General features: G+C 42.3%; 9 protein-coding genes and 1 non-coding gene across 15 annotated transcripts in view; 5 read left to right on the top strand and 5 right to left on the bottom strand.

Moving 5' to 3' along the window:
* Positions 1-1002: 1002 nt before the first annotated feature.
* Positions 1003-9516, top strand: NDUFS2 (NADH:ubiquinone oxidoreductase core subunit S2). Its single transcript, XM_006173969.3, has 14 exons — positions 1003-1161; positions 1972-2078; positions 4204-4394; positions 5948-6068; positions 6241-6353; positions 6625-6699; positions 6881-6958; positions 7101-7186; positions 7375-7494; positions 8151-8280; positions 8559-8654; positions 8826-8909; positions 9053-9110; positions 9299-9516. Exons 1-14 carry the CDS (start codon positions 1067-1069, stop codon positions 9334-9336), a joined length of 1392 nt encoding a protein of 463 aa, XP_006174031.1. The 5' UTR covers positions 1003-1066; the 3' UTR covers positions 9337-9516.
* Positions 9517-10011: 495 nt separating this feature from the next.
* Positions 10012-13290, top strand: FCER1G (Fc fragment of IgE receptor Ig). The gene is made up of 5 exons (XM_006173970.3): positions 10012-10179; positions 12056-12147; positions 12312-12347; positions 12786-12806; positions 12967-13290. The coding sequence occupies exons 1-5, from the start codon at positions 10131-10133 to the stop codon at positions 13027-13029; spliced, it is 261 nt and encodes an 86-aa protein (XP_006174032.1). The 5' UTR covers positions 10012-10130; the 3' UTR covers positions 13030-13290.
* Positions 13291-15401: 2111 nt separating this feature from the next.
* Positions 15402-16749, bottom strand: APOA2 (apolipoprotein A2). The gene is made up of 4 exons (XM_006173971.3): positions 16668-16749; positions 16427-16502; positions 16001-16133; positions 15402-15636 (listed from the first exon to the last, which is right to left on the bottom strand). The coding sequence occupies exons 2-4, from the start codon at positions 16476-16478 to the stop codon at positions 15519-15521; spliced, it is 303 nt and encodes a 100-aa protein (XP_006174033.1). The 5' UTR covers positions 16479-16502; positions 16668-16749; the 3' UTR covers positions 15402-15518.
* A 1897-nt stretch (positions 16750-18646) lies between these two features.
* Positions 18647-23254, top strand: TOMM40L (translocase of outer mitochondrial membrane 40 like). The gene is made up of 10 exons (XM_006173973.3): positions 18647-18816; positions 19137-19287; positions 19580-19647; positions 19914-20006; positions 20267-20368; positions 20517-20622; positions 20812-20934; positions 21049-21125; positions 21322-21424; positions 21561-23254. The coding sequence occupies exons 2-10, from the start codon at positions 19173-19175 to the stop codon at positions 21698-21700; spliced, it is 927 nt and encodes a 308-aa protein (XP_006174035.1). The 5' UTR covers positions 18647-18816; positions 19137-19172; the 3' UTR covers positions 21701-23254.
* On the bottom strand, positions 22292-27417 carry NR1I3 (nuclear receptor subfamily 1 group I member 3). Of its 4 annotated transcripts, none has more exons than XM_006173977.3 (9): positions 26882-27395; positions 26589-26728; positions 25997-26127; positions 24672-24841; positions 24297-24436; positions 23919-24064; positions 23711-23827; positions 23418-23523; positions 22292-22559 (listed from the first exon to the last, which is right to left on the bottom strand). In XM_006173977.3, exons 2-9 carry the CDS (start codon positions 26693-26695, stop codon positions 22430-22432), a joined length of 1047 nt encoding a protein of 348 aa, XP_006174039.1. In that variant the 5' UTR covers positions 26696-26728; positions 26882-27395; the 3' UTR covers positions 22292-22429. The 4 variants fall into 4 exon arrangements, with proteins under 4 accessions (XP_006174039.1, XP_006174040.1, XP_032319761.1 ...); XM_006173978.3 differs by having other exon boundaries at positions 22298-22559; positions 27021-27396; XM_032463870.1 differs by having other exon boundaries at positions 22307-22559; positions 23711-23824; positions 26882-27398.
* Positions 27418-35148: 7731 nt separating this feature from the next.
* On the top strand, positions 35149-54074 carry PCP4L1 (Purkinje cell protein 4 like 1). 2 transcript variants are annotated; one of them, XM_032463868.1, is made up of 4 exons: positions 35149-35395; positions 49339-49442; positions 51827-51881; positions 52473-52555. In XM_032463868.1, exons 1-4 carry the CDS (start codon positions 35387-35389, stop codon positions 52527-52529), a joined length of 225 nt encoding a protein of 74 aa, XP_032319759.1. In that variant the 5' UTR covers positions 35149-35386; the 3' UTR covers positions 52530-52555. The 2 variants fall into 2 exon arrangements, with proteins under 2 accessions (XP_032319759.1, XP_006174057.1); XM_006173995.3 differs by lacking the exon at positions 49339-49442 and having other exon boundaries at positions 52473-54074.
* Positions 54075-60744: 6670 nt separating this feature from the next.
* Positions 60745-65770, bottom strand: MPZ (myelin protein zero). The gene is made up of 6 exons (XM_006173983.3): positions 65612-65770; positions 63165-63331; positions 62698-62911; positions 62314-62449; positions 62083-62143; positions 60745-61980 (listed from the first exon to the last, which is right to left on the bottom strand). Exons 1-6 carry the CDS (start codon positions 65676-65678, stop codon positions 61879-61881), a joined length of 747 nt encoding a protein of 248 aa, XP_006174045.3. The 5' UTR covers positions 65679-65770; the 3' UTR covers positions 60745-61878.
* A 3363-nt stretch (positions 65771-69133) lies between these two features.
* SDHC (succinate dehydrogenase complex subunit C) lies at positions 69134-97078 on the top strand. Of its 2 annotated transcripts, XM_032463867.1 has the most exons (7): positions 69215-69231; positions 69675-69737; positions 74685-74741; positions 76985-77086; positions 84514-84575; positions 93446-93609; positions 96216-97078. In XM_032463867.1, exons 4-7 carry the CDS (start codon positions 77019-77021, stop codon positions 96318-96320), a joined length of 399 nt encoding a protein of 132 aa, XP_032319758.1. In that variant the 5' UTR covers positions 69215-69231; positions 69675-69737; positions 74685-74741; positions 76985-77018; the 3' UTR covers positions 96321-97078. The 2 variants fall into 2 exon arrangements, with proteins under 2 accessions (XP_006174046.1, XP_032319758.1); XM_006173984.3 differs by lacking the exon at positions 69675-69737 and having other exon boundaries at positions 69134-69231.
* A 1552-nt stretch (positions 97079-98630) lies between these two features.
* CFAP126 (cilia and flagella associated protein 126) overlaps positions 98631-121896 on the bottom strand; it is a 35862-nt gene continuing 12596 nt past the window's right edge. Inside the window, exons 2-6 of the mRNA XM_032464759.1 lie at positions 109639-109766; positions 100763-100830; positions 100189-100269; positions 99407-99583; positions 98631-99026 (exon numbers count right to left, since the gene is read on the bottom strand). Of these exons, the coding sequence (XP_032320650.1) occupies positions 98754-99026; positions 99407-99583; positions 100189-100269; positions 100763-100830; positions 109639-109766 (727 nt within the window). The 3' untranslated portion in view covers positions 98631-98753. The remainder of the gene's footprint in view (positions 99027-99406; positions 99584-100188; positions 100270-100762; positions 100831-109638; positions 109767-121896) is intronic.
* On the bottom strand, positions 116740-116812 carry TRNAV-CAC. The gene has a single exon. It is a non-coding gene; the product is annotated as a tRNA-Val (tRNA).

The raw sequence follows: 121896 nt of genomic DNA, 5'->3' as shown, positions 1-121896 counted from the left end.
TCTGCCACTCTCCTGGTCTGTCTGCTCCACCCTGCCACAGGAACCCTGTCTAGGGGAGATCTGGGGAAGGCCTCTTTCCAGGCCCCAAGTGGGAGGGATGTGCAAACTAAACGGGTGGCCCAGCTGGAGCTGGGCTTGGGGACAGAGGGAGAGAACAGGAACTAGCTCCAAGGCTGGAGAAGTCTTCTTTGTCTCTTTCATACAGAATTGGGATCAGACTCCTAGTGGTTCTATGCCGTTGGCGGGGACTGAGGCCAGGTCAGAAAGATATGAGGTAAAAGAGACTGACCCAGGATGGAAGTGGAGTGCAAGCCACTGCCTGGGTTTGTAATTCTATGGAAGCCTGGCAGATATCAGGGTTACCCACAAGGGATCTTCTCTCCTCAACTGGGGTGAGGTGGCTCCTACACACCCTGGCAGCCGGCCCCAATGCTAGTGGCCTTGGCGTCCTACCTTTTTTTTTTTTTTTTTTTTTTTAGTTTTGGCTGGAGCTCTTAGACCCGCCCAGCCCCATTTGGGACCCCTTTCCTAATCCATTTAGGCCATCTGGAAATTAGCTGGCTTTCCCCGCTCCAAATCTTTTGGATTGAGGGACAGGGAGGTCATTGGCAAAGTCTGGCGCTAACCGAGGAGAGCAGCGCTCAGACACAGCTGGAGAGCAGGGCTACAGCAGCGGGGCAGCACAGATCGGGCATGGGGAAGACCCCTGCGTGAGTGTTCGCCAGGCACTGGGCGGCTGAGCACTTTCTAAGGTGCGCAGGCGTCTCGGGCGAGACGGCGCTGAGGGCGTCGTTGCCCGCGGGAGGAGCAGCAGGTTTCTCCGGCTCAAGGGCTCAAGGTTGTAAGAGTCAGTCAGGAGCGGTGGGAAACACCAGCCTCCGTCACCGGTATTTAAGCGAAAGTGAAGCCGAAGGGCAGAACCCGGATGTTGTCAGGTTTGCGGTCGGCGACCCCGCCAGCTTCCAAGAGGGCAGCTGCGTTGTGCCAATAGACGAGAAGCCCACTAGGAGGCGCGCCAGAGGCACTTCCGCCCGGTTCTCCTTCCCACAGTCTGCGGCGGGGCAAGATGGCGGCGCTCAGGGCTCTGTGCCGCCTCCGGGGCGTCGCGGCCCAGGTGCTGCGGCCTGGGGCTGGAGGCCGACTGCCGATTCAGCCCAGCAGGTGAGACTAATGGCAGCCCTCCATGCGCTATGCCCGGGGCTTGGGTTTCTCGAGTCTGGGGACTCCACGGGCCCTATGACCCCCACCCCGCCCCAGGAAAGAATGACCCAGGCCCATGACCCCCAGGACTGCAGTGTCGGGCTCCAGGATGCAGTGGCCCTTGCTCTGGCCGCGGGAGGAAAGACGGTCTTGAGCTCTGTCTGCCAGGGGTGAAATCAGTTGGAGGGGAGACTCTGCCCTTAAGCGTAGTTATACTGTCACCCTCCCCTTATACCCTGCTACTTCTCCCAAACTTCACCACGGGTGGGGTGTGCGACTAGTGAAAGTCTCCTTAGACACTGTGGAGGAAAAGGAAAGCACCTCGATGGACTTAAAGGTCGAAAGTAAACCAAGAACCTCCCAGGTTGGCCCCAGTTTATCGCCCTGGTTATATTTTAGCTGAGCCAAGGAGCCAGCATGACCCACCCCCCTCCCTTTCTTTTCTTATTCTTCGGTTGACCTTGAATAAACACCTTTCTTGAACTCATATTCACCAGAATAGGAATATGCATATGACCAAAATTTAAAAGAGCTGAGATCCCCAACCATGCATGCAGAGGGATGATGGGTGAAGTGACTCTGGAAATAAGTTGTTAGTGAGAATGGAACTTGTAGTGTTCCAGTTTGTTTTGCGAAAGCTACACAACTCTATGTCAATGACTTGGCATTGAAGAATCCAAGACACTCGTTCCTGGGCCCACTTGAAAGTGTGTGGGAACAGAGGAACCAAGCACTGTTCAGGCCCTTTGGGATCTGTCATTAACTCTCCAGAGGTGCTCGGCAGTGGCAGCCAGATGTGGAATGGGCAGAACAGTTTGGAGGAGCTGTCATGTACCCCACCAAGGACACAGCCCACTGGAAGCCTCCACCTTGGAATGGTGAGTGTCCAGACCCACTGTCCCAACCCACACCCTTCCCAACCCACACCCTTCCCTACACCAAGCTGACTTCTAAGTGCTCCTGAGCACTCTGTCTCAGGCAAATTTTAGCCTCCAACCCTTCTTGCTTCTTTAACGTTGCAACTCAAAGAACTTAATAATAGTGATAATGGGAGATATTTGTCAAGCAGAACATTCCAAGAGAAAAGAAAGAGTAGGTCCCAGCCAACCTTCCAAGGTCCCTACCAAATTTATATCTTTAGCTTTCAGGTTTTTCCAGAGGTTCCATCTCCCTCTCTAGACAAGGTGGTTTTCCCATTGGCACCCAGATGAAACCTTACTGAATACAAAACATTTCCCCCCATCAAAACTAGCTCTTCCTTTTGATTTTTAATTTTAATCAGTGCCTCCCTCATTCTCTGAATCCCTCAGGATTGATACTTCTTAGATGTCTTTGGCTCTTTTTTCTCTCTTGCTCTCTATGTCTATGTCCAATTAGTCATCGAACCATGCATATTCTTTAATAATGTTTCATATGTGGTCGTCTCTCCCTTTCTTGTTCAGATTTATTTTGTATTAGACCTTAATTATTTCAGGAGTCTCTTTGCTGGGTTCCTGCCACTGATCTTGTCCCATTCTAGCTATCTTATACAATGTCATCACTCTTATCTTCCCCAAACATCATTTTACCATGTCATTCATTTTTTTGCTCCAAAACCTTCAAAAGCATGTCCAGTTACCTTTCAAAAACTTAATAGTAACAACAGCTTACCATGTGCTAAGTGTTTTTGTATGAATTATTATTTCACTTAGCGTTACAACAACCATATGAAAGTGATATTAATGTTATCCCAATTTTGAGGAAATTATGGTCTAAGGAGGTTAAAATATGATCAAGGGCACAGGTGGATTTGTACTCAGGTCTATCACCCCAAATCCAATGGTGAAAAATTTTCGTTGCAAAGGTAGACTCCGGTTTCAGATCTCAACTCCATTTACCAGTGAATAAAGTACCTACTTCATAGCATTATTGTAAGTATTAAATGAGATACTAATAACATAAACCACTTAGTGTAGTGACTGGCTCATGACAAGTGTTGTTAATAATACTGGTAATAGAACCACTACCCTTTGCTGTCTGCCAACACTAATCTGCCTCTTGGTGGAAACAAGCTCCACAGATACTTACTTCCTTGTTTCTAAGATTTGACCTGTGTTCATTCCATACGTCTCCTCTCTACCTGTCTGAATCATTCCTGTATTTAGGAAACAACTCAGATCTTGCCTCCACGAAGTCTTCACAATGTTCTTTCCTTCCTTTAAGTACTTAACGGCTAAACTACTTGGTAACTTGTACATTTGACCTGTGTTACTAGTTTCACACATGTATTTATTCCCCAAATTAAATTGTAAGCCTCTTGAGGGTAAAAACTGTCACTTAATAGTAGTAAGAATATACATTTCCTGATTAGTTGGCCATTCATCAGATACATATAAAGGGTAGTGTATCTTAGTGGTTAAGAGTGTTGAGTCTGGAACTGAACAGGCTGAGTTAAATCCTGGCTCTGCCACTTACTAGCTCTGTGAGAATTCATTTATCCTTCTTGGCTTCAGTTCCTCCAATAAAACGGGGATAATAATAGTATCTACTACTCATGTGGTTGTTGAGAGAATTTAATTAAAATAAGTAAAGTGCTTAAGAGTGGTGGCTATACATAGTGAGGATTTTATAAGTGTTATCTATTGTGTATTTTTAAAAAAGATATTCTGGGAGATATGGAAAGAGGTTCATGGTCCCTCTCATCAGAAAGTTTAAGGGGAGGGTATAGCTCAGTGGTAGAGTGCAGGCTTAGCATACATGAGGTCCTGGGTTCAATCCCCAGTAGCTTCATTAAAATAAACAAACAAACCTAATTGCCTCCCCCTCAAAACAAAAACAAAACAAAACCCCAGAAAGTTTAGATCTCCCTTCCTTTCTCCCATTTATTGGTCTTTCTGGTTTTGTTAAAGATTAGGAAAATTATCAGGGTATAGAATGTCTATAGGGAGATGCTGACTTCTTGCTGTCTCTTGGGGGTTCTCAAGAGAATTACTATTTGGCTCAACTATTTTCCACACTTCTCAGATGTGGACCCTCCAAAGGACACATTGGTGTCGAACCTGACCCTGAACTTTGGGCCCCAGCACCCAGCAGCCCATGGAGTCCTGCGACTAGTGATGGAATTGAGTGGGGAGATGGTGCGGAAGTGTGACCCTCACATCGGGCTGCTGCACCGAGGCACTGAGAAGCTCATTGAATACAAGACCTATCTGCAGGTGGGGGGTGAACAGGGGCCTGTTGATAGGATCTGGGGATACTGTAGCCTGGGACTTTGCCAATCTGCTGCCCCAAAACCCCAGGAGAAAAGAGTGTTGAGGGGAGTGGCCTGTTGAGGTTATTAGGACGGTTTTGGTTGGGAGGATGGAGGAATGTGGCAGGGGATGCTTGACCTGAATCATCTGGATTTGATTTATCCAACAGAAATGTTTTGGAGCTGGAGCTACACTCCCAGCTTTTCTCTGGCTGATTTTTGGCTGGCCCCTTTACCCTCACTCTAGTGCCTCAGTTTCCCTGTTCTTATTTATACTAGTACGTCAAAGCTGGTGTCCTTGGGGTCAGGGAAAGAGGAGAGAAACGTCAGCTCCCTAGGACTAACAGCTGATTCTTGTATTTTCCAGCTGACTTAAGTTTGTTTTTGAAATCCTCGGTGAGTCAGAGTGACGGGGAGGGAGTTTGTGACAGAGTTTGCCGTTTTTAGGAGAACTGTGTGACCCAAGTGGTGATGGTCAGATTTTGGAGAAACTGGATCTGGGCTAGGAATCTGAAATTTTTTTTCTTACTGTCATGAAGTAAGGTCTTGATAACAGAGGATGATGGGGTTAGGACCCACTGACCAGAATGTGATTCCTCCAGAGAGTCCGGGCAATGATGGTTTCTGGTCCCAGAGTCCGTGGAGTTAACCCCTGTAGCATCATCCACGTCACAGTGACATCAGGATAAGAACTAGCTGTCCCAAAGAGAACATCTTAGCTCCGCCTCCTTCCTGGAAGCTGAAGCTAGTTCAGCGAACAGCTGGGACTTTGGTTTCTTGGTATTTTAGGGAAGAACTGTTTCTAACTGACTGTTCCTGTGGAAACAAATCCCATCCTTCTTGGTGCTTTTCCTTAATTTCCTCCTAAGGCTAATTACCTTTCTCCTTCAATATCTCAGAGAGGTGTTCTTTGACAGAGCTGTCACTTGGCCCAGAAGACTTGATTGGCAGTGGTATGCTGGAGCCAGCTCATACTGGCTCACAAGAACAGATTGTTACATGTTTAAGAATTTTATGAGCCAGTTGTGAAACACAGCCATTATTAAAAATTAAAGTGTATTAGCTTGCTACTTAATACATTATATTAAAAACCAAGGTAAGAAGTATCAAAATCCACAGCTTCATTATTTTACTACACTGTATTAGGCTGTGTTCTTGAGGTATTTACTTCCGTTGTATCTGGATAGTGGAAATACTGTACAATGGTGTGCTACTCTTCTCAGTGCCGTGTTCAGTTATATAATGTTGGTAGTTTGAATTGGACCTGGTAGGAGTATTTTCACCGTGGAAATTGGCAAACAGCAAATCAGGGTGTTCCCCTCCACCATCACTTCAGAAAGCTGGTTTTTAACCATTTACCAGCATGCTACTTGATATTGGGGTGTTTCATCCTGCTTTGCTAAGGCTCCTGAGATTGGGAAGGTTTATGCAGCACCAACCTCTGATGCCCACTGAGAGCAGCCAGACTAAAGGTTCCTGGACCTGTTATATGTGAGCCAGATTCCTGCCTCTTCCCAGGCCCTTCCATACTTTGACCGACTAGACTATGTGTCCATGATGTGTAACGAACAGGCCTACTCACTGGCTGTGGAGAAGTTGCTCAACATCCAGCCTCCTCCTCGAGCACAGTGGATCCGAGGTACGCCCCCTCCCTTTCCTGGGCTGCTGTGAGGACAGCACAGTGCCCCTGCCCCCATCTTAGGAGCCCTGAACCTGAACTTGGTATGCAGACCCCAGACTCTGCCCGGATCTGCTCTGTCAGCCTGGATCCTTGGCTTCTGTATCCCTCTCTTGTTGTCACCTCTCCACAGTGCTGTTTGGAGAAATCACACGGCTTTTGAACCACATCATGGCTGTGACCACACATGCCCTGGACATTGGGGCCATGACCCCTTTCTTCTGGATGTTTGAAGAAAGGGAGAAGGTATGAGAAGGAGAAAAGAAAATGAAAAGGGAAGTAGGTGCAGGAAGTAGGGAAGGTACGAAGGAGACGAGAGTAAAAGGAGAGAGAACATAGGGAGAACATTTGAGGGGAGAAGGTATATTTAACCTGGGTTATTTTCTTAAGGAACTCTGTCATGAGGGGTTAGTTGGGCACAAGAAGGCTGGGGGCAGGGGAGTGGACCACCTTGTTGTTGGACTTAGGGTCCCAGGACTTTGTCATATGTTACTAATTCCCAATGTGTCCTATCAAGATGTTTGAGTTCTACGAGCGAGTGTCGGGAGCTCGGATGCATGCTGCTTATGTCCGGCCGGGAGGTGTGCACCAGGTGAGCATGCTTCCCTGCCTCCCTGACCTTCCAGGCCATGCCTATATCCTCTGTGGCCACTGGAGGGCAGCCCTGGCCAGTGGAAAGGCTGACCCTGTAGCCCTGAGGCGGGAGGGCTGAGCTGGCTCTCCTTAGTGGAGGCTCTGCTGCTTTCACTATTGATCCTCCATTTGGCTTCTAGGACCTACCCCTTGGGCTTATGGATGACATTTATCAGTTTTCTAAGAACTTCTCTCTTCGGATTGATGAGTTGGAGGAGGTAAGATAGGAGTCAATGGGGAAAACCCTTCTTTTCCCCCAAGAAGGGTTTGTGGGGTTTTAGTCCCCAGATACAAAGAAATAGAGAGGTGTTTGAAGAGTGTCATGAAGAGTGTTCACACACCCATTTTCTTTATCAACAGATGCTGACCAACAATAGGATCTGGCGAAATCGAACAGTTGACATCGGGGTTATAACGGCGGAGGACGCACTTAACTATGGTTTTAGGTGGGAGGAGTAAGACTTCTCTCCTTAGGGGTGGATGGGTTCCAGCATAATATCTTGGCTTCAGGTGTGGCACCTTCCTTGCTGAGTTTATATCCCATGCCCACGATGTGTGGGAGGGAGAGGGGAGACTAAGGAAGAGAGCAGGCCTCCAAGGACAGTGACCCGTATTCCCATTATCCTCCGTACAGTGGGGTGATGCTCCGGGGCTCAGGCATCCAGTGGGACCTGCGGAAGACCCAGCCTTATGATGTTTATGACCAGGTGGAGTTTGATGTTCCTGTTGGTTCTCGAGGGGACTGCTATGATAGGTAAGGCCCCAATCCTTTCTTAGCTCATTGTCCAGCTAGTTTCCCTGTCTAACTTTTCTCTTGGCTACTTTCTTCTTTCTTATACTTTGGAGCTCTTGTGTGTGTTAAACTAGGTTGCTTTTTAAAGCACTTTCACATATGTGACATCTTATTTCACCTTTACATTCTCTTTATGTCTTAGATGGAACTAGTTTTGGCTGCATCTTATAGCTGAGAAAGCTGAGTCATAAAAGTTAGGGATTAGCCTGGGACTCTCTGTTAGTAGCACTTGAGATTAGACTCCTCCTAATCCAGCGCTCTTTCCATTAGATTCTAAATTTCAAATTCCACTTCTCTTTACTGACTTGAGTAAGAATTGCTACTGTTTTCTTTTTTGAGGCAGTTTGACTCTCACCTATTCTACATTCCAGAAAGTGTTTGAGGGTAATTAAAGAGGGAAACACTACTGAACATGGGCTGAGAAAACTAGGAGAGGATTTGGGGAAGGGCCCAATACTAGAATCAGAAGACTAGGTTTTATATGGGTGGCCAGGCTGTACTAGGAGAAAAGAATGAGGAAAGTTACCTAGCACTGTTCACATCGGCTATGGGCATCCTCCCAGCCTCACATCTGATCCTCTGACTACTCTTCTCTTGCTCTGTCTTATTTGCTTCAGGTACCTGTGTCGGGTGGAGGAGATGCGCCAGTCCCTTCGAATCATCTCACAGTGTCTGAACAAGATGCCTCCCGGGGAGATCAAGGTTGATGATGCCAAAGTGTCTCCACCTAAACGAGCAGAGATGAAGGTTGGCTACAGGGGAAGGGAAAAGAGGTCTTGGAAAGGGGGCAGTGACTGGGGAGGGGTATCTTTGGATTAAATCCTGCTTTTCAGTTTTCCTTTTTCAGAGACTTCATTCACTGTATAAAATTCTTAACCTCCTATAGTCTCCTCTCTTACTCTGTATCTTCTTGCTCACTGACTTACATGTGGGATTTTAGTCTCCCTGTGGGTAGAGATTATTTTCTGTAGGAGGGAAGACAGTTTGGGTTTGGCTTACCGATGCTCCCTTTTTCCTCTTCCCAGACGTCTATGGAGTCACTGATTCATCACTTTAAATTGTATACTGAGGGCTACCAAGTTCCTCCAGGGGCCACATACACTGCCATTGAGGCTCCTAAGGTGAGGAGAGAAGGGGAGGGAAAAGACAGTATGTGGAGTGGGTGATTGGAGATAGATGTTCAAATAAATGCTTGTTAATCAGTCAGAGAGGGTACATGAGGGTGAGTGGAGAGGTTTTGTTGGCAGAGAAAGATGTTCTTCTGATAATGGAGGAACTTCTTCCCTGGACAGGGAGAGTTTGGGGTGTACCTGGTATCTGATGGCAGCAGCCGCCCTTATCGATGCAAGATCAAGGCTCCTGGTTTTGCCCACCTGGTAAGAACCAACCCCAGTGATTCTGACTCCAATACATGAATCCAATAATTAATGACCTTGGTTAAAATTTTTATGAACTTTTATTCCTTCTCCTCCCACCCTGCTAATCTTGCCTAATACTGTTGCTGTCTCATTCTCTCCAGGCTGGTTTGGACAAGATGTCTAAGGGACACATGTTGGCGGATGTCGTTGCCATCATAGGTACAAGGCCTGTTGTGTAGTAGAGACATTCTAGGCAAGGGAGTTTGGGACTCTGGGAACAGAAATTGAACACTTCCTGTTCAGCATGGAATAGGGGCACAGATTCAAATCCTCAGTCTCCTGGGTACAGTAGTGAGTTCTAGATCCTCAGTAACATCAGTTTTTTTCCTCCTCCCCTGACCTCCTAGGTACCCAAGATATTGTGTTTGGAGAAGTAGATCGGTGAGCAGAGGGACAGCATTGGATCTCCCTGCCTGCCTGCATCGTTTGCGGAGTCTGTCCATTGTTGGAAATGGGCCTCTGTGTGTGTGTGTACACGTACATGAATGCTTAGTTGTCAGGCTTTCTATGCATGTACTGAAAAAAGAGAAATTATAATAAATTAACCACCTTCTGGCCCCATGCACAGACGTCTGGTATGTCTTTCTCAGTATCTTATTGTCTTTCACTTTGATGGGAAACTTAATGAGTATTTGTTAACTGTCCACTTCTCTGTTAGACTCAGTCCTTAGAAATTTTTCCTGTTTATCTCCGCCCCCTTTTCTGACTCTTTGCCTTTCCACTTCTCTATTCCTCGTTTCCTGTTTTCCCCTGCCTTCCCTGCCTTCCCAACCCTTCCCGCCCACATTAATTGGTAAACTCAAATCAAGATTGGGTACAAAGTTCCAGATGGGAGAGAAGGGGGCTATTGTGGGGTCTTAGAATCTCAAGGGGCAGTTTATCATGGATCTGTCTATGAACAGGGCTTCCCAAACATGGGAGCCCCCTCTTTCCCTGGTAGCAGGGGATTGGTCACTGAAGGACGGAGGCATAAGAACCCAGGTCTCTTAGCTCCCTTAGTTGGTCCTTCCGGGAGCCGCCCGGTCTCTAGTGCAGGAAGGGGAAGGGGCCAGAGCTGGGGGAAGGCGTGGCAGGAAGGGGGGAACTGTGGTCAGGGAGCTGCTCGCTGGCAGAGCACAGCTGCGCAGTGCTGTCAGAGCGTCCGATTCCCAGCTCACGGCCACTCAGCCCCTTCCCAAGATGATTCCAGCAGTGGTCTTCCTCTTACTCCTTTTGGTTGAACAAGCAGGTGAGAGGGTTTGATGAGGGACAGTGAGCTGGGCTACAGGGTGGGAGTCAAGGGCCTGTGTCTGATGGCCGAGGCAGGGACAGATGGAGGAAGTCTGGCCCCGGCTAGATGGGCACGGAGACCCTGAGGCTGTCCTATCCAGTCCTCAGGTTACAGGAATCATAGTTTCTGCCTTTCTTGTCCCCTTCTTGCTTTCTCAGGCCTGATGTACGTGTAAGGCTTCAGTTTGGCAGAGGAGGGGAGTGGTGGTATGATACGAAAAGCTGGTCTGGGGAAAACTCCATTTCCCATGGTCAGTATTTTCTGTGGGGTGCCTTTGGTCATGCCCATTGGGAGCTGATCTCTAGTTGGTTAAATAATATTTATTAAGTCCCTTTTAGGAAAGCAGGGGCCTGCCCTTGTCTTCAGGAGTGAGGCAAGGATAGTCAAACACTTCATTGCTGCTTCTGTGGGTCATCACTAAGGTACCCCATCACGTCAACGGCTGATACGAGGGTGGGCAGCGTACAACGCCCAATTCTAGAGACCCGAGCATCCGCTGAGAAATTGAGGCAGAAATGGAAAGGTCTCTGCAGCTCTGAGGCTTCACCCTCTGAAATCTCACTTGCTGCTCTCTTTGGGTTGTCTGTATATGTTTTGAAGAGGGATAGTTACAGCTGAGGTTTGGAGAGGAAGGGGTTAGTGAAACTTAAGGGAAAGTGGGGAAATCAAAAGAGATGGACTGAGATGGAATTCCACCAGCCCAGCTGTGACGGTGGAGAAAAGGATTAAGTAAGCAGCCAGTCTGCTGCCCTGAGATGAGCAACCTGGGGCACTGAGGCAGAAAAGAGAGGGCACAAACTTTGAAAGCAGAAAACCTGGATTTGAGTTCCAGCTCTGTCACTTAACTCTGGCCCTAAATCTAGTTAGTTAGCTCTTCTGAGCCCTGGTCTTATCACCTACAAAATGGCGATGACGTTTCTTTCCCTCACAGGGAAGTTTTGAGATTTATGCAATATTGTGTGTGAAACAGCGCCACAGGGTAAAACATACTATACGGGTACCAGTCACACACCCATGAGCTCTTCTGATAAGAGTTGGAGCTGTTAGAAGCTGGAGCTCAGACCTTATTTGATTTTTTTTAATTGCAAACTAAAAACTTCCTCTCTCAGTGGCCCAGAGTGAGTGAGTAACAGGGCAGAGTACTCAGCCGGAATCCATACATCTTGTGGTCATTCTCCTGAACCTGGGCTAAGACATATTCAGCCTGTGTGCAGAGCCATCGGTAGCTATAAAGCCAAGGAAAGTGACATCTTGTTTTTACATATTTAAGTGTCTTGCAGGAGGACGGAAAGCAATGTGGCTGAGGCTAGATGACCAATAATAGAGTGATTGCCTTCCCTCCCTTCCCCAGCTCACATCCTTCCTGTCCAGCCCTCAGCCACAGGTCACAGGACTTAGCAGAGACACTCCTGTGGTTTCGTCTCTGAAATTTGTCACTGCCCGCCCCCCACTACCCCTCGAAGGCTGAGGTTTTAGTCTTAGTTCAGTGAACTCAAATGGGCCCCTTGAGGACTATGGAGTGCTCAATGGTGCCTGAGGAACCCACAGGGCTAAAAAGAGGGTTCGGGGCTGAGGAGGAAGTCCTCAGCTCTCAGTACCCATCAGTTCCTTCATGACAGAACCCTTCACACTTTCTGTCCTACCCTCACCCTGGGGTGAGGGAAAAGAGGGAAAGGTGAGAGAAATAGGAATCCAGAGAGGAAGATGAAGTTTCTTCCCTTGGAGGGTGCCCCTCCAGGCCCTGTCCTATCTCCCAGAGCCCTTTCCTTCTCTCCTCTGAGTCCCAGATCTTCCCTGCTGCCCCTGACCCCACGGGTACCCTCTATCCCCTCAGCGGCCCTGGGAGAACCCCAGCTTTGCTATATCCTGGATGCAATCCTGTTTTTGTATGGTATTGTCCTCACCCTGCTCTACTGCCGACTCAAGGTAAGGTTGGGGCAGGGTGGGGTGAGGGCTTGGAAGGAGAAGTGGGAGGGTGGTGGCAGCAGGGCTTCAAGGAGATGGAGTAAAATGGTTCCCCTACAAAGTTTGGAGGGAAGGGGGATGGGCCAGTAACTTCGCCTGTACTAATGATCTTTCCCCTACCCCAGCTCCAGGTGCGAAAAGCAGCTATAGCCAGCTATGAGGTATGGAACCTCCCTCCACTGGGTTTCAACAATTTTTCAAACTCTCAGCCCTTCTGGGGCTTTAGCCTTGAGGTCTGTGGCTTCTGGGGGTAGGGGCATGACACTAAGGTGCTGATCTGTATAAGCTTCTGAGGTCCTCCTCCCACCTCCTCCTAACTACACTGCTACCTAGCCAAGTCACAAGTGAAATGTTCAGCAGGTGATGAGGAAGAGTCAAGTGCAGTGTGACAATGAGTACATGAGAGAGTTGTATGTTGAATGTATATGTGTTTGTAGCCATGTGGGCAAATGTGCATTCATGCCCCAGAGTACCCATGTCAGTACCCTCTGGTCCAAAGGGGCCACCCCTGGCCAGAGACTTCCCTGGGTGGTGAGAAGATGCTGAGGGGCCCTGTGAGAGGTGTGAGCTCTAATGCCTTGTCCCTTTTGCCTCTGCAGAAATCAGATGGTGTTTACACGGTGAGTGAACCTGCCTCCCCAACCCCCTACCCCAGTCCCAGGAAGTCAGCAAAAAAGAGTGGGCTTTTGAGTGACCTTTGGAAGGGGTAGGGCCTGTAGGGGTGGGATGGGCCCTGTGATGGACTCAAGCTCCTGACTATCCTCTGACCTCTACCTCCAGGGCCTGAGCACCCGGCACCAGGAGACTTATGAGACCCTGAAGCATGAGAAACCACCACAATAACCTTAGAACAGATGCCCTTGGACACATCCTTCTTCCACTCTCCTCCCAGCCCTCATGGTTGGCAGCTGACCCTATCCCTGTAATGACCCTATACCCCCACCCCTCATTAATAGACACCTCTCTGTCAAAGACCTCAGATGCTCTTCATCAATGTTTATATTCTAGTCTCACCCACTTACACCACCCTTCCCCTCTTCTCCATTTCAACTCCCACTAAACAATGGAAAGGAACTGTCATCAATAAAGCCACCACAGACTGGACTCTAGTCATTCATTCATTTAACATATACTTATTAAGCCTCTACTAGTCTAGACTGGTTACTGAAGACATTTTGAGTAAGGCAAACTCAGTTCCTGACCTTCCAGAGTTCACAGGTTAGTAGACTTCAGGGCTGTTTTGCTTGATTAAGGGATGAATGTTGACTGTGACTTGGGGAAGGACCCCTTCATTCTCTAGCATGGAACTGGAACAGGAAGTAATGTATTGAGAGTCTAGGCACATTCAGAGACATTTGAACCCAAGAAATGACTTCTGTACCCATCCTGGCCTCCTGTGTCTGACAACTGAAACAAGGCTGGGTTGTGGGAAAGCCTGGCTGTCCAACCCCAAATAGTCACCAATCCAGATGAGAGTGGGCTTCAGGGAGCAGTGTGAACACAGCTCTTAATATACACACATACAGGCATTAGCATAGCTGAAAAGCCAAACACACAAATGGGATGGTGTGTTGAAAGCTTGTGTGACACTCCTAATGGAAGGCTTTATGAGAACAGTGAGTTTTCAGTGGATTCTGGGACAAGAGGGACCTGAGGGGCCAGATAGGGGTTGGAGGTGGGTAAGGCAAAGGAGAACAAGTCTGGTCCAGATAGGAGGTCAGCTTCTCCGAACACATGGGTGAGCAGTGAAGGAAACCCCCTTGTCAATGCCTGTCCTGTTTCTAGGCAGGGTTCCCTGGAAGTATCTGAAACTCATCAGAGACTGCCAGTCCTACTTGTGACCCAGCAGCCCTGACCAAATGGGTCTAGAGTCCCCAGGCTTACCCCAGCAAGTCTCCATACTTTGCAATACTTTGCACTGCATGGTGACTTACACTTTCCAATATGTTTTCCAGCTTATTGTACCATTTGATCTACTCACTAACCCTGTGAGTAAATTCAGGCTCTTTGAAGTTAATTAACCTGTCCAAGGTCATCTGGCAAGTGACAGACATATCTCTGTCCCTGCACATTTTGCCATGTGAGGGAAAAAAAAAAAGACACCAAGAAAGAAAGGGGAAGAAAGTAATCGTAAGTGGTGAGGGTCTTGAAGGCCAGACTGAAGAGGCTGATTAATATAAAGAAGAAATTGGAGCCATCTCTGGTGTCTGGGAAAAGGTGATTTCAGATGAGATATGAGAAATGAGTCAGGATAGGGAAGAAACGATTTTAAAGATAAAGTAGAAATAAAGTTTTATTGGAAAAATGCTCATTTTCCCATTTTGGGATTGTGAGTTTCCTGCATCAGTCCAGCCTGATTTCCATTCCATTTTGATTTAATCCAGGTATCACAGCTACCAAAGTTTCTCAAGGCCCACATGTCTACCAAGTTGAAGACCTGTCAGGCCTTTAAGTGGCTGTCGCATCTACTGGTTCCAGGCTCTAAGATGGCTACCAGAACTTAGGCCAGAATAGCACCCACATAATAGTGGGGGAGAAGCTTGGAATGGGTGTTCCCCAGACAGGGGGGTCTAGGTGAGAGGTTTTAAATGGAAGGATTATTAGGGGGATGGGTAAAACTCAGTGGCAGAGCACATGCTTAGCATGCACAAGGTCCGGGGTTCAATCCCCAGTACCAGTGCCTCCATTAAAAAATAATAATAATAAAATAAATGGAAGGATTAGAGCCCTTTTGGGGAGAGGAGTGAACCCAGATCTTACTGCAGGATAAGAGGAAGCACAGCGTTCTTCTGGCTCAGAAGGGAAGAGGGGGCCTTGGGTGACACCTTTGGGCTCATTTTTGGGAAGCTTTCTCCTCTTCATAGTATGACAGAGGAAATTCTGACGGGTGTTGTCATTTCCTGTGACCTCCAGGAGTCTAGGGATTCGGTTCATGAATCCTTCATGCTTTTCATGGTTCCATGTCCAAGGCAAAGGCTCTTTATTCTCCCCAACAGGGGTGTTTCCAGGACTGTAGGAAGATTCCTTGGATTTGGAGAAGACTTACGGGCACCCCCACGTTGTCACTTCCATCATTTATTTTTTTCAACCCTTTCCCCACCCCTTCACACCAAAACCCATCTCCTGTTAGAAGCAGATTTCTCTTTGTTCTCCCCACGATTCCTCCCTCACTATCCCTATTTCTCTCAGTCCCCAAAACATACCAGGCTCACAACTTGACTCCTTCAGTATTTATTGTAGAAAACAAGGACTGGGTGGGGAAAGGAGCTCTAGGTCTGGCCCGTCGGTATTCAAGAGGCCCGCTGGGGATGGAAGATAATGGTCTAGACATCTCACTGGGCAGGAGGCTGTGTTTTGAGGTCCATGAAATTGCTCAGGAAGTTAATCAGATCAGTTCCAGCCTTCTTGACCAGGGGTGTCAGCTGCTTCTGTGTCTTCTCAAAGTAAGCCCTGGATATGTAAGGGATTAGAAGTCACCGTGAAGAATTGGCAGGGACCTTGGTGGTGGTGGGAGGTGAGACCCAAGTCCCCAAACTCTAGTGCTTGGTCTGTCTTGGCATGGCAAAGCTCCTAGGAGGAGAGGTAAGCCCTCCACCGAGCATAGTAATAGACCCGAGAGATAGAAATTCAAAGCCCAGTTCCTGCTGCCCAAGAAGTCCATGGGATCTATGGGGTGATCAAGGAATTTTCTCTCCAATTTAAATCCCATCCTCCCTAAACCCGACTCATGAGCTCAGACTTTGTGGGACCTCCTGGCTTCCCTTCTTTCTCTCCACAGCCCCCTGGTCCCTGAACCCCTTTTGCTGAGACTTACTTGGCCTGGGTTTGAAGCTCTGAGCCCTTGGCCTTCTCTACCAGGTCCTTGCCATAGTCGGTCACGGTCTGGAAGTACTGAGAGACCAGGCTCTGCAGACTTGGCTCCTCTGCCTGTCTCCGAACCAAAGCCCCTGCACACACACAGAAACACACACACACACACACACACACACACATGTTTCTTAGCTGGGTCCCCAACAATGGGTCCCACTTCTCTGCCAGTATCCAGCCCCAGCTCTCAGCCCTCTCCCCAAACAGGTATCCAGCTCCAGGTCTTTGGATGGGCTTTCTGGGCTTTAGAGAGGGGATGATTTTCCTTTTAAGCTCCCTGGTTGCCAGACCTGGGCATAGGAGCACAGTCTGATAAACAGCTAGGACCCAAGCACCTTCTCCTCCTTGGGACCCGTCCCCGTATCACACACACCTTCAAGGCTACAGATGGTGAGGAGCAGCACAGTCACTGCAAGCAGCTTCATGGTGTTAACAGTGGGGAAAGTGGCCTGCAAACAGTTGGGGGTAGGGGAGGACACTGAAGCTGAATGGGCTTCAGCCCCTCCCCAGGGACCCCTACCTACATATCCACACCAACCTTGTTCCCTCCCCTTCCACAATTAAAACCTGGTCCCCTTTGGATGCTGCCCACACCTCTTGCTCCCTTACTGTACCTAGTCGACGTCACTGTCCTTGCCGTCTGTGCCTGGCCTGACTGGGAGGCAGGGACCATATATCTGTCTGCTTCCCCACCCCCATGTCAGGTGACAAGGACTTTGGAAGGGCCCAGTGGGGCAGGGGCCATGTTGGAGTAAACAAGCTGGAGAAATGGGGAAGGAGAGGACAAGCACGTGGGGGGACTCATGGGGACTGGACGGGAGGCAGGGGGTGCAGGCCTTAGTGCATGCCAAGGGGGCATACTTTAGGCCTATTCAAGATTCATTCCTTTTGAGGCTGAGGCTAGTAGTCCTTGGATTTGAATGCTGCAGGAAACAGGATTTCTAGGGTTTCTTTCTTTCTTTCTTTCTTTCTTTCTTTCTTTCTTTCTTTCTTTCTTTCTTTCTTTCTTTCTTTCTTTCTTTCTTTCTTTCTTTCTTTCTTTCTTTCTTTCTTTCTTTCTTTCTTTCTTTCTTTCTTTCTTTCTTTCTTTCTTTTTCTGACATATCAAGCCCTCAGCCCTTAGCATCTTTGTTCCGTTACGGGTAGATTTCAGCTCCCAACCCTAATCCCCTTTTGCTGCAACTTGGCAGAGAGGTATTGGGGAACAGAAGAAAGAAGAAAGGAGATGAAATCAGGGGCAGGGGTGAGGGGAATGCTGGCTTGGGTCAGAGGGCAAGTGTGATTGATTCTGCCCCTTTTTAAGTTAATGTGTAATGAGACCAGGGAGAAACCACTAGAGCCAAGAATGACCTTCCTGAGTGCTGATAAATGAGCACAGCCCACCCCCAATAAAACAAATTCAGAAAGCAGCCTCTGTCCTCCCCCTCCCAATTAGAGTGCTCTGGCAGGAAAAAAGGTGAGTTGAGAGGCTTCCACCAAGGATAAAGTTGGGAGGTCTTTGGTCATTTGGATCACCTTACCAATTCTAGGTGGTGGTCAGCCAATGTGTGTCAGCAGGGACCATAGCATCCCTTTGACCAAGGCCCCAGTCCTTATCCCAACCCTGACTGTGAGGGAGGGCAGAAGTACACTTCTAGGCCCAAGGCATTTGGGTGAAATCAGCCAGATATCAGAAGAATTCGTATCCTTCATCGTTTTGCCCTCAAAGTGTATGTAGAACATTCCTAAGAGATGGGAGTGGACATGTGAGTGCTAGTGAGGAAGGTGACCAGAGTCCAAGAAATCATACTCCATCTTCAATTATTTCTCTGTGGAGCACTTAGTACTTGAAGGGCATGCCATTAATTTGTTCGTGGCTTTGTAGTGGAGTGCATTTGAAGTCAGGAGTCCGTATTCCTAGATATTATTTGCCAGCTCTGCCTGGGGGATCAGGGAAGGAAGGATTAACTATAGGGGTCAGCTGTTTCAGGGACTTGTTCTGCTAGAACTAAGGCTGCAGCCCCTGCTCCTCTACCCCAAACTCTCACACTTATTCCCATTCCATCGAGGGGACAAGGGGCCGAACTTTGAGAGGTGTAGACCTCCAGGAGGGAAGTGTGGCTCCATTTTCCTCGAGAGAGCTGTACCTGAGACTAGGACTCATTTGGAGGTGTACCGTATACTGTGAAGAACTGTGATGAGGAGTCCCCAGGGGTTCCTGTGGGGTGGGGGTGGGGTGCGCCCAGGAGTGGTATGAAGCAGTGTTCTGTTCGAAAGAAGCTTTTACAGTCGTTTCCTGGGCCACCCTTCAAAAACACGTATCCAGGCTATGTGGTGGAATGGACTTCAGTGGCTCAAGCTCCAAGATGCTCCCTCTAGTGTCTTGTACGCTTAAAGGTTTTTCCCGACCTTGGAGAGGCAGGGCTATCTAAGGCCACCTACCAGAGTCAGTCTAAGGACCTATCAAATCCCGTCTGTCTCTGCAGTACCGGGGTTAGACCTCTCTGGATGCGAGGTCTGCCATTCCTTTGCTTCCTTCTCTCCCATTGGCCCCTGGGAGATCGAGGCAGCTTTTTTCTTTTTCTTTAATCGATTGGGCGGCGCACAATCAAGGGAGGGTTGGGTCTTTGAAATCTTTTTTTACGCCCGGTTCCAAGATGGCGCTCATGGCCGCGCTGGGAATGCAGGGTGAAGCCGCAGTTCTGCCATCACTCAAGATGGCTGCCCCCATCAAGATGACCGGGGTGTGCCGGGGGGAAAGGGGCAGCATGATGGTCTGAGAAGGTAAGGGCTATTGCTCCATTGCAAGCCTCGCCTTGGGGCCTAGGAATGAGGAGTAGAAAGACTAGGAAGTTGGGTGAGGTCTGTGGCGGGGACTAGGATTAGAGAGTGGGGGAGGAGACAGGGGTGACAGGTAGGGGTGAGGGATTAAAGATGGGATGGGAGTGTGCCTGGGGTTCAAACTCCCTACCGGTGCCCTCTCTCCCCACACCTCCTGTTCCTGGTCTAGCGTTGGACCATGTGGAAGTTTCTGGGACTGGGGAGTCGGATAATGGGGGGTGGGGCCCGTGGTGGGTAGAGGAAGCTATAGAGTCCTTTCCCAGGCCAACCCAGGCTCCTCCCATGTCCTCTGGAATGAAATGGGGAACACACTGGGCCTAGCACCAATGGGTGCTTTGCCCCGCCGGAGCCCCCGTCGAGAGGAACCTCTTCCCAACCCTGGGAGCTTCGATGAGCTGCACCGGCTATGCAAAGGTGAGAACTTGTCATTTGTGTGTCTCAAGTTGAAGGGGCAGAGAAGGGGAGGGTCTTGAGTGCTGGGTGTCCAGTGATCGGAGCAGAAAAGGGGAGATCACAGCTGGGGCATCCAGCCCCAGTGAGGTTCAAGTTCCCCAATGGAGTGGAGCATTTCCCGTTGCAGGACTTGAAAGGAGGTCAATTTCTCCAAAGCACTTTCTGTGGGATTGAAAGGGGAGACTACTTCTTGGGGTAGGGATTCCTTGTCTGTGCTTATTCCTTCCCTTCCCCTCCCCTCCACCCCCTTCAGATGTATTCCCAGCACAGATGGAGGGAGTGAAGCTCGTTGTCAACAAGGTTCTGAGCAGCCATTTCCAGGTGCTCCCACTTCTCTGGCCCCTCCTTACTATTCCTCTCTGCCTGTCCCTGGATCTCCTTTTCCTTTCCTTTGTACTCCAGCCTTAGCCAGGCTATAGGGAACAAAGAGGGAGGATGTGGGGGCTCTCTTTACTTCCTTTGCCTGTGGGACTTGTTGCTTTTAATCTGTATATGTTGGAATGTCTGGGTGGGGAGAAGATGAAGAGTGGGACGGGGATTGAAATGGAGCAGGAATGCTTCTCCTCTATTGATTTCTCTTTCTCTAGGTGGCTCACACTGTGCACATGAGTGCTCTGGGCTTGCCCGGCTACCACCTCCATGCAGCCTATGCAGGGGATTGGCAACTTAGCCCCACTGAGGTGAGGGCTCCCCACACTTGGGTTATCTCCCTAAAAGCCCAGCTGGGACCCAGGTGTAGAGGAGGAGGAAATGTGTGTGTTATGGGGAAGAATGGTTTCTTCTGAATGGGAGAGGGTGGGGAAACATTTCTGTGAGGAGCTGAGAGTTCGTCTTTGTGGCTCCACCAGGGGGCGCTGGGTACTGTGAAAGAAATCCTGAAGTTGGATTTAGGCTGAATCCTGCCACCCAGCTCAGTCTTACTGTCTACACTCTTCAACAGGTGTTCCCCACTGTGGTAGGGGATATGGACAGCAGTGGTAGCCTCAATGCCCAGGTCCTGCTCCTCCTGGCAGAGCGGCTCCGAGCCAAGGCTGTCTTCCAGGTGACCCATGGTTCCTGCCTTCAGACACTGAAGCATTTCCTCTTTCTCCTCCATGAGTGTCCTGCCCTGGGGGCTCTAGGAGGAGGAGCAGAGGCTATAGTGATCCTAAATAGGGAGAGAGATTTTACTTCTTGCTGTTCCTACCCAGACACAGCAGGCCAAATTCCTGACATGGCAGTTTGATGGCGAGTATCGGGGAGATGACTACACAGCCACTCTGACCCTGGGAAATCCTGACCTGATCGGGGAATCGGGTGAGGAATTGGCACAGGGTTCTATTCATCTTGGCTGCCCACTTGCTCATGTTGGCTCTGCCTCTTCACTGTCTGTACAGTTCAGGGATTAGAAAAGAAACTTCTTGGGCAGGCTGGGGTGGGGACTGCTGAGGTGAGGGAGCAGGCCTGTCTCTATGACTGACTCTGTGTCTCCCCAATCCCCCACAGTGATCATGGTTGCTCACTTCCTGCAGAGCCTCACTCATCGACTGGTGCTAGGAGGAGAGCTAGTTTATCACCGGCGGCCAGGCGAAGAGGGGGCCATCTTGACACTGGCTGGGAAGTACTCGGGTATGGGGTGAGGCAGAATAGTGATGGGGAGGGAAATCCTGAGCTTGGCTGGGGTTCCTGGCCTGTGTCCTAATACAGTAACATTTCTTTTCTCTTGTACTTTGTTTTTCACAGCTGTACACTGGGTAGCTACATTGAATGTGGGATCAGGTGGGGCCCATGCAAGTTATTACCACAGGGCAAATGAACAGGTGAGTCTCCTGATCCTGTCCCCCACACCTGCAAGTTGCTCTGGATCTCCCTCCACAGGCCCTACTGACCAACTGTTCTTCCTCCCCACACTACACATACATTTCACACATGCCTTCATTCTGCTGATGCCCTGTAAAGACTCCTCTAGTCTTCATTGAGACAGATCCCTCTCCCATCCTTCCCCTTGGTTCTCAGGTTCAGGTTGGAGTGGAGTTTGAGGCAAACACAAGGCTACAAGACACAACCTTCTCCTTTGGTTACCACCTGACTCTGCCCCAGGCCAACATGGTGTTTAGAGGTGAGGCTTATTCAGATGACATTCAGAGGTGCTGAGGGACTGGGGAGACAGTGGGAAGGAAGCTCCGCCTTACTTCTGCCGACCCCTTTCTCCAAGCCCTGTTAAATAACCTAGTCTATATCCTCTTCCCCAACAGGCTTGGTGGATAGTAACTGGTGTGTGGGTGCTGTGCTGGAGAAGAAGATGCCCCCCCTGCCTGTCACCCTAGCCCTTGGAGCCTTCCTTAATCACTGGCGCAACAGATTCCATTGTGGCTTCAGCATCACTGTGGGCTGAGGTTGTCCCAGAGCCAGCCCCCACAGCAGCTGGAACCTCTGAGTCAGGTGCCCTAGGGCCGGAAGCCCTAGGCCCTTCCCCAGAGCCCACCTTGCTGGGTGATCTCTAGGGCCCAGGAGCCAGAGTGGGGACAGGACCATGCCCTCCTCAGAACTGGAGCTGCCACAGGGGCAGCTGCTGAGGCAGTGGTTTGAGGCTCCCTACTCTGCCATCAGCCCCAGAATCATCTTCCCATGCTCTTGTGGCTCTGGACTAAGGGAGAAGGATTAAGGGGTATGTCTGGCTGATTTTCCTCCCCTCACTCCCATTTCCTTCATTTCCCTGTGGATTAAAGCTCCTAGCCTCTTCCTCTTCAGAGCAGAAAAATCTGCATGGGATTAGCTCCCCATCCTCTTTTCCATCCCAGAGTCTCCCAAGGCTGGGAAGGAATGGCTGAAGGGCTAAGTCTTTGACCTCAGAAAGTGGGGCCCACCTATTCCCAGAAGGAGCTTCTTTACCTCTTAGCCCTGGGGCTTCGTCTTTCCCCATCTTCTGTGCTTCCAGAGAACAACTTTGTCCCCATGGCGACCCCTCACTCTCCCCATTACTGCATGAAGAGGCAGTTATTGCTTTAATCTTTCATTGCAACCAGGGGGCTCCCTTTCTACTGGCCCCAACCTATGGTTCCAGCGTTTTCCCCTTTCCAGTCCAATGTGTCCAGGTGGGCTGGGAAAGGAGGTGAACTGGGCCTTAGCTGCAGATCTCCTGGAGCAGTGGCATCATGGTGGACAGTCCCTGGATGTGCTGGATTTGGTACCCATATGCGTTGTTAATGCTCCGGAGCTCAGCCAACAGGCCCAGCAGCTTCGCATATAGAAACCTGGGAAGAAGTAGTGGGGTCACCAGGGAAAGAGAAGGGAAATAAAGCAGCTGAGAGTCTTGTCCTGAGGCCCTGATTCCCTGAACTGCCCCTCAGTGAAGCTAGGTCTGAACACTAGAAAATATGCTCTGGTGTGACAAATGTACCAAAAGTTCCAAAGGTCCCCAAGGGGGCCTCTGACACTGACTCCTTTCACTATGCCATTTTTCTTGAACCCAGAGCTCTGAGCCCCAAGTGTGAAGAAAACCCCAGACTTGGCCAGATTTTCAACTGTGTGGCATCTGAGGATCTGGCCTTCCAGAGCAGGTTCCAGAAGGTGGATGTGTTCTGTGGTATAAAGCATCCCTTTTCTGGCCAAATGGGCTCATTGAGGAATAAGCAAGAACAGAAGTGGAGCATACCTTAGAGCCTGGATAGATCATGGACTGTGTGATACAGGGACTGGCTTTGGCCATGAAAGTGAATGACCATAACTTCAAGGGGAATGAAAAATTAAAGGAATTGGACCAATGGAGAGGAGGGGAAGGGCCAAGGAAAGAGAGTGAACAAAACTGTTGAAAGGCTGCTCTAGTCTGGAGAAGTTGCTTGGTGAGGTGATGGATGTCATCAATCTCAGGAATGCTATTATACAGAGCCTGTGAGCTACTACCTTGCATCTCTACTGAATAAAAAAATATGGAAAAAGTGAGATGAAATAGCAGTAGGAGCAATTTGGATGCTGGAGCTCTGTGAGATGGGAGGGAAGGACTAGACCTTCAAGGGCCCTGGTTTCCCAAAAGAAAGGACAGCAAAAGCTTCCTGAGTTCTATGTCTCCCTAACCCGTTCCTGCTCTGGTATAGCCTCCAGTCCCACCATACCGGTCCCGGGGACTTGGCTGCTGGCCTTTGATGTATCTCTGCAGAGTCAGTGCCATCTCCTCTTGCAACTGATCAATCTCTTCCCTCTGGGTTACCCCAGGCCGGTCTGTAAGATAGGGAGTAGGGCAGGACAAGGTTGGGGGTTGTGGGTAGCCTGCACAGGGGGGACCCAAGGCTGAGATAGACCCATTCCAGTGGTTTGAAGACTAAGGCTTGGATGGGTGGATGCAGGGAGCTGGGAGTTTGGGCAGAGGTGGTGGAACAAAAGCTTTTGGGCTTTGGGGGATACTCACCAGGAGAGAAGAGGGCCATGGCAGCCATGAGCACATACTCGGGCTCCTGGAGCTGCAGTCGCCGCAATGTCCTATGGAAGCCAAAGAGCAACTCCAAAAACTCTTCCTGAAACCCTGCTGTGGGAGACACAAGGCTTAGGAGCCTTTGGTTCACCTTGCCACATACCATACCAAAGGGATGCCTTCTGCTGTTCTAGCACCATCTCACCATGCACTGCATCTTCTATTGTGTAGCGAAGAGGTCCACAGAGGAAATTTTGCGTTTGGAGACAGAAAGTGGTATTGAGTGCTATATGACAGATTTCTACAGCTGCTCCTTTGAGAAGAGAGATTTGGTCCTCCATGGGCAGGGACCTGTGGGGAGTAGGTAACCGGCACTTCAGACTCTAGCCTGAACTTCAGAGAGGGAGCGGAACACCCAGTTCTGATTGGATACTTAAAAACAAAGCTGGGAATTCAAGACCTGGCTTTTGGAAAGGCTGAAGGATGGGTTAGTTTGGTCAGTGACTTTATTTATTTTTGGTCAGGGGCAGATTATAGTTTACTGGAGTGTTTTCTTCCTGAAAGGTAAGGAGAGGTCACATACCGAAAGACAGGGAGATCCTTGGTGAACTTGATGATTTGCTGTACCATGAAAGTATTGATGTCTGCAAAGTGTGTGAGCAGCGCTAGTGCAGGGACAAGGGTGGGCAAGCGCTGGTGATGGATGAACAGATGAGCTGGAGGCTGCAGAGATCAGAACCTAAGTAAGAGGCACCCCCTCCACCACCCCTTAGGAATCTCCCTTTAGGCCTCTCCAGCTTTATCTTGGATGGGTTCTAGGCTGAGGAATCTGCCCCACTGAGGTTCCGGAGAAGTCCCGTCCTCTGTATTGGTGCATGGCACACAGCCCCCTCCCTCAGGCCAGCCTCCTTGGGCACCCTTTTTGTCACACTCCAGCTTGAATCCTGTAAGTGCTCACCCTGAACTGCACAAACTGGTGAAACATGGGGCCCACGTGGCGGGTGTGGGCCCCCAGGAGTGTCTGGACTAGCTCTTTCTGCTCCTTACTCAGCTGCATCGACGCTTGCTGTGCCCGTCGTTGGGCCTGTCTTGCTCGCCGCAATGCCAGGGCTCCTGCTGACAGGATCACTGTGCCCAGGGAAGGGATGTGACAAAGCTATTGAGACCAGCAGAGAGCGACTTTCTCTGCCAGCCCCTGGTCCGTGACCCTCAGACACTGCACGATGAAGGACACAGGGACAGAGGAGAGTTCCTGAGGCCTCCTTGGGCTTGGGTAAAGTCCCAGAGGCTCCAGGTGGCAGGAGGTTCCTGTACACTCTCCTCGACCTGCGAGGCACTGCAGCAGAAAACAATGCACTGTGGGAGGGAAAGAGAGGATGGAGAGTAAAGTGGGAACAGTGGAAGGATATGTTTGGCTTCTGGGGGAGTGTTGAAGCGGGAGGACTCTTGGTACCTAAAACATCACCTATGTTTGCATGGCATTGTAATTTCAAAGGTTCTGAGGTTAAATCTCCATGGGTAAAGAGGGCAGGTGTTATCTATATTTTTCAGAAACACAAACAGGCTGACATTCCAGTGACAGGTCCAAGATTACTTATGTGATGTAGTTTGGATTCAAACCAAGATTTTTTTTTGACTTCTACAGTTTCCACTGCTCCATATGGAACAGTTGTGTGATGTCATAGAAAAAGCAAGTGTCTGACGAATACTGACCCTAAAACTTTTCAGCTGAGTAGACTTGGGCAAGTTGACTTCTGTTACGTTAAGTTGACTACAAGTTACATTATTTGTTGGGAGCATAGCCTAATTATCTGGCACAGAGGAAAAGCATTAAATAATTAATTTAACAATGATCAAGTACCTACGATGTGACAGGCAATGTGCTTGAAAAATAGAAGAGAAAGAGCAAGCCATAGAGGAAGAGTGTTCCGGGTAGAGGCAATGGCAAGTGTAAGTAGAAGTTACAACATTCCCGAGGATACCGCGCTTGGTGTGTTTGAGAATGGCATTGATGTCAGTGTGGTTGGGATGGACTGAGCAAGGGGAAGAGTAGGAAGTAAAACCTGAGAGGTGGTATTGGGGAGCTCAACCATGAGGTCATGGACCGTGTAAGAGAGATGAGGAGCCCTTGGAGGTTTTGAGCAGAAAAGTGACACTGTCTGACTTGTTTAAAAAGCTTACTCTGCCTGCTGTGTGGAGAATACGCTGCGGGAACAAGGGCAAAGCATAGTCAGTGGAGAGACATAGTCAGTGGATTCTAGGGACGGTAGGGGGCCAACTCACTGTCTTTCTTCATGCCAGCATCTAGGCACTTCTGCAACCTGCAGGCTGGGCAGTGGCGCCTCTGGGCCTTGCTGACCTTACAGCTTCCCGCAAAGGGACAGGTGAGAGCGGTGCTTTTGTTGACTGTTCGCCTGTGAGGACGGAGACGTGAAGGGTCAGGGATGGTAGCGAGCAGGTGGGTATGTGAGGGGCCCAAATGACATGGTCTAAAAGAATTTATGGTGACATGGGCTAATCTGAGCTGTGCCTAGAGACCCCTAGGGATGGAGAGGATACAATGCATCTCAAGCATTTCCACCGGGGCACAGAATCAGGAAAGCCTGGTTGATGCTGTACTAGCTTGCTGCTTTGCCTTGAATGAAGACACTTGACTAAGGAATTGTGGCCATAGGACAGATGTTCTGCCTTCCCTCTGTAATTTTGCCACCTGTTTATACAGTATTGAGGTTGGCAATTTGCAGCATAGCCAGCCACAGGGTAGTTAGGCTCCAGGATGCAGGAATGACGTAGCAGGACAAGCTCGGGCATGTACCAGGGCTTAAAGGCTGCCTGCAAGCAGTTTGAGAGTTTCAGTTTGGGAGGAGGTTCTCACCTGAAGAAACCCTTGCAGCCCTCACAAGTCAGGGCATGGAAGTGGTAGCCCGTGGCTCTGTCCCCGCACACCACACAGTTCCTTGGCTCATCTTCCCCGCTGGTCATGGCTTCAGGTGTTGGGGTGGCTGTCACAGGCCCCTGAATGTGGAGGGGTTAGCATTCAGCTCTGGACCCCCTTGACCCTCTTCTCCCCCTTCTGCAGAGCCTCTTCACAAACCTGCCCTGGGCCTGACCCTCTGTGTTATCTGCACTTTATTGCTTTCAGTTTCTGGCCCCCAAAAGGTATCCTACCTGCTCCTTTTAGGCAGCATGTCACCTGTAGGCCACAGAATCTGGTGTCGGATTCTTCTCAGACTACCACTCTGACCCCGCTTTCCCCTTGATCTCAGGAGCTACCGGAGTTAAGAGTTAGGGATTATGGCCTCAGTACCTGGAAAACAAGGAACACCTGGTATGTGTGGCTTCCAGTTGTTCTCAGCGACTACCAGGATAGGGCACAGACTCTGGACCCAGGGCAAAGGCTTGGGTGGGAGGTGTTCCCAGCATGCCCATGGTGCTGGTTGCTGCCACATGGGGAGGGACCCTGGTAGGTGGGAAGCTCATGACTCATTAGAAGCTGTGCCTTATCAGATCCATTTCCCTACTGCCGAGCTTCAGGCTAGATCTTCTGCCTCCCCTGTACATGGATCCTGGACAAGCTGTGGGGAGAGACAGAGAGAGACAGAGCAAGTGGTCTCACACACAGTATGTCAACAGTAAAAGAACAGGAAAAACAATTGCCAGGCTCTCAAAAGGAGAGTTCTTCAAAAGAGACTGGGGTCTAATCAAGAGCTGATGCAAAGAACTAGAAGAGGTCCTATTTCCCAACTAAGAAGGGCTGAGAATTAAATCAAAGTGGGCTCAAATAAACTAGAGGTAGTTGGGATTGATTTGAGGGCTCTTACATTAAAGCTGGCTTCATCGGAGTGTGACCTGTGCAGTCACACAGGCTCTGTACTCAAAGTGGTTTCAGGTTTGGTTTAATGCTCTGCTGTTGCTGCTGTCTTGAAATTCTTCATGATTTTTGAACAAGGGGCCCTGCATTTTCATTTTTTAGTGGGCCATGCAAATTATGTACCTGGTCCTGTCTGGAGCCAAGATGAAGGACTTCTAATTAATAAGTTTAAGAATCGGAAGTAGGAGTCTTCACTGGGGTTGTAAAGTGTTCCATAGACATTGAAGAATAATTTTGCAAATGTAGAAAGTGTATACACACACACTCTCTCTCTCTCCCAATGCCTATGAACAGAAAAAGTAATTTCAAAAGCTATTTGGATGTTTTAGAGATGGATAACATGTTAGATACATCTATGTTGGATAAATCTGATCCCACACACTGGAATAAGGTCCAAATCTCAGTCTTTCCATTTGAAAGGTCCTTCTCATTGCACATATCCCTGGATGTTTGCTATTTCTGCACTTATACAGTCTTCTCTCACTGGAAATAAGCATTTTTCTTTTTTCCCTTTTTATTTTCTGTCATGTATCTGTCTCTTTAGTTAAGGGTTAAATTATAGTTAATGTTGCTCTAAAGATGAGTTAAAAACCCAAGTGCAGGCTAGAGCCATAAAAACACACTTGCAGAGAGAGACAGAGACAGAGAGGAGACTGAGTTAGAGAGAGTCTTGTTTAGGTCCCCAGGATAAGTTGGTGGAACCCTTCATCTCAAGTAGGTACAACATCCAGCTATGGATAACTTATTGCATTTTGAAATAATCTGAGTTCCAGAGGGCACAGGTGCTTAGATCTGGTCTTGGGAGTTGGTAAGCCTATATATGTGTATGCATCTGTTGGTATCTTTGCATGAGTGGGACTGTGAGAATTCATACTAATGCAATCAACAAATACTGACTGAGAACCTACTATATATGAGACAATAGGGGGAAAAAGATGAATAAGATACTCTCCTGCTCTCATGGAGTTTAAACATGCTAGTTGGGGAGACATACCTTTACAAAGATGCAAATAAATATGTGGTCAGATCACTGATGATGCTTGCATAGGGCATTATGGGATCACAGGAGAGGGGCACCTAATCTTGCTTTGGCAAAGGGGTGTTTAGGAAGAGGCAGGAAAGGCTTCCTGGAGGAATGGCAACTGAGTTGATTTTTAAAGGATAATGGGGAGTTAGCCAGGTAAAAATAAAAGACAGTTCAGGTAGAGGGTGCAACCTGAGAAGTTCAAGAAGCCAGATACAAAAAACAGCTATGGTAGAACCACAAGTATGCCTTTCTTGCTGGAGCATATCATTTCAGGCTGGAAGTGGGAAGAGAGAAGTCTAAAGAGATAAGGGATGAGGCTGAGATGTAGGCAAGGCCAGTCCACAAGAGACCACATATGCCAGAGAAAGCAGTGTGATTCCATCAGGAAGCTTTTAAAGGGTAAGATGGGAGATGACATTGTCAGATCTAGTCCAGATATCTAACTACTGGCTGCTTGGAAGATGGATTTGAGGAAGCAGGACTGGAGGCAAAAAACCAGTTAGAAAGGTATTGCCATAAAATAGGTGAGGGATTAAGCCTGAGCTAGGATAGTGGTCGGATGTAGTGGAGGAGCGCGTTTTGAGAAATACATGGGAGATGAAATAACTGGAACTTGGTGACTACTACAATGTCTGGGCTGAGAAAGAGAAAGAGGAGTTAAAGACAACTCCAGGTTCCTAGCATGGGTGATTGAGTGTTTGGTGGTACCACCAACTGGGAGAGGGATTACAGGAGGAGTGCAGGGCCCTCTGTCCTTGGGCCCCTGCCCACTTCCACAGCTGCCAAATTACTCTAGCAATAAGTTATTAAGTACCCACTCTGTGGTGAGGCACTGTGGGGAGGGATAAAAGAGAGGGTTCCTATTATCAAGGAATTTACTATCTAATTGTGGAGACTGCATAAGTAAATTGAACTCCTAGATCTTACAAGGAAATATATGATCAAACTCTAAATTGTGTGGTAAAGATTATATATCATACTATCAATGTTAATTGTTTCATTAATTTGTTCCGAGTGCCCAATATGAGCAGTGTACTGTGTAAGAATCCTTATCTGTGTTAACACTAAAACGTAGGTGATATCACCACTTTACAGATGAGAAGACTGAGGCCAGAGAGTTTAAATAACTTGTACAAGGATTACTATACCTAGTAGTTTATTAAATTACTTCACTTGGATGTCACATAGGCGTCTCAATTCAATGTGTCTAAAATGGAGCTTTATGACATCTAAGGCACAAGCAACAAAATAAAAAACAAGCAAGTGGGACTACATCAATCTAAAAAGCTTCTGCACAGCAAAAGAAATGATCAACAAAATGAAAAGTCCACTTGCAGAATGGGAGAAAATATTTGCAAACCATACATTCGATAAGGGTTAATACCCAAAACAAATAAAGAACTCATACAACTCAATAACAAAACCCCCAAATAATCCAATTTTAAAATAGGCAAAGGACCTGAATAGACATTTTTCTAAAGTAGATATTCAAATGGCCAACAGGTACATGAAAAGGTGCTCAACATCACTGATTATTATGGAAATGCAAATCAAAACCACAATGTGGTTATCATACCTGTTAGAATGACTGTCATCAAAAAGACAAGAAGTATAAAAATTGTGAATCACTATGTTGTACACCTGAAATGTATATAATATTGCACATCAACTATACTTCAATAAAAAAGTATTTAAAAAAAAAAAGACAACAATGTTGGTGAGGATGTGGAGAAAAGGGAACCCTTGTGCACTGTTAGTGGGAATGTAAATTGGTACAATCACTGTGGAAAAGATTATAGAGGCTCCTCAAAAATTAAAAGTAGAACCACCAAATGATCCAGCAATTCCACTTCTGGGTATATATCTGAAGAAAACACAGTTGCAGCCTTATTTATAATAGCTAAGACTTGGAAACAACCTAAGTGGCTATCAATGGGTAAAGAAGATGTAAGATATATATGTTTATTATACATAATATATATTTAATATATAATCTATGTTTAACTCAGCATAAAAAAGAAGGAAATTCTACCATTTGTAACAACATGGATGAACCTTGAGGGCATTTTGCTGAGAAAATAATAGAAGGACAAATACTGTATTCTCTCACTTATATGTGAAATCTCAAAAAACTCTCAAACTCCTAGAAATAGAGACCAGAGGTGGAGGGGGTGTTGAGTGAAGCTGGTCAAAAGGCACAAACTCCTAGTTGTAACTTAAATAAATTCTGAGGTTGAATACAACATAACTATAGTTAAAAATACTCTATTGTATATTTGAAGGTTGCCAAGAGAATAGATCTTAAAAGTTCAAGCCCTCATCATTTTCCACTTATCACTTCAAGTGACCTACTAAATTATTCTCCCTATGACCAGCTTCATCTCTTTCCAACCCATCCTCCATGCTGTTGCTATTTCTAAAATGCAAATTTGATCATGTCTCTCTCCTGCTTAAAATTCTTCATTTGCTTCTCATCACCTTCAGGGTAAAATACAATCTCTTTAGCATGTCACACAAAGTACTTTGTGATCTGGCTCCTATTTATCACTCTGACCTCATCTGTCCCAACCCCACTTCCCTCCCCTGACCTGACACATCACACTTCTGCTCTAGATACGCTTACGCTTTTAGAGTTCCCTGAACAAGCCATGCTCACACACCTCTGAACATCTTGTTATTGTTATTCTGTCTGGTTGGAATTGCCACACACACCCCACTTCCAAACTGCCACACATCCCCCTCCCCGTGACTCCTGATCCTTTTGGCCTTTCATACCTGAGCATAGCAGATCATCTATGGGAGCCTGTGGGTTAGAGCTACATGTTTGCACACACATTTATTGCAGCACTTTTCACACTGAAGAGCAACCGTCTCTTTCTCTCTGACTCTGTCAATCAGCTGCGAGTTGTTGAAGTCAAGAGCTACATCTTTTATTTTTGGATCCTTAGGGTCTTGTATACTCCAGGCACATATAATAAATGTTTATGGAGTGAATAAATGGGCTTGGATATGAATTAAGATCTGATTCCAAACTCATGCTCATTCCATATGGCATCATATGTAATTATTTGTAAATGCGTTCATTCATTAAACAAGTACTTAATGGGTATCTATTTTGCCAGGTATTTTCTAGCAATGCAGGTTCCATGTCATCTGGATACATTCTTGTCTCCCTTTTGTCTGCTGTCTTTCATAGCTGATTATCCTTTGCTGTCCTGAGTTTCTGACAGGATACTCATTTGTCTTCTAGTGTCTTCTGGTCTGTTTCCTGACTCCTTTCTGACTTTGGAACCATGCTACCTGCTGTTCTTACCTGCCATGTTTGCATCTGACATGTGATCAACCTCACTCAGGTGGCTACTGAGCCAAATTTCCAGTCTGGACCTGCTTTATCCTGTTTGGCCTCCCAGGTTTTAGAGCAAACACTTCCTTGAAAAGGAGGTGTTTAGGCTCCCTCCTTTCCTTTGTACTTTGTAATCTGGCTTTGATCTTCTTTTTCTAAATTCTTATTCTCATTCTAGTATGTGAATACCTTCAAAATCTGCAACTCCAGTTCCAAGCATAGGATTTTACTAGTCTTAGTATTTCCTCCTGATGTCTGTTCAGATTAAATCTCATTGTCTTCCTTTCTCTGGACTCCCAGTGCTCTTGACCAGACTTCCACCACAGCACCTATAACAACGCTGCACCTTCGCTTTCCCATGACCACCTCTCCCCTTCTAGACTGTAGGCTCTATGTCATGTGGGTCTTCTTTTCCCAATCCCTAGCATAAGTCCTGGTCACAATGTGTGTTTAACAGCCAATGAATAATTGAGTAACTCCAATTTTTCTGGTCCTGAATTCCAGGAGTCATTTTGAATCCTATCCTAAATCTTGTTAGTCACCAAGTCTCATTGATTCCTTATGTCTTATGTTTCTTGATGTTGTCCTTTTTCTTCTGTTACTGTCACAACACTCACCCAGACTCCTGCACTTTATTCAGCTATGACAGCCTCGTCTTTGTCTCCCTGCTCTTGGTTTCTCTCTTGTCAAATCAGTTCTATGTTTCCCCTGCAGGAATAATATAAAAATGCCATTTGCATGAAGGTCAGGTTTAAATTCCTTATTCTGATATTCAAGGCCCTCACATCTGCAACTTCTTTTTCTCCTTCTCCCTCTCTTTCTAACATTTGTCTAAATTTTACCCTTCCTTTATAAAGATCCAACCCAAATCCCATTTTACCCAGGAAGCTTTTGACTCTTTCAGTCCTAGACAATGTCTTTCTTCTTTGACTTATTACTATTTACTAGTATACAACTTACTGTCGTAGTACACTTGGGCATTTTAATCATCTATGGCAGAGATTGGTAATTTATGGCTTGTAAGTCAAATCTAGTCTGCTGCCTGTTTTTTGCACAGTCTGTGAACTGAGAATGGTTTTTACATTAAAAATTTAAAACCAGAAAAAGAATACTTTGTAGACATGAAAGTTATATGAAATTTACATGCAAGTGTCCACAAATAAAGTATTATTAGAATATAGCTACACATATTTGTTTACATATTGTCTATGACTGCTTTCAAGCTATAATGGGAGATTCAAGTAGTTTGACTATAAGGTTTGCAAAGCCTAAAATATTTATTCTCTGGCTGTTACAGAAAAACTTCGCTGACCTCTGATCTAGGATCTTAAATTCTCTGTATAATCTTTGCATGGCTGTTCAAGAACTTTGGAGAAGTCTGCCTCACTAAAGACAATCTTTTCAATGCTAATTAGCCATTCATTAGAAAGGTGTGCGAAGGAAGCCAGAGAGTAGGCTACAGAGAGTGAGTAGGAGCTAGCCTAGTTAGAAATTTAGTAACTTAGGCAACCAGAATCCCATTGGAAAGAGAGAGTCAGAAGTCAGGTAGATGGGGGAAGAGACATGATCGTTTTTTCATCTTCTCTGTCTCTGAACTGGCAGAGAAGAATGTAAAAGTACAGAGGGTCTAGCTAAAGAAAGGGTTTTTGAGCTCTTACTTGAATCTGATTGTTGAGAAGATATCAGTGGTTGCTGGCTGAGAAGCTCAGCTATTAATGACTTGGTTATTACAGGCCGTGAAAGAAACTATCTAAAGAGTATAACGGCTAAAGCTGAAAGTGTTTGGCTTTGGCTGACTGAAGCTTTAAGTAGGCTAAAAGGTTTTTACAATGCCTAGAAGTATCACAGGCAAGAGCATTAAAGGAGTTTTTACTTAGGTGTTCTATTACTTCTTGCGCTAATCATATTGTTTCCTTAAAATTTATACAACATGGTAATTATTTAGTAAATTTCCATCTTATTGAAAAATAATCCATATAGATTGGACTGGGCTTCATCTTTCACATCTGCTTCTTACACCTTGGCAGAGTCCACTGGTTGTGGTACTCAAGCACGGACCACCAAATGGGTTGCTACTGGAATTGCAGGAAGGAAAAAGCTAAACTCTAGCAGATAGAACTTGCATATTGATACCTATTTTAATGGCAACAGTAGGTGCAAGGTCGTAATAAATGTGTGTGTCTCTCTCTTTCTTTCTTTTTTTTTTTTTTTATAGTTTCACCACCTCAGTGGAGGACGGTGGAGGGCACGTTGTCAGAATAAGACTGAATGAACAAACAGTTGTAAATTAAATTTGTAACTTTTTGTAAATTATTACCTATTCAAGTGGATGCTAGCGGTCCCTCATTTTGTTGGAGGAGGGTTTCTTGCATCATATGGGAGGTAGGATTGATGAATCCTAAAATGTGTTTCAACTCCTAAGATCTATGATCTTCCAAATCAAACAGGCACTTCAAAGTTTCCCTGTTCTTTGCCACGGAATACCTTCCCCTTGCTTCTCTCTGTCTATCTCTGTCTCTGTCTTTGTCTTTCTCTCCCTCTCTCTTCTTCCCTCCCTCCTTTCTGCACTTCTCTTATTCAGACTGCCATCCTATTACTAAATCTTTTTTTTTTTTAAATTGAAGTACAGTCAATTACAATGTGTCAATCTCTGGTGTACAGAGCAATGTCGCAGTCATGCATATACATACATATATCCGTTTTCACATTTTTTTCCATTAAAGCTTATTACAAGATATTGAACATAGTTTCCTGTGCTATACAAAAGAAACTTTTCCTTAAATCTATTTTTATATATAGTGGCTAACACTTGTAAATCTTAACTGCAACATCTCTTGGCTTTATCCTTTCATTCACAGCTTCACATGTACCCTCTTGATTCCCTTCCAGCTCTTTTTTCTTCGCTTTCTCAAACTCACACATTCCTTCCTTCCCTTTCTCTCCTTCCCTCCTTCGTGTACCAGTCCTTCCTCTCCTTCTCTCTTTGCTTCCCCCTACTTCATTTTCCGTCCTCTCATCCCCCGACAGTCTCCCCCTTCTTCCCGCTCTCTGTCTTACCCTAGTTTGGAAATGCAGCAGACCTCTGAGTCTGCCACCATTGGATGCAAGGGGCTGTCACTCTGAGGCAGCAAGAGCTCCTATTGGTCGGGCTGGAGGAGGGTACGGAGCTGACTATAAAAGGTGGGGCCCGCCAAGGCTCGCGGAGCGGCTCTGACAGGACTGGGTTGGAAGGGGACTCTTGGAGAGAGCTGACCGCTGGTTGCCAGGGTGCCGGCGAGGGAGCAACCGCTCTCCGCGTTAACTCTTCTTGCCTCATCGGCGGGGCCTCGGCCTCAGAGTCCGGCAACTCGCGGCCGTCGCCCTGTGCAGCCCGAAGGCCCCTTAGTCTCCCCTGCACGTGCCGCGCCCCGCGCGCCCCGTCCGGCCGCGGCGATGAGCGAGGTGAGCAGCGCTGCGGGCTAGGGCTGCGGTGCGGGGAGGCCGAGGCTCCGGGTACCTGGGCAGTGAGGAAGGGAGGGCGCGGCAGCCTAGAGCCGAGGAGAATCCTCCAGGGGCCCCATTGGCCCTCTGGGAAATCTCCCACCTTGGGGCACTGGGGTGCGATTAGAGGAGGGAGGCTTTGAGTCCCCCGATTGTGAGTGGAGCTTTTGGGGGACTGGAATCCGGTATAGAGTCGGGGTGCCGAGGTCTCAGGTGATAAGTCATATATATCATTGGGATACTGCTCTCTGCGCCTATCTTACTGCCCCGACATTACTCGGGCTTCCATTCACTCCGCAGACTTTGGAGAAAAAACATTCGCTTCTGTCCTAGGGCTGTACTGCTCTGACATTCCATTTTTAGCATTCAACAAGAACCCCAGCACTCGACCCCTAGGGTGGCCACTTTGTCCCTTTTAGGAAGGTGGCATCCTACCCTCAACTCATTCAATCAAGAAGCAACGGTTGGAGGGACTATTTCTGATATTCAGAAGGCCCTCTAGTGGGGTCCTGCCCAACTCCTGGGTAGTTGTCCCCTTCAAGAGTAGATATACCTCTGCAGTGCTTGTTATACACCTTGGGTCTCCGCAGGCTCCATGGTCATCTGAGCCAAATCCAGTCCATTAGCTGTCATTTCCTCCATTGGTGGGGGTCAAAGCAGAGACTAGGAAAGACCTCTCCCATTGTTTGACTGCATTTGTAGGCATCCAGAGACAAAGACCTATCCTGAAGTCGGTATGGGCAATGGCATCACAAGCTTGCTCTCTGTAACCACTTTCCTAGTACCCAGGATCTTGTGTGAAATCCAACTTCTCAGCTATATGCCAAATCCCAGCTCTACTACTTACTAGCTATGTGGCCTTAGGCAAATTACTAAATCTTTCTCTGCTTCAGTGTTTTATCTGCAAAATGGGGGTATTATGGGTTGTTCTAATGATCAAATGAAATAATAAATGCAAAATACTTAGAACAGTGCCTGGCACAGAGTAGACACTCAATCCATGTTAGCTATTATTATTCTCTCCCTGTCTATTTTTTTCTATTTTAGAGTATTACCGAAAACTAGCACGAGAAATCTCAAGGATATCAGGTTAGTGAAGGGGTAGGACCCTGGAGCCAAAGTCTCAGTTTAGATCTTCATCTTTAGTAGGAGCTCTGCTGGCTCCTACCAAAAGCTGTTACCCAGGGAACCAATCAGTGTCAACTACTATGTCTTGATTGCTGTGTCCACTAAGTTTATCCTGGAAAATTCAGCTAGTCTGGGGGCTTCAGATGAACTAACTTGGTTTCCTATAGCTCAGCTAGTTGTGACTATGACCATAGCAGCCTTTCAAAAAGAAAAGAGAGAGAGAGAGAAAAAAAAAAGGTTCAATCTTCTTTCCGCTTGCTTCTTTTCAGCCTTAAAATGAGAAGAGAGGTTCTCCTTGCCCTCTTTTCACTGAAGTCTAGAGTTCAACATCCCCTCTAGTGTTTCTAAATCTGAAAGTTGCAATTCAAGCCATCCCCTGGGGGTTTGTGATCTGAAGGCTATGCCAACATTAAGATATGTGGTCAGCCTGTGCTTTTGGGGAGGAAGTGCACAACCTCTCTGTAGGATATACGATAGGGGCTGGGACTTAGGGTAGTATTTGGTGGAGTGACAAAGCTGTCACAAAGCAGTGTCAAGGAAAACAATTTGGTTTTTGAGGGGGAAGTCAAGTCTTGACTTAGCAGCTGGTCTTGGCTAGCCTCAATCAGGAGTTCAATAGAACGATGAGAGTAGGATCCTTGGATGGAAACTAACTGCCAGTGTCTGCAGGGCTGCCCAGCCCCCCAGGCTGTCAGAGTGAACTGGTTCTAACTAGCAATTTAGCCTTCGAAGCTGCCTCCTAATACAGAGCTGAGCCTGGCTTCGGGGATGAGTATTTATAAAATCCAGAAGCAGCCACCTGGGCTTACACAGAGACTAGCTATCTCTGAACCAGATCCCCAGAGGGTCTCCACTTCCCTAGAGACCAAGACCTAGCCTGTTTTCTTCCTCTTATAAGAGCTATGATGAAAAGCGGAAGTGTTGCCTGGAGCTCTGAAACTCTAGGGAGACTCCAAACTGCTTCTTTTCTCTCAGCCCAGCCCCAGGGGTCTCCTCTTTCAGGCTAGAGTCCTAGCCTAGGAAAGCCCTGTGCACCCTGAATCTTACGTAAGCTTCACCATGCCCCCCCAACCCCCCACCTGCTTATTTTCTTGCTTCAGAGAAACTGCATTAAATGAGAGGATTTGGGATCTTTTTAAGAGATTCCCACTTCAAATGAAGAACAAAAACTGGGGAGGGGGTCTCCAGACCTAGAGCAGCTGAAAAGGGTTGCTGGGGAGGGTCTCTGGTTCTACACTGCCTTCCTGGCTCTTTGTTGTCACTCAGTACTGCAGCAGAGCATTTCCCTGTGAGTTTGTGTGTTCATGCCCAGAGGAGCTGCAGGGACTCATCTCCAGTTTGTCTGCATTCACAGCTGCAGGCAAGACTTGATTGCTGTGAATCACAGTTTATCTTTTATAGCTTAATAACTTTTTGCTAGTTTCAGTGAAGGATGGAAATGGGAGATGCATTCAGTCCCTGAAGGCTCTTTCCTATAATCTCTTGTCATATGGTGTAGCTGGCTGCTTAAAGCACACTTGAAGTTCTTCAGTGATCCTGTTGTACTTCTCAACTGTAAGAAGCCCAGCTGGAGGAATCCCTTGGTCCAGCAATCATTCTGTTGAAATGGGGGTCATGGATGACTGGTAACTATCCCCATGGTGTTTTGGCTAGCAAGGGCTAGAGCAAGGGACAGACCAACCAGAAACCTCACTATGGAGGCTTAGAACCAGTATTCCCTCCTTTATTATTCTGCTTGCTGTCCTCTTAGGAATGAGATATCACACTTCTGGGATCACATTCTCTTTCTTGTGCATATCGTCTGCATCTGCAACCTTCTCCACAATGGAAGTTGGTCAGGGTGGCATCATCCTGTTATGTCTTCTGTGAACCAGTTGTTAGGAAACCTAGTAGGAACTTAAAGGAAATCCAAGATTCTCCCTCTCTCACTGGTATTTTTATTATTATTATTAATTATTATTATTATTATTATTATTATTATTATTATTATTATTATATTGGACATATGAAATAGAAGGGCTAGCTACTTGATATTGGAAAGCCTCCCACCTCTGGAAATATCTATCTTCTGAAGCAGAGGAAACCAAAACTTGGTTCTAGAACTTGCTCATCCCTTTCTTAGTCAGCCATCCAGGTTGTTGGCTTTAGCTGCTTGTGCAGGAGACTATGGCTGGTAAAAGTGGATGACTTTGTCATTCTGTGATCTGGAAATATAGATGACTCTTTTCCTAAGCTGCAGCTGTGATCAGTTACCTCTTAGAATGTCGAGTCTCTATAAGGGCAGGCGCCCATAAGTAATGTGGCTGGAGTCCAAATATGCAAACCTGATGCATCTTTCATGTCTGTCTGTGGAGGGTCTTAACTGATCAGGTCAATAATCATCTTTTCAAAGTAGTGGGTCCATGAATGCCTCCCCCCATTTTCTTTCTACTTTTCCATAGTTCCAAATTGTCTTTCATGAGTCTATGTTATCATGGAAAAAAAAAAAAAAAAAAAGCTTAGTTTTACAAAAATCCTTCTAGATAGAAATATAGATAAATATCTTTGACCAATAAAATCTCAAATAATATATCAAAACATTTTAGTGATACAATTTTAGATTTATTAAGGAGCCCTAAAGATCATCTGGTGCAATCTTCTCATTTTACAGATGAAGAAACTGAGGCTTAAACCTTATCTAAATTTACACCGTGTTAGAACCAACACTCGGGCACAGAACTGCTGCCTCATTTTCCCCAAATATCTGTCCATAAGACTCTTTTAACATGTGACTCCAGTGAATACAGGATAATTTAATTTACATGCAACTCTGAAGGAATATATTACAAGTACTTTCTCTAGGAAGTCTCAGCAGTGTGATTTAAAATGAGCAAATAGATAAACAAACAAACAAACAAATAAATAAAATGAGCAAGAGGAAGGAGAAAGAGTGGAGAGACAAACATAGGATGATATTTATCACTAGGGTACATTTTGGCAGAATACTAGGCAGGGAAAGCACCATCCTTCCTTATGCAGGATGCCTAGTCACCTTAAAAATGGGCGCAGTGAATGTGCTGAAAGTGGAGTAGGTAAGTTAATAGGACCGAAGGAAAGGGGAAGCCTGGAGGCCTCTTTTCCTGAGTTCTTAGTTTCTGGTGTCCATCACTGATTTGCATAACTGTAGAGCATGAAGGACCAGAAGGAGAGGATTTCTTTCCAAAAAGAAAGAAATGAGAGCAATTCTCTTAAGTCTCAAGTATTTGATTTGGAGGACCCAGTCCTCGAAATCACATATCTAAGTAAAACTGGTGTACCTGATGATCAAGCAGGCGCTGTACATTTAGACCTCCTTCAATTGGCCACTTGATGTCCAAAGAGAATACAAAGGCTTTGGGAGAAGAAATCTAGAAGGCGGAAAAGAAGAACATATTAGACTAGCAAAGTAACTGATGGATCCTTTGTGGTACATGATTTTCTAAATCCATACTCCAGACCTGCTGCTCAAAATAACTTAGCTTGCCCCAGAATTATTTTACCTGCAAGAGTAAGCCAAGTCGAAAGCAGATCCAAAAGCACTTTTCTAAGAGATCTGCACCCCTGCAGGTACCTAGACCTTGTCACACCCTTCTCCCTGAAGCCTGATTATTGCTTCATTCCAGGCTGACTCCAGAAAGCAGGCCCACCTAGGGTTCCCAACCCCCCAGCCAGGGAAAAGAGGTACTATTTACGTTCTGTTGTCCTTAATGCTGCTTCCCTCCCACACAAAGCCCTCCAGCCGAGTGTTTGCTTTGTAGGCTGTGGTGGGATTAATACGTTTATTTTGGGACATTAACGCCATGAGTGGGATGCACAATGAAGATTATAGTAATAAATGATGCTTTTTCACTACTCTCTCCCCCCTACCTGCTACCCTCAGTATGGGGTGAAGGCGCAGTTCCAAGCTGTGTTCAGAGCACCACAAACAACCACTCATTAAACTGTGGCAGCCCATGCTGGGGGGAATGGGCCAGGGCTGTTGACTCACTGCATACCATGAGCTGGCATAGCCAAAGAATTCTGCCTCGGACTCCAGTAGGGGTTACTGCTATTCCAGGAAACATGGATAGGGTGGCTGAGGCGGGGGAAGAGAGATCAGGGGGCTTAGGAGCTCGGACTGCTTAGGTTCTATCCCTGTCTTAGGAGACACCAGAGTTATAAGGTATTTGGGTTATATTCCATATATTAGGAGAAGAATGTGTGTATGTAGAACCCAGAGTAGGGATTCCTAGTTTTTTTTTCTGTTACTATCTTGAGGGTGACCTTGAGCAAGTCTTTCTGAAGCTGTTTGAGGACTGCAGCTGGTTGCTGCGCTGAAAGAATTGAAACAGTTCCAACAGTGCTCCAAAAACAGCAGTAAAGGGTCTTTCAGGGGCACCAGGGGATCCCAAAGGCCTCTCTAAGGACCTTTAGCAATGAACTTCATTTAACATTGGGGGAGAAAATGTCAGCAGGGCTGGAATCGTCCCTGGGGAGGTCTGAAGCCTCTTTGTCACTACTTGAAAGCAGATGTGCTAACTGTCTTCCTTCACTTTCTGCACATCTAAAGCAAGCAGGGAGCCTACAAAACCTAGGCTTTATGTCAATACAAAGGCAAGAAAGGGGTCTTTTGGGCTTATATTTAGGAGTTTTAGATTTTTCTTCCTTGGATTATAGGACAGGATTGTGACTGCTTGTGCCTATTCATCTGAACTAAGTGAGTCGAACAGGGCAATAATGTGAACACATTTTGTTTTCATTTGCACAGCATCCAAGCTATATCATGCAGAAGAAGCAGGGTATGTGTGGTCCAGGTATGATGAGGTGTTCCTTTGTTCCTGTCCTTTACTGAGGCTAACAATGTGTAATACCGCTTTAAAGAGCCCAGTGGGATGAGGAATATGGGGAAATCTGGGTAGTTTATCTTTCCCAGGGTTAGTTCTAACTTACTGCTTGGCGCAGAGTGGGTGACATTATCTTGCCTCTTCTGGTGACAATGGTTGCTGTGGCAACACTATTAAAGATGAAAGAGACAAAGAAAGGAAGAAACACAGCCCAAAAAGGGGGCAGGGCCTAGAGTTATAGGGTACCTATTCCCCAACAGTGGCAGCAGGGAAACAGTGTCTAAGTAGCTACGACTTGACTGTTTTTAGGGGCTTTGCCAAGACGATGCTAATTATTCTTTTGAGGCAAAGGATAGAGTTACACAATCATTTTTACGATACGAAGGTGGATGAAAGAACTTGATCATGGAGGTTAAGGTATGGTTTATTTGCTCCTGAACACTAATCTCCCTGTGGTATACAACTCAAAAATAAAAAAGGTGGTTCTGTGTCCAAGCATTCTTTAAAATGAAACATGAACATTTATGGAGGTGCTGGACTGGAGGTCCCCTCCTATACACTGCTAACTCGGGAGTGGTTCCAGGAGGCTCCAGGGCTCTGCTGGAGCAGTTGCTGTACAGAATAGAATACAATTTCTGTCCAAGCAGACAATGTTTGGGCCCTTCACCAGAAGTTTAGAGCCATTGTAAGCATTTTGGGGAACAAGCATTGGGACAACAGGGAGATTGTGGTTTCCAAGGTTGGTTTAGAGTAAAAGATCAGTTATAAAGTTCTTTTGGTAACAGAATAAGCCTCAAAGGCCCTTAGAACAATCTCAGGTATTCTCTTCCTCCTTCGTTTCCACTTAGTGAAGATGTACTCTGTGGCAAGTACTCTACACTTTGATTCCAGGACTTTAGCCATGCAGCATCCCAGTAACTTGACCTCTTCTTATATTCAACCCAGAGTTACATTACTTCAGTATAATAACTATTTATTCTAATATATACTAGGCATTTTACATACTTTTTTTCTAGTTCTTTTCACTCCTCAAGATAGATATTATCTCTCTTCTGCAGCTGAGAGGTCTCAGTGCAGCAAGTCTAAGTGATTTACCCAATGTCACACAGCTAGGAATGGCAGAGCTGGGACTGGAACAGATAGTCAACGAAGATCCAGGGTATGAATCCAGATTTGTCTAACTTTATCTAATGTGCCATATTGCTTCTCCCAGGAATTTGAGGCTTGAGAAAATTTTAGTTCACATAAATATCTGTTGAGTACCCACTATGTGCAGTTACTACAAATGATACCCAAATGAATGGGAAATATGGACTGTGCTTTCAAGGAAATGGACCCTGGTGGGGTGGTGACGGTGGGGAAGGGGAGGTAAGACAAATGCACACTAACTATAATATAGGTAATATGCAATATACTCCTAGAGAAGTCCTTCCCCTTCATCCTTGGCTCTCTTTCAAGCACCCATGCTGAAGCGAGGAAAAACAATGACCAGGCTTCACAGTCTTTGAACCAGCTGCAGAAAGGAGTCCCTCAGCTATCTGAAAACAAATCTGACTTCAGAAATCTAGGTGAGGTGGGAAATAAAGCAGAGTGGGAGCTCCCGTCATTCATTCACCAACTCCTGCGTGTACAGCATGTGTAAGGGCATTGTGCTAGGCCCTGGGAACCAGTAGTGAGTAAGATAGACCCTACCCTCAAAGGAACTTGCACAGAAATGGAGGAGACCAACATTCACTATCTAACCACTAAATTATTCTTTAATCACATTAGAAACAAGTACTACCACAGAGAAATACTGGGTGCTATGAAAACTTATAATGAGGGTCCTAGCCCAGTCTGGGGAGCAAAGTAGAGCTCCCCAGAAGAAGGAACCCTCGAGGAGAGCTTTGAATGATAAGTAGAAACTAATTAGGTAGAAGGGGAGCAGGGGTAAAAGAACCATGAGCCAAGGTCCTGAGGTGGGAAGGAACGTGGTAGCTTCCAGAGATGAGGTTATTGAGGTAATCAGAGGCTGCATAATACAGGGACTTTTAGACCATGTTAAGAATTTTCTTCTTTAACTTAAGAACATCATTAACCATTGGGCTGTTATAGTGGTCCACATAAGAAACAATTGTTAGGGTGGTAGCAGTGGAGAGAAGTGAACGACTTAAGAGGTGTTTGGGAGATAAAGTTAACAGGACTGAATATTAAATTGGATATGCAATGTGAAAGAAAGAAAGATGTCAAGCACAGTTTCTAGGTTTCTGGCTTGTACAACTGGATGAGATAGGGAATACTTGCAGGGGACTAGGTTGAGTAGGCAGGATTATGAATTCATTTTGAGACACATAGGGTTTAGAGTGTCCATAAAACATCCAAGTGGATATGTTTTAAAGCTCAGAGGAGCAGCCTGGGGTAGAGATATGCAGTCTGTCCTTGGTATCCAAGAGTTCTACCAACAGCGAATCAAATTGCTGAATCTGAGAATGCAGAACTCATGAGTACTAGACAGCCAATTGTACTGTACCATTTAAAAAAAAATTTTATTCCTTTTTTTATAGGGGGAGGTAATTAGGTTTATTTAACAGAGGCACTGGGGTTGAACCCAGGACCTCCTGCATACTAGGCATGCACTCTACCACTAGAGCTATACCCTCCCCAACACCACCCCCTACCAGCCACCTCTTACTATGCAATTTTAAATAAGGAACTTGAGCATCTGTGGATTTTGGTATCCTTGGGGATCCAAAAACCAATCCCCCTCAGATGCCAAAGGAAGACTATACATTTGAGTCTTCAGTGGCATTCTGTGCTATTCAGTATGGTACTATTAACCACATGTAGCTATTTAACTTATTAATTAATAATTAGTTATTAATTTACTAAACTAAAATTCAATAAATGTATAAATTTTATTCCTCAGTTACACTAGCCACATTTCAAAGTACTCAATAGCCCCATGTGCCTAGGTGAGCACCATATATTGGACGGCACAGATATAAAACATTTCTATCATTGCAGAAAGTTCTATTGCAGGGGTCTGCAAACTTTTTCTGTAATGGGCCAGAGAGCAAATATTTTTGGCTTTGTGGGCCATGTGGTCTCTGTTGCAGTTACTAAACTCTGCTGTTGTCATGCCAAAGCAGCCACAGATAACATGCAAACAATGGGGATGGCTGTGTTCCAGTAAAACTTTATTTACAAAAACAGGCTGCAGACTAGATTTGGCAGTGAGCAGTAGTTTGCTGGCCCCTGTTCTATTGGATGGTGCTGGTACAAATGATAACTGAAGTCATAGGTACAGATAAGATCATTTAGGAAAGAGAACAGAAGAGATCCTAGCCCTAAACTTTGAGAGCTCCCAACACTTAAATGTTGGGAAGAAATGTCCAGAAAGATAGGAGAAAAATCAGGAAAAACTGTGATATCCCAGGAGCCAAGGAAAGAATATGTGTCAAGAAAGGTGAAGTGATTAAGAATGTTAAATGTTTTAAGAGGTCAGTCAGGCCAAATGAACCTGAAACTTTTGCATTTGATTTAGTATTGCAGACAGCACTGGTTTTCTAAAGAGTCATTTCAGTGGAGTAGCAGTAGAAGCCAGACTGAAGTGGGTTGGAGGGTGTGGGGGAGGTGAGCAAATGGAGACAGTAAGCGTTCTGAGAAGTGTAGCTATGAAAAGAAGGGAGATAAGAAAGGCCCTTGCCCCTGACCCTGACCCCAGTCATTTTTCTACTCTACCTTTCTAATTACTCCTTCTCAGTCCTTGATAGCTTCTCAACCTCTCGTTCACCCTTTCTTCCCATTTAAAAAAATTAAGGTATAATTACTATGGAGAATAGTATGGAGTTTCCTTAAAAAACTAAAGATAGAGTTACTATATTATCCAGCAATTCCACTCCTGGGCATAAACCTGGAAAAGATGAAAACTCTAATTTGAAAAGATACATGCACCACAATGTTCATAGCAGCACTATTTACAATAGCTAAGATATAGAAGCAACCTAAGTGTCCATCAACAGATGAGTGAATAAAGATGTGATATATACACTATGGAATACTACTCAGCTGTAAAAAATGAAATAATGCCATTTGCAGCAACATGAATGAACCTAGAGATCATATTAAGTGAAGTAAGTCAGATAGAGAAAGACAAGTATCATATGATATCACTTACATGTGGAATCTAAAAAAATGATACAAGTGAACTTGTTTGCAAAATAAAAACAGACTCACAGACATAGAAAACAAACTTATGGTTACCAAAGGGGAAAGTGGGGGAGGGATAAATTAGGAGTTTGGGATTAACAGATATGTACTACTATGTATAAAATAGATAAACAATGAGGACCTACTGTATAGCATTGAGAACTTCACTCAATATCTTGTAATAACCTACAATGGAAATATATATATAAAACTGAATCACTATGCTGTATACCTGAAACTAACACAACATTGTGAATCAATTACACATCAATTAAAAAAAATAAAGTATAATTTACATGCAGTAAAATGTACCCTTATCAGTTCTGGGAATTTTCACAAATATATACAGACATGTAACCACTAAAGATACAGAGTGGTTCTATCATCCCAAAATTCTCCCATTCCCTTTAGTAGTCACCCCTCTCATGATCTCAGCCCCTAGCAGATACTGATCTGTCTGCTGTCCCTGAAGTTTTGCCTTTACTAGAAATGTCATCTAACTGGAATCATACAATATATATGTGGCCTTTTGGGTCTGGCTTCTTTCACTCACCATAATGCATTTGAAGTTCATCCATGTTGTTGCACGTGTTAGTAGTTCATTTCTTTTAACTGCTGAGTGATAATACATTGTGTGGCTGTATCACAATTTGTTTATGCATTCCTTAGCTGAGGGACATTTCAGTTGTTTCCAGTTTTGGATGATTACAGGTAAAGCTGTCATAAACACTCTCTTGCAAGTTTACGTGTAGACATAAGTTTTAATTTCACCTGGGTGAATGTGTAGGAGTAGAATTGCTGGGTTGTATGATAAAGGTACACTTAAGAAACTGCCAAAATAATTTGACACAACATTGTAAAATAACTATAACTCAATAAAAAAAGTTAAAAATGAATAAATAAATAAAAAAGAAAGAAACTGCCAAAATAACTATATCATTTTGCATTCCCACCAGCAATGTCTGAGAGTTCCAGGCCCTCTGTATCTTTGGCAGCACATGGTATTGTCATTAAAAAAAATTTTTTTTAATAGTTGTGTAATGATATCCAATTGTGGTTTTAATTTGAATTTCCCAAATGGCTAATGACATTATATGTACTTTCATGTGCTTATTTGCCATCCACATTATCGTCTTTGGTGAAGTGTACAAATATCTTTTTACAAACTGCATTTGTATTATTGGGATTTGAAAATTCTTTAAATATTCTGAATACAAGTCCTTATCGGATGTGTGATTTGCAAATATTTTCCTTCAGTCTGTAGTTTGTTTTTTCATTCTCTTAGGAGTGTCTTTCAAAGAGCAGTTTTAAATTTTGATGAGGTCAAATTTATAATTTTTTTCTTTTGTGGATTGCACTTTTGATGTATCTAAGAAATCTTTGCCACCCCAAGGTTGCAAAGATTTTTTTCCCCCTATATTTTCTTCTAGAAGTTTTATAGCTTTAGGTTTTACATCCATTTCAAGTTAACTTTTGTATAGGGTGCAAGGTATAGATTGAGGTTTTTTGTCTTTTGCATATGGCTGTCCAATCATTCCAGCACTATTTGTTGAAAAGGCCACCCTAAACTTCGAACATTGGGATCCTAGACCCATTTCTTTTTACTCTAATGATGATTGGAGAGGGAATTCAGCTTGAGGGAGGCTTTTTGTGTGTGTCTTTTAAAGAAAGGGAAAAGTTATATATAAAAAAGTGAAGAGAATTGGTTGTAAAGATTCCTGAGAAGGAGAAAAGGGGAATGGGATCTAAAGCTCAGATGGAAGGACATCATCTGAATGCTGATAAATGCCCTGGAAGGGGGTATCGGGTAGGGAAAGGAAGGATGCTGCTGAATTATATCCCTCTCTGCAGTCTCAAAGCCTGAAGACATCTCTAAGCCAGCATCTCCTTTTCCTCCTTCCTCATAGGAAGGGAGAGTCCACAACTTTGCACTGCAGAGGAAATAAAAGTATACTCATGGGGAATTGGCAGCTACTGCCAAGATGATGGAATGGAACATTAGAGCACGTCAGGCCCAGAGGTGAGGAGAAAAGGGATACAGGAAGGTAAGCAGGGAAAGAAACTAGGGCCCTCTGGGGAAAGGCAAGAGTTGATGGGCCTCACAGTTGCTAATTAGTGTTTGGTGTGTGATGAGAAGTGAGAAACATTTAGTCCTGTGTGGGCGGTGAGGCTGAACTCAACCAAGCTTCAACTGACTAGAAACTTGGAATAACAGACTTCAATGTAAGCAAGGGAGTCATTTGAAGTGGAAAGTAGTGGGATGATCCTGCACATGGAATTCTCAGAATCTGAAGGGTTAGCATCCAGCCCTGGGAGTGAAGAACACACACAAGCTGTGGCTCTCCCCCAGGGGTCTGCCTGGTATGTGTCAGGGGACCCACTGAGCAAATGGGTCAAAAGACAAAAGCCAGAATCAGTGGTTAGCTCATCTACCAGAGCAGGAATCTGAGTCAGTAGGCATAGTCTGGGATCAGGTTCTCAAATAACATGTAGTCTTTCCACATAATGGAAGGACAGGACCCTGTTCCTCATGTTTCCTGTAGAGTGTATATGAAGAAAGTGTTGGGGACTGCAGCTTGAGAGACTAGTCCTTGAATACAGCTGCCCACCGATGGGACTGGAAGGAAATCATGATCCCTAGGACTTTCCTTCTTACTTGAGGATTGCTCTGCTATGCGGGAGACCTCGTCTAGTTAAATCAGTCTCACATTGGACATCTCTCTCAAGTGTATATACCACATGCACACACATGCCTATGCTTTTGGCTGGAGATTGGAATATAGCATAGCATAATGCTCAAGAGGGTGGACTCTGGAGTCAGACTATCTTGGTTCAAATCCTGGCTTTGCTACTCCTTAGCTGTATAACCTTAGGCAAGTTAATTAACCTCTTCTGGACTTTAGTATTTCATTTGTAAAGTGAGAATAGTAACAATACCTATTTTACAGGGATGTTGTAAGAATATAATGTATTAATGTTTCTAAAGTGCTTAGAAAAGTGACTGGCACATAGAAAGTATTATATATGTGATTATTAATAAGATGTGATGAGGGGTCATTCTAAAGTCCTTGATTTCTTCCAGTTTCCTTAGCTGGGTCCCACAAGGAAAAGAAAAGATTTGCTAAACCATTTCACTGCTATTATTTCTGGTCAGAAGAGCTCAGTATTGAAAGAAGTAGAAGAGCACTGAGAGTCTGTAATCCATACCTGGCTAGAGTGAGAGGCTGAGAGTGGCTGAGAAACACTCACCTACCACAGCTCCTGTGAGTTAGCATTGATCCTCTGGAGGTATGAGTTTAAGTAAGAGACACTCTTATAAAGCATGTGGTTTCTGGTTCACCTGGAGTAGACCTCCATGCCTTCTTGGTTTACCTGAAGTGTGGTATAAGTCTGATGGCTGTCAGATGGATGCACCAGAGGACCTTGATTCATCTAAAACTGTTGAGTTTCTGAAAAAAACACAGGAAAGTTGGGGCAGAGACCAGAGGCCAGTAAAGGGCTGAGTACTATATAGAGGATAGGTGCTGACTGATATGTTATCTAACTGCCCCCACCCAACCCCTGCAAATCATTCACAACTAAATCCAGAAATCCAGAGTGGCCAGAGCAGCTATTTTAAGAACTGGCTGGAGAGGGTGGAGGGAAGAGGGGCAGGTCGAAGCCCTAGTGAATTACTTTTTAGCAGAAAGTGTGAGAGTGATATCCAAGGGCACTGTGAGTAATAGGGTTTCTTTTTTTCCTTTTCAGCACCCTTTTCTGGTCTCCCCAGCGACATCTCATAAATTTAAACGAAATGGAACTGGGAACCCCTGGGTGGTCAGACCACAGCTGAGCCATGGCTCCATTCCAGGGTCAGTAATCTCAGGAGACACTCAGGAAGCGGACAGCTGGCAGGACAGAAGGAAAGGGGTGGCCTGTGTGGTTCAGTCCTGACACAGATTCCTGCATAGAGGATTCTGAGGGTTGGCTGATACAAGAAGGAAAGCAGAGGAAGAGACAGCTACCCAGGGGGAGATAGTTAGAAATGGGGTCCAGATTTTCCTCCAAAGGGCAGGGGCTGGGATGAGAGAAAAGAAATAGCAGATTAAGGGTACAGGCTGAGAGAGAGAGAGAGGGATAATGGTTAAAGCAAAGATCACATTCAGGGATTTGCTGGCAATAGAGAAAGTAGGATTTGAAGTTAGAGATCATGGAACTATAGAAGTTGCCTCTTAACATATGACCCTCTTGTCTGGACTATTGACTATTATCCTATTACTAAACACCCCATCCATGCCAAGCCTTTGCAGTGTGGACAAACCTCTTGTGATGACGGTGTACCAGAGTGGAAAGTGTCACCTAGCTAACTACTGGACTATTATATTAATCATTTGAAAAAACAAAAAAACAAAAAAAGACTACAGGAAGATCATGGAGAAGGAAAGAGTAATGAGTGGTCAGTCTTTATTGACTGACTGATGGAATTCTTTTTTTTTTTTTTTTTTTTTTGGTCAAAGGCGGACTAGCGGGAATTTCATGAATTCCGCTGGGTTTTAGGAACACTTTTGTGCATGTTCTTTCAGTTTTTAAATAAAATTTATATATACACAAAAAATAAAATAAAATCCTTTGCTAAATCCAAAAAAGTACACATACATAGATAAGCAATCAATATTTTTTACAAAAATTTGTCCATATCAATTTATAACCTACTTTTTAAAATGTTAGATAGTTTTAAAAATTAGATAGTCTGCCATCTCCAGTACTTTCCAAGATTCTAGGAATACACAAATAAATCATAAGACTTGAAAAGGCAGTAAAAATGTGACCAATCTAACCTTTGAAAATCACATGTGATCAATGAAGCCATCTTAGTTTGGCCCCAAATTTTCTCTTTAACTCATATTGAATATCCAACCGCTTATGAAAGCATCTCCTGTTGGATAGTTAGGTAGGCATCTAAAACTTGTCCAAAAGCAAGCTCCTGATCCTTTCCCTAATACCTGCTCCTCCTCCTGCTGTCTTCCTCATTTCAGGAAATGGTAATTCCATTTTTTTTTTTTTCAGTTCCTTAGCCCAGAAACCTTGGAGTCATCCTTGACTCCTGTCACACAATGCCACTCACCCAATCAACCAATCATATTAGTCACAGCTTGAAAATACAGTCAGCCCTGTGTTGTCTGAGGGTTCCATGTCTGTGGATTCAACCAAGGACTGAAAAAGTTTTTAAAAATTTCCAAAAATTTCCCAAAAGCAAAACTTGAATTTGCTGCAACCAGCAACTATTTCCATAGCATTTACATTGTATTTACAACTATTAACATAGCCTTTACATTGTATTAGTATTACGAGTAATCTAGAGATGACTTAAAGTATATGCATAGGTTATATGCAAATACTAGGCCATTTTATATAAAGGACTTGAGCATCCATGGCTATTGGTATCCTCGGGAGCCCTGGATACTGAGGGACAGTTGTATACCCAGAATCGAACCACTTTTCACCACCTCCACAGCCATCATGTTGATCCAAGCAACCATTATCTCTCGCCTAGTCTTCTGCAATAATCTCCTAACAGGTTTTTCTGCTTCCTCCCTAATGCTCCTTATGTGCAAACTGAACGTCTTTAATGGCTTCCCATCTTCCTCATGATGAAAGTCAAACTCCTGAAAAACACTCCCAAGGTCCTACATAGTCTTCCCCCACTCCCAGATATCTCTGATCTCATCTCCATCCATGGTTCCTCCTTCCTCCGTCTCTCTACTCCAGTGACATTGGTCTCTTGCTATTCCTCAAATAGGCTAGTCACACTTCCACCCTAGGGCCCTTGAAAGCTCTTGCCTGGACATCCACAGCCCTTACTCCCTTATCTCCTTCAGCTCTTGGCTCAAATACCACTTTTCAGAGGGACTTTTCCTGACTACTCTGGCAAACTCTGTTTCTCCATTCCCACCCCAGCACTCACTACCTACCTTCCCCACTTAACATAATAATTTTGTTTACTCATTTGTTTATCTATATACTAGAAGGTAAACTTCATGAGGGCAGGGTTTTTGTCTGTTTTGTCATCTACAATTCCCTTATCACCAATAAATACTTGTTGAATAAATTTTGATGACTTTTCTCCCTTTCTCTGATCTCAAGTCCCACTTCTTCAAAAGACTAAGGGATGTACCTGGTAATAGGAGGGTGAATCTAAGGGGATAGCACCTTCCTACTTCCATGAATATCTAATATTCTGAGTTTTGTTTTTCAGCTTAACACCAAAACATCCCCAGCAACCAACCAGGCACCTGGCCCAGAAGAAAAAGGTGAGTGGGGTTGGGCTAGGCAGTTTGTAGAGCGAGTAAATACAGGGACATGAAGACAAGTAGGGCTGTAAGTCTGGAGTCTCCTAAAATCAGTAACAGGAATAAGAATGTGGAGAAGTGAAACAAAGCACTGGGTTAGGACAACTCTATCCATAGGCTTCATTCCACTTTTTCCTAAGAGGTAAACCTACCAACATTTACTCTTTGATTTTAGAAACTGGCTCTGGAAACAGGCAGTAGTAGGAAGAAACTCATCAAATAATCCCGGCCTCTGTCTCAATCAGAAATTGAGGGAAAGCTAAGAAAAGAGCGTGTGGTCTGGGACTCTAAACTATAGGATTTAGGAATAAGTGGTGATAGAAGATATTTGTCATTTTGGTTCTAGAGTAGCAAATCTTCTAAGTAACTACTATAGCTAATTCTCAGTCTACATACCCTGACTCAGACTTCTAGGAGGCTTATCAGGCATTCTTGTTCTCAGCAAAGAAGGGGGCACTTCACAGAGTCCAGCAGAAAGTGGACTTTAACCACTGTATTTGGGACTGGGGCAATACAGGCTTACTCATTAATGAATCTCTCAACTCTCTGTAGGGAAAGCTGGCAATGCCAAGAAGGCTGAGGAGGAGGAGGAGATTGACATTGATCTGACGGCACCAGAAACAGAGAAGGCTGCCCTTGCCATTCAGGGCAAGTTCCGGCGATTCCAGAAAAGGAAGAAGGATCCCAGCTCCTGAATAACCAGCCTTGCCCTTCACCCTGCTCCCTTCTCTCCCCTTCTCCCTAGCTCTGACTCCCATGTATCTCTGTCTTTTCGTCCTGTTAGCCTCTCATTGAGGCAAGTTCAACCCTTATATATTATTTTCTCTGGCCCCCTCAAGCCATGACAGCTGTAGAAGCACAAGGAACAAGGGGAAGATGAATTAGAAAGGCAGCCGCTTGCCTAATGGTGGACCAGTTTCTCCTTGGCTATGGCTCGTTGATCAGTACCTATGCCTATCCTAGGAGTCTGAAGAACCAAGAAGCTTTGAGGCTGAGAGAGGGAACCCTGACAATATGGGAGGGAGAGGAAAGCCTTCAGAGTAGGGTGCCTGCCTAAGGGTGGGGTATATACACTGTTCTGCTGGCTACAACATTCACACTTCAGGTAGCAGTTTTTCCCCTTTGCATCCTTCTCACCAGCACGTCAACTTCCCTCCTATGAGCTAAGCCACAGTGGGGACTGGAGCCCCCTTTCCCCCTAGGCAGACCTAAATCAAGCTGCTTCCACGTTAGTGCATGCTGAGTAGATTAGTTCCAAGGAAGGGATACTGGGACTGGTAGAGATCAGGAAAAGTTTCCTTCATTATCTAGTCTAGAACCATAAGGGGCAGAAGCAAAAGAGGTTCAAGGGGCCACAGGCAGGGAAATGGGAACACTGGTAGATTTGGGGAGGAAAGAAAAATGAAGGAGGAGGAGATCACTAAAGACACAAGTTACTGCCGGTAAAGATGTACCATGTGAAGGATTCTTGGGGCTTTGCTAACCTGCTACCTCTAACCCCTCATGTCCAGCCACCCCCAGGGGCCACACAAACCAAATGACCCTTGTAGTTCCCAGTTGCCCCACTGTGGAGTCAGAGCAGAAGTGGAATAGCCACTCTATGTGATTTTAGCATGTTTAATAATGATGAAAACAATAAAAATAAAACCTCAAGTGGGGTCACTTAACCTCTACTTCTGTTTTTTTCTTGGGAGGAATATGAATGTAAGCCCAAGCTGGCCTCAGGGAGGGTGACAGAGCAATGCGTGGGTTATATGGGTGCACAGGAAGCTAACACTGGCTGAGAATTTCCAGACTGAAGCCCCCTCCTACTTTCCTTCCCCTGACCTTGTCCTCACCTTGATTCACTGTCTTTGTCTGCCGCTGTTGCCACCCCCGCAGTGCACCTGCAAGGGTGCTCATCTCCTTCCCTTTCCCCCTCCAGCTGAGCATGCTTGGTGGATATGCCTCTGAAAACAAACCCACTCTTCCTTGCTCTGTATCCCCAAATGACCTCTGCTAGCTGTCCCTCCTGCTTTGTCTTCCTCCCACACCCTCCCTCCCCTCCCATTGTTATATCAAGGAGAAGTGGATGATTCTGGGTCAATAGAGAGCACCGCTGTTACACTAAAGATTTTAAACCGTGAATAAAATGATGGCTTTTGAGTGACCTTACATTGCTGAGAAATAATCTCTATATGTTGAAACAGAAGCCAAATGCTTGAAAATCAAGCAAGGATTGCTTTATCTCTCCCACCCTCCTCACTTCTTAGTATTGATTCAAGAATACAGAAGTTGAAACCATGTAGCAGCTCTGAGTAGGAAGCAAGGGACAATATTCCTAGTAGGCAACCTATACCCAAAGTTTATCCATACCTAACAAGCCATGGCTCTAGGATATTAGGAAGGTTGAACAGTGATTCATGGGGAGGCCCTATGTAAAGGGAAGTGCCTTCTCCTTCTCCTCGTGATGTCAGAGAAAAGGAGATTTTACATTTGAAACCTGCTGAAGTGACTTAGGTTTCATCATATTTAGAGTGCTCAGGGATGTTCATCCCCCAAGTTGGGGTAACTCCTTAGCCTTACAGTCCCTGCAGGGCATGAATGGCGGTGACAATAGTAATATTTAAGATTCATAACGTACCATGTGCCAGATCCTGTTCCAAGCACTTTTTCATATATTAACTCATTTAATTCATACAACCCTATGACATAGGAACTATTTTGTCCCCCATTTACAAATGAAGAAACTGAGGCACAGAGAGATTAAATGACCTTCCTAAAGCAAGTGAATAGGTGAGTTAGGACCAGAATCCAGGTGGGCTGTTTCTGGAATCTGCACTCTTTGTACCACCTTGATAAGGGAGTGGATGAGTGAAGAGAAGATAGCCTGTTTGTCAAGGATGTTGTCAGGCCTAGTTTAGAGGTCCGAGCGTCCCTTAGCTGAGCCCAGGTGTACCTACTTGATCCCTCATAGCCCTTATAGGTAAGATCAGGAACCTCCCTGGTCCCCCATATTCTAGGGGACCACCAGATCTGGCTTTACCTAATTTGTCTGCCAGACTCCTCCCAAAATTCTATCAGTGCCTTGATTTCATCCAGCTGCCTCTCTCGTGCTCCAAGAAACATAGGGGTAGTTTCTCTGGAATGAAAGGTGGTTTGAAGTGAAATGGATAGAGAAATGGGGCTCAGAACTTGGGAGGTAGGGCTGATAAACACTCCTAGAAAGGAGGAAGGGTCAATAGACTCACATTAAGGTATAAAGGTGAATAGATGTGGCCATCAAGAAATGAAACCAAACTTTTCTCTAACTCTTGGGAAGGCTCCAGGACTCATTTCCCCAAGCCAGTTCTGAACAGGGTAGTATACTCCCCTCTAGGGGATATTTTGGAAATCCATAGGGGTATTTTCTGGTTGTCATGATGTTGGGAGGTAGGGTAGAGATAGGGGAGGGTTTCCTGGTATTACGTGTCCAGGGGCCAAAAATGCTAGACATACTGCGATGACCAGGACAGTGTTGCAGAAAATAAAATTGTCCCATATCCCACATGTCTTTTAAAAGTACCACTGGATATTAATGTGAAAAACCTGTTATAATCTGAGGGCACCTAGAATCCAATGTCATTTTACACATAAACACAAAGTATCTTTTGCACCATTTTAAACACTGAATTTCCCAGAAATGCAACTAACATGTAGATTGAAGAAACTTGTGCTTTGTTTTGTTCAGAACTTTACCAAGAGTTGCTTACCATTTCAGAAATCTGTGTCACCAATGCTTCCAGTTATGCCTGAACATTTCATATTAAAATACTTACAACTTTATTATAAATTAATCTTTTATTTCACCTTTATAATATAGAGTACCATATCTACTTTTTGAAATTATGTGCATAGTTTACATCACACGAATATTATTTCAGAATAGTAAAAGGGGTACTGGGTCTGTGGGGATTGGAAAGCCATGCCCAGCACTAGCTTGAAAATTCAGAAGCTCATCTTTTTCCTGCCTCCATCACTTCTTCCCTAAAAGAGACTCTTAAAGCTTACTGATAAGCTGTGAGTCTTTACCATGGGCTAGATACTTAGAGAGGGACTGCAGGATAAATAATGGGGGCTCAGCTGGGAGCCACACTTAATGCCTAGAAAGGAAAGCCCTTACAGGACAAAAGGATCTGTCTGTGTTGTGATGGTGTCTGAATTTTGAAGCAGACAGTAATAGACTGAGATCCGGCCTGTAGGCAGTGAGTTAGGCCCTCCTGCCTGAGTGTGTTTTGTGGGAGAGGTTTCCCACTTGCTTCAACTGAACATAGGGAAAAAAAGGGATGTAAATAATGACTAGGACCTAGTACAGATGGGTCGTCTACTCTATGCCAGGTATTTAGTGATGTGGTTCACACATATTCTCAATTTCTTCTTTTAAATGCACCATAGGATAGATATTAACTTAACAAAACTCAAAGTTATGCAGTCAGGTGATTTGTCCCTGGTCAAAGAGAGCCACAGTAAGAATTAAAGCAGGTTTGGTTTGATTCCTGTTTTAGGTCTCGCTGAAAACAGGGATGAGTTCCTTCTTTAGACAATTCCTAACTTTTGGTTCTTTTAGAATAAGCAAAGAGATTTAAGCAAATCAGACACACAGATTCTGCTGAATCTTTATTCTACCCCAGAACAATATTAAATAACATTCACACACACTAGAATGAACCCTTTGCTTAGTGAAAGAGATTTCTCTTTTACTCTGTGTGTGTACAACTCTGCTCAGTCCCAAACTCTCTGCTTTTGTTGGGGAGGCTCAAACAAGTGGCTTCGCCCACACTGGGTGACAGCTTCCCAAGGAGAAGGTATTCTGATCCCTTTTATTTCCTGAGTGTGACTAACCAGGAGGGAGGAGATACAATGAAAACTCCACTATCTCAGTGGAGCCTGGCTCAATGGACAAGACACTCTCTGCTCTTTAGCAGTAATTTCTCAAAAGAACTTTGCATGTCCCATTTATTTCTATACATGAAAACTGTCTTCTGGGAAGGAATATAGAACATAGATTTTGGTATAACTCCCTTCCTCCCCTGCTGCTTTATTGAGCTATAATTGACACATATTGTGTTCAGTTTAAGATATACAATTGCTTATTAGATACATTTATAAATCACAAAATGATTACCACCATAGTATTAGCTACCACCTCCATCTTATCATGTAGTTACCATTTCTTTTTTGTGGTGAGAAAATTTAAGATCTACATTTTTTTTTTCGTAAAAGATCTATTCAGAGAGATGCCCACTGCATAGACAGAGTATAGGCCGTCTCCAGGCCAGAGAGGCCACAAGGCATGGGGTGGGGGAGAAGGATTGAAGTAAAAGTATGTACACACTCCATAGACAGAGTGAAGGCCATCTGGGAAGGTGAGGGAACGAGAGGCCTAAGATCTACTCTCTTAGCAGCATTCAATTACATGACACAGTATTGTTAACTATTTTCACTATGTTATTCATTAGATCAAACTTGTTAATCTTACATTTGTATAACTTTTTAGGATTTTGTTTTTGTTTTTGTTTTTTTCACTGAGAGAATTTTCCTTCACCACTGTCCTTCACTGTTACCCCTGTCGGAAGTAAACTTCCACAATTTAGTCTTTAGATAACAGAATATTCAGTGAGACTCTGAGTTTGAGGAGTAACTAATGTAGCCAGAGCTGGACACCAGGACTGTTGGCCTGTTCGAGGAACTGTAAGAAGCTCTGGGTTGTAGTCTGACTATAACCTCCCTTCTCCAGCTTCACTTTCACATTTCATTGTTCACTATGTCCAATTTCTTAGCTGTTTTAATGTAGAGCAGGAAATTCATGCTAAGAGTAGTCAGGCAGGTAAGGAAGTGAGAGTAGTGAGAATGCAGTTCCCATCTAAAGGGGGAAAACAACATTCAGTTCAAAATAATTGTTGCTCTGTGATAATCAAATGAACCTTTAATTTGAATAAACAAACACGCATCCCATGGGACAAACAAAAGATGTCTTCCTGGTTGTTTCAATCTCTACTTTAAAATTGTCATACATTTCTCAAATAGGTAAGAGAAAATCCATAATAATGTGTTTCCAGGAAGCCAAGAGATAAAGTGTTATTAGAAAGAGGAAGTGGCCAATAATGTTAAATGCTGCTGAAAAGATGAGGACTGAAAAGTGACCTTCAAATTTGGCTAAATGGACATCGTTGATGCCCTTTGACAGGAGCAGTTTCAGTAGAGCGATGGAGTGAGTGAGTTGAAGAGAAAATGGAAGAATAGTGCCCCAGACTTACTTAAGAAGTTTTGCTATAGAGGGAACCTGAGAAATGGGACAGTAGCTGAAGATGCGAATAAAGGAGTTGTTAGCCTGTTATGTGTAGAAAGATAATTCATTTGTGTTGTATTTTTCTCCATGATTACCTTTTGGTTTTGTTTATATTCTGCCATTAAAGGGGTGCAAGATTTTATGTACCTCTTTAGGATTTCTGGATTTCCTGTCTTGTTTAAAAGGCTTTCCCATTTGAAGATTAAACAAAAATTCTTATTTCCTTCTGATATTTGTATTTTATTTCTTAACATTTAGATTTTATTTTTCTATGTGATGTGAGATCTTACTTTATTTTCTCCCAGACATAAAAGTCAATTGCATCAATATGTCTTATTAAATAATCCATTCATTTATCACTGAACTGAAGTGTTATTTTTATGATATAATATGTTCTCACACTTACTTGCATTTCCCAACTCTATATTCTGATCCACTGATAATCTAATCTTTACTTAGGTATTCCCAACTTTTTTTTTTTAATTGGAGGTACTGGCATTTGAACCCAGGACCTTGTGCATGCTAAGCATGCCCTCTACCACTGAGCTATTCTGCACCGCCTGATATTCCCAACTTTACTGAGTTGTGACTAAGCTTCCTCTCCCACCCTGAAAAAGCTATATAGACTCTATTAGCTTTTATTTTCCAATTAAAAAAAATTGTGGTAAAATACGCTTAACATAAAATTTACCTCAATCTTTTTAAATTCTATATATTTCAGTGATATTAAGTACATTCATAATGTTGTGCAACCATCACCATTATCCATCTCTGTAACGCTTCATCTTGTAAAACTGAGACTGACTCTATACCTATTAAACAATAAATGCCCATTCTCCCATTTCCCCAGCTCCTGACAACTACTTTCTACTTTCTGTCTCTATGATTATGACTACTTAAGAACCTCATACAGTGGAATCACACAGGATTTGTCTTTGAATGGCTGGCTTGTTTCACTTGCTAATGCTTAACATCCTCAAGTTCATGTTGTAGAATATATCAGAATTTTCTTTCTTTTTACAGTTGAATATTGAATTATTTTATGTTGGCATGGGGTGGAGGAGGTAACTAGGTTTATTTATTTTTAGAGGAGGTACTGGGGATTGAACCCAGGACCTCCTGCATGCTAAGCATGCACTCTACCACTTAAGCTATACCTTCCCTTTACATCTGAATAGTATCCCATTGTATGTATAGATATACCACATTTTCTTTATCCAATCATCAGTTGGAATTTGGGTTGCTTCCACATTTTAGCTATTGTGAATAATGCTGCAATGAGCAAGGGTGTACAAATATTTCTTCAAGACACTGCTTTTAATTTTTTTGGATAAATACCCAGAAGTGGAACTGCTGGATCATATGGTAATTTTATATTTAACTTTTTGAGGAATCTTCATACTTTCCACAGGGGCAGTACCATTTTACACTCTCACCGACAGTGCACAAGGGTTCCAACTTCTCCACATCCATGTTAACACTTTGTTTTGTTTTGGTTTTGATAGTAGCCATCCTAATGGATGTGACATGGTAGGTATCTCACTGTAGTTTTGATTTGTATTTACTTAGTGGAATCTATTAGTTTTTTAATTAAATTAATTTGGGTTAAGCTTTCTTTTAAGAGAAGTGGAAGACATCCCTTGAAATAAATGGAAGCACTCTGGATTTTGGTAAATCTGCTGTTAAAAATCTTATCTTTAACCTCTTACCAAGGTAAAGAAATGACTGTGGGAAGCTTGTTTTTCTACCATCAGTAACTCCCAGAGGAAAAAGACACATGTATGTTTTTCCACAATTATTTAAGGATTCCAGGATATTAATGGTGTGCCTAAACTGGCATACCCACAAACTAGCTGATAAGTTATTAATAGTACACCTAAAATAGCGCACCAAGGAAACAAAGTTGTATGTGAATGTGTTTGTAGGGGTAAATGAGATTAGTGCTAGTTTATAAAGTGTAATCCTTTAGGCAAGATTAAGAAACCTCTTAAAAGGACTGATTCTTAATATCTTAGTTGTATATCAATTTATAGTTTACAAAGATTTCCATACACAGGATTGCATGTGATTCTTACAAAACTCCCGGGAATTAAGCAGTACAGATATCATTATTTCAGTTGTTTACAAATGTTAAAACAGGGTCACCTAAGTCAAGTAACTAGCCCTGGATCACACAGTTAGTGAGTGGCTGAGACGTTTTAAGGATTCAGATCTTGGTGAAGAGGGAGTCTGTTATAACCCATGTAAATGCAGAGCCTGACACACAGTTTAGCACACAGTACGAACTCACTGGGTATCTGCTGAATGTACGAATTTGTCTTATGAACCTATTTCAGAGTTCTTTCCACTATACTATGTAATCCCATACTATAAAATTAAATTCTTAACAACTGAAACCAGATGGGGAGGAGAATGGGTTGGGGAGGAGAGGGATAGGGAAGGTGGGAAGTTAGGGATGGGATAAGGGACAGGGATTGTTCCCAGGAGAATGAGGAAATTGGAGATGGAGGCAGCAGCTTCTGGAAATGTCAGTGTTTATTAAACATTTAAGGACATTTGGGGGTTTGAGAAGAAATGTACAGAATGTAGAAAAATCCTAAGAATCCCCTGTGGCTGGGAGTGTAGCCTCTTCCCTCTCCCCCCACCTCTCATTTGTTTTTTTCTGCTTTCTCTTTGGTTATTTAAAAGCTGTTTCTTAGGCTCATGTGCCCCCCTCCTCAGCCCCCTGACCTATGAGGATCCTTTGTCTCTGTCTCCTTTCCCATGACTCTCAGAATAGTGCTCCAAAGTGGTCAGGGGGCACCATTCCTATAGCTGAGGTTTGAGGATCAGGGGCCCCTCTGCTAGACTCAGTTAAGGATTTGATGGGGGTTAAGGAATTGCAAAAGCCACATGACGTCATTGGTACTCAGTCATGGGGGGGAGGGTGGAGCATAGGCACAGATAAACAAACAAACAAACAAACAAGAATGGATTAAAAAATAAAAAATAACTAACAATCTAAATAAACCCTGAAGGAGAGTTTGATCTGGGTGATCTGGGTGTTAACTGGGACAAAAGAGCAGGGAACTGGGCCACCTGATGGAAGGGAGGGAAGGTCAGAAAGAAAAGAGCCAGAGGGATAGGCTAGGTGGTGCAGGGGATGGGATACCAGGTGGCCTGGAATTGAGGCACAGGGTATCAAGGTCCCTTTCTTCTCGGCGCCAGAGAAACAGGCACCAAACACGCAGTCCTTGGGGCAGGTGAAGGGTAGGATGGGGCCCCGGGATCCCAGAAAGCCAAGGGGTAAAGGCAGGAGAGAATATGAAGTGCCTGGGGAATGAATTTTGGAATGAAACTTACATCTCAAAGGGAGGTGCCGGCAGGGCAGGGCTGGGGAGCGAAGGAGGAAAGCACCTAGACAGGGGATGGAGGAGCCTAGGTCCCCCTGCTCTGGCAGGGCCTGGGGGCGGGGGGTGATCACTTTTCTGAGTCCAGGCCTATCATGTTCTTGAGGGCGTTCTTGAGGCTGGTTCTGCTGGGGGACTTGACAGCAGGCCGGAGCTCCGAGTTCTGCTCATCCTTTCGAAGCTCCATCTCGATGACCACCACCCGAGCGCCTTTGGAGACCTCTGCCCCTGGCCCCCGATCCCCCGCCCGGCCCGCTAACCGCTATTTCTTATCCTTGCGAGACTCCCCCAACCCCTTAGTCTTCTTCTCACTGACAGCTTTGGTGCTTCTGCTGTGGTCCAGCATGGCATATAGCACTGGCGTCTGTGGGGAGGGGTGCACACATCAGTCATCGATCTGGTGGGGCTGGACTGTTCCCATCCCCCCGCCTAACTGCTGCCAGGCGGCTCCCCAAGTCCCTCTAACCTGCCGGCCGCGCTTCGACGAGTCCTTCGAAGGCTTGTGCAATTTCCCCTTCTCCATGGCACTACAGAGAAAGGGGGGGGCGGGGAGGTGCAACGGATTTGGCCCCTCCGGAACCCCTGGCAGAGCAGTCAAGGCTTCCTCTCCCCTTTGGCCCTCCCACCCACCAGAGTAGTCTGTGCCCAGATGGGGAGTAGTCGGAGTGGGGGAGGGGAGTCAGGCTCCGCCCCTTACCTGAGCCTCCTCTGCAGGGCCGCCTGCCTGCGTAGCCAGCAGTACCGAACCAGGTAGAAAAGCAGCAGCGACAATAGCACTATCCCCAAGACACCCCCGATCACAGCTCCCAGCACTACCCCATACCTAGTAGGCACTAGGAGGGGAGGAAGAGAAGTCGAGGAATGAGCAGGGACAAGCATCTTTCGTTCCTAGCTCCGCACCTATTCCCTGCAGTTGAGGAATGTAAGACTTTCCGACCAAGTCTGCCTTTTGCCCACTCTCCCAGTGCCAGAAGGGCATAAGCCCGGGCATTTTGCCCCTTCCCCCAGCCTCTCGGGGAGGCATGATCCCCTCTCTGAACTGCCTCCCATTCCCCCTACCCCGTCCCACTTCCTCTCACACCTTTTTCAAAGACATAGAGTGTGACCTGAGAGGTCTTGCCCACTATGTCTGGTGGGTTTTTGACGTCACAGGTGAAAGTGCCGTTGTCGCTATAGTCCAGGTTGTGTATGACAATGGAACCATCCTTCCAGTAAGGGTCTCCTACCCACTGGATGCGCTCTTTGAAGGTCCCCACCTCATCGATGTAGGGTTGTCCCTTGGCATAGTGAAAGATCTATGAGGAATGAGGAGAAGCATGTAGCTTTAGCCTCAGAGTGAGGGATTCTGGGATGGAGAGCATGGTGCTGGGGAGGGGGCATTAGTGTCGACAGGACCTAGTCAGGATGACAAAGATTGCCACTTACCTTGCCAAAGTTGGGGTTATGGGTCATAAAGGATTCCCCCTTCCTTAGCCCAAGATCTCTTTTCTGTTGTTCTCTGAAGCACCCTTTCTGTTATCCAATCCCAGGATTCTCCCAGGCACTCACCGAGATGGCATCCCGGCCACCTTCAGGTTGGTAGCGCCAGGTGAAGGAGATGTCATCTGAGACCCACTCGCTGGACCAGAAGGAGCAATGCAAGGTCACCTGGGAGCCCACAGCACCGTGGACCTCCCTATCTGTGTAAACCACAATGGCCTGGGCCGGGAAGAGCACTGCAAACAGAGAGGGAAACAGATGCACATGTGAGCCCAATGAGGGATATAGAGGAAGTGAGATCAACAGGAAGTCAAGGCTTAGTCACAGGCCATAGCAAAGACTGGGGCAGAAATGATGAATACTGAGGCCCAAGTCAGTCTGGACTAATTGAATAAATGAATAGAAATACCATGTTGGCTCAAGCTCTTCAGCATGTTTGATAGAGGAAATGAAATCAGCAGTAACAGAATTCTCCAATTTTTAGAAGTTGGATTCTGTCTCCAAGTCTTACTTTCCCTTTGGGTCAGTATCTAATTCTTAAGCTATCCCTTAGATGTAACCTTTACAATTTTAAAACATTATAAATTATACAGATAACACATATAGCATTCTTCTTAAACTATTCAAGCAATAGAAATAAAGAAAGCTAAATTCTTTCTTGAAATGCCCCAACCAATTTCTTTCTTTTAGTCCCCTCCCATACATAACCAATGTTATCAGTTTAATGTGTAACCGTTTTCTATGTATCAAACTCAATATATACATGTACATGTAAGAAATAGTTTTGTTCTGTGGAGCTTTCCTTTTTAACATACATTGAATTATATTCTACTTCTTTTTTTGCTTAAGAATATATGTATCTGAGGGAGTGTTTCATGTTGATTCATAGAGATCAATCTTATTTTTAACAGCTGCATAGTATTTCACAGTATGGCAAACTCAAATTTCTTGCAAAAAAAAAAAAAAAAAAAAAAAAAAAGAAGAAGACACTGGAGAAAGTAAGTCTTCTTCCCTGGCCCAGCTGTCTTCATTGCTGGTTTCCATACAGCTGCTCTTGTGTGGGGGGTGGGGTGGGCAGGTCAGGGAGGGAAGGAACTCATACCCCACTCAGGGGAAGCTGATGCAGAGCAGGACCCCCAAGCCCAGAATTCAGATGACTCTGCATGTGAGCCCTCTGTGGTTCTGGTTTGACCCTCCTCACCCTCCTCTTGGCCATTCTGGCCCAGTGCCACTCCCAAGACTCACCCACACAAGGAAAGCCATTCCAGAGGGATTATGTGTGTGGGCTGGCCCTGGCTGGGGGCAACTGTAGACCCTTTTGTTCTATGGGAGGGGGAGGAAGCAACCAAATAAACAGAGACCTATTGTCTGACCAATGCTGAGGGTTCATACCTCCCCCCTTCTCTCCCCCTTGGGCTCCATAGTCCCAAATCCCCCACCTTAGAATGCAATATCAGTGACTCACCTCCTGGGATTCAGCCTTAGAGCCTTCTTGGGAATCCCAAATGTAACAAGGAAGGTTATTCATTGGATCTAACTTCTATTCCTCCTGTTCAAATTTCAGCCACTGCCCTTCAGCTCTGTTCAATGATTCTATGAGTGGGTCAGGTGCTGAGACAGAACTCTCCTCCTTATACTCCAAGATTCCCTCTCCCCATTTCCCTCCCTATGCTCTTCTCCAACTCCTTATCCTTAACATTTTCTCAGAGTACCTCTGAATGGTGCAGTACAGCCCAAAAGAGTCTAGGTTCTGAGTTTAGGACTCAAGGAGACAACAGAGAATCAGACATTCTAACCAGCTCCCCAGTCCCCCATTTGCCTACTGCTCACCCATTGCATTAGGCTTCGGGGCATTTTGGAAAAGGGAAGGATCCATTCAAATAATTCTACTCTGAACTTCTCTTTCTCACCCAACATCTGCCACGTGGCAAAGAAGGAGCGGGTCAACTCAGGTGGAAGACAATTTTAGATGGACAAGATTCTAGAATATCCTGGAACCTCCCATTCATCCACATAATGGGTAACTGATCCACAGAGAGAAACTGAGGCACCAAGAGAAAAAGGATCTGAGGAGTTGGGACCACAAATCTTGGGCTCCTTCCTTAGATCACTTTCTCTGACTACTTTTCTGGGAAACTAAGGTTAGGTACCTCCTGCACAACTAGGGGAGGAGTAGGGACCAGAACCAGATGTCTGAAACGTCTGAACCTGTGTTCTTATCAAGCTCTAACATTGCTTCCTACTAGGCCCTCAGCATGGCTCTGACGGCATGTTACTAGTTTCCAACCTAGCTCCAGACAGGTCCACCTCAGGGAAGCTCTCTACACTCTTTTACCTTCTCCCTTCACAGAGTACCTTTACCTTTACTGCCTCCCTCCAAACCATATATATATATATATTCCTGCTCTTGCTCACTCTTTCTTTGATTGCAGTGGGGAGTGCAGTGAAGGCCATGGGAAGGTTGCTGAGAGACAACCTGAGCCCCAGGTACCCCAGACTGTGGTCACTCCACTTACCCAAAGAGGAGAAGAGTAGCGCAGCCAGGACAGGACTAGGGCTGGACGAGGGAGCCCCAGGAGCCATAGCTGGGGCAGGGGCTGGGGCCTGGAGCGTCTGCGGGGTTGGGAGAGTGGGGGAAAAGGAACTGAGCGGGGGCTCCTGGAACCCGCTTAAAATCCCCCGGGGCCCCAGTATGAGGGGGCTGTCCTGAGCTAGTAACCAATTGCAGCCTGGCATGTGCAGTTGAGAGGTGGTGGGGAGGGAGGCAGAGTGCAGGAAGCAGAACGGGTATTGTGTCCTCTGGGTGGAGTGGGGGGGCACACATACCACCCCATACACTGAGGGCTTTGTGTCTGTTGGCCTACCCCTGCCCTAGGCTGGAATGTGGTGGTGGTGGGGGGGACAGAAAAAAGGACACAAACACATTTCTCTGAGGGATAGATGGGCAGGGGAACCTGAATCCTAAGGCTATGAAGAGAGTTTCCTCCCTAGCCTCCTTACCTGAAAGTGGCTCCCCAAGAGCTTAGGAGCTAGAGGCAGGTCTTCCCCAGAGAATTTGGAAACAGGACATTCCTTGTTATCTTGACTACCATGGGCTGAATTATAGGCTTCCTGAGATGACCAGGTCCTTTGGGAGTCTTTTTTTTCCCCCCATCTCCCTGCATCCTGGGTGATTCTTCCCAGATAAGAAGTTTTCTCCATGGGAAAATATCCAGGGAAGAATCCCCTGATGTTTCCTTCTTTTTCAGGAATTTTTTCACTGCCGCATGCTGCAGTTTAAGCCCATTTCAGTTTAGAGCAAAGCAACAAAGTTATATTGAGTGCTAGCTACATATAGAGTCACAGGTTTGTGGGTAATGGAAAGAGGAATAAAAATTAAGATCCTCCTTCAAGGAGTTCAAAATCTAGTCTGGGGAGGCAGAGAGGATCAGAGGACAAACCCATTAACAAGCAAATACAATAAACCATGATGCTTGATATAGTAGAGTGATGAACAAAGTGCTGAGAATATAAAGAAGGGCACACAGAGCTATATTAGGAAGATTATATTATGTAACAGAGATTAAATACAAAAATAACTTTCATTTAATAAATGAAGTTCAGAGGAAGAGGGAGTCATGTCTAGAAGGCAATATTAGATGTGTATCCATCTTGAGGGATGCATGCCATTTTGAAAAGGAGAAATGAGTAGTGAAGGTATCTAGGCAGATAGAACAGAAAAAACAAAGACAAAGAGACAAACAAGTGTGTGTGTTGGGGGTTAATTTTGCACAGTATTGGGCATATTCAAGGCAGATCTGGTGTCCTCTGCTTTAACTTGATTTGGGGGATCTTGAAGGGGCATTGTAGAAAAGGAGTCTGTACAAGAAAGTTGAAGCCAGTTTGTGAAGAGCCTTAAATGACAGACTAAAGTGGGTACATCATAAGAATTTCCTGAAGGTTTTAGGGTGGTATTTGAGGTTAGGAATGGGAACGTCTACATGGTCAGAGCAGAGTTTTAAGACAAATCTGGCCAGAAAAATCATTCAGATCAGAGATCTCCTGATTGTTGCCACCTTTGTTTCTCTCCTTGGGATCATCTGAAATAATTTAGCTTTTCGCTGAACCTCTCAGACTCCTATCTGGAATGATTTTCCCTCTTCCCCATCCCTTCTTACACCTCTTCCCCATCCCTTCTTTCACCTCAGGCCTGGACTAGACCCTGCTTCTCCCTTCTGCTTATTTTTAAGATAAGTCCTGGTGGTAAGGGGCTTGCCTTAACCCTTGGTTTGAATTTTAATATGATTCATTTCCATCAATTACAGGCTGTAGAGGTTAACTGAAGGGAAAGGTCAATGTTCATTCCTGCTTTGGGACCACCACAGGCTCACCTGTAAAGCTGTGGGCTCCTGGTACCTTCCTGGCATCTCCTTATACCACAGTCTTGGTGGATTTAGCGATTAGTATTGGATTTGGGTTGTGGAGCTCTAAATAGGAGGCTTGATCATAAACTCCACAGGCAAAATCATCATCAATAAATGTTTATAGGATGTTGTAGTCAACATTCCTGCCTAACCCTGTCTCCCCAGTTACAAGTAATCACTTTCTCCTTTCATCTACCACCCCTTTAACCTATACCCCTTTCAAGGGCTGCTACTTTCTTTGTTGTATTTCTTTCTTTATCTATGTGCTACTTTTTTTTTTTATCTACCTAAGGCTTCTGGAGGACAACATACACGTATGTATCTTTGAATCCCCTTCTACAGACTCTGGGAAAAAGTCAATACACATGTTAAGTGAAACTAAAGCATTTAGTGAAAGAGGTATTCATTGGATTTGTTAATGTGAAGCTTCAGAGGGCCAAAGTAGGATCAATGACTGGAAAGAATCAATGGCAGAAAACTGTATGTAATGTAACAACTTTCTAATGACTGAGTTTTTAGTCAATGAAACTTGTTTTTTGAGGTACTCATTACTGAATGTGTTAGAGCAGAGTCTTGAAGCTCAGCTGTCAGCAGTGTTGCAGAGGAGTTCCATCCACAGGATAGAAAATCCAGTTGGAGAGCCTCTAAGGTCCTTTCCAATCTAGAAGTCTATTAAAGTGCTTTCTTTGCCAGCATTATAGAAATGCAAAATATCATTTTCACTTGATGCAGAAGTAAGTGAATCTGTGCTATTTAAGTCCTGAAAGGAAAAGTGCAGGAATGCTAAATATAAATAAGATCTGAATATTAATGTAATGAATGTTTTATTGTAGAACAAGAGTTGCTCTGGGCTGTCTCCTTCACTCCTCCTCCTCTTCCCTCTTCAAAAGAGACTCAAGAACTTTTGCTCCCTTTCGTTCCTTTCTCACTTGCTTGTTTTCTCTGTTAAGTTGTAAGCGCTCTGGTTGCTGTGCTTAGGTTTCTCAAAACTGTTTTTATGTATATAAATCAAAGCGAGTTTTCCTCACCCCCACCCCCAAGGTTCTTCTGGCAGTGGGTATCACCCACATAGAAACAAGAAACAAGGGAGAGTTGTCTTTGGTTAGTGGGCGTCTAGTTCATGCAGCAGCTCAAAGGCCAGGAATTGTGGGGCAAAAGCTAACTGAGGTGGTTAGAGGAGGCTCCCAGCCCTTGGGAATCCTGATTTGTGAGGTTCACTCCCCTACGGATCTCAATTTGCGCACTGCACCTCTGTATTAGAGAAGGTTCACTTTACAATGGCAGGGAACCCAAAGTATCTTTTTCCCTGGGTGTCTCAGGAGCCCTACCAAGACGTTTTTAGTTCCACCTGGAAGGGAGAGGGAGTGAAACTAGACCGAGAAGTGGGCAGTGAAGAATCTGGGCTAGTCCTCCGTTTGGTGGTGCGAAACAAAATTTGTATACACGTAGGTAAAATGTAGACCGAAGAGCCTGAATCAGCGACAATTCTGGGAAATCTTCGCAAATTCTGGTAGACGCCAGCTAAGGGACGCGAGGGCAGAGACCAAACGTACAAGAAAATCAGCAAGTCCTCTAAACCGGCCTGAGACGGAGAGCTACGAATCTTCGTTAAGAGCCGGGTCGTCACGTGACAGAGGCCACGCCCTCCTCGCCCTCCCCTCCCAGAGGTGGTGGGGCCGTCTGGCGTCACTTCCGTCCAGGCCGGAACCCAAGATGGCTGCGCTCTTGTTGAGGTGACTTTACTGCGGGTCTGGGAGTCGGTGCCGGCGGCCGTCGGGAGTTCTGTACTGGCCCCTCACGCCTTGCTGACAGATGTTTACCTGTGCCTGGGCAAGGAAAGGACCTGTGGGTGGAGGCCAGGCGCTCTGGAATCCTTGAGACCCTTCCCCTCCCCCAGCCGCTCCTGTGCACCCGCTAGGGTTTCAGGGTCACTGGCGGGTTATCTTTCACACTCCTTACGGCCGGGTCGCGCTGCTCTCGCCAACCCTACCCCCACCCCCCTTTTTTTTTCTCTCCCCTCTGCTTGCCCCACTTCTAATACTCTTTCCCAGGTGGCTCTTAAGGCTGCGCTCAGAGCCAAGCTCCGTGAAAAGAAATAGCTCTGTTTTCTCTTTAGAGATTGGGCTTCAAGGAGAGGATTCTTACTGTACTTTGCCTTTGTGTCTTACTCCTGCAGACACCAGTTGCTGACAATGAGGGGGCACTGTCCGAGTTCGTAACGGGCTCCTAGCAGAGAGTGGTAGGTCTGGACACTTAACCAGCCTAACGATTAAAAGCGCCTGTCGCGGTTCCTCTCCTGCCCCAAAGCAGCGCAGAAAATTAAGTTTTACTTTGTTGTTTTACTTAGAGGGCGGGAGGAGTGGATGTCCTAGTTTTTCTGTACAGTGTCAGTTCACCGTCCAGAGAAATACCCTAGATTTTCTTCCATTCTGAACTACCCTCTGTTTACAAGGCCTCGTTCTCTGCTCAGAACCTTTCTAGCTATAGCGACTTTAATGATTTTAGACGCTCTTGGTACAAATCCCAGCATAGTTTCGTGCCAGCACTATTTTTGGAAACTGTTTGTTATGGAAAGTTAGCTTTAATGCTGTTGAGATTTAATTCCTGATTTCCCCAAATATCTTCTCATTTCTCTTTCCACTTCAGTCACCCAATATAAAAATAGAGGGACTTTATATAGAGTTTCTCTGTGGCAGAACTCCCCCTGGAGTTGAGATCAGGAATGGTTTATCTTAATCCTTCGTTTTTTCTCTCTGCCTCTCATCTCCAAAGGTGTCATTTTTCTAAAGTGTACCAAGACTAGTCTTGCTGGACTACCTCCTTCATTACAGATATTACATAATTGAGTGCTTTGAATTCTTTGATGTATCAAATTTTGGTAGATGCCACAGGCTTTTGGTGGAATTAACATTTAGGTTGAAATGATTGTATTGGTTCTAAAACGGTTCATTTTAGGAGTTTCATGATTAGTGCTTAGAAGCCAAGGGTCACCATACTTACTAAGTATGTCCAGTCTATCATTTTGTGCTATGTAGGACTGTCACCATTAGGATTCGTTAGTGGTAGAAACTCTCATGGGAATGGTACCTCTCTATTCATTTCTCACAAGGGCTTTTTTAGGAAGAGAAATAGGGAATTTAAGAAAAAAAAATTCCTTATGGAAGTTCCAGGTCTAATTCCATTTCGCTAGAGGGATTTGGAGCTATTTATAATGTGCTGATTTAGCCTCAAAGGAAAATACTGTCTAAAAAATTTTAGGGGCTGATTTCTAGTTCTAGCATTACCACTAATTACATTTGTTTTGGACAAGTCAAGGCTGATTGCATTATTGTGATTTCTTCCTTTGAATGAAAACAGTAATAACTTGAACCCACTTAAGAGAAATATTGGCTAAACATTTTTAATACTTAGCTAACTAAAAATTATTAGTTATCACGGTACTATATGTCATAGTTTTTGAATAGTGCTCTATATTTTATATACTCTCTAAATAGTTATGTACTAGCTGGGGATGAATAACCAACTGAGTAGCACAAACTCCATTGGCACTCAGTCAAGGAATGACTTGCCAAAGCCAAGACGGAGATATAAAACTAAACGAAGAACAGCTAGGCTTCTGTCTAGTAATGTTCATGCAGCTTAAGCACAAAGTCACCAAGAGTCATTAACCCTCTGGACATTGCTCATCATATTAAATGCTACCTATGAAACACCTCTAAAAATAAGAGTTAATTCTAAAGTCCTAAAACTGCTTTTAAAAATAAGCATACTTATTCTCAAGCCATGTGTTGTGAGCCTCTTCTATGTGCCAGACGTTATTATAGGTGCCATAGATGCAAAGTATTCCGGTCCTATTCTTGAGCTCAAAGTTTAGCAAAAGAGATAAATGGATTAATTATTAAGCAGTATAATGTTGATTGAGAGATATGAACAAGTGGTATGGGAGCATGGCAGGTGTAGCAAGTAAAGCTAAGGGAGTGGTGAAGTTGCCATTTGGGAGTAGTTGGGTCTTGAAGGTTGATTTTGTCAGGCTGTGAGAGAGGTCCAGTTGGAGAACAACCTGAGCAAAGGCATGTGGTTATAAGAGGGCTTACTCTGCCTGGGCATAAATTGTAACATTCAGTATGATAGAGGTATAGGGGGCTGAAGGGAACTTGTAGGAGAATGAATCTCCCACTTGTAGGAGAGTTGGATTGGGTCACGTTGAACCTTATACTATAAGTAATGAACTGGTAAGACTTTAGGCAGAAGAGTGATGAAATTAACTTTATTTTTCAGTAGGTTAACTCTGATAACATTGAATGATAGGGGAAGAGATTAGTGCTTAGGGAGATCAGTTCAAGAGCTCCTGTTATACTCCTCCTAGTGAGAGATGAGGTGAACATTTGGACTAAAACAATGGACTGCAATTTCCTAGATAATATTGGTAGGATTGGGTGATGCCTTGTGTGTGTGTGTGTATGTGTATATAGGCGGGGGAGGTGTTGAGAGAAAAGTCAAGGATGATTTACATTGTAGCTTTGTAGTTAGTTGAGTGCTCATACCATTAATCAGAACTTTTGTACATAAATGATTGCTCTTGATCATGTCTTTCAAGGTTATATAAATATTTTAGTGTTGTTGTTACCTCAGACATTTATGAAACTAAATTTTTGGCATACCATCTGATCAAATTTAGAGGACATTTAAGAGAAACTCATTATATTACAGTCACATCTTGTTTTGGACCAAAATGGTTTTTTATTCAGTTCAATCACATACACTTGGCTTTGAATAACTTGTTTTTTCCAAAAGTCAAATCCAGTTTCAGCAGATGAATATTTTTATACCACAAAGAGATTTTAAAAGAATGTGATGCAAATTCTGAAGACCTTGAGGAAGCCAATGAAATATTAATATTTTACATATATGTGATACATTGCAGTTTAGAGAATGCTTTCCTGTACATTTTCTCATATAATCCTCCCAGCAACAAATAAAACAAGTGTTATCAGTCCCATTTTATAAACAAGAAAGCTGAAGCTCAGTGACTCAGTGAAGCTACACAATTTATGTTGATCTAGATCTCCAGTCTAACTTTTACATTGTCCAGTGTTCTTTCTACATTACTGTTGTTGTCCCAATACTGAGAAGAGTTTCAAAAACAATTTGAGCAACTATTACATTTTTGGGGAGACACGTATAATGCATTTAGAAGGGGACAACACTTGGAATGTGTATCTACTTTTACTTCAGACTAAACACCCCCACTCCTCTTGGTCTTTCTTCCTCTTGCGTTTTGGGATGGCCCCCTTTCTGCCTATGGAGTATGTATCTCCTAAGCCGCTTTTCCTTCTGAGTGAGATGGGCCACACTGTCTATGGAGTGTGTGTATCTCTAAATAAACTTGCTTTCACTTTACAAAAAAAGGGGGGAAGGGGACAGCACTAACTAGAAATGTTAAGTTCTGACTTGTTAATTAAAAATAAAACAAAGAAAGTACTATTACTTTCTAGCTGTAATATATAAAGCACTATTCCTGGGTGGAAACAAGAAATCTTTTGAGGGTTCCTGATTTCACATGAAAGGCAAGGATAGATTAGATATCTGCTCTTGTCGTATTTCAAATAAGGTTATGCAACTAGTTTCTGTTAGGGTCTTGTGGAAAGTTTACATTGGTATTTGTCCGGGAAACAATAGCACTAGACAGAGAACGCTGTAGATTCCAACCCACATCTGCAAACTCTTGCTGGGTAGCTGAGTGACGGGACCTGGCCTGGTGTGAGGAATGCATGCCCTGCAACTTCAGTCAGAGTCACAATTACTTCGATTGATTTAAAGAGATTTCTTCCCACTTCTTTCTGGGAGCTCTGGATACACAATGTCTGTATTCACCTCTTGCCTCTGAAGCTGGAAAGAAGGAAGAGCTGAAGGAAGTGTTGGTTGGATTATTTTTCCTTCAGATAGTGGGCCCTTCTAGTGTCCTAGTGTAAAGCATAATGTTCAAAATGTTTCTGCATCTAATATCAATGGTGTGAGGGACATCATGAGCTTTTTTTTTAAATGAGCTTTTCTAGAAGATCATTGGATCTTAGTGATCCATGATCTTATAGCCCCACAGTGCACATAGTGAATATACAATAAACTTTTGTAAAATCTCAGTGTATTTTTCTAAACCGACTTCTAGCTTCACTTCTGATTAATGCTTTTTTTTTTTTTTTTTGGTGGGGAGAAGTAATTAGGTTTATTTATTTTTTAATGGAGGTACTGGAGATTGAACCCAGGATCTCATCATGATAAGCATGCACTTTACAACTGAGCTATATCCTTCCCTTTTAAATTTTAGTCCCAGAGCTTCACTCTGATAACTTTCTTAAATACTTTTGGGAAGATTTGATATAATGTGAGTAAAGGGGTGTGATGATCATGTGTTTTTCATAATACCATATAAATTCTGAATCAGTTAAATTCTCTTAAGGTAGAATGCCTGGGCATATTTTCATCTTAGACTTGAAAAGCAGTTCTGGTATTGATGTGTACATTTCAAAAATAGCAATTTTTTAGTCGAAAACATGTTCCCTCTTCAAGTACCTTTTCATATAGGTAGTAGAGAAATCTTTGCATTCTCATGTTTTTTGCAGTGTTACATGACAACCTTTTTGACTTGAAGTTCATCCAGATTGTCTGGAACTTGATGGGAGTTCCTAAAATGACAGCTTAATATTTAGGACCCTCCCTCCACAAACCCCTTGTTCTTCAAACCTTTTAAATTCTTCCAGTTGCAGCAGGTGTCTACTATAGCTAAGCTGTATCATACTTGATGTTGCCTGTGACTTATTCTGTTGGTTTTTTTTTTTAACCTCTGTCTTTTAACCTTCACCTCCATTAAGACCTAGCTTAAAATCATTTTCTGTATTTCTCATTAAACATTGCCAACTCTAATTATTCTTTTACCTTGTATTATTTGTGTTCAGCTAGAATTTTATTTTGCATTTATAAATAGTATTTGTGATAATAATCTCAAATTATTTAAAGTTGTAGCTTTTCAACTAGAAAATATCCCAAGGACCCTGATACTGTCATTGTTTTCATCTTATTCCTAATTTTCCCCTCTACCTCTATGTCTAGTAGGGTAAAAAACAGAGAAGTTGATGTACTGAAGTTGGTCTCTAAATGTGTATTGACTCTTGGTTCTCTTATCTTGCAGACATGTTGGCCGTCATTGCCTCCGTGCCCACCTTAGTCCTCAATTCTGTATCAGAAAGTAAGTTCCTGAATCTGTGGAGATTATTATTATTATTTAACTTTTTTTTTTTCCTGAAGGAAAAGCAACAGGTTTTGACTGCTCAGTGTTGATTGCGATTTTGAGGATATGTATGAAAGCAGATAATTGTAGATGGCTGGCTGAAAATTTAGTGATTGTGGTCACTATTTTTCTTATTTGGTAGTGGAAGAAGGAAGGATAAGTATTTCTTTGGTCTTTTATTAATTTTCCTCATTTTCAATTTTTCTGCTATGTTTAACTTCATTGATTTGCTCCATTTCTTGATTCCTTGCTTGGTATCTAATTCTCTTCCTGTCTAGTCTTTCTTCCTTTAATGTTTTTGTAACCATTAATTTTGGGCAGCTCCCAGGAGTAAATCTTTAAATCTGTTTCTTCCTGCAATATTCATTCCTAGTCTGTTGGCTTCAACAATTGCCTCCGTGCTGTTTTTTTTTTTTTTTAACTTTTAATTTAAGGAATATTTTGTACTTTCAGAATAATTGGAAGAATAGTGCAAGGAAGTTCTGTATGCCTTCCACCTGGATTCATCAGTTGTTAACATTTTTGCTGTGTTTACTTATCATTCTATATATTTTAGTTTGTGCCATATGAAATAGTTATTCTTGTAGGTCAAAACTGGCCTAATATTGACAGTTTAGTGTGGCTCAGCCTAATATATGTATAATTATTGTTATTATTTTTCTGACTTCTTTGAGATTAAGTTGTAGACATCATGGCACTTTGCTTCTAAAAACTTTTTTTTTTTTTTTTTTTTTACTTCTAAATGCTTCTGAGAACAAGAACGTTATGAAACACAGTATAATTATACAAATGCAATTATCGAATTCAGGAAATTTAACATTGATGTAATCTTATCTGATATATAGTCAATTTTCAGGTTTTCCATTTGTTCCAAATAATGTACTTTAAAGAAATACAGTCCACCTGTTCTCCATCCAGGATCTAATTTGGCTCACATATTACATTTAATTGTCATGTTTCTCTAGTATCTTTTAATCTGGAATGTTCTTAGCCTTCCTGTGTCTCTTATGACATTGACATTTTTGAAGAATACTGGTCAGTTGTTTTGTAGAGTGCCTCTCAAATTATGTTTGTTTGATTGTTTTCTAATGATTAGATTCAGGTTATCCATTTTTGGCAGGAGTAATGTGTAAATGATGTTACACCCTTAGTATGTCACATCAGAGGCATTTGATGCTGTTTGCCTCATTATCAGTGATTTTAACTTTGATCATTTGAATACAGAAATGTGTGCTAAGTTTTTTCCCCACTATGGAGTTACTGTTTTTAACTTTTAACTTTTAATTAATAAGTAATCCATGGGGAGATATTTTCTTGAGGGGGATGGAATCATGTTTTGTATAGGCACATAATAAGTTAAATTGTTGAAGATAGCTGTTTAACAATTGGCTTCAAAAAACAAAACAAAACAAAACAAACAAAACAAACCAAGTTGGCTTCAGCCTAGCCCAGTGACAAGGAAAACCAAGAATTATTCAGAGGTCCTGAGCTGGATCCAATTCTTGATTTTTTTTTTTTTTTTTTTTTTGGTTTCTTTTATTTGGGGGCAGGTATTTAGGTTTATTTATTTATATACTTTTAGAGGAGGTACTGGAGATTGAACCCAGGATCTTGTGCATGCTTAAGCACACGCTCTACCACTTGAGCTATACCCTCCCACCCTTTTTTTAAAGTTTTTTTTTTTCCAGAAGGGAGGTAATTAGGTTTATTTACTTACTTATTTTCAATGGAGTTACGGGGGATTGAACTCAGGACCTTGTGCATGCTAAGCACGCACTCTACCACTGAGCTACACCCTCCCCCCAATTCTTGATTTTTGAGAACCTGAAAGAATCAGATGACAGCAGTGATAATGTATGAGATACCACCCGTGGCCTGGGAAAAGGGTAACCCATTTATGTAAATAGGTTTGAAATACTGTATTTGCCCTGCTGCTCAACAAGAAAGAAGTTTGGCTTCCATTACAGGGCCTATGTTGGGGGATTAGAAAGAAGTGTTATCCTTTGGTATGACCTCATTGGGTGATTGAGGTCGCTAATAACTGAAACAAATTTGGCATAAAGATGAGTGGACGAACATGTTTTCCTAATAGATGGGTTCATCTAGTCCAGCTTACCTTTTTTTATTTTAATTTTTTGTTGTGTAAAAATTACAGCCGAGTTTACTTTTAATCATTTTGAAACCTTTTGGTTTTATTTTAGTGCTGTTCCTTTGGGAACCACAGCCAAAGAAGAGATGGAGAGATTCTGGAGTAAGAACACTGGTTCAAACCGTCCTTTATCTCCTCATATCACTATCTACAGGTAAAGGCTCTGTATTATCTTGGTCTGTTTTTGTGTGTGTGTGTGTGTGTGTGAGATCTTGAAAATTTATTTTATTTATTTAATTTTTTTGTTGAGGGAGAGAAGTAATTAGGTTTATTTATTTATGTATTTTTAGAGGAGGTACTGGGAATTGAACCCAGGACCTCTAAGCGTGCACTCTACCACTTGGGCTATACCTTCCCCACTAAGGGCTCTGGAATATCTAGTAGTAGTGGATGAAAGTTCTGGAGGTTGGCCCATAGCCTCCCTGATTATTTCCCTTAGGCCTTTTTTTTAATAACAAGATAACTACATTCTGTCTTCTGGCCTTAGAAGGGTAATTTGCCTGCAAAACTACTATTTGGAAAATTCTGGTAAGTCAGAATGTAGTTCTTATTAATTAAAAAAATCATTTTGAAACAATTTCAAATTTAGATAAATGTAGAAATAGTGTACAGTGTTCCTACATATCTTTGTACAGATTCCCAACGTGTTAACATGTTTGAATGATTTAAGAACAAGTGCAGAGATGATGATGCTGTGTTACTCCTGCATTAGTTTTCTATTGCTGCTGTCACAAGTTATCACAAATTTTGTGGCTTGAAAGAACACATTTATTATCTTACAGTCCTGTAGGTCAGAGTCTGACTCAGGTGTTCCAGGGCTAAAATTAACGTGTTGACAGGGCATCATTCCCTTCTGGAAGCTCTAGGGGAGAATCTGTTTCCTTGCATTTTCTAGCTTCTGGAGGCTGCTCTGAATTCCTTGGCTTGTGGCCTCCTTCCTCCATCTTCAAAACCATTAATGATAAGTCAAGTTCTCTCATCCCATCTCTTTGACCCTGCTTCATTGTCACATTTCTTTTCTGACTCCCTCCTTCTGCCAGCCTCTTCCTCTTTTAAAGACCCTTTGTATTATATTGGGCCCATCCGGATAACCTGGCATAGTTTCCTTATCTTAAGTGAGCTTATTAGCAACCGTAATTTCATTTTCAACCTTAATTCCCCTTTGTCATTTAAGGTATATAGGTTCCAGGGGTTAGAATGGGGACTTTTTTTGCCTACCGTAATCTCTTAATTCTTGAGTGTATATTTCCTTGATTTAAGGGAACTCCATACTACAACATCACAGTCAGAGAAAATTAACATTGATCCAGTGTTACCCATCTAATCCTCAGATTCCATTCAGATTTTACCAGTTGTCCCAGTAATGTCCTTTATGGGTCCAAGAGCCAACTCAGGATCATATATTACATTTAGTTGTCTCTCTAATCTGTTCAGCATGGAACAATTTTTTAGTCTTTCCTTATCTTTTATGGTCTTGCCATTTTTAGAATGTTTCCCAATTTTGGATTTTTCTGATGTTGTCTTTGGCAGGAGTACCTCTGAAGTGATTCCGTGTTCTTCTTGGTGCATTGTATCAGGAGGCTGCACAGGATGATTTATCTTTTGGTGGTGATATAACTTATCACTGGTTAAGATGTGTCTGCTAGGTTTCTCCACTATAAAGTTATTGAATAAAGATATTATATTTATTTATTAATACTTATGTTGTGGGAAGATACTCTGAGACTATAAATAATCTATTTCTTGTCAGATGTTTACCCATCAACATCTGTTGATGGTACTTGCCTGAATCAGTTATTACTATGATGATTGCCAAATTGTGGTTTTTCTAATTCCATCATACCTCATTTATTACTATAGGGTAAAGCTTTCTTTCTTTATCAGTATAGACTCAAGGATTTCTAAAAGGAAAAGCTTGTTTCTCCTCTACTTTTATGACACCAACTAAAGGAAAGACACTAATGTTTCCTCTCTACTCTCAATACTTCTGATACCGAATGTGTAGGGGTATCACATCCACCAGTTTTTCAACTCTCCAGACACCAACTGGGAGTCCTACAATTTGTTTATGACACTAACTACCTGGAGTTAGCACAAACCCCACAGGTTAGGGGCTCAGTCTCTCAAGACTGCCTCCTACTTTAGATGCCAATCCCAAGTCCCACATTGTCACCTGTACTTTTAACTGATCAACTATAAATCAAAAGTTCTCACAACCCTCTCTTTGGATTCAATAATTTGCTGGAATGGCTCAAAGAACTTGGAAACATTTACTTAAATTTACTAGTTTATTACAAAGGATGTTACAAATGATACAGATGAATAGCCAGGCACCCTTTTAGGTACCTCTATGTCACATCTGGAAGGATCCTGACCACAGGAGCTTTTGTCCCCATGAAGTTGGGGTTTATTACCCTCCTGACATGTCAATGTGTTTACCAACCTGAAAACATCCCGAACCCTGTACTTTTGGGATTTGTATAGAAGCTTCGTCACGTAAGCAGGATCAATTATTAACTCAATTTTTAGCCCTTCTCCCCCTCCTCAGGAAAAGGTGGGGGTGGGGCTGAAAGTTCCAAGTTTCTAGTCATGGTTTGGTCTTAGGTGACCAGCCGCCATCCAGAGTCACCTCATTAGAACAAAGATTGCTCTTATCACCTAGGAAATGCCAAGGGATATAGGAACTGTGTTTGAACCAGAGTCAAAGACCAAGTAGAAAGATACTCCTAGCACCCCTGTCACTCAGGAGATTAAATAAGGGTTTTAGAAGGACTGTGTCAAGAACTGGGAACATATATATATGTATTTTTTTTCCTTTTATTTCACAATTCTTATTTTGCCCCAAGAGTTAACACTGTTGCTCTGATTTATTTTGATGTTGCTTGTGCCAGACTTAGCTAGTGGGAGTTCTTCAAGATGGCTCCTGTGAAATCCAGATCTGGGTGCTAGATGTGCTCATTGCTGCCTGGATATCATTGCTCCGAGTCCCTTTCAGTAGGTAGAGCTAGGATATGTGTGTACGCAAACACACACATGTACATGTCTATATGTGAGTATATACATACATACATCTATTTCCGTTAATCTGTTGTTCTCAAAAGTAGCATTGATGGCTGCTATGCTGGTGTTTTCCAAAAAAACCCTTGTAGATCTGCTCCTTTCTAGCTAACCCAGCAAAGCATCTTGAACTCTGCTGTCGTCTTTACTTGGGTTCTTGCCAGGAAGGCTCTCCATTTTTTAACCACCTCCACAAATACCACAACCCTTCATATTTTTTCCAAGCCAGATTCCAGAAATAATTATGATTGCAGAAATTGGACATTCTACTACAACAGAAGACTAATAAGTGATCTCAATCCTTGCTACTTTATGGTAAAACTTTTTTTTTTTTAAGAGATGAAAGATTTGAGGGAGGATTATAATGATAAAGAACTTCTTAAATTATTTTGAATTTATACTTAAAGCCCAAGCCTTTTTTTCATAGGTCATATAACAAATGGTAATAACCTGGTGAGTGAGTCTTCACCTTGTTTTCTTTTCTGGTTATGAAACTTTAGATATACTTGTGAGAAAAAGAAAAAGGGAACATGGAGCTGTTTCCGAAGTGACATGTCTAGGAAAGATGTTTGAGATATCTGGAATCATGTATTTTCTTTTACTAACTCTTACAGTTTTTTGGAGGTAGCATGGGAGTACATGGTTAAGTTAGCATTTTCTGAAGTATTCTTTTTCTCTTAATAAATTATATGTTTATCAAAGCAAAAGTGTATATAAGAATTAAGTTATTAAGAAAACAAGTCATTCAAAATAACATTAGAAAAAATTTTTAAAAACTTAGAGTTGGAGGGGTTCTTAAAATATTATTTAATCTTCAGCCTCATTGGCTTTTAAGAGTACTACTTGGGTCTTTGATATTCCATTGAGTTTCTGTGGATAGTTGTGTGGGGCTGGCCAACATGCAGATGACACTGCAGGCCCTCAAGCCCTGGATAACCAAAGCAACTTGACTTTTATGTGTTTTATATATTGGGATTTTGCATTTGAAGAAAGAGTGCTGCTCAAAAAAAAAAAAAAAGTTTAAAAGCCACTATTGTACCTAATGGGTGAATTTCATAAATAGTTGTCTGCCTATGCCTGCATACCTCCAGTGACAAGGAACTGGCTATCACCCTTTTCCAATTTGGGAATTTCTCTTGTCAGAAGGACCCTTATTTTATTGAGCTTATTACAGCTCATATCTTCTATACAGTGGCTCTAGTTCTACCTTGAACCATATAAAATGGATCTAAGCCCAGTTTTTTTCTGACAACCTTTATTGATATTGAACATCTTTTCATTTGTTTATAGGCCATTTGTATATCTTCTTTGGAGAAATGTATATTCATGTCCTATGTTCTTTATTAAATTGGGTTGTCTGTTAACTATTTTTAACTTTTTAAAAAATTGTGGTAAAGTATACATAACATAAAATTTGTCAGTTTAGCCATTTTTAAGTGTACAGTCAGTGACATTAAGTACATTTACATTGTTGTGCACCCATCACCACTATCCATTTCCAGAATCCTTTCATCTTCCCAAACTGAAACTCAATACCCATTAAACAATAATTCCCATTCCCCTCTGCCCCCAGCCCCTGGCAACAGCCATTCAAGTTTCTGTCTCTATAAATTTGACTACTCTAGGTACTTAATAAAGTAGAGTTGTACAATGTTTGTCCTTTTGTGTCTGGCCTATTTCACTTGGCGTAGTATCTTCAAGGTTCATTCATATTGAAGAATGTATTAGAATTTCATTTCTTTTTAAAGCTGAATAATATCTTATTGTATGTATATATCACATTTTGCTTATCCATTCATCTGTCCATGGACATTTGGCTTGTTTCCACCTTTTGGCTATTATGAATAGTGCTACTATGAGCATAGGTGTACAGATACCTCTTTGAGTCTCCTGCTTTCAATTTTTTGGGGTATATCCTAGAAGTGGAATTGCTGGATCATACGGTAATTCTATATTTAATTTTTGGAGGAACCAACATACTATTCTCCACAGCAGCTGCACTGTTTACACTTCTACCAGCAGGGCATGGGGGTTCCAATTTCTCCATATCCGCCCCAGTAGTTGTGATTTGCTGTTTTTGTTGTTGTTTTAGTAATAGTCATCCAAATGGATATGAAGAGGTATCTCATTGTGGTTTTGACTGGCATTTTTCTGATGATTAGTGATGTTGAGCATCTTTTCATATACTTATTGGCCATTTATATATATTCTTTGCTTTTTACTTCCCTGGTGGTATTGTTTGCAACATGATTTTTAGATCATTTGCTAAAATTCGTATATCTTATGTCTCTAGCTTTTCCTTGATTAACAATCTACTAACGATCAAAAAAGGAAAAAAAATTAATACACTTCAAATCAGTAGATGCTTGTTAATTGCTCACAGTGTGCCTGGTTCTCTTAGGAGTCGGAAATACAAAGATGAATTATATATTATATATATGCATATAAAAGATATGTTCAAAAGGATCTCTGTATTTCCTGAAAAAAATTTTCCTAAGGGAATTCATACTGGCTCCTAGTGATCATCTTTTCTGTAAGTGAATTAAAGCAATTTTGATTTTCTATGCTAGACTCTTAACTAATGTTCAAACAGGAAATAGTGGAGATGACCTGTCTCTGCTCTGTGATGTTTGAGGCCTCAGCCAGAAAACATGAAGGCTGGAGGCTGAAATAATCTGAAGATCCATTTACTCGCATGTTTTGGGTTGATTCTGGCTATTAGAAGGGCCTTCATTTTCTCTCTACATGGGTCTTTCAACATAATCTTTCTAAATAGGCTGTTTCTCAAGTTATAGCATGATAGAGGGAGGAATAGATGAAGGGACAGAGGGATGGAGGGACGGAAAGTGATTTGGAAATTGTGCAGTGTCAGTTCTGCTGCATTCTCTATCTTGAGGCAGTCAGTCATGAAGTCCTGCCCAGATTCAAGGGGCTAAATATAAAAACTTACCTGATAAGGAGTGACAAGATTTTGGAAGATCATGTGGGACTGGAAATAATATCATGGTTATTGGAAAATAAAATCTCCCTTACCTTCTCAGTAATAGGTTAACCAGGCTATGTTTTTAACCATTTTTTAAAAAATTAGGGTAACATTTGACTTTGTATCACTTCCATTTTCCATTGTATTCTTTCTTGAAGATTATGAGAACAGTACATATGTTTCATGTGTTAGCTCTTTCCGTCATGGGATTTAATTCATCTGGCCAGGAGCCCTGAGTGCATTTGGAATACTAAGCAATGTCTTATAATTTCCCCACTTTTTTTTTTTTTCCAGTTCTCCTAAGTCAATATTTGTTCTGTCTTTTTCAGTCTGATAATCATTCTCTTTAACAAATAAAATAGTTGAGCAATCTGCTTTGCACTCTGTCATCCATTAACATAAAATTGTCAGTCCTAGTTAGGAGGCTTTCTTTCCCTGAATACAATTTTAAAAGCCCCTTTTTGTTGTCCTTGACATTTTTGCAAGCCTCAGCTCATTCTGGGGTTTAGTCTCCTGATTCTTCTAAGCAAATTATGCCATTGTTCTCTGCTTGTCTTTTGTTATGTGGCTCTTCTTCTGCCTTTTATATTTATCCTGTTAAATCTGAGTTAATCAGAGTGGTGGTGTCTAGCCAGTTTTTTTGGTTTCTTTGGACATTACTCCTTTCTTACTGTGACTATTTTTACATAGAACTTCTTTCTGAGATCTTTTCAACCTACTTGGGTTGCTTCTCTTTATAGTGTGTGGAGTATGTGGTCTGATTATGCTCAGCATTCTCTATATGAGCTGACTTTCCAGGATGAATGTTAACTTTATCCAAAGACTCCTGTTCTTTCTATTTCACTAACCAGTTTGCTCTTGATCATGAGAACTAGGTCCAGAATATAGCAGTGTTGGTTGTCCTTCTATGGAAATGCTTTGGCAGATTGACAGATCAGAACATGATTTAAAAGGAGTTTGATAACAAAGTATTTCAAAACTATTGTGGATTAAGAAACATATACTAAATCCAGCAAAATCAGATTTAAAATTTGGGATAGGTAATTTATTAGGGAATGAATGGTATGCTCAATTCGGTTATTTTGGGGTACATAGTAAGAGAGTTAAAGAATGACTTATGTTATATGAAATTGGGTAAATAAAGCTCACTTAGGTTTTCTCCTACTTCTGTCTTATGACTGGAAAAACAGAAGGACCCAGGTGGTTGTATTCTGTTTTTTAACTGAATGCAACTTTAATTGGTGTCTTTGACCCATGTTGTTTCTTATATGAAAGGAGGAGTTTGAGTTTTTATTGATTCCTCCTCTCAGCTCTGTTAGTGATGCGGTCTGGTAACAGGAAGGGACGCATCTCCTTAAATAAATTAGTTTTCTTATTTTCAAATTAGAAAGTGAAAACACAGGAATGTGAAAGCTGTTTGTTTTTGTTTTGTGATAAACAGTGCCTATTTCTGAAGTAGTGTCTATTTTCTTTGCCAAAATGGAATCTCCTATGGTGTCATCTGTTTCTGTTTTTAATTGCCTTGGTGTATTTCTTTGCAGTTGGTCTCTTCCCATGGTGATGTCCATTTGCCACCGTGGCACTGGTGTTGCCTTGAGTGCAGGTATGTATTTGTCTTTTTACGTGAACATGAATACATGCACACACACACTTCTTTGAAGAAAGTTGCTATTTCTGTGGCTCTTGGCAATGCCTCCTTTGCAACTCAGCAACTTGATTTAGAGAAAATGATAAGGCCACTTATACTTACTGTTAATTTGTTTCTTTAACAATTAGTTATGAGTTCCCACTATGCTCAGGTTCTTTTCTTAGCCAATTTTTAAATCATCCCTAGCACATCCTGATACTGTATTTATTGGCATTACAGAGAACAGAGATAGAAATGTATTGGAGATGGGCTCGCTGACTGAACACTGACCAGACCCAGTCCAAGATTAGTCACCAATCTTATTCTTTCAGAAACTCAAGTTTTAGCGCCTATATTTTATCACTTAGAATTGATCCTGCGCAAAAAGCTTAACTCATTCTCCAGTCTCAAAAAATCTGGCTTAAAAACAAGAGTGTCTATTTATTTATTTATATAATATGAAATACAGCTGCAGAGTGAATTGCTGTTCTTAGTATATCCTTTTTGGGTGGTAAGATTTATTACAGGTAGAAGTAAAGATTATAATCAGGTTTCTAGGATCTGATGGCTCTTTCCATAGTAGGGAGATAGTTTATAAGAGGATCAGCTATATTTAAATTTTTTTCTCTGGCTAGTGCTGGAGTCATGGACATATTTTTGTTTTTCATAATCTCCTTCAGGGCCCCTCCTAGGCTTCTGTAGAGTATGTCATCAGCCGGACTGGTGGCTTAAATATTGGTATCCTGTATTTAGGGAGCTGCTGCTGAGACATTGGAGAAATTATCTAGAACTAAGTCTCTGCTATTCACAACTAGACTGGTTTTGTTGATAATCAAGTAAGGATAGGAGCTCCTATGTAAGATCTAATATTATCATTCCTATGTTATCATTCCTTTGTTTGGTAAAGGGATGATGGAATGCTGGATTGGTATTGCCTAGGAATCTATATAGTTTCTGAATTTTAACCTACTTTCACTGAAATAATAGGGTAAATTTCTAGATTAGTCTATTCTAATGTAAATTCATAGTTACTTTATTTCTGCTTACTTAGAATCTTATAATTTTTGATTGAAGCTTTTTGCTTAGTTTGGTAGTAATAAGAAGCAGATTTAGTCCTAAAAATCATTGGAAGGAAAAGAGCAGTTTATTTATTAGGCTATGGTTTCTATTGTTATGTCAGTATATTTATCACCACTGAATGAAAAAAAAAGGATGTTGACTCTTTCTTTTTTCCATCTTTACCCCTTTGAATGACCTTATGTTGATTAGCATGTATCCTTTTCTTCCCAAACCTTCTCCCTTAATTCCATAATAGAACATAGTATCTGTTTTTGTGGTAGTAGTAATCATATTTCCCTCAAATACTGAAGGTCCCTACCTCAAAACTGGAAGGGAACAGGTTTTTCCTGGGTAGATGACTCAGGCAACTTAGTTACCACTCTAAACCTCAGTTTATTCCTTGAAAAATGGGAATATTAATAATGCCTATTCCAGAATTGATGGGATTTCAAAAAAACTACACTCTGTTGTTGAGTTATAAAAACAGGGATGAGAAGTATGATAAATTTAATAGCAACAGTCTCTTAGACGATGATGTGCCCTGGACCAAATGGCAAGAATTGGATCATTGTTTTACCTAAAGTGCAGTCAGTTCCAGCAACTGTGATCTTTGCATTCTTGTGGTTCTCCTCCGATCTGGTTTTCACACAACAGCAAGAAAAATAAAAATCTTTGGAAAAGAAATTGTATCAGGTTATGCTTAGAATATTCCTATTACTGTATTTGCCTTTACACTTAGATTAAAATTCAAATCTCTACCGTGCTCTTCCTGAACTTGCCCTTTCCCTGCCCCTCCTGCCATTCCTCCCCTTGCTTACTCTGCTTTAGCCACACTGCTCTTTGAATTCCTTGAAACAGGTAAAATGCTTTCTCACCCCAGAGCCATTGCATATTTCGTTCCCTTGATTTGAAATGTCCACCCGTAGCTCTTGCTGCGCAGTGCATGTTAGTTCCTTCTTATCCCTTAGATCTTAAGAAAACTGTCAACTCGGAGAGTACTTTGCTTGCCCCCATATCTAAAGTAGTAGCTCCTGTTTCTGTTTCTAGTTCAATTGTTAATTATCTTGTTAATTTTCTATTTCACAGCACTATTCCTTCATAGTTCTTTTTGTACTGATTGTTTCTATCATAGCTTTTATTACATAATTTGTAGTTATTTTGTTTGCTTTTTATAAGTCTGTCTCTTTTATTAGACTGTAAGCTCTTCAGAGAGTGGGAGCTGCACCTATCTTATTCATACCCTCTAGCATCCAGTAGGTGCTTAGTAAATCTTTATTTACTAAATGAATACACCCATGTAATTCATTTTTCCCATAGTGGTCATTTCAGAAATGTTCATTCCTCCTAACTTCTAATTAACCTCCTGTTATGCATTTGAAATTGGATAGTGGTAATAATAGCCTCTACCTTTAAGGGTACAAGAGTCTATGGAGTAAGACAAATAGATATTTATAATACACCGTGATAACTTTTTAATAAAGATAGGAGGTCCCAGAGGAGAGACCAACTCTGAAGGAGTTGGAGAGCTGGAAAGAAGGATGGGTAGGAGAGTTCATGAAAAGGAGGTGGAGGAAGACATTCCAACATTGAAACTATCTTATGCAGAGGCACAGGGTTTGGAAAGCACCTAGAGTCCTGGATAATGATAACTAGGTCTGCTTGTTTAAGAGTAGTGTTATTGGAGAAGTGGCAAAAGATCAGACTGGAAAGTGCACCAGAAAGTAAAGGACTTTGCTGTGCTGAGAAGTTGGAACTTCATCCCGTAGACCATGGAAAGTCCTAAAAGATTCATGTTCTCATTTGTTTCAGTAACAGAACGAGCTGGCCTAGACAAATCCATGATTAGATGTTCATTCAGACTGTTAAGATTTTGTGGCCAACATATAAATTCCAAAAAACATGTTGAACTAAAAAATAAAAAGCATAGTTTGACATTGGTAGAATTTACTGAAAAAGAAGTTTGCAAATAATCCTTTAAAAGTTGGAAGGAGGTGACTAGTAACATTCTTCTGTTCTGTAGAGATTAAAATACTCATGATTTTTCATAGTGATGGATCGTATAAAAATCTAGATTAAATTAGGCAAATTCTTTGAGAAGGTAGATAGCTGAAGTTGCAGTTTGAATGGGGCTGGGTTAGGGTAATCAACATGCAACCATATAACAATAAAAAATGAGATTAGAAAAAATACGAGTGCTAAACAACAGATATTTTAGAGGAATGCAGTGTATATTAACTTGAATGGGTATAAGAATAGTCCTGAATATTTTGGCTGACCTTTAAAAACAGGTCAGATTGGAGAATCAGAACTTCAGTGAGAGATTACCTGAATGTATAGGCAAACCTACTACTCAGGCAGTCAGCTGCTTTTCTAGAAATGCCAAAGGACTTATATATTTATAAAGTAACTGATGAAACATTGAAATGGCTGCTTTTTCTTTTTCTTTCAGAGCTTTTCGTGAGATGGCACATGAGTTTTTGATTCTCAAATATGATGTGTTATACATTAGGAATCCTGGTCATTCCAGACTGAGGCAGTGTAGAGAAACTGAAAAGAGCACAAATTTTGAAGTTAGATAGATCCGAGTCCAGTTCCATCTCTGTCACTAACTAGTTACTATATCATCCATCACTTCCTTTTCTGCTTATGATAATGTCTAGTTAGGATTGTGAGAATTAAATTAAATACTACATGTAAAGTTCCAGCTATAAATCAGGGTTCCCACGACCCCTTCCTTAGGTTTGATAATTTGCCAGCACTCAGGAAAACACTTTATTTACACACACTGGTTTTAAAAATAAAGGATGCATCTCCTTTATTTTAAAAACCAAGTGGAGGAGATACATAGGGCAAGGTATGGGCAAGTAGAGAGGGGAGTGTGTATGGAGCTTCCATGCCCTCTCTCGTCACACCACCCTCCCAGCACATCTTTGCATTCGGTAACCTGTAAACTGTCCGAACCCTGGAGTTTAGAGGTTTTTATAGCAGCTTCATTGCCTGGGTAGGATTGATTAAATCATTGGCTATTGTTGATTAGCTCAATCACTGGCCACTCTCCTCCCCCAGAGGTGTGGGGGGGTGGATGAGGATAAGAAAGGGAGGGGAGGTATAGGACTGAAAGTTCCAGTCCTCAGATCATGCCTTGGTCTTTCACACAACTAGCCCCCATCCTGAAGCTGTCCAGTCACCCATTCCAACCCCAAAGCTACCAGTCATCTCATTAGCATACAGAAAACCACTCTTAACACTCCAGAGATTCCAAGGGTTTTTAGGAGCTGTGTGCTAGGAATTGGGGGAAAAGACCAAATGTGTACTTTTTATTGTATCACATCTTCAAACGAGGAATATCAGAAGTCAGTCAGTCAGAAGTGACTTTGGCCAAAGCTTTCCTCATTACAAATGAAAAATATATGAGAGGAAATTAAATATGACATTTCCTAAGTCCTCCTCTGATGTATAGTGTATTGGGTAGCAGGAAATAGCCTCTCCTTTTAGAACCTGAGCACCTGAGGAGGGACTCCTAATAGCTGAACAATTTAAATTAGGAAAACAAAGCCACTGAAGCTGTCCCACCTAATCACTAAGAAAAATTAAATGGTGTTTTCACTTGGCTGCCAAGACTAGCCTCAGCCTGCTCCACTGCAGTTAAGTGCTATATAAGAACTGTGCAGATTGTCAGTAAGTCCTAGTGCCACTTCCAGAAGCTAAATAAGCTCTTTTAGACAACTTCTTCTAGCAAAAAAACCCCTGCAGATGTCACTGCAGAAGAAAATAAAAACATCTAAAAGGGCCTTGGTGGAGCTGTTCCAAATGATGATTAAAACTCAAGTTGACAGCACTTGATTGCTCTTTTAATCTAAAATGTTGTCAAACTAATCTCATGATGTATTCTGCTAGACTGCTTCTCTGCAGCCTGGACTGGGGAGCAGGAATGGGAGAGGTCAGAAGTATTCATGCATTGAGGGAAAATAAAGCATTTCTGAGAAGGATTTTCTCTTCTGGTGACAATTAGATTTTCCAGGTCATCCCATCTTGGCAATTCAAGGACTAAGATATAGCAGTCATGAGGTAGGAAGGGATGAGGATGAGATTTTTAGCTACAAATGATCAGACATTTTCTGAGAGGTAAAGATTAAATATTCCAAATATTAATGTAAATGATAAATCAGAACTCAGCTAGCTTTAGACCTTTATCCAGCTGCTTATTGAATATCTTTACTTTGATCTTCTTTAGGCACCTTGAATTCAAATATGTATACTTTAAATTGAACTTAACTTTCCTTCCTCCCAAAATATCAACATCAATCTCCCAACAAATCAAAACTGATCTAAACTAAAAACAGCCTGCATTTCCTTTGTTCTCTGTGTGGGTGAAGGGCATTATCTATTCAGTAGCTCATGTAGACTACCATCCTTGACTTACCTCATTTACTTGCTACCCTCAAATTTTACCTCCTTTATATCTTTCTTGGTTGTCCCTTCTCTGTTCTCTCTCATCTTTTCCCCCCACCCAGTTATTATCTTTGGTCAAGCTAGTACTGTTTTACCAACTGGAGACTTGGAATCAACATGGCCTCCTATTCAGACTTCCTGCCTCCATTCTGACTCCTCATCCAGCCCATCCCCTTATTGCTGCCAGGTTGATTTTTTTAAGGGGCATATCTGATCATACCACCCTCTAGTTTAAAAACTCTTTAATAACTCTCCAGTTCTATTAAGAATGGCATGGGGGAGGATATAGCTCAAGTGGTAGAGCACATGCCTAGTGTGCACAAGTTCCTGGGCTCAATCCCCAGTACCTCCTCTAGAAAGAAAGGAAGAAACCTAATTACCTCCCCCCTCAAAACAAACAAACAAACAAACAAAAAAACCAAAAAAGCAAAACAAACAAACAAAAAGAATGGCATTAGGCCCAAGTAACCCTCCCCTCCTTCTGAGGCCACGGCAGATCATTTTTTCTGTATAAGATGTGGCCTAAGAATCCTTCTCACTATTAACACTTTAGGTAACCATTATTAATTGATATGGATTGGCACTGAGATGAAGTCTGTCATCCCTGACCAACAGGATCAAGTTTAAACTCTAGTTTAGCATATAAGGTCCTTTATGATTGAGCCTTGTGTCCTGCCACTCTACACTTCCCTGACCCCTAATCTCTATCCTCAAAATTCAGTTTAAATACAACTCAGAAAAGTCTTTTCAGGATCCTCTACCCCTCTTACTAGATGGATTTTGATTCTTCTGTTTTGTGTTCCTTAGCATCCTGTGTACACGTGTACCTTTGTTACAGTGCTGTTATGGTGCTGGTGCTCTCTAGCACCATACCCTGTACTGTGGATTGAGTTACTTAAATGTCTGCTGCTAGACTCTAAGTTTCTTAGGCAGATGCCATGTCTTGGTTTTTCTTGCCATAAGTTTAGCACAGGTTTAGCACATAGGATGCTTTCAATAAATGTCTGTGAAGGAAATGTGAGTGCATGTTTGCTGCATTTGACAGCAGTAGAATAGAATGGACCTCTAGACGTTATACTCTCTGCATGCTGTTTTCCATTACCTGTTTCTATAGTTGTTTCATGTTCTTTAAGATCTGGGAAAGGGTTGGCATAACCATCTCAATCAATAACCTTACTGTTAGAATATTCCTTCTATTGTTTAATTGTCATGATTTTAACCACTCCTGCCTTGAGTAGAAATGGAGAGTTAAATGCTTGCTAAAACAATCCAGTATATTTTCAACAGGTGTGCTTTTTCACCCTGCTATAGAATTACTGTATGATGAGCCACAGCTATTGATGGAAATGTGTAGGAATTGAAAGTAGGTAACAACTATTGTGGTAGAGATTGTTTCTTTTAACAGCTTTATTGAAACAATTCATATACCTTGCTGTTCACATATTCAGAGTTTACATTTCAGTGGTTTTAGTATATTCAGAGTTGTGCAACAATTACCATAATCAATTTTAGAATATTTTCATCATCCCAAAAGAAAACCCCATGTCTGTTAGCAGTCACTCCCCATTTCCCCACCAGCCCTCCAGCTGAAGGTAACCACTTATCTCCTTTGTCTCTTATAGACTTATCTATACTGAACGTTTCATACAAATGAAATCATACAATATGTGGTCTTTTGTGACTGGTGTCTTTTGCTTCGCATAATGTTTTCAAAGTTCTGACATGTTGTAGCATGTATCAGTACTTCATTTCTTTTTATTGCTGAATATTCCATTGTATGTATACACCATGTTTAATTTAGCCATTCATCAATTGATGAAATTTGCATTGTTTCCACTTTGGGACTTTTGTGAATAATGCTACTGTTAATATTTGTGTACAGGTTTTTGTGTGGGCTTCTGTTTCATTTCTTTTGGTTGTACACCTAAGAGTGGAATTGCTGGGTCATACAATAACTAAACATTTTGAGGAACTGCCAGATTGTTTTCAAAGTGGCTGCGCTATTTCAGATTCCTACCAGCAACATAGGAGGGTTCTGATTTCTCTATATCCTTGCCAACACTTGTTATTATGTATCTTTTTATATTTTATATATATATAACTTTGCCTTTGTTGTGTTATTAAATATAAGTTAAATATATTTGATACTTATGTAAATGTGTATACTCTAGGTAAATGTATAGAGAGTTTTATATTTAGATATATTATAGTTGTCCCTCGGGATTGGTTCCAGGACCCCCCTGCAGATACCAAAATATGTAGATGCTAAAGTCTTATATAAAATGGCATGGTGTTTGTATATAACCTGTGCACATCCTCTGCTGTACTTTAAATCATCTCTAGATTAATTATAATACCTAATACATTGTAAGTGCTATGTAAATAGTTGCCAGTTTGTGGCAAATTCAAGTTTTGGTTTTTGGAACTTCCTGGAATTTTTTCCTGAATGTTTTCCATCCAAATTCATAGATTCAGAACCTGTAGATATGGAGCACCAACTATATAGCATCCTAGTGGGTGTTACGTGGCCTTTTATTATGGTTTTGGTTTGCATTTCCCTGATGGCTAATGGTATTGAGCATCTTTTCATACACTTATTGATCCTTTATCTTCTTTGGGAAGATACCTGTTCGTATCTTTTGCCTATCTTAAATTGGATTGTCTTTTTATTGAGTTGTTAGAGTCTTTAATATATTCTAGGTATAGGTCCCTTATCAGAAGTATAATTTAGAAATATGTTCCTTATTGTATGTGTTGTCTTTTTACTTTCTTCATGGCATTGTTTGCAGCACAAAAGTTTTTAATTTTGATGAAGTCCAATTTATTTTTTTTGTTTCTTCTCATTTTGGTGTTATATCTAAGAAACTACTGCCTAATCCAAGGTCATAAAGATTTACTCCTATGCTTTCCTGGTTTTAGTTCTTCCGTTTAGGTCTTTGATCCATTTTGAGTTACATTTTTGATTTGAATGATTTAAATTTTTTTCTCAGATTTTCCCTTGGACTGAGTGTACTGTTTTTACTTTTTCTTACTGAGATGATGATATAGATGTAGCCAGAGGGTGACTTCTAAAATGGCAGATGAAGTTTTTATAGAGAGGGATGTTGAGCTAAGGAATAATATGCTAAAATGTATGGCAAATTTAAGAGATTAGAGTAAGATTCCAAGTAGTCTTTCTTCTACTGCAAATATGAACATTAGTTTAAATCTTCCCCATTTCAGAATGGTTTAGAATTGTATGAAGTGCCAGGGACTGTCGTAGAATCCAGTTTTATGTGTTATGTTTATTGTGGCTGGTGAGCAGCTGTGATGGACTTACTTTGTTTTCTCCTCAGGGGTCTCCCTTTTTGGTTTGTCAGCCTTGTTGGTCCCTGGGAACTTTGAGTCTCATTTGGAACTTGTGAAGTCCCTGTGTTTGGGGCCAGCACTGATCCACACAGTCAAATTTGCACTTGTCTTCCCTCTCATGTATCACACCTGGAATGGGATCCGACACTTGGTAAGTTAACTGTGGATTTGTACATTTGCTGGGTGAAAGGAATGGAGAGGCTGGGAGGATTCTGTCATTTATGGTCTGGGTTTAGCGCTGTTGTTAAAGTTAGTTGTGCTTGGACCTTTGCCCAAGGGCCTCTTGGGGAAAGCTAAACTAGATGCCTGGGCATTGGTTGGCAGCCCAGCTGTTGATGTAGCTGAGCACTGGATGTAGGCCTGGCAGATACTTTCAGGGTCTCAATGTGAACTTTTCCAGTTTTAAGAGGGATGTTACTAAGAGACCCTTGAAGCCAGCTCATACATCTGGCACAGAAGGCATACTTATCAAATAATTGTTACCTGTTGTGTCAGACACTGTTGTTGACATTGCGGATTCAATTATGAGCTAGATAAACATAGTTCCTACTTTCAGTCTAACCTTCTTATCGACTCAGAGTAACACGTCTGGATGGAGTCAAATATATTAACTTTTATTATCTTGACATTGGATTGTGTTGACTGCTTTTGTTTTTTTGTTTGTTTTGAACTATTGGATAGAATGGAGCCAAGTTTAACAGAAACTGGGTGCCGAAGATCCCAGATTTTAATATTGGCTTTAGGAATCTTTTGATAGCCTGGAAACTATCCATATTGCCTCCTACATGACCTTGGGGTCAGTTCAAACTGTTGTCTTCTCTTTATTAAGGAGTTAAAGCTTAATCAAACCTGCCCTGGGTCAGAGATCAGTCCCTCTTCCAGCATTTTAAGATTTCATATTTTGTGGTATCCCTACCTCTAGTCTTGCTTCCTTTCCCAGGAAGATAATTACTGTTCCATTCTTCCTGGTTTTCCATTATTTCTCAACCTGAGCCATCTGTCAAATGAATCCTTTTGCCTTAATTTGACCTTTTGCAACTTCCATATCAGAGCCTAGAGACAAGCACTTTCTGAATTTCAGTCTGGTCCAATAGACAGTTTAATGGAGTCAGAAAAGTGAGAGACCAAATGATCTATTAAATTAAATGTATCTATATCAACTGTTCCCTAGGGCAGTGTTCAGTTTGATTCAGAATGACTTCATTTCCCTCGGGGAGGGGATGGAGAGGGAGGGCATTTCCATTAATGACTTCTTATTCCACAGAACAAAGCTCTCTAATGAAAATCAGCTGATCAGCTTTCTCTGCTGGCATCCTGGCTCAGGCAGGGACTTGTCATAAATTTGCTCTTGTCTTAATATGGAGGGTAGAGAAGGGAAAGAGGTTTCACAAAATGTCAGAACTCAGTCAAGGCTTTTCTTAAGCCCTTAAATCTGCTTTTATTTGTTGTTCTAGTAAGTAATGGCTCTGAGTGTCAGACAGGATTTTGTCTGTTCTCTGTGACTGTCCATGGTTCTTGCCAGAAGATCTAATGGAGGAGTGGAGAGTGGGACTGATGTAAGAGAGTAGGAAGTGAAGGGTCTCTGGTATTCTAGAGAATATCCCGCCTTACCACTTCCCAGTAGGACTCAAGTTTTCGGTAAAACACTGTCCCTTTATAATCGAAACATCTTTTTGTGGAATCTGCTTGACTCTTAATCTTATCTAGGTAGAAGCTCTTTGGGAGCTGAGGTGGGGGCATCTTCTCATCTTGATTTTTTTGCCTTTTTTTCTCTGAAGCATTCCTAATTTAGTCAGTTTTACATTCAGAGTGTGGACGTATGTGTGTTGGGGCAGTCATGTATGGAAAGTGGAACCTGAAGACTACTTTTGCCCTAGGGAATTTTTTAGTGATTTAGAGTACAGTATGTTAATATCCCTAGGGCACAAGAGAGTCTCAATCCAGTGTTTTTTAAGTTGTGGTTTTTGACTCAACAGATAGAAAATCAGTTTAGTAGCTTGCTCCCAACAAAAAAGGAAATTTAAATAGAATACAATATACAGAATATAGCACACGTAGTAATGATAAATATTGCTTATTGTTTGGTGAACTTTTATGTATGATATGTAACACACACAGGGTGCTCATTAAAAGATATTTCTTAATCGGGATCACAGTCAGAACAAAATTGAGAAACAGTGTTCTAGATCCCAAAGAGTATTTTTTAAAAAAATTCTAGTCCTCTGATGGACAGATGTTTCTTCTCAAAGGGGATTCTGTGGTTGACTCTGTCTGGGAAATCATGTATATTATATCCCCATTTTGAAGATTAATAGTGTGGATTAATCTTGAGAAGTCTTGTAGTTAAGTGTTTGCCAAATTTATTTGACCACAGGACTTTTTTTCCCTCCCATGTAATGCCTTTTAACATTCTGAGGAACTAGTTTTTGGAGAAACACACTTTGGGAAACATTGATCTAGTTTCGTTGTAACGAGGGGAAGTTTTATCTATTCAGTCTGGAAGTTCTTGTCTGTAGGGGTCTGGGGATGGAATCCTTTTCTGTCATTCGGGTAAGTGGGTGGTAGGTACTATATTGTGGGTTTTAAGAAAGGTGAAGTTCAGGAATAAGGGCAGAAGTGTTTTTCTCTAGAATCAGGCTGAGAGGAGTTGCCTGTTCTTAGGTGGTGTTTCTTTGTGAGAAAGGAGCTGTGAGAGTGCTCACACCCAGGACCATGATTACTAACTTTTTTCTTTCTTTTCTTTTCTTATTTCTACAGATGTGGGACTTAGGAAAAGGCCTGACAGTTTCCCAGCTATACCAGTCTGGAGTGGTTGTCTTGGTTCTTACTGTGTTGTCCTCTGTAGGGCTGGCAGCCATGTGAAGAGCTGAAGTCCCCAGCATCATCTTCCTACAAATTACTACATTGACCTATTTTTTTGTCACTCTTATTTCCAGCCAGAGCAAAGTTCTGATTTGTTTAGACCCTTTTGTGCTTGCTTGCAGATCCCCTTGAGCTCAGCATTAGAGTACCTTATAGAACCATAGTAGTGGAAAAGCATCCAATTTTCCCCTTATTTCTAAAGATGGAATGACTGCAAAAACTCCCTTTTCCTGCCCCCAGCTCGCAGCCTACTTTGGGCCTGGGAGCCCTCATTCTCTCTCCACATGTTGGGCCTTGATTTGTGCTGAGGGTCAGCTTTTGGCTCCTTCTTCCTGAGACAGTGGAAACAATGCCAGCTCTGTGGCCTCTGCCATGGGGACTGGGAATGGGGCTTTGGGTGCCACTGCCTGTGGGTTGCTGGCTTAAAGGACAGTTCTGTTCATTGGTCAGAACCCAGGGTCTTTAGCACCCACACAGTGTGACTGAAAGAAGGGTGGGGGTGGGGGTGGAGGGGAATTAGCCTGTCCCAGCTTGAGGGAGATAAAAAGGGTAAGTTGGCTGTTGGAGCAGGTGCTTTGGGGAGAAGATGTATAGCTTTTGATGTAAGAGGAAGATTCAGAAAATTATCATTTAAGCTATTAAAGGTTATTTCTCTTCCTTGCATTTCCAGAAAAACCAAGCCTCTAATTGTCACTTTTTAATCCAAATTTATGTGACAGCTTTTATGAAACTGAATAAAAGTAATCATATGTCTTTGATTCTCCTTAAAATCTTGAGAAACCAAGAGAATGGTGACTGGGAAGGAGCCAATATCCTCCCCCTCCCTTTAGACTCAGGCATTTACATCCTCCAGCCTGACCTTTCCCGGGAGGGAAACAGTTTTTCCTACAAGGGACCACTGAGAAAATTTTCAGGGAATCAAATACAAGTAGCCAGGGGTTTAATATCATGGCATCTCAGAAAAGGAGGGGGCAAGAGAAAAATTAAGCATGTGGAGAGCTTGTGGGTTATTGCAGGCTTCAAAATCCCACTGAGAACTCATTATTAAGCCTCAGCAAATTATGATCCAGTGGACCAATAGAGCTGACAGGCAAGGGACTATGAGCTAAGTCTGTAGATTCAGGGAGAGAGAAGAGTAGAGATAAGAAAGAAGAGATTGTTGAAAACCTGGCAAACATTTATAATTTAATGAGAAAACTTGCTACTTTCATAATTCATATATGCCAGGCTTTTGGGTCCCTGACTCCATTGGCAAGAATGCTGTTTTAATAGTCTTTGGAAACTCTGGGATGACAGATCTATCTTGCCTGTCACTCTTGAGTTGTTAGCCAACCAATTAAATTAGCTGTGGGTTTGAGAGAAGAAAGTGACTGTAATTGGTGTCATTTAGAGAGGAAGACCTTACTTAGCTGCCTCAACAGTCTTTATCCCAGCTCCCAAGTAGTCTTTGGCTTTAAGTGATGATCACTTCTTTCCTTTTTGCTAGATTGGCTCTGGGAAGTCTTTGTAGCCTTCCTCTAGCTTACACCATATGTCTTCTGTACTTGTCCTTATAGTGAGGGACGTGTTCATGAGGGAACAGTTGGGCATTGGGACTGGGAAAGGTTTGGCAAGGGCATTAAATTGAACAGCTAGTGCCAGAAAGATGCAGAATGGGAATAATGATAAACAAATTGGGAGCTGGGAAATGGATAGGGAACTTTTTTGGTGTCTTTTTATAATTTGGGTTAGAGTGGTCAGGGGAGTGGCAGAGTGGTCATCATGTTTGTTATTCTGCTCTTTCTACTTACCATATCCCTTTGTTTTTCTTCTCTCTCTTTTTTTTCTTCTCCACCTTCCAATCACTTCTGTATCTTCTGTTTTGAAATTATATTTGTTCTTTTTTTTTGAGTTTTCCTTTTGTAACTCTAATCTGTTTTCCCTGTGTGTTCTTTCATCAGATATGAAGTCTTAGACAAGGATCATGTCTTCTCTGGCTTCCTATACCTTTTCTTCCCCACCTTCTCCGATTACACATACATATGCTCTACCAAATGATTGTACTTCTGACTTTATAGTTCATGCTTAGGATGAAAAGTGAAGGGTTAGGTGTGAGGGACTGGTTATTTGAGGTTTCTTTTGCTGTGATTCAGACCAACCTCCTTTTGGTCATTTCTGGAGTATAACTAACTCAATCCTTGTAAAAATGTGTTCCACCTCAAGCCACTGTCTTGTTCTTTTCCCTGCTCTGTTTCCCCCAATCCTTCTCCTAGTTTTGGGTTACAAAAGGCAGCTACAGCAGGAAGATAAAGTCCAAATCAGTAAAAGATTCAACAAATGATGTTTATTTTTTCTGAATTTGCCTTTATTCCCACCCATAATTTTCGACTGAGGGTCTTGCTTACTTCATTCACTCAGTCTCTAGACAGGTTTTCTCAGTGTGGTCCCAGTCCTTTATGAAGTTCCAGGTTTGCATTTCTGGACCTCGGCTAGATCAGGACCTGCACAGTGTTCTAGCATGCATGGGCTTCCAGGTGGGCTCTTAGGAGAGCTAGCTGGGGTTTGGGGACCTGGAGTGTGACCTGCCGAGGGATGTGAGCTTTGGAGTTGATCTAGGGTATTGAGACTTGAGGCTGGGGAGTTTGGGATTATGGTTGGACTTGTTGCTTGTTGTACAGTCTTTGTGATAGACTTCCTGAGTTTCTTCTGACTGTCTGAATCATGTGGCTGTCAGGGATGGAATAGAAGAGACAATTGTTTCTGGTTAGGCCTAGATCATTCCCTGTCCATCTCAAAATTCTAAATCCCTTTTTCTCTGTGTATACCATGGACCAAAGGTCAGGTTTCAAGTAAGTTAAATATGATACCACTAACATCTCCTTGAGATTAGATCATTTTGTACTGTGTGGGGTTAGGGGGTGAGGGTGGGAATAAGATCCTTAGCTTATCCCTTCTGGCCTCAGAACTTGATTGAGGACAGACAGGATAAGGCAGAATTGGTCAGAGGTTCCCCCTGCTGGGGTTGTGGTGATATAACAATAGGCATTTTTGAGGTTGCAAAGAAACAAAGACAATAGGATTTGAGGTTAGGTGGGAAAAATAGATACCTTGCCTAAGATTTCAGGACACAGCCCATTGGAGGCCTTCAGTAAATCAGGATTTTTCTGTATCCATTTGGTGAGGGAGGCAGCACCAGCAGCTGTACGGGAGGTCAGGGTCACCTGAGCAGGGGGTACCTTCAGAGGCATTTGCCATGTGCCCATGAAGGATCCCCAAGGATTTGCCTAAAAGAAAAAAGATGGGGTTCCTCAATACGGTTTCTCACTCCCAGTAACTGACCTATTGACAAGGCCTCTGTCCTAATTCCATCTTTTACCTTTGGGAACGCATGGTAGTGAAACAAGACTGAATAATCTCTCTACTCTTCCTGCCCGCTCCCCCATTTAGGTTTCCCTAATTTTTTCATTCCTTTACCTCTGCTGGCTTAAATTCTGCATCCTTAGGCTAAGTTTGGCAGAATACCCACTACATAAATATCACCTGAATGTGTTTGTTTATACAGATCATTCATCAATTTAAGGAATTCTTTAAATACAATCCTGTCCTGTTGGATAAACTGGCTGGAAGTTTGAGGGCACTTGTATTACAATGTGAATTAGATTGAACTTTTTTTTTTTTTAACAATTTTTTATTGAGTTATAGTCATTTTACAATGTTGTGTCAAATTCCAGTGTAGAGCACAATTTTTCAGTTATACATGAACATACAAGATTGAACTTAAATTTTCTGAATAGTGGCTGTAGGAGATTGCAAGTTTCCCCTGTAGTACTCCCATTTCTATGCCTCAGTTCTTTACTGTTCTTGATAAGAATGGAGATGAGTATCTCACCTTGGAACGGGGCACTGAAGGCAACAGATGTCCATGATCATTGGCGATAATCTGAGTGTAGCCTTCATGGGAAGAAATCCTCTGGGGTAGAGGTGGGAAGAGCAGTGCTTGTGAAAATGGAGTGAAGAAGTGGGAGAAGGGAGGGGGTATAGCTTAGTGGTAGAGTGTGCAGTTAGCATGCAAAAAGTCCTGGGTTCAATCCCCAGTACCTCCGTTAAAATAAATAAACCTAATTACCTCCCCATCAAAATTAATTAATTAAACAAAAGATCTCAATATCCTTTTTAAAAAGAGGGGGAAGGGTATAGCTCCAGTGGTGGAGTACATGCTTAGTATGCATGAGGTCCTGGATTCAATCCCCAGTACTCAAATAAATAAACCTAATTACCCACCCCACCCCCCAATTTTTTTTTTAAAGTAGAGGAAGTATCTGAAGGGCTTGAATTAAGGGCTGAGGGAGAGGAGGGTATGGGAGTTTAAAGACGGCTGAAAGACGTTAGGTGTCAGTGAATTACACAGAGTACAGCATAAAGAACCAGAAACCGGCCTCGTGGGTGCACTGAACATGGAGTACCTCTTTTGTTGGCTTGGCGAGAGACCAGTTCTGCAGATACTTGGGTGAGAAAGCTTTTTCATACTGTGGAAAGAGATGAGAATCCTTATGAGGCTCAAAGTCCCCAAGCCCAGAAAGTAAATAGGCACTGTTCTTCAGAGTTGAAGACCAAAGGCATGAATGACCATGCTAGACTTATAACTCACTATAGAGTCACTCACTTTAACTCAGTGTAACTCACCATTTGTTTCATCTGTATGCTGTCCAACATGGAGCCACTAGCCACATACAGCTATTGAGCACTTGAAATGTGACTAGTCCATATTGAGGTGCTTTGTAAGTACAGTTGGCCCTTGAGCAATATGGGTTTGAACTGTGTGGGTTCACTTACAGATTTCTTTTTCAATATGTACTACAGTACCACATGATCTATGGTTGATTGACTCTGTGGATGTGGAACCCTGGATACAGAGGGCCTACTGTAAAGTTATATGCAGATTTTCAACTGCCCTAATCCCTACCTTGTTCAAAAGTCAACTATGTAAAATACACTGGATTTTGAAGACTTAGTGCAAAAAAACAAGAATATAAACATCTGATTATAACTTAAAATATTGATTAACTGTTGGAATTAATTTTGGATTTACTGGGAAGACAAAATTAAAAGTCAAAGAGAAGGAAAAAGAGTACTTACCTGGTTGGCACTGTAGTTAGTGGCCATGATCCTGCCACTTCCTGCTGTTTACCTTTGTTGCTTGGCAACCTCAGAAGGCTGACCTTCTGGGACTACCTCCCAATTAACAGGGAGGGGCTGCCTTTCCCTTCTTGTTACTCACTTTCTTGGCTGACACTGCCCTTGATCTTTTCCTTTGAAACCTGGGTTCATTTTCATTTTAGAGATGTGAGGAACAGAGTAAATAAACATGAGAAAATTGGCTGAATAGTGGCTCTGATTTTTTCCTAGCATAACTTACCCTGCTTAAGAATTTATAGGTTGTCTTTGACTGGGGTCTTTAACCATGGTAACAAACTATGGAATGCCAAGAGCTCTGTTCATTGGAGAGTGTGGTCTAAGTACCACAGACTTCAGAGCCAGACACTGGGATTTGAGTCCCTACTCGACATAGGAACATAAGAGCTGTATGACAGTAAGCAGTTGGTGTCCCTTCACTGAGTTTCTGTAGTCATTTGTATTGTAGAGATAGTAGAACCTTTACAGGATAAATTAGGTAAAGTGAATAAAGTGTTTAGATAATGCCATAGCATGGTAGGGACTCAGTACTGCTGAGACCCAGTTTACAGGGTCCACTACATTTTCTCAGAATAACAAAGCAAAGATGTTTTGAATAGCCACTAACTCAGATTTGTTCCCCCAAAGAAAAACATATCCTTGGTCCTTAAATGACTCCTGGCTTTTCTGAGGTGGAATGAATTGCTGGTGATGCAGGATTGAGCAGGCATGATGAGAGAAAGACATAGTGTGGAAAGCACCAGATTTGGAGAATGAAGTGGTGGTGGCGGGACACATACCTAATATTTGGACAACCTCTTTGAGACTTATCTAAAATGGCATTAGCATACCTATCTACTGGGTTGTCAGAATTAGGGAGAAAATGGAACTGTGCTTCCTGAATTATGAAATCTGTCCAAAGAAATAGATAATTGAGAACCAGGTGAGCATTGTAAGGGATGATTATCAGTCCCTTGTCCCTTAGAAGGTATGTCTTTTTAAAAAGGAGGGTGGCAGAGAGGAGGAACCAAATGAAATAGATCACATGATGAGAGACTTAAATATATAAAAATATATAACATAAAACAGATCTAAGATTAAATATATTTATTACATAAATACATAAATGGGCTTATCACATCTGTTAAAAAGAAATGATTTTCACATTGACTAAAAAAGTAAATTTCAACACTATGCTTATAAAAGAAACATCTAAAATGAAGAGATTCAGGAAGGCTAAAAATAAATGACTAAAACAAAAATGTACCAGATTTTTTTTCTTTAAGCAGGGGTTGCAATTTTAATTAGCCAAGAAAGTAGAATTCTGACTTAAGAGGTTTAGAAGAGATAAGTTTTTAGCACAATTTAAAAAAGAGAAAGAATTACATTTAATATGGAGAAAAATAGAAGCACACTGATAATAGGAGACTTTAACCAATCTCTCAGATCTAGAAAGATGAAGTGAATAGGAAATTAGCCCAGGTACAGACAACCTAAACAACATAATAAATAGGAAAGATTTAATATATATTAAACTCTGAACCTTGATAATAGAGAATATGCTTCTTTTTCCAAATGCATATAAAAGATTCACAAAAATCACAAAAATGTGGCACATTCACGTCTTAGGCCACAGGAAAATCTCAAATTCAAATTTCCAAATGAAAAATTTAAAAATATGTTGTTACCCACATCTGGGCCAAAGGAGAAATGTAAAACAAATTGATAATAGTAATAATGAAAACCAGAATCTATGGGAAATAGTTAAAACAGCTATCAGAGAAACTTTTATAATATTAAATACCTATATGTATAAAAATTAGAAAGTAAAAATAAATGAATGAACTTTATGACTCAAAAGACTAGGGGAAAAAAGTAAACCAAATTAGAAGGAAGAAATTAGTTAAAAGAAAGGCAGAAATAATGGGTTTGAAAACAAAAAGTTATACTAAAATCAAAAACTGAAAAAATTAAATTGGTAAATTCTTAGCTAAACTACTCAAGAAAAGAAGACAGCACAAATACATGTAATTAGGAAGAGACAAGAAGAGGAAATTTAAAAAATACTCTTTGTAAATATGTTTGAAAATCTACATTTAATGTATAATTTTGTGTAAAAGCACAATTTAACAGAATTGATCCTTGTGGAGACAGAGTCTAAACAAACCATTTAAACATAAAAGAAACTAGAAAACTAGAGTTCCCCCACAAAACCAAACAGGCCCAGATAGTTTCACAGAGGATATTATTAAAATTTAAAGTTTAAGAAGATAAGTTTCTTAAAGTATTTTACAGCATAGCAAAAGAAGAAAAATTCCCAAATTCATTTTATGAAGTAAGAATAACATTGATTCCCAAACCTGAATTTTGGAACCATGACAAAGTCTAAACAAAAACACTGCAGATCAATTTCACTTATTAATATTGATGCAGAAATCTTATATAAAACATTAGTAAGCAGAATCCAACAGTACATTAAAAAAATTGTATTAAGACCAAGTGGAAAGTACTCCATGGATGTAGAAATGGATAGTCAAATTAGGAAATCCATTAATATAGTTCATCATATCAAGGTGAAAAAAAAATGTGTGCTTATCTCCACAGATGCATTGATAAGTTTTAATACATAACAATAACAACAACAACAACAAAAAGTAAAAAGACAACTGGGACAAATAAGTTATATTATAAAGAGTTAATATCTTTGATTTTTAAAGAAGTTCTAAAAATACAGAAGACTAATAACCCTATAGAAAACTGGGTTAGAGATACATAATCAGGCATATCACAGGGAAAGAAATACAAATTACTGTTAACCATATGAAAAGATGTTCAACATTGCTCATAATTTTTAAAAATGGAAATTAAAACTACACAGAGATACTATTTCTTACCCATAAGACTGCAAAAATCCAAAACTTTGATAACATACTCTGTTGGTCAGCCTATAAGGAAACAAGCATTCTAATATGTTGGGTGTGGAAATGTAAAATGTCACAACCCTCGCGGTGGACAATTTGGCAGTATCTAGCTAGCACAATTATCAGTGCCTTTTCCATTTATTTATTCAATGGAGGTACTGGGGATGGAACCCAGGACCTTGTGCATGCTAAGCATACACTCCACCACTGAGCTATACCTACCGCAGTATCATGCCTTTTGATTAAGTAATCCTACTTCTAGCAATCTATCCCGAAAATACTCTGGCAAAAATAAGAAGTGTGCACTATTAAATGCAGCATTATTTGTAATAGCTACAGAATGGAAACAACCCACATATCTGTCAGTAGAATACTATGATACTGCCACACAATGTAATATTATGCAGCTGTAAAAAGCAACAAGGAAGATGCTGCTATGGAGTGATCACCAAGAAATACTTTTAAGTGAATAAAGCATGGTGTAGGACATGTGAATACTGTGCTATCGTTTACATAAAAAAGTAGATATAAATATGTGTTTCTAATAGAAAAATGATGGAAAAATAAATGGTATAATTAGTGATTACCTTTAGGGAGATAGAAGAGATAAGGTGGAGAGGACAGGAGTAGAAGATAAACTTTGAATATACCCTGTTTTGCAAAATTGATTTTAGAACTGTATAAATATTGTACAAAATTATAAAAATTAAGTTAAAAACAAAAGTAATTCCTAAAGTAAGAAAACAAATTCTCATTATTTTAAAAACAAAGAAATTTTTTTTCTTTTAAAGAGTTAGTTAGCTAAATACAAAAGCTGTATATAAACGAGTTAATATTTCTGCTTCCTCTCAACATGACAAATTTCATATCCAGTTTTCTTTCTTAAGACTAAGTCTCCCTCTAGTGGACATTAGTTTTACAACAAGTCCCCCATTCCCTACACTGCAAAGGAAGAAATCTTTTGCCCATTGTCTCCTGCTGCCAAACCCTTAAATTACATAAGTATCAGAGTCATGAGGAGGAGGGTGATGGAAGATATTAAGCAATGGGATAGCCAAGTGTCAGGGACACAGTCAAGTTTAAAAGGAAGTGGGGAGATGAGAGACATGAGAGGCTCTAAGAGCCAAGAAAATTTTGGTCACTCAGCTCAGAGTGGGGAAGGAACTTCAGCTTCCTATTGGAGGATTGCCACCACCTCTGCCCAACAAGAGGGTGATTAATATACCAGTGTCACTGTGTACTCAGTGAAATAGCTCCCCCCAAGGCGTTGCTTTAGTGAGAAAACCGAGTGAGAAATAGTGATGAGTAGGAGATGAAGAGTGATTCTCCTGAGCCAGATAAAGTGTGACAGGGTGAACTCCAGGCATCTCCCACCCCTCAGGACTCCCCCAGAGTCCCACAGACCATTGAGGTCAGATGCGTGAAAGCTGCCTTCTCAGAAAACTGACGGTGGGGAAAGGTACTGGCACAGTCTCTTCAGTTCCTGGCAGGGAGAGGAGAGTTAGAGATGAGCCCACACTGAAAGTGGCCTCTGTAGGTATGATGGGAGGGTCCTTGTGTGCTGGGCTACCCTGGGTCTCATCTGACCTCACATAGTGGAAACTACTCAGAGGAAACTCATTTAGAGTAGATCCTCTCCTAACATCTACTCCAGTTTCTAAAAGTTTATCACTCTTCCCCACTCCTTGTCACACTGTGGTCTCTCCCTCGTAGAGAACAGTTAAGGGTTGCCACCTCAGCATACATCTCCAATCTCCTTTCAGTTTTAAATAAGAATACAAAAAGAAAAGAACACCAAAAACAGTCTAGTTTCCTAAGTTCATTTTCTGGTCCTATAAAAAATCGAACTCCTTAATTCAGGTCTGGGGGCCTGCCCATCTACATATCTAGCTTGAGAATACTGTCCAGGAAATTACTCATTCGAAGAATTATTTCAGCCAATTCCCACACCTTTCTTTGTTCTGTCTTCACTTCCTCCCTTTAAAAGGTGAATTTCCAGACACACTGAAATCCCGGAGGGAAAAATTTGGCCTAACTAGGAGTGGTGACTCTTCCTGTGTGCAAAATACAAGAAACATGTTGCTAAAGGCCATAGTTCTTAATGTAACAAAAAGTAATGTGAACCTTATACAATGAAATACTTTCAGCCTTAAAAAAGCATGAAATTCTGACATGTGCTACATTGTGACATATGACACATTGGATGAAACTTGAAGACATTATGTTAAATGAAATAAGCCTGTCATAAAGAGACAAATAATGAATGATTCCAATTATATGAGGTACTTAGAGTAGTCAGACATCAAAGAGGCAGAAAGTAGAATGATGGTTGCCATTCTACCGGGGAAGAGGGGGAATGAGGAGTTATTGTTTAGTCAGTACAGAGTTTCAGTTTTACAAGATGAAAAGAATTCCGGAAATGGATAATGGTGATGGCTGCACAACAATATGAATGTACTTAAAAATGAATTGTGCACTTAAAAAGGGTTAAGTAACTTTTATGTCATGTGTGTTTTACCACAATAAGAAAAAATTGAAGAAAAATAAAGTACCGTGTAATATGAACCTTACTGAAGACTGCCAAGAAGTAATGAAACTGTGTACTGATGAATGATGCTAGGGTAAGTTCTCATATTTCATTTTAACAAGTACCAGGAGGAACACCTCTTTCTGGAGCTCTCTGTCTCTCCTTTTTACATGCATAAGCCACTCAACCGTCATTCATACCTCTTCTCTGAGAACACATTGCCTTAAACCACTCTCAAATTTTGCCTTCAGAGGAATGATCCTGGAAGCTATCACACAAACATATTTCCATTTTTGTCTCATTGGCCTGAACTGAGTCACTGGCCGACCTAGCTGAAAACATAGCAGGCTATGAAATACATAATTTTTATTTTAAGAGGCTATATGCCCCACTGAAAATTACATTACTGTAGGAGTTGGAGGAGAAATTATGTCAGGGAACTCTTTCTGGCACTAAATAATCTTAAGTACTTGCTATGTATCCTTCTAGTATGTTTTCTTGTACTATACACATTACTCTGCAACTTGCCTTTTTTATTTAATATATCATTCAGGTATCAGAGACCCCACAAATATGTAGCCAGTCCCGCATTCTGGACATAGGGTGCTGCTATTAGAGTCACCCTGACTACCACCTCTAGAAACTGGCTGAAGCTGTTGCCCCTGTTGCCATGCCCCTCACTGGGCTGCAGTCACTGCCTTCCCTGCTTCTTCCCCTCACTTGTTTCCAATTCAAGACTGGTGCATCTGATCTGCAGATTTTCCAGCTGTAATGGAGGCTAGAAAAGTGAATAGCCGGCATTTTATGGTGGGAGGAAGGGTATCTTTTAAGGCAGAGGCAGTGGTGGTTGAATGGGGATTCCTCAAACAGAGGAAGTAGGTTCAGAGGCTCAATAGCCAAAAGGAAACACAAATACTGGAGAAAACAGAACCACAAAGTATGTATAAATTTATCTCATTCTTTTAAATAGCTGCCTAACATCCCATAGTGGAGACATTTATTCAGTCATTACCCTGTTGATGGGCATTCAAAATATTTCCACTTTTTTGCTACCACAATATTATAACAGACATCTTTGTACATTTTATACATTTGGCCTTCTGTCTGATTTTTTTTTTTTTCAGTATGCTTAAAAGTGGAGTTGCTGGATAAAAGTGAACATGTATTTTTATCTTTAGTATATACTGCCAGGTTACTTTTTAAAATATACAGTAATTTATATTCCCACCAGCAAGATACAAAAGTGCCATTTTCTCCCATCCTTTTAGTCCCTGAATACTATTACTCTTTTTTCTTTTTATCAATCTGATGAGTGAAAATGATATATTACTATTATTTTAATTTTTGGTTTCTTGACTACCAACATCTTTTCATATGTTTATTGGCTACAGTGAATTCCTTTTTTTAATTAATTGCCTATTCATATCTTTGGCTCACTTTTCTGTTGGTGTATTTCTTTTTCTTATCAATTTGTAGGCACTCTTTGTGTATTAGAGATACACTTTATCAGCCGTATGTGTTGAAATTATTTCTCGGAGCATGTTTCTAGTTTTTCTACTTTATTTATGGTATCTTTTAAAAGATAGTTAAATATGTCTTTTCCTTCATGGCTTCTCCATTTGTTTTGTCATTCTTGCTTAAGAAAGTTTCATTGTACATTTCTGTTGTGATTGGTTACAACAAGCACACATTTCTTTTGTAATAAAAATATTTTTTAAAAAAGAAAAAAAGCTTAAAACCTTGAAAGAGTAGCCTGAAGACTTATTCTTAGGTACAGTTCTATTAATAACTACGTATGGCCTTGGACAAGTCACCAAGCCTTTCAGTATTTCATTGTCTTAATTTTACAAATGAAGGATAATGACATCTATTCTGTTACTTCACAGGGTTTTGCAAAGATAAAATCAGATTTTTTTAAGTATAAATATGGGTTACAAAAACGTAAGGTATTATTATTATTAATTATTTATTATTATTATTATTATTATTATTATTATTATTATTATTATTATTATTATTATTATATGCTTTCCCTCTTCCCTTGAAAGGTAAAGAGATCACTAGATTAGGAAGTCATGTTCCATCTACTCCAATTACTAACCAGTATGCCTTTGAGCAATTTGTTTAGCTTCTATGAAACTCAGTTTCCTCATCCTTAAAATGAAAGAGTTGGTCTCTAACTTACTTTTTAGCTTTAGGGATCTAAATATATTATAGCAAAATCTCTAACAAGAAAGTTAGGTAAATTTTTTTTTGGTAAATATTAAAGGAATCTTTAGGATTTGGTGTTTAAATATGTAACTTGAAGATACATAAATGGAGAATGTACTGGAAGATGACAACTGTAGATGCACAGAAACTCATAAGGAGTCTTCTGCAGTTGTTTAGGTGAGGGGTGATGGTAGACTGAACCAAGGTAAGAGCAAAGGAAATGGAGAGCAAGTCAGCTGGGCATAAAGTCTCAATTGATCATTTGGCCCACCTTGAGTGTTAAGTCACAGCAAGCACTCAGATGATGGATAGATACAAGTCCAAAACTTGAGTAGCAAAATCAAACTTAATCTTCCTATATCCCACCTCAATTCAAATTTCTTCTCTAATTTTATGACTTTAGACTAAGACTCTTTTCTAGTACAGACCAGCTGGAGTGAACGAGATCCGGCTGGAACACGCACACAACTGTGAGGTGTTCAGGTCTACAGGATCGCCGCTCCCCTCGAGCAAGGACAAGACCTAGTCATTTCCACATCCTGGGGCCGAACTGGGGACGCCAAAAGGAGGCTGCCTGCTTTGTGCTCCACTTCCCTCCCACCGATGTGTGGCCAGAACCGTGTCGTGTTGCTCTCACTGTCGGGAACCGATCAACCCTTCCCCGCCTTCCGGTCCTGACTCAGGCCTGACTTGCGGGAAGCCTCTCGATCTTAGCGGGCCCAGACGGGAACGGGGACTGGGCTGTCCCCAGGCTTGACGGCTTGGGGAGGCAGGGTCAGGAAAAGGCGCTGGGCGGTGGCGGGGCGGGGCGCCGGCTTGACGGCGGAGGAGGGAAGGAGGACGGCGCGGGGCGCGGGCGAGAGGCGGGGCCGGGCGGTGGCTTGACGGCGGGCGGGGTTCAGGGGCCCAACGGGCCTCCTCAGACTTCGGGAAACCCTGGCCAGCCTCTTTTCCAGGCCTCAGGCTTCCGGCCTTGGATTTGGATTCTGGGGTTGTACCGTTAGGCCTACAACATTGGCCTATGTGCAGGGTTCGTGTCCCGGAACGGGCTGTCCACCGTCAGCGAGCCTGGCCCAGGGCCCCGAATCCCAGGTCTTTCTGGGATCCCTGGGCGTCTCAGTGTGACTCACGCGCTGCCCAGCTGCTGGCCCTCGGAGCTTGCGGAGAAAGAGGAAGGGAGGGTTAGCTGCAGCCTGGACGCCCCCAAGAGTAAGAAGGAGAAATCGTCATGTGACGAATTAATTTTGGAGAAATGCACGTTTTTCTCATTTCCTTAAAGTCCGTATCTTCCTTGTCTTTGGGATGAAAATCTGTAATCTTGCCTTTACCTAACTAGACTGCTCTTTTCTCCTCATGTTGAATGTCTTTACCATGCTTGAAGTCTTCTGCCCCCTCCAGGTTGTGTTGCACTGACATTTTCACTTAAAGTTAGCTCACATACCTCTATTTCTATTTAGTCTTGATGACATTTTTTTCATCTTAAAAACATTTGGGAAAAAAACCATTTGATAGTTTTTGAATAGGTAATATATAAAAGTAATAAAAATAAATTGACACAATAATTAGGTTGTTAATACAAAGAACAGGTGGTTGCCAGAGGGGAGGGGGTGGGAGGAGGAGAGAAATAGGTGAGGGAGGTTAAAAGATACAAATTTCTAGTTACAAAGGAAATTAGTCAGAGGTATGAAATATACAGTATGGGGAATATAATCAATAATAATGCAATATCTTCGTATGGTGACGGATGGTAAATAGACTTATCCTGGTGATCATTTTGAAATGTATAGAACTGTTGAGTCACTATGTTGTGCATCTGGAACTAACATAGTGTTGTAGGTCAATTATACTTAAAAAATACACTCACAGAAAGGGGAGGGTATAGCTCAGTGGTAGAGTGCATGCTTAGCATGCATGAGGTTCTGGGTTCAATCCCTGGTACCTCCATTAAAATAAATAAATAAATAAACCTAATTGCCTCCCCCTCAAAAAAAAAAAAAAACTTCATAGAAAAAGGTTAGATTTGTGGTTACCAGAGGTAGGGGCTGGGAAGAGGGAAAACTGGATAAGGGTAGTCAAAACTACAAACTGCCAGTCATAAGATAAATAAGTATGAGGGATATAATGTACAATATAATAAATATTATTAACACTGCTCTATGTTATAGTCAAGTAAATCCTAAGAATTCTTATCACAAAGGAAATTTTTTTTTAAATCTTCTCTTATTTTGTATCTACGTGAGAGGATGGATATTCACTAAACTTACTGTGGTAATCATTTCATGATGTATATAATAAGTCACATTATTATGGTGTACACCTTAAACTTACACAGTGCTCTATATCAATTATACCTCAATAAAAGGAATTGGAAAAAAAGAGGAAATTACAAAAAAGCAAAAACAAATGAAGACTGGCTTGAAAATTCCCTGAGCAGGCAAAATCAGTTTAATTATGCAAGCAAAGCTTAATTTAGCTTATTTTGCAAGACCAGGGAGAGTAACTTGACCTGGGTCACTTCTGGCTTATGCCTCTGGAAGTCATAAACAAAACTTAAACTGTTCCCCAAAATTGGTATGAGGTAACCACTAACCAATTGCCTGTCATTTAAGAAAATTCTAATGTTGTAGCCAATCACTGTTAAGAATAGTCACTGACTCCTCACTAATATAAGCTGCTTATTTGCGTATCCATGGGTTTTGTATTCTTGGACTAAACTAACCAAAGATCAAAATATTTGGTGAAAAAAATTCTGGAAAATTCCATAAAGCAAAACTTGAATTTGCCACAAACCAGCAGCTATTTACATGGCATTTACATTTTATTTACTACTATTTACAAATCATTTACATTGTTTTAGATACTATAAGTAATCTAGAGATGGTGTAAAGTATACAGAAGAATGGGGGTAGGTTAGATGCAAATACTACACCATTTTATATAAGGGACTTGAGCATTCAAGGATTTTGGTCCTTGAGGGAGGCCAGGAACCAATCCCCCTCGGATATGGAGGAATGATTGTATACCCCTGAGACTTCCTCCATGTTTTCATTTGAGAGCTTCTGGTGTGTAAACTGTCTTTTTGGTGTGTGCACAATAAACTTTTACTAATTACTACTTTGGTAATTCATTGGTTTTACTTCTGCTGTTTCTGAACTTTTGACAAAGTGTATACAAGGAAAATTAAGTTTCCTTTCCGGCCCTACCCTCAATGTCCCATTACTTTTCTCACAAGCAAGCATGGTTACAGCTTCTTGTCTGCCTTTCCTAGATAATCTTAACATGTATACACATATCTATATGTGCATAAATATATTTCCTCCGTTTCTCCTTACCCAAATATTACATATTTTACACAGTGCTCTGCACCTGAGTCCTTTTCAATTAATGTATCTTGAAGTCTTTGAACAAGTCCAAAAGCAGAATGCTATGCAAGATGAAAAATGATTAAAAACTCCTACTACGGCTGGGGTCTAAAGCACTTCCAGTTTTTAGCCAGTGTAGGCAGATGGCCCAACCATGGGAATTATAGATGCCTTTCCAGTCCTTGCCACACATTGGCTGTTACTTTCCAAACAAAGGGGAAAGTTTGTTCAGTATTCTTACTGAAGTTCGGCAAAATGGTGATGGCTGAGATTCCTGACTCAGCTGGATGGACCCTGTTTCCCCAGCAGTGTGTGTAGCTCTCACCTGAGTCCCTAAGCCTGGGTCGAATTACTGGCCTGTGCAGAGGCCTCTTTGAAAGCCAAGGATGCTTTTGGATCAATGGGAAATCCCCGGGGGGCCTCTCCAAATAGGAAATAGTTGTGCAGACTACTTGTTTCAGGCCCAAAGTGCAGGTGACCCAGCCTTTTTTTTTTCTTTCTTTCTTCTTCCCCCACCTTTTTCTTTTTTTTTTTTTTTTTTCTTTTTTTTAATTTCTTAGGCAAGTCTCTGATTCTATCCTGAAATTCTTCAGAAGGCTCATCATACATTCCTCAGACCTGGGATGACAGCAGCCTGGGCTCTGCATGACAGCAAGGAAGGGAGTACGGTGATAAGAACACCTTAGGGAAACGCTGACTAAGCTCAGGGCCAATGCTTACTGAAATTTACCTCACAACCTCCGTGGAAAGCCATGGTCTTGCTCTTGTAAACAAGGCCTATTTCCCTGCCCCTGGATTTCCCTTTTGTGTCCCATTGAAGATCAGACTGGAAGATCCTGGCCAGTCTGGGTGGGGCGGGCCTATCACCCTATTTCTTTGTGCTCTCCATAAAACCCTGAATTACTCTGACCAACTGGAATAAACTCTTTTCAAGGTCACAGAGTTCTGAGGAATTTGCCCATGCCCTTCCTCCCCACTGCCTAGGTTACTGGCATCTACTCAGAAAGGAGCTAGTGGATGGGTAACCTAGGAGTGCTAGAGTAGTTGGTCTGGGACAAGGTCAGGGTGAGGGAGAGGAATCAACCACTTTGGGCTCAAGCTAGAGAAGAAGGGGAAGGTGTAGCTCAGTGGTAGGGTACATGCCTACCATGCTCCAGGTCCTGGGTTCAATCCCCAGTACCTTCACCAAATAAATAAACCTAATACCTTCCCTCCCCCTCTAAAAAAGAAGTAAGTCCTGCCTTAATTTAAAAAAAAAAGAAAGAGAGAAGAAAACAGGGCCATCATGGGAGCTATAGTTATTCCTTCCCTGTTGCTATTTGGCTGTATTTTCTCTCTTCCATACCATCAATGGGCTCCATGTTGTGCTGGTTATTTGCATTTTTGCCCTTAGATTCATTCTCTGCCCTATTCTGCATTGCAGGGAAATGCATTTCCCAGACTCCCATTTCATGCAGTGAAAATGAAATTCTTTACAATGTCCCACAAGGCACTTTACCTCCTCCTAGCTCATTCTGACCCAGGTACACTGGTCTTCTTGCCATTTCTGGACTATAACAACTAGCTCCTGTTGCAGGACCTTTGCACTTGCTGCCCCACAGCCTGGAAGCTTGTTCTCCGGATATCTACATGGCTAGTTCTCTCACTTCTTTCAGGTTTTAACTCAGTTATTTTCTCAGGGGCTCTTCCTTGGCCACACTATCTCAAATTTCACACACACATCCCACACATTTAATATCCTGCTGCTCTCTTTATTTCTCTTTAGTACTTATTATCATCAAACTTACTATATATTTTATCTTGTTACCATCTGTCTCACCCACTGGAATGTAAACTCCATGCAGGCAGGGATTTGTTTTTGCTTCTATTTGTCATTAATGAATCCCTAGATGTTAGAACAGTACCTGGCACTTAGTAGGTACTCTGTAAATATTTGTTTAATAAAGAAATGTTTTGTTTGTCATAGCTCATAGTGGGTGACAACCTAGTATTCATCATGGAGGAAAGAAAAGTAAAATGAGTGGTGCCCACTATGAAGTTATTTACAGCAGTTAGAAACTAAGGACTAAATGTGCACACAGTGACATGGTTAGACCATAAAGTCACAGTGCTGAGTGAAAAACTTACATGAAGAATTAGGAAACAATTACACAAAAAACAGCTACACAGTCTACAAGGATACATACAAATTCAAAATATAAATCAAACATATTAGAGAGGGGGTGGAAGTATGGAATAAGGATAAAAGAAAATAATAAACTAAGACAAAAATAAATAAAGCAAGAGAAGAGTCTTGCATCCATCCATGTGGATAAAGGACAATGAATTGAGATTAATACTATACCTGAGGGCCACCCCAAAATTATTCAGTCTGAATATTTTAGTTTCATACTTTTAGTTTCAAATTTTAATAAGAAACTTAAAAATATGTATTTATGTGAGTATCCAGAACAGACTTCAAACGTGTTTATTTTTTTTCTGAGAAATACTAAAATAATTTTTAACAGCTGTATTAAGGCATAATTGGCATACAGTAAATTGTACATATTTAAAATGTATAATTTACTAAGTTTTGACACATGTATACATCTGTGAAATCATCCTCAAATGGAAGAGCCAACTTGCCCATTAGGCACACATAAAAAAATGTTTTATTTTCAATTCAAAATGCTTTAATGTTTAAAAAAATTGTTTTAAATTCAAAATAAAATAAAATTTTACACATTTTATATAATATTAATACATTCATCTTTATACCAATGCAGCTGTAAAATATTCTATTAACAAATTATATATTTAAATTATACAGTATGTAATCATATATTCTATATATTCAATTATATATTATATTTAATATAAACAAACTATATTAATAAATATAAATTTTTAATTTAAAAAATTTTAGTATTTAACAATTATTTTTTATGAAGGGTCGCATTAAAGGTCAAAGTGTCTAGGGCCAATGAAAGTCATAATGCAGCCCTGCCACTGTTAAGATAGTGAACATATCCATTGTCCTCCCAATTTTCCCTTTCTAATCCTTATTGCCTGCCGTTCTCCTTCCCCCTACCAAGTAATCACTGATCGGCTTTCTGTCATTATCGTTTTCGTCTTCTACAATTTTATATAAATAGAGTCATATAACACTCTTTTTCTGATTGGACTTCTTTTGCCCAGAATTGTATGAATGTAATCATAATTTATCTTCACCTGTTGAGTGGCCTTTGGGTTGTTTCCAGCGTTAGGTTATACAAATAAAGCTACTATGAACATTCATGTACAAGTCTTTCAATGGGCATACACTCAATTTTCTCTTGGAAATATCTAGGATTAGAATGGCTAAGTCATATTATAGTAGTTTAACTTTCAAAGAAACTTCTAAGCTGTGTTCCAAAGTGGATGTAACATTTTACGTTCCTCCCAGTAGTATATGAGTGTTCCAGTTCCTGCACATCCTGGACAATCTGGTATGGTAGGTGTTCTAATACGTGCGTAGTGATATCTCATTGTGTTTTAAATTTGCATTTCCCTAATGATTAATGATGTGGAACATCTTTAAATGTGATTATTTGCTGTCTGTCTTCTTTGGAGAAGTGTCAGTGCAAACTGCCCATGGCGTGGCGGGGCGTGAGGGATTGTGAAAATAACGTTTAATTAAAAGAAAATATACATGGTTTCCACCTGGCTTAGAACCAAGGGCTTTAGGATTCCCTGTGGGGAAACTCAGAGGAAGGAGCAATGAAGAATCTCCATAACTGCCAATTGAGGACTGAATTCATGAGGGCAACTTAGGTTGAGAAAAGAAGGAGTAAAGACAGGTTTGGTGGGGTGATAGAGGAGAGTGACTTGTGACACTGGCTCCGCAACTATGTTCTGTTCATTCCTCTGGACTATAGGGTAAAGATACCCGCCATCAACGAGATACTGTCAGGCACAGGATTAGGTCTTGATACAGGTTTGCAAATTAACTGCAGGAGATGGCCTGTCTCAGTCTTACCTGAAGAGGCTGGAGCCTGAGCAGAGCTTGAAAAAGGGTCTGACCTGATCCAGATCAGAACCATGACTTCATTCATTGAGCAGCCAAGAGTGCTTTCCCTTTCCAGTGTCAGAAAACGTAACAAAAACTGAACTGGCCGATTGGCTGCAAACTTTCCCGCTGAACACATCTCACAGTTCTGGCAAAGCCAAATCAGCAACTACCTGGGGGATGGATGTCAGCGCCCAACCAGCAGAAAAAGCACAATTGCTGTTTCCGCCCGGTTTCGAACCGGGGACCTTTCGCGTGTGAGGCGAACGTGATAACCACTACACTACGGAAACTTACTGCTGAGTGGATTCTCAAAAATTACCCTTGAAACATACCAGCTCCTCACCGTATTCCCTGGCCTGTAACCAAAGAACCGAGGTGTGTCAACCACCGCCCAGTCAGTCTCACGCACGCCCCTGGAGGTAGCGGGCAAGGCCCGAACGCGCACCCCTCATCGTGGCCACAAGCACACAGTGAACTAGATACTGCCTCCTCGGAAAACTTCCAGCACAAGAAGGGCTCCAGCCAGTGTCGTTGCTGTTGAAAAACCTGAGTCTGTGGGTCAGGGATCCAGGCTTCCTCAAATGCTCCTGGTGCAGTTTTCCCATCCTGCAGGTCCCGGAGGAACGCTTGGCGGGGACTGGGGGCTGCCCTGAGGTCAAGTCACCCGCTGGCGTGTCCCCTGCATCAGGACTGGAGAAAAATGGTGCAGTAACTACAGGTAGGAAGAGACTTAGGTGACAACTCGCATAAGATAAGGAAAACTAGCTCACATGTGAAACAATAAAAATACACCTTATTTTTGCCCGGCACTTAGTTTAGGAGGCACTTGTAATGGGAAAGCTCAGTTTACTCCTTGGTACCTCTTCCCTGTGAGTCTCACACAAACACTTCACTTCTGGTCACCAAGTTTGTGGAGGTTTTTCTCCACACCAAGAAATTCAGTCTCTGACACCAACTGGGTGCCCTACAATTTAATTCACAGTTTAAAATTTCAGTACTACAAGAGTGCCTCCATCTCCTTCAAATGCCAGTCTCCAGCCTGTTACCACCTGAACATCTGACCCTCTGGCTATGGGTTGGAAGTTCCAATGATCCTCCTGTCAGATTGGATTAATTTGCTAGAGTGGCTCACAGAACTCAGGGCAGCACTTACTTACAATAATTTATTAAAGGATATGATAAAAGATCTGGATGAACAGCCAGATAAAGAGATGCATAGTGCAAGGAGGTTCCCTGGTGCAGGAGCTTCTATCCTGGTGGAGTTGGGGTATATCATCCTCCTGGTGTGGATATATTTGCCAACCTGGAAGATCTCCAAACTCCAAATACTTTTGGAATTTTATGGAGGCTTCATAGAGTAGGCATGATCAATCAGTAACTCCATTTTCAGCCCTCTCCCCTCTCTGATGGGATGGGAGATGGCACTGAAAATTCCAAGCTTTTAATCATGGCTTGGACTTTCTCGTGACCAGCCTCCAACTAGCAGTCATCCAGGAGCCCACTCAGAGTCTCCTCTTTAGAAAAAAGATGGTCCTAGTGCTCTTAGCATTTCGGGAATGACAAGGGTTTTAGGCATTCTGTGCCAGGAACAAGGAGCAAAGACCAACATATATATTTTCTATTCCCTCACAGCCCATCACCCCCTGGTCTCTGGCCACAGACCCCTTACAGAAAAATGATACATAAGTCCAAAGATACTGACATATTACTAGAGTCCTAAGCAATAATCATTCCAGTCCATCATCATGCTGTATAAGATTGTCTCCTGAGGCAAGGCCACTCAGGTTTCAAAAGAAAGAGTGGTCCCAGCAAGCATATGGCTTCACCCTTTCAGGCATCTGATAGAATTAAGCTAAGAGACAATTATCACTTCCTGTTCTGAGCCTCTTTTGAGGGGTTAATGTAATATTGGATTTTCCATATCACATAACTCATTCATTCATTACCTTACTGTTAGCTACAACCATTCCTCCTTCTCTCCAATTATACCCAAACTCTTTCACCTTTGGAAGCGATAGTAGGTTCAGTCACTGTGCTGGTCTAGATTGCAGGCAGTAATACTAGTCTAGCAAGTGTGTCCCCCTCAGTCCACTTCTATTCAGATGAAGTTACATAGGGTACAGAACTAGTGGGCTGTCTTTACCAACCACCAGGCAATACAGATGCTTTCATTGTTAGTCCCAATTTTGTCAGAGGGGGTGAAGGCACATCCTGCCCCACCAGGCCCTTAGGAATTCTGACATGAAGATCAGAAACAGTTTCAGGTTTTGCTTAGGTATTATCCTTGTTTTCAGCTCTAGTTGTAGCCCTGGTCCTGTGACCACTGCATCATGTAGGAGGGAAAAAAAAAGTTGAGATGATGTGAAGAAGAATGAATACTAGCATCCTTCCCCACCCCACCCCTCAGATCCACCAGAAAAACAGAGAAATCCATCTAGTAGGGACACTACTTTAGTCTTTCTCATTTTGAGTGTAAGCACACACACGGGTGTGTTCAAGTCAGCCCTTTGTGCCTTTATTTCCCCCTGTTCTAGACAACCAATGTTTTAGTTGCCCGTTTCAGTTCTCTGTCAAACTAGTATTCTGAGAAGGATATCTCTCTGTCCATTGTTGGATATTATAGGCTGTAAATTGTATTTCTTAGTCTAAAGAAATGACAGTCAGCCATCTAAACTGATGCAATATCTTCTGTTCCAGGTCTTTCATAGTATTCTTAGCATTCACATCTACCACTGAGTAAGCAAAGTCTAGTCTAGTGTCACTGTAGCCCCCCCAGGGATACCAGCATCAGTCTCACTTGCCAGCTATGATCAGGGCCTTCCCACCAGGAAATTGTCACATAGTCATCAGCAGTCTCTGCCTCTCTTTTGACAGATAGGGCAGCTCTGATTGGTGTTGCGTGCCTCAGAGGATGCAAGAGGACTTGTCCAGATTGAGTCCATCTCTGCAATGCTCTGGTACCCTCATATCCACTCATTTCAAGAACCAGGGTGGTCATATCAATGGAGCACAAAGAAATATCTGCTTGTTGATTCCAATCACCTTCTGAACCTGGAAGGGAGTTCTGATGGGCAACATGTCCTACTTTAATGCATTGCTCAAATTTTCCTAGGGCTGTGTCCCATATGGGCATCCTGCTAATAAGCCAGGTTTTTATTACCCTTCTAGCTGACCATATGGCCAGGTCATTGGCCACTGCCCATGAGTCAGACTCAAACATAGGGGCTTTTTCCACTGTTCAGTTCTTCCATTACTGCTAGAAAAGGAGCTTGTAATAACCAGAATGATTTGTTTTTCACCTTCTTTGATCAGAGTATGACCTTCCAAACAAGATATTGTCCACTCACCATGGAACTACTGTCCAGAAACCAAGCAACTCTTTGTTGGTGGGTTAAGAGCTGTTTGTTGTCACTGCCCAAGTGACAATAGAATCTAACAACTCTTCACGCAGTCCCAGAGTCAGTCCTAAGGGAACAGAAGCTCCTTGCTTGTGAGTACCTTGTGTTACCAAACCAAACTTGGGTCCACTTGCCCAAGCACAGTAAAGCCAATCTCCTGACATCAGGTTGTGGTGAAGGATAGTGCAGCATTCATTTCAGGGCATCAAGCAAGAAGTCCAGGCAGCTAAAGCTCTGAAGACCTGAACTCCCCGATGGCTTTCAGGGAAAGGTTTTTAAAGACTGGGTGAGGGAGAGGGTTATAGGGTGTGTGATCAGCTTGTGGATATTTTTCTGATTGGTTGGTGGTGAGGTAATTGGGAGTCACCCAGTTCTGGTTCCAACCGGTCTGGGGTCTACATGCTTGTGGTCAGCATGCAGTTAACTTCTTTCACCCAGTGGGAGTATCAGTAGCTGCAAAACAGCTCAAAGGATATGGTTCAGAATATTATCTATAGCACTTAAGAAGGAATTAAAGTCCTTGACTTTGTATAATGGCTAAATTATTATAATTTTATCTTGTTTGACTGTTTTCCTTTGTTTCTGCATTTTTTCACTTCTCTGATTAAATTCATTCTTTGGAACTCAGGGCAGGTAGAGCAAGCTAAAGTTTTTCTACAAACAAGAGGCAGGCGGAGGACATTAGGGGTGTCGGTGGGGGGTTCTGTCCCAGGAAAGCTCCATAGGATCCTGCTCAATTACGCTTGCATTCCCCAGGCAGCATGATCCTGTATAAACCATTTCTATATTATTATGGAACACATTAGAGCACTTCTCTGACATCACCCAAGACATTGATTGTATTTCAGGTCTCAGGATCATTTTTATGTCCTTTAGTCATAGGGATAACCTCAATTAGTGTCTGATAGCAAGGTGATAAATGCCCCTCAAATGGAAATTCTCTAGTCCAAAGGACCAGCAATTGTTACTGGGAGGCACTCACAGGCTCTTCTCATAAAGCCCCAGGCTACATTCCACACAGGGCTACTGCACTCCAGCTCCTATTCTATGCTGTGTGGGCTTGGGCAATCTTTCTCAATCCTATTTAGCCTGTCTAATTAGCATTGCTTGAAGGGTGGACTTACATACCTTCTGTTTTACAATACTACATAGAATGTTTACATAAAACTTGTTTAAACATTCCCACTTTCATAATCTTATCAGTGCTCACACTTTTATGTTCTCTCAATCTAGTTGTAGCCCAGGTCAGGGTTCACCAGTAAGTTTTGGTCCCCTAGTGCATGGGGCTCCATATCAAAGGGTCCTGGAAACTTCTGTTTTCCACCCCTGACTTGTGTGCAAAAGGCTTTAGGTCCCCAGTGAATGGTTGAGCCAAGGGACTCTGGTCCTTTTCATCAGTTTTTAACTTGATTGATCTGCCTGACTACAGTCCCAGGCAATTCTGAGTGGGGTTTCTCAACAAAATCTTTGCCTTCCAGCTTTTAAAATTCCTCCAAACTGGGGTAAATGGAGCAGACTCATTTGGGGCCTTTTAATGTTGGGAGACCAGCATGGGTCCCACTGATCCACCCAATCTTCTTCAGTGCTGCATCAACACCTTTGTTTCAAAATCATCAATGGCCATATTCGTCTCATTTTTCAATAACCATCTAAAGATTTCCACCCTGCTGAAGAGAGCTGTAGAGTTCTTTGGCTTTTTAATTACTTATTGTCCTTGATTTCAGTAGGACCCACAAGAGGAAGCTGAGGCAGCAAATCTGATAAGGCTTCTTGAACTCGTGTTCAGTTTTGCAGAAGTAACGTTACATGGAGTGTCCATGCAACAGGGGCCACCTTAATTACAGAATTTACCATAACCTAGGTAAACAGGCATTATTCAGCATGTGAATATCCCTGTCATCATAAAATCAGTCATGCATGGCTTACGTGTGAAGCATACCAACTTCTTTACCTGGGGTGCCCCATTTAGCATTTGT

The sequence above is a fragment of the Camelus ferus genome, chromosome 21, assembly GCF_009834535.1.
Source record: "Camelus ferus isolate YT-003-E chromosome 21, BCGSAC_Cfer_1.0, whole genome shotgun sequence".
NCBI lineage: Eukaryota > Metazoa > Chordata > Mammalia > Artiodactyla > Camelidae > Camelus > Camelus ferus.
The sequence above is the reverse complement of the archived record's forward strand: the minus strand, read 5'-3'. Positions and strand labels throughout refer to the sequence as shown.

Coding starts and splice junctions, on each gene's coding strand:
- NDUFS2 (XM_006173969.3), top strand. CDS start 1,067: ATGGCGGCGCTCAGGGCTCTGTGCCGCCTCCGGGGCGTCGCGGCCCAG. Junction 6,354..6,624: donor TGTTTGAAGAAAGGGAGAAG/GTATGAGAAGGA, acceptor TGTCCTATCAAG/ATGTTTGAGTTCTACGAGCG. Junction 8,910..9,052: donor CTCCTGGTTTTGCCCACCTG/GTAAGAACCAAC, acceptor CATTCTCTCCAG/GCTGGTTTGGACAAGATGTC.
- FCER1G (XM_006173970.3), top strand. CDS start 10,131: ATGATTCCAGCAGTGGTCTTCCTCTTACTCCTTTTGGTTGAACAAGCA. Junction 10,180..12,055: donor CCTTTTGGTTGAACAAGCAG/GTGAGAGGGTTT, acceptor CTATCCCCTCAG/CGGCCCTGGGAGAACCCCAG. Junction 12,348..12,785: donor CAGCTATAGCCAGCTATGAG/GTATGGAACCTC, acceptor TTGCCTCTGCAG/AAATCAGATGGTGTTTACAC.
- APOA2 (XM_006173971.3), bottom strand. CDS start 16,478: ATGAAGCTGCTTGCAGTGACTGTGCTGCTCCTCACCATCTGTAGCCTT. Junction 16,134..16,426: donor CACCATCTGTAGCCTTGAAG/GTGTGTGTGATA, acceptor GTGTGTGTGCAG/GGGCTTTGGTTCGGAGACAG. Junction 15,637..16,000: donor GAGCTTCAAACCCAGGCCAA/GTAAGTCTCAGC, acceptor TTACATATCCAG/GGCTTACTTTGAGAAGACAC.
- TOMM40L (XM_006173973.3), top strand. CDS start 19,173: ATGGGGAACACACTGGGCCTAGCACCAATGGGTGCTTTGCCCCGCCGG. Junction 20,623..20,811: donor TGACCTGATCGGGGAATCGG/GTGAGGAATTGG, acceptor AATCCCCCACAG/TGATCATGGTTGCTCACTTC. Junction 21,126..21,321: donor ACCACAGGGCAAATGAACAG/GTGAGTCTCCTG, acceptor CTTGGTTCTCAG/GTTCAGGTTGGAGTGGAGTT.
- NR1I3 (XM_006173978.3), bottom strand. CDS start 26,695: ATGACCAGCGGGGAAGATGAGCCAAGGAACTGTGTGGTGTGCGGGGAC. Junction 24,842..25,996: donor TGCTGGCATGAAGAAAGACA/GTGAGTTGGCCC, acceptor CCCTGGGCACAG/TGATCCTGTCAGCAGGAGCC. Junction 23,524..23,710: donor CATGGCCCTCTTCTCTCCTG/GTGAGTATCCCC, acceptor CCTATCTTACAG/ACCGGCCTGGGGTAACCCAG.
- PCP4L1 (XM_032463868.1), top strand. Junction 49,443..51,826: donor AGCCATGGCTCCATTCCAGG/GTCAGTAATCTC, acceptor TTTGTTTTTCAG/CTTAACACCAAAACATCCCC. Junction 51,882..52,472: donor ACCTGGCCCAGAAGAAAAAG/GTGAGTGGGGTT, acceptor AACTCTCTGTAG/GGAAAGCTGGCAATGCCAAG.
- MPZ (XM_006173983.3), bottom strand. CDS start 65,678: ATGGCTCCTGGGGCTCCCTCGTCCAGCCCTAGTCCTGTCCTGGCTGCG. Junction 63,332..65,611: donor GCTACTCTTCTCCTCTTTGG/GTAAGTGGAGTG, acceptor CTCTGTTTGCAG/TGCTCTTCCCGGCCCAGGCC. Junction 62,912..63,164: donor GTGGCCGGGATGCCATCTCG/GTGAGTGCCTGG, acceptor CATTCCTCATAG/ATCTTTCACTATGCCAAGGG.
- SDHC (XM_006173984.3), top strand. CDS start 69,212: ATGGCTGCGCTCTTGTTGAG. Junction 69,232..74,684: donor ATGGCTGCGCTCTTGTTGAG/GTGACTTTACTG, acceptor CTTATCTTGCAG/ACATGTTGGCCGTCATTGCC. Junction 93,610..96,215: donor GGAATGGGATCCGACACTTG/GTAAGTTAACTG, acceptor TTATTTCTACAG/ATGTGGGACTTAGGAAAAGG.